The sequence below is a fragment of the Lynx canadensis genome, chromosome D3 (genome assembly GCF_007474595.2).
Source record: "Lynx canadensis isolate LIC74 chromosome D3, mLynCan4.pri.v2, whole genome shotgun sequence".
NCBI classification, from domain to species: domain Eukaryota; kingdom Metazoa; phylum Chordata; class Mammalia; order Carnivora; family Felidae; genus Lynx; species Lynx canadensis.
The window spans coordinates 31,478,082-31,622,260 of record NC_044314.2 but is presented as its reverse complement, the minus strand read 5'-3'; positions in this window follow the sequence as shown (position 1 = coordinate 31,622,260).

Sequence of the window (144,179 nt, the reverse complement as noted above, 5' to 3'; positions counted from 1 at the left end):
TTAGGACTCCATCACATTTCAGGCTGTGATATTTTTGTTTGTTGTTTATTTTAAGAAAACTTTTTAATTGCGGTGAAGTGAAAAAGTGAAGTGAAGTGAAGTTCACCATCTTAACCATTTTTAAGTGTGCAGTTCAGTGGCCTCAAGTACATTCACATTTTGTGCACCCGGTCTCCAGAACTCGGAAAAACTGAAGTTCTGTGCCTATCCCCCCCCCCCCCCCCACTTGCTGGCAACCACTCTTTTATTTTCTGTCTCTGGCTTTGTTCTTGCAGACAGAGACTTAGCATTCTGCAACTACTCTCTTTCTGTCACTCCTGTTCTCCCAGTACAGTTACGTACATGTTAGTGTCATTTACCTCTGAGCCCAGTGTTATACATAAATTATGTTTCATTTCTTACGTATGTTCTTATTTTGTTCTGGTGTAATAATTGCCTCATATAAAGATTTGGTCATTTTTCTACATGTCTATTGCTGATTTTTCCCCTAACTCCAGTGGCTTCTTATTAAAGGCTTTTATAGAGTCAAACCTATCAGACATTTCACAATCTCCATGTTTTCTTGGAGACACTGCTCCTGGAGCCCTTTGTGCTCATACTCTTCCTATCTAGATGGGTTGTTTTTTAACAGGCTACATTGGTTTTGGGCTGAATTAGCTGCTCAGCTTTGGAAACGGTGTTGGCCAGAGAACTACTCCAGCTCCTCACTGGCTCAGGTGCGGTTTATTCATTCAATGAATCCTTTTTCCAGTTGTGCTCTGGGGCCAACCGTATGCCAGGCCATGGAAATGGGTCAGAGGGATGGTGTGGAGAGAGCACAGTACAAACCTCAGTTTCCTCCTCCAAAATTGGAATAAGAAAGTTTATTTCATAGAGTCCTTCTGAGACTCAATTGCTATAAGGTTTGTGGAAGCACTTAATAAATGATAACCCATGAGAGAAATAAAGGGTGGTGTTACTTTTATGCATAAAAGAGTAAAATAGTTATTGCATGTAGCATCCTGTAACACATATAGTCAGGTACACTAATCTATAAGCTTCTACTATGTGGGTGTTGGGTGCTATTCACTGTTATTCTTGGTCCCCTGCATTGTGTCTGACACATGATATATGTTTGAAGGAATAAGGAAGTTAATGCCAGAGGAAAAGTACAGAAAGCAAGTCCTAAAGAAGTTCACTGAAGTGAGTAAATCTGGTTATATGAAAAGATGGTATGACAGCTTTCATGTAGGCTTAATGTAAGGAAGAGCCTTCTAAAAATAGAACTACTAACCATGGAATGAATGCCCAGTAGTGGAAGTATCGAATCATATGTAAATCTATTTTTAATTTTTTGAGGAATCTCCATACTGTTTTCCACAGGGGCTGCACCAGTTTGTGTTCCCACAACAGTGCATGAAGGTTCCTTTTTCTCCACATCTTCATCAACATTTATTATTTCTTGTGTTTTTATTTTATCTATTCTGATTTTACTCCCGTGGAAAAGAAACAAGACAAATGAGCAATAAAGAAAAGAAGAGACAAACAAACAAAACACAGACTCTTAATACGGAGAACAAACTGGTGGTCACCAGAGGGGAGGCTGGTCTGGGCATGGGTGAGGTAGATAAAGGGAATTTAGAGACACTTATCTTCATAAAAACTGAGAAATGTATAGAATTATTGAATCATTATATTGTACACCTGAAACTAATATAACATTGGAGGTTAATTATATTTGAATTAAAACAAAAAACAAAACAAAAAACTTAAAATCTGTGCTGCATGTAATAAAAATATGATAATCTCGTATGCCTGCACATTCTCAAAGTAATTTTACATTAATCCTTTCATTTGATTCTTACCATGATTATAGTACTGTGAAAATAATAATACATGCTAAACATTATTCTACATATATTATTAATATGTTAATTATTACGTTATATTAATTGTTTAATATAAGACATATAAATTCACTTAATCCTCACAAAACCTGTGAGGCGGGTCACTATTATTATCTCTATTAGACAGTGAAACTAAGGCAGCAAGAAGTTAAAGAACTTCACTAAGGTCACACAGCTTAAACGTGGAAGAGCCGGGATTTGAACACATGCCTTACAAAGCCAGCATCTGTGTGCTCTCAACCATTGCACCACGTGGTAGAGAAGCAAACCTGATGCTTCCTGGCCCTGGTCTGAGCCATGTCCAAGTGGCCCAGACAGTGGCTGCCTTTCTGTAGAAGGCAGCCGACTCTCCATTCTGGGTGGTTTTTGCGGTGCTGGTGTTGCCAGTTCTGAATGTTATATGGCATCCTCCAGTTTATTTATTTTTTAAAGTTTATTTATTTATTTTGAGAGAGAGACAGAGACAGGGCAAGTTGGGGGGGGGGCAGGGAGCGAGGGAGACAGAGAATCCCAAGAGTGCAGAGATGGGAGGCTAGAACCCAGGAAACCGTGAGGTTGTGACCTGAGTCAAAACCAAGAGTTGGATGCTTAACCGACTGAACCACCCAGGCGCCCCTGGCATCATCCAGTTTTTAAGTGTGTCAGTGAAGTGAATATATGCTTTAATATATATGTTTGTATATGTATGTTAAAGCAGTGTTTACACCAAACAAACCGGGAGGCTAGATTTAGCTTGCATGCTCTGCAAAGATGTGGCCTCTATCTTTGCTGAAACCTGGGGAAACACCCCTTTTCTGACATGCAGGGAGAGGTTAAATGACGTGCTTAAGGTGAGAACAGTGAGTTGACTCTGGACGTTATGAAGACCCAGCTTTTATCTTGTTATCATATCCATTCTGTGCCATGTTTAAGTAAACACAAGGTGAAGAAAGAAAGAACTGGAGAGGGAGCCACCCTCCCTTCTCATGGACCGCATCTTGACATTCCTGTGGTGGATTAAAACGGCCACGGATCCTTTGTTATTCTTGTCATTGAGAGATGGAGTCTCTCCATCTGCTCTCCTAGTGATATGCTTGACCAAAAGAATGTGGCAGAAGCCATGTTCTGAGATGCCTAAGATTAGTCGTAAGAGGCCTTATAGCATCTGCCTGTGCCTTTTGGTACCCTTGCTCCAGGGATGCTTTGTCTGGAACCTGGCCACCTGCTGTGAGAAGCCCAAACCACATGGAGAGACATCTGGGCTCCGAGCCATCAGCCAGAATCAAGTGCCAGGCACACAGCCCAGGCTTCAGTGTAGTGAGGGCAGATAACCCCGTCCTGGATGTGAGCCCTCCCTCCTCAGCTGCCCCAGCTGATGCCACATCGTTCAGATTTCAACTTCCCATTGCTGCCTCTTCTAAATTTTTGACCCACAAAGAAATGTGAGGCAAATAGTTATTTTAAACTACTATTTTGGGGTAGTTTGTTGCACAGCAATAGGTGACTACAACAATACCTCTAAATGTTTCACTCAGGGACACACTCCCAAAGCTGCAGCCTCTCCACCCTCTTTCTCTTAAGATTCTCCCGCAGAAATTTCATTTACTGCTGGAACTTCACACAAGCCTGGGAAGTCATTTTTGTAATAGAGGGCTTGGGAGGTTCCATTTTCATATTGAATGCATTTGTCATTTGGACCCAGCTGACAGGTAGAAACCCTCCGACAAAGGGGTGAGTGACGTGTGTGTATGTCCCTGGCCATGGGATTTATCATCCCCCCTCTGTGGGCCTCCGGAAGACAAGTAGAGTTGGAAGGATGAAAGAGGTCTCTGTAATGACTCCAGGCACTGTTGGGATTCCACCTGGAGTCACAGCAGTGATTGAAAGGGCCTGTTGTGGGAAGAGAGAGCAAAGTGTGGCCCAGGGTTGCTGCATTGGACAGCCTGACACTGTGGGCGTGCCAGACTGAGTGTGTCTGTATCCACCTGGCAGCCCGTCGTGTTCATCTCGCCGTAAGTGCTGTGCCAGGGGCTGGGGCTCTGCCAGGGCTGGGGCCCTAAAAGTGAACAAATGTGCCTCTTTCTACATAAAGCTACAGACTTAGAGGATGTATGTGTGCATACACACTTATGTACATGCATATATACACATGCATATATACCTACATACATACATTTATACACATACATTAATATACACACATATATATATATACCTACATAAATGCATGTGCACAATGTAAACAATAAAATGAATTTATTACCTGGGCTGATCTTTGTAGAGTATAAACAGGAAATGGCTTTATTCTCTTCTTATTTCCTGTAGCATGCTTTATCTCATTTCCCTTCTTTGCCTATTTTTTAAAAAATGTTTATTTATGTATTTTTGAGAGAGAGAGAGAGAGAGAGAGAGAGAGCGAGAGAGAGAGAGCGAGCAGGGGAGGGGCAGAGAGAGAGAGGGAGACAGAGAATTGAAACCAGGCTCCAGGCTCTAGTGCAAAGCCTGACACAGAGCTCAAACCCATAAACCATGAGATGATGACCTGAGCCGAAGTTATATGCTTAACCCACTGAGTCACTCAGGCACCTCCCTTCTTTGCCTGTTGGTGGCATCTTGGGTAGATTCCATAGCTGTGCAATTCCTTGTAACTCTTTTTTTTGACAGTGTAGAGTCCCTTTTGGGTATTCAGAAGCCTAATTCTGTCCTTTTTAAAACTTCTAGATCTTGTCTAATTTAAAGCTTCTCTTCTTTCAGAGCAGGTTTAACTGGTGGCTTGGTGACCAGGGGGGACCAGTGTGATCTATTTCTTCTTTTTGTGTTTGCATGTTTCCCCCTTCTGCTTCATGTTCCTTCGGGACTTGGGGGTGGTGTAGGAGAGGCGAGGCCAGGCACTAGATGCTGCAGGGATAGGGGACACAATGATTTACATGACCAATGGTCTGTAAGACAGGCATGCACGCCTTCGCCTGTAGCAAGTGTACAAATGCTACATGAGGCACATAGGTAGGCCCTCCTGCCCAGTACCACCCCCACACCTCCAAGGTCAGGATTTCTGCAGTGCAGTTTCCGGATGTGGGGGCCACATTCTCTGACTCCTGGCAACCCCTTTCTAGCTCCTGTCTCTGGAGGTCAATCCAGAGGCATTCAGCCCTCTTCTGTAGGATCTCATTAGGTTGCTCCCGCTCTGCCGTGTACCCTCTGTGCCGTGCACTTGGCCCACAGGAAATGTACACGTCTAGGCTAAGCCTGACATTGCTCCCCTGCTGCCCTTTCCCTGCCATCCTGGCCTCCTCTGGCCAACCCTATGCAGCCAGGCTCCTCCAGGTGGGAAGCAGGTTCCAGCTTCTCTGTCCACATGTGTCACCTAACTTAAGCTCTCCCAAGAATGCTCTGGACTGCATTTGGATTCCTGGCTGCCGTGAGGCCTATGATTCAGTGGCACAGTAGGCATCCTGCTGGGAAGCAGGACTCTAACCTCCTCCTCCAACGACTACCCCAGGATCTATAAATGATGCTCTTCAAGTCCTTTCTCCAGCCCCTTGGTTGAGAAAGGCCAAGAACTTCTATTCCTTCACTTCCCATTTCCAGTGTTCTTTCGTATAGCCTGGATGGTCAGGTGGTCTTCATCTTCTTGCTAGAATGTGTAGTTACTTATCTGGTGTCCACAGTGTTAGCCAAGATTCTAAGATATTGGTAGATGTCCCATTAAATACAAACTCTTCCCAGACACACTGATAACTGTTAACAGGAGCCAGGGATTAAACAAGTCCAAGGGGAGGAAGAGGCAGGAATGCCTTGAGTTACTGAGTATCGGGGAGAAGAGCTCTGGAAGGACCAGGGGGGTTTCATCAGGGAGGACAGCAAGGAGGGAATTCTAGGCAGACACATGAGAACAAACTTGGTGACAGAGTTTGGTGAACTCCAAGCTCAGCAAGTCTGCAAGTTGAGTCTGTGAGGGAGGAGTGGCAGTCAGGACTACAGAGGCCAGCTGGCCCAGGGGAGGGGAGGCGGGGAGGGATACTGACCAGCCATAGGTATGCAGTGCTGCCATATCATTTATGAGTCAGAAGGGGGCTAGGAAAGGAAGCAAGGGAGATCAGTTAAGAGATTTAGCCTTGCTTTTATGAAGGATGATGAAGGCCTGCTTTAGGCAGGATAGACATAGAGAGGAGAGCTGGTTGGAGAAAGGTCTTCAGATAGAACTTAGTGATTGACTAGCTATGTGGTACTCAGGGCTATGGATAGGGAGTAAAACCTTGTCTGGGTCTCCCAGGTAATAGCAGTTACCTTCAAAATTTCACTTCCTTACATCTTCCTTAGATACCCAATTGTCTTGTGTGCTTGAATCTCTCCGTTCCTCCCCAGAGGGGTGACAGACACTGGTAGGTGGGTGGCAGAGTATTTATTTGATGGTGGTGGAACAGGTCCATATGGCTGCAGCCCATTTTGGCGACATCAGTAAGACTGAGTGAGGTAGGTGTATGGATATAGTCTATAAAACTCCCACCTGAGAAAATGCAAGGAGCTCTTATTTTTAAGCAGATATTGTTTGTGCAGCTTGTTTGGCAATCAATCATGAACTACCTGTGACATTTCTTCTCTTGTTATCTGGAATTGGTATTTAAGTCTATAAATCCACTCACCCCACCCCTCGGGGCTCTGCTCCTCGGTTTCCAAGGTGACACAGCTAGCTGGCAGGTAGACTAACCCGTGCTGAGTTGTTAGTTGATACCATAGGAGGCAACTCTGAGTAATGCCAGGCATTTTAAACCTAGTAACATTCAGGCTTCTTTTTAGAAGAAAAAAATATTTCAGACCCAAAGTAATGACCTAGATAATTTTAAATTATAACATCAGTTCAGTAGGTATGCAGAACATTTGAGTGTACAGGATGCATTACATTACTTTATGTACTTTCATTCAGACCAAATAAGACTCTGAGCTCTTAATCTGCCAGGCCTGCAGGACATTGAATCTTATTACTGTTCTCTGAATCTCAGCTAACATATCTACTAAAGGTTGTGCAAAGGTCTTGGGAGAGTCTTAGGCAGGGACAAAGCACGTAAGCCTTTGGTCCTGCTATGTATCAGTGAGGTGGTCTTGTCCAAGTTCTCAAGGCAAGTTAAAGTCCACTTCTCTGCTCCCTCAAGACCATGTCTGGGGACCAGAAATCCCTAGGATCCAATTTTCCAAGGTGTGCTAGGCACCCATTTATCCCATCTCCTGTGCCTCGTCCTGATGGGGAGTGGGCATGGATTTCTACTATGTGATGGACCTTCAGAGATTTTTCTCCTTCCACAGTTGGGTAAGTCTGACATCATTTTTTCTATTTCTTCCTCTCTCCCTAGTAAGGGCCTTTGCCTCCTTCCATCCCCCTCTTGTATACTCAGCATATTTCCTTCGTCAGTGAAGTTTTTATGGAAAGCTCTGTGTGATGTGTTCATCAAGCAGATTCAGTACGGCCCCACAAATACTCCTGATGTGAGAGAACACAAAGTGCCTGGTTACTGTGTGGAATGGAAGTGGTGGGCGATACAAACCACAAAACACAACATCTCAGTAAATCCTTTTACCTCTTGTACAACCATAAAAGTAAGTAAATGTTTTTTAATGCCTCTGCCTCTTAACACAAGAATAAACATAATAAAATTATTAATCAGAAACAAATACACACTCCAATAAAATTTATATATTTTTTTCCAATAAAATTTATATTAACAATGTTACTCATGTATGATGATGGTATTTGAAAAAAAAAATTCAGTCCAGGTGCACGTGGCTCTGACTCCAAGGCATGGGCCTTTGGAGGTCAGCATGAGTGTACTTTGTGGTGACCTCCTTTCGAATAATCAGCTGTGATGTGATTTGGACTTTACATTGTAATCATTATTTACATAATAAACATGCTGTGCTCTTTCACCATTATTTTGAGACAATTAAAGTAGTACCAGTTGTAACCAGCTCCATTACCAACCTTCACACAAGCTTAGACACAGAAATCATGTGGTAATGTCTGGTTTTTAGATAGCCATTAACATAAGCCCGTATATACTCATCATTTCAAAGACCGTTGCAATACAGACAGAAAATTCAGAAGTTTTTGGATTGAATGCTTTGAATTCTGGCCACCTATGAATCCTAGGCCCATGGAAGCCAGTTTGGAAACACTGCTATGGTTGCATGAGTATGAGCTTGAGTCAGAGCTGGATTTGAATTCTGCCTCAGTTTCCACCTCTCTAACATAGTAGTGATAATACTTACCTTCTGTATTAGTTTGTTAGTGCTTCCATAATAAAATACTAACAACTGGGTGGCTTAGAACAATAGAAATATATTATCTCACAGCTCTGGAGGCTAGAAGTTTGAAATCAAGGTGTTTGTAGGGCTGTGCTCCTTCTAACGACACCAGAGAAGGATCTTCTCCATGTTTTTCTCTCAGCCTCTGGTGGCCTCACGCATTCCCTGCTTGTAGATAGATTCCCTGCTTGTAGATTGATCACTCCAATCTTCCATGTTCACATGGCATTCTTCTGTGTCTTCACATCATCTTCATCTTCCCTCTGTGGGTGTCTGTCTCTTGTCCAAACTTCCTCTTTCTATAAAGACACTGGTCATGGGATTAGCACCCCCTGTGACCTCACTTTAATTTGATTACCTCTATAAAGACTCTGTTTCCAAATGAGGTCCCATTCTGAGGCACTGGGAGTAGGCCTTCAACACCTTTCTTAGAGGCTGGGGACATAATTCCAACCATAGCGTCATCCTTTGCTATTCTCTGGATTAGAGATAATGGATCTAAAATGCCAAGCTCAATTTTTAGGGGTGCCTGGGTGGCTCAGTCAGTTAAGCTTCAGGCTCTTGGTTTTGGCTCAGGTCATGATCTTGTAGTTTGTGAGTTTGAGCCCTGCATTGGGCTCTGCACTGTCAGCGGATTCTCTCTCCCTCTCTCTCTGCCCCTCCCCCTGTTCATGCTAGCGCTCTCTCTCTCTCTCTCTCTCTCTCTCAAAATAAATAAATGCACTTTATAAACTTCCTGGCTCATTTTAAATGCTTAATAAGGAGCAGTAAGTATGTTCATAATAGGACGGCTCATTGCCCCTCCCAGAGACAGTTCATGATGACATTTACATTCAGCATAAGGGCTGTAGTTAAGGATTTCCGACACTACAATGTATCAGTGAGAGAAAGGCCCTTTATTATAGATCAAATTCCACTAAAATGTTTATGTACTCTCAAGGCTAAAGCTGTCACATTTCTTTATCTACCATGTTAGTCTTCAAAAATCTCTTTGGACCAGATTGTGAATCTTTTGATCTCATTCACTATTCTATCTCCACTATCCAACAGCTGCTGAGCAAATACCAGCCCCTCAGCCCTTTCAGTTTAGGTTGTGAGTTTCTTTTCCTTTAAAGAAGCAGCCTGCTATCTATCTATCTATCTATCTATCTATCTATCTATCATCTATCTATATATCTATATCTATATCTATCTATATCTGTATCTATATATGGGTGTGTGTGTGGGGGGGTGTATTCTTCTTTACTTTTGTTCTTTCATTGAATTTTGGCATTGAATCTGATTCTCCCACAAATTAAGAAAATTAATGCCAAGCTAGGGGCAGTGAAATGTGGAACCCAGAAAGAAAACTTTGGAGGAAAGTGAATATGTGTGATTAACTTTTGTGGGTGTGTCCAGCTGTGTCCAAAGTCTTTGAAAGTGTCTGCATTTTAGTACTGGGCTGTCATATTCCATGCAGATTAGAGTCCCAAGGGAACTCTGAACAGTGGTCCTTGCCTCACAGACATAAAAACGTTCCTTGTGGAGTCTCATGCCCATTAAAGCAAGGAATGGAGCCTAGCTCATCAGACTGGCTGAGGGTTTTTATGTGGTGGAGGGAGAGTGGGGGACCAGCTTTATAGAATGCCCTATCAGGTAGATACACATTTGACACAAGAATGCTGAGTTATCAAGTTTTCTCCAAGGGCAACCATATATCTTGGGAATCCAGAGCCAAATTATATTTGACATTTCATTTAAAGCCTGAGACATCTTGATGTTAAACCAGAGTCTAAGAGTGCTAAAGTACGGGGCCGTTCAATTTGACAGAGCGGATGTTTCTATTCCTATCTCACCTGCATGGGTAATAGACAAGTCCTGATAGTTCTTCCTTATTTCATCCAGATGAAAATCACTGAGTTAGCTCTTTGCCGAAATGACACTAGCTCAAAGTTATTTTCTCTCTGGCAGTGTGCAGAGAGCACATCTGGAGCCATTCGGAAGCTACATTGGGGCTGGTATTATTTATGCAGTGGGTAACAAAGCTATATTTACTTGGCTTACATTCTGGATTGAAGAGGTGTGGGTGTGTGTGAGCGGGAAATACATGAACCAGACCCTTCGGGTGACATTTCCTCCAGATGAAAGAGGGAGGGGAGAGGGTGGAGGCTGGGAGAATTGCCGTTAATCCAGGGTGGCAGTGATTTCCATATCCCGCTTTCCTTTTTAGGAGAATTTTGCACTACTTGTCCTTGTGGGTGTTGGAAAAGGGGCAGGGAGGACAAAAAGGGACAACAGGAAGGCTATTTTAGCCCAGTGTTTTTGAGAATATGTGGAAATACTTTGTTGTGTAAAAATAAGAAAAATTTAGACACAGTTAAGTTAGTATGGTGGTATATAACATGTACATAATTCATAGATAAAGAAATGTGTGTATGTGCTCAATTTTTATTCATATATTTTTGTACTGAGGGAGTGTAGGGTCAAAAACATTTGGAGATAACCAGCCAATGGCCCGTACTGGTTGTTATGTTTATTGCCTTAGGAAATTACGAAAACAGAGTCAGCCCATCTGCTAGTCAGGAATTATTTTAGGAGTACCTAGTATGTAAACAGTCCTGTGCTAAACTTTACAATAGAAACAGAGAAGCATGTGTGATGGGCTTCACCCTCAAAATGCTCCATAAGGGGGAAGAGGGAGAGGGATAGCCTGAGTCCCTGGAAAGTTGCCAAGGACTATGAACATGCATCCGTGTATCCATGCCCATGGTCTGCGTCAAGCCTCCCAAGTAGCAGGGGATCCAGAATAGTGGGTGAAGGAGTGAGTGACCAAGTAAATAAACAAATGAAAAAGTGCTTTGTCAGACTGAAGCTGAAGGAGAACTCAAAACACAGCGGGCTACAGTGGTCACAGAGAATTCTTGGACGCAAAGGAAAAGCTTAGGAGCTGTGAATTCTGTTTTATCTGTGAAATTCTCCAGGTGCAGCCAGTTTCGTTTCCAGAGACCCCAAACAGGACCCACTGGCAAAAAAAGGCTTCTTGAAGGATGAGAGCAGACACATCAACCCTCAAACACCATCTGTCATGGTACCTCTGTGCTCCAAAATGTCCATTTTGCCTCATTTATCACCTTTTTAAAAATATTCCTATCATGTTACAGCCCAATGTTACAGCACCAGTAGAGGTGTATTGTTGAATTTTAGAGAAAACAAAAAACAACAGCACATTCTCGTCATCCAGAAGTCAGCATGGTTAGCACCTTATTACCTATCCATCTGTGCATATTTATACCAAAATGAGATCATACTGTATATACTTATCTGCAACCTGCTCCTTTTTTCAGTAATGATGTCCACCTTTCCATTTTATTAAGTTGCAAACTCACCAAATATTCTCCCAAAGGACACTCACATGACTCTTGTAGTTGGTTTCTCCTGTTATCAGTCCAGGACCACACTGGGCAGGCTGTTATGTCCCATCAGCAGTGGTACACTACAGCTGGCTTGTACTGTGTACAAGGAATTCTGGAAGCTATTTGATATCACACAGGTAGCTTGAAATCACCATTATAGGGGTGTTTACTGCATGGAAATTGGCAAATAGTTACAAATTGGGGCTTCCCCATCATATTGAACTGGTTGTGAAACATTTACCGGCACACCTTTGATGCTGGTATCAGTTAATCTCATGTAGCACTCCCCGCCCTCTCTGTCTTATGCCACTGACTTGTTATGCAGGTCAGTTGTCCCACAGAATGTACTATAATCTGGATTTGTTTGGCTCTCGGTGCCATTTGGCACACACGTCTCTTGAATCTCATGTATTTCCCATATACTGGAAGTTATGCCAAAAAGCTTAATGCAAACGTTTCTGGCTAATTTTAGGTGATTTTAGAGGTACAATATTGTAGTATGCCAGAGGACACATATTTTTTGACCCATCATTAGTGATACTAACAGTGACCCCTGGGTTAAAATAAGGGCAATTTGAACGCTCCATTGTAAAATTACTTTTTTTCTCTTGAGACTAGAGAGTAATCTGTTTGGCATTATTTGGCAATGTATGAATGCATTACCTCAAACCATTCACCTACTGGTGTTAATACCAATTGATAATCCTTCCTTGAAGCAGTTAATCTAGTTAGAATTTCTAAAAGGTTTTAGAAATTCCACCACTGCTCCTTCATTTGCTAGCTGATATTCTGATGTAAAGAACAAATTTCCCATAGCAAGTGGGCTGTTTTTATTGCCCTGAAACCAGATGCCACCAGAAATGCAAGATAAATGATCAGCTGTTTTACTTCCCAATTTTCAAAGAGAGGAGTTGTGCAAGTACTTACCTCAAATGGTGACAAATGTGATTTCTATGACTTTCTCTTTTATAGTATCATGATGTACTCATTGATTTTTCATTGATTCAATCTGTTTCAACCCACTAAACTCATTATTCTTTTTGAGGTCCAACTTTGACAGGTTGTAGCCTCTCTGTTAGCCCCTGGATCTGTTTGGCATAGTCCCGTTAATCTTTTCAGGCTTGCTTGCTTTCTGATACAGCAAAAGGTCCCAAGCTCATCTTGCTCCTCTTTCTCTCCTCTCAGACTGAATCAGCCATTTCTTCTGGGAGCCTTGGTTTCTTCCCATGGGGAACGGTAATAGAAGCCATAATCTGGGCACCAGGGATATGCACTACTGTTGAGATTGCATTGCTTCTGGAATCTTTCAGGGGTCTTTGAATATATAATTAAAAAGTCGTGAGCTCATATTCATAATTTAAATTTGACTTTTAACATTGGAATGTTCTTACTCGTTTTACTTGCATTATTTTTATACTGAAAGTTTTGTTTCCGAAAACATAATTACTTGTTTTTATATTAAAAAGAGTTTGAAAACACCAATACCAATTTTATAACAGTATAATTACTGAGGAAGGTTTATTTTTGTGTATGTGGTTATTTTTCCTTAGAGTATCTCACACTAAGTCTTTACAATTAAAATACTATGTTTTCAGGTCCTTTGAATTAAATTCTATCACTTTTACCAGTTTGATATATAGTTTCATTTGTTTCCATTTGTTTTCAATTTGAGGCTTTTTTTCCTTATTTAATTTTTTTGAGAAGTTACTATATCAACATAATTCAAAGGTCAGAACAATACAAAATATATACACCAAAGTCTTGGCTTTCATTTCCCCATCATCAGTTTCATGTACTTATTTAATAATTAGTTTCCTATTTATCATTCCAGTATTTATTTTTTTAATGTATCTCCCCCCACCATAGACTGTGTACATCATTCTGTGTCTTGCTTTTTGTTATTGTACAATATTATTGGCGATCTTTCCGTATCAGTACATGAATATCGTCCTCATTCTTTTTTGCCTTTGCAGAGCCTCCCTTTTTAGGAGGTCTATCATAGGTGGAGGAGGTAGAATAAAAGCAGAAGAGGGGGAGTTAGGAAGACAAAAGCCAAACTCTGTTGTTTGGGAACATCAAAACAAGGTCAGAGACAAGGCGAAGTGGGAAAGTCCAGGTTTATTCCAGCTGGGAAGAAGGGCATGTTTGGTACTGAATAATGTTTTCTCAGCTTATACCAGACAGCTACCTTCCTTCTTAGGGGCTAACACTTTCTCCAACAGCTGAGCCCTGCTTACTCAGTATGACAAGGTACAAGGCTCTCTGTGCTGTGGTAAGTCTGCAAATGAGAAGGACCAGCATTTCTTAGCTAACATCATGGTGTCCAAAGGATCTGATGATTGATGAGAGGTTGATGAGGTCAGATTGGGTCTCCTGTTGGAAGGAGACTGATGGTTGGTCTCACTGAAGTTGTTCTTTATGATCAAGTCCTAAAGTTTTGTGCTTAATTGATGAAAATGGGCTGATATAGAGTCCAGGAATACCAAGTTTATAGCCATGTTCATTTGTTACTTCATTTATTCAACATATACTTATTGACTGCTATTTTCTAGTAACTTAGCTAGGCTCTGAATATGTAAAGCAAAATAAGATATAATTGTGTTTAAAGGATCTTCTAGTATAGAGGAGGCGTCCCCTAGTGTTGTAAATTTCACCACACTTCAGCACTAAATACTTTTCAACACGCATCCCAATTATCTTTATTTATTCCTAACACTTTGCCACTCTAATGTGAACATTATGAAACTTACACAAAAATACACCTTACAAAGGGTTTATAAAAATATAAATAGTGATGTTTTTTTCTCTCAGAATGGTTTTGTGAAAACTGTTGAATAAAATACCAATGTGATATGGGTTAATGCAACTTGTTAGACATCCAAGTGGAAGTTAGGTTAAAACAGAATTTGTCAAGGGTCTTCTTACCTGGGTATCTAGGTATCAGGATCTTGCCTCTAATGTTTACTTGGAGTTGCCCAGTTCAATTAAACCAAGTGGACTTTTGTATTTTTAAGCTAAGACTCAAGGAGACAATACAAATACTTCTTTTTTTGCGGGGTGTGGGGTGACCATATGTAATATCTACCACCTGTTTAAAGGCAAAAGGCCCTGAAATTGTTATCCAGTTCATCTGCCGTAAGAAACTGGTGATGATCCTAATTGGTGTGGTTAAGGGGATAGTTTGGATCCACCTTTGGATTTCTTCTGGATATACCATAGTATTCTGCGAGTTAATGTTAGTGTGTCTTACTCTTGATTCAAAAGTACTGTTACTAAGGCATAGTTTAAGGTTAAACATTCAAAATAAAGTCTTTAAATACTTAAACTCTATTAGTTAAGTTTGATGAAGGAGTTTTTGCCTCCCTGGTGGTCTCAGAATTGCTGCCATCAGCTCTGTGATGCTGCAACACTTTGCGACTTGGGTCTTCTTGGCAAGAAGATTCTCTATGAGCTGTGGTGCTTAGGAGTGAGGGTGGGATGGTTAACTCCATTGCAGAAAGACCTCCTTCCTTCTTGAAGTCTTGGTTGAAAAATGAGTTCCCTCATTGTGGAAAACATAAGCACTATGACATTTTCTGCAGACATTATTAAACATTTCCATGGCAACAGTGAATTAGGACACTGAGTTAATCACTCATGCCCAATATTTTGTCAGTTACAATAAGATAGAAATATCAGTGCTAAATCAGAAATGTAAACTTTTTTTTAAACTTCAGGCTTACTGTCTTAAGTTGGAAGAGAAATTGAAAGAAAGTAGTTTTCAAGTGTTCCACAGGAGACTTGTTTTTAGAAGAAATAAAAGAATTTTTTTAATTTCCATGGTTGTTTGTAGGTAAACAAGTGCCACTAAAATGTTTGGAAATCATTTACAGATATATTTAAATATCTCTTACTCCAGTCCTTAGAATTTACTTTGCAATATTAATTACTTAGCAAAAGTCCCTTCACAGGTAAGTTAAAATGAGACTTCAGCCTGAGTCAGAATTCTTCAGATTTGAAGTGTCACAATCCAAATTACAGAAGCCTTGGCGAACTTTGAGGCTTGGTTTAGAGTTAAGCTGACAAACAGCAATGAGCCAAGCCTGGTGATGAAAGAGAAGGCCTCCTAACATAATATCTTGGCAGACTCTCTGTTCTCTCTTTACGGGCTCTGCTTAGCTCTCTCTTGTGAGCCCCATTTGCAATATTAATATAATAACATCCGCATACATATATTTATAGGGTGCTTCTTTTCCAAGGAGGAAAGACATTAAGATTAAGCCAAGTATTTTTATTTCCCCAGCCATATTATGAAAAAACAAAACAAAACAAAAAACAAAAAATAATTGCTTTTCTTGCCTCTGGGATGGAAAGCCTCAGTTATCTACAAGTCACCAGTTTATGCTGGGGATAAAGGTAACTGAAATTAAGCATCATTTTAAACCTCCATACCACTCTTGGGATTAATGAAGACAAGATTGGAAAGTGAAATTTTCTTGGGGAGCATTTATTCAGCTGTGTGGCGTTAACCAGCAGAGAGATGGTGCCTTCACTGAGATGGCCGTCATGGCTCGCCACTTGCAGAAGCATTCAAGCATACTTACTGGCTCTTAATTGATACATATGCATGTCCTAAGCACTGTGCACCTGAACCTCCACTTGTAGCCCTTTAATAATTCAACTTACGTTTATTTGTGTGATCGTTTTATGAATGTTTGTATTCCCTTAGACCACTTGTTCCATCAATGCAGAGACCCTCTCTGACTTACACTCAGTTTCTGCACAGGTGCTAGCAAATAGTAGTGCTAAATACGTATTGGTGGAAGGAAGGAAAGAAGGGAGGAAAGAAGAGAAGACAAGGAGAGCAAGAAAGAGAAGGAAGGAAGGACTGAATTCAAAAGTACAATGTAGCTGTAGTCCTTGAGCTCTTGGTTGAGGCTCTTCAGGTGTTTTGGAGAGATGCGTCTATTTTTAGTTACTAAGAGCCTTCGGATCATGACGGGTAGGGTGACATAGTCCTGTTTGCCTGGCTCAGTCCTCGTTTACTCTTAATTGACATGATATAATTATTAATAGTGTCCCTTTTCAGTCTCAAAAGTGTCCTGACTTGGCAGACAGATTATAGTAGTCTCCCCCTTATCAACAGGAAATATTTTCCAAGATCTTCAGGATGGCTGAAACTATGGAGAGTACTGAGCCCTGTATACATTATGTTTTTTCCTACACATACATGCCTATGATAATGTTTAATATAGAAAATATGCATAGAAAGAGATTAATGATAATAACTAATAAAAGATAACAATTATAAGAATATACTGTAATAAAAGTTATGTGAATGTGGTCTGTCTCTCTGGAAATACCTTACTGTACTGTACTCACCCTTCCTGTGATGATGTGAGGTGATAAAATGTCTATGTGATGATATGAGTGAGATGAATAATTTGGGCATCACTGTGATATAGTGTTAAGATACTACCGACCTAAGGATAAATCAGAAGAAGGATCATCTGCTTCCAGAACTTCAAGGGTAACTGAAACCATGGAAAGTGAAGCCACGGGTAAGGAGATGGGGGGTACTGTATACGGTGATGCTAGGGAAGGGGATATGGAAAATGGGATCTGGTGGCATTAAACTATGCTGACTCAGTACTTTTCTGTTTTTATGAAGTATGGGCCCAGACTCCACCCCTCACAGCTTTGTATGAGAGAAAAAGAATTTTCTCTTTACCTGAGTTCTTGGCTGAAACTCCTGGAATAAAACACAGATTAATAAGAGAAAAACAAGTGGAAGTTTGTTAATACATATACTTCATGTATACATGGGAGAGACCCAAGAAAAATGAGTAATCCTAAGAGGTGGCTTTAGAATTTAGGGTTTAACAAATCTTTTTTTTTAATGTTTGTTTATTTTTGAGAGAGAGAGTGTGAGTGCTGGAGGGGCAGAGAGAGAGACACAGAATTGGAGGCAGGCTGCAGGCTCTGAGCTGTCAGCACAGAGTCTGATGCAGGGCCCAAACTCATGAACCATGAGATCATGACCTGAGCCAAAGTCGGACACTTAACCAACTGAACCACCCAGGTGCCTCTAATAAATCCTAAGGAAAAGGGGGCAGGGTATAAACCTCTCAAGGGAGAGTAAATGATTATTAGGGACAATTCTTCCTATCTAGAAGACTAGATAGGAAATATCATGTCCAGCAAAGTTTGTCTGGATGTGGTGTTGGACTTCAGTCTCCTCTCCTGTCATAAGACTCAATCCTACCTGGTTGATGAAACTCCTGAGGATAGGATTTCTGACAACTGTGTCCCTTTTGGAGAATCTGTCTTTAGGCAGATCTGGGGAGTTCAGAGAAGGCCTCTCCCTGCATTTGCTGTTAGGTGCCTACAGCTCAAAATAATAATATTTTAAAGTGGAATATTTTGGGGTGACATATTCTGCTGCCCCTTCAACTTGCACTCCTTAAACTGACCCCATGTGCGGTGCTGCACTACAAGAACTTTTGAATGAAAATATGTATATCATTTGACCACCTTTTGGTTCTTCCAACATACACGGTCTCCAGTTTCTTAGCCATCAAACAGAAGTGAAGCAGCTGGAAGAAGTGGTATGTTCCAAGTGTCTCAGTGATTCCCTTGGTCCTCACTTGTTTGTGACTTTCTGTAGCAACCAGAGTGCTTATTTTCACTGCCGGATAAGAGCAACAGAGAGAGAAATGAGAGCCAGCGTTGGTTTGTACAATATGAACACATGAGGACAAAAAAGAAACCCTTCGTTAAGTTACCTGAATGTCTTATTTATTTGGCTTCTGTCATTTAGATGGGGGATTTGGAAATAGCCAAAACATTCTGATCTTCCACTGTTTATTTAATTATTTTTCTCACCATATGTAACTAGTACTCCTCTGACTTCATGCTTCTGGAGGGGCAGCAGAGCCAGACCCGCTAAGGGTTCAGTTGCAGCTCATTGTGAAGAGAATTAACGCCTGAGTGCAAATGAAGCCATAGCTTGTCCCATCCTCATTTTGGCAATGAAGAAATCAAGGCTCAGAGAGGTTAGGTGACTTGTTGAAGGTCACACAGCTGTGCAAGACTGAGTAGACTGCAGACCAAACATGGATCACCCTCTGATTTCTGATGCTCTCAGTGTGAGGGGATGCCAGAGTTCTTGCTTCAGAAGGAATGTGCTGAAGCAGGATAATTGAGGAGCATCACACCAGGCTCTGAGAGTGATTTGCAGCCATCATGGGAAATTTGGGTGCCTGGCTGAAACTGACCTCAGTCAATCACTGTCTCTTTCTCTGGCTATTGGGAAGGAGGGGGTGGAATTTTTTGGTTATGGCTATAGTTGCAAGTTATGTGTTGGTATTTTGAACAAATGCGTTTTTTCTTCTTAAAAATTTTTGTTTCTGGTAAGGTTAGATTGGGCACTTGGTTTGTCGTATCCAGCACCAGGGAAAGAACATGGCTTCTCCCTTCAAGCCTGTATGTAGTTTCCAGCCTCTGCAATTTTATGTATCTCAGGCCAAGTAGTCCATACATCTTAATTATGCAATTATTTGAAAGATTCCAATATTGTCTGCTTCTCAGAGGTCTCTGGAATACACACCATACCCCCTCTGATTAGGGGTGATTAGGGGTGATTAGAGAAATACCTGATATCAAACTGTTTTCACATTTCCTTCTGTATCGATTGTCCAAAAGGTGATTATTGTGGCTGCTCAGCTGGCTGTTCTCATTAGGAATCCATTGATTGTAGGCTGGTTATGGTTCCACACGCCAGGCTAAATGTGCTGCTTTCGATTCATAGTGTGAGGCAGCCAGATAAGAAAAAGGAAAATGAAAGCCAGCATTTTATTGTCTAAGCTCTGGTTAAATTGCTCCACCTTCTCGCTACTTTCCCAGCTCCCTCCCCCCAAAGAAACAACGTTAATTAGTCTTTTCAGCTATGCAGTCTTTGGAAGCAATACTCTTGATCTATTGAAGGCTGCATTATTAAAATTATCTGCTGTGTCTGTCCTTAATAAGGTCAAAGAAGGAATCTATGAAAGCTGATTCATCACAAAGGCCCTGGGGATGCACATCATTGAGAAAGCCAATTTTATTTTCCTACTCCAAGAGAGGTTGCAGCCTCCCTTGCTTACAGAAGTGCAAAGCCCAGAGAATCCACCATTAATTTGGAGAAAGCCCTAATCAGTCCATCTGGCCTTTTTTTGTGGAGGGTTCCTCAAGACCAGGCCACCTGTGGAGGATGGAGTGGTGAGGGAGGATTTTAACTCTCTAAGTGAATGATAATTCCTCTCCGGAGATGCTTGTCGGAATAGATTTCCCTGTGAGCTCTCAGCTTACACTTCTTTAATAGTTATTAATGCCGCTGTATTGGTGATACTTTTCTACCATGATAAAATCTCTCCAAAAAGGATTGCTATCACATGCGTTTAACAGGATTTAGGAAGGCAAGATGCAGGGAAAGAGAATTGATTTTCCCTCTTTTAGTCGAGGACAATGATCGGTGTGTCTTATAGCACAAAGTCTGTAAATTACTTCAAAATTGCATGGGATGTTTTTCATAATGTGGAGACTCCCATCTTGGTCACTTTACCTTAATTTGTGTGTTGTTAAAGAAGAGTTTGTTTCCTATTTCTCTAAGAAATTGAAGTTCTGGAATTTGGGGAACAACCAGTGTAGGAAAAAAATGGTGTTTGGCTCCCTACTGCACCAGGCACATCGTAAGCAATCAGTGAATATTTGTGGGCTTGTAGATACACTGCCAAGATTAAACGTTAAAATTTCCCATGAGTCATTTCAATACAGCTCCCGTTCACAGTAGGTAATGGTAGCTTGATCTTTAACATAATTCATTTCTTAAATAAGTATAATTATAAAACTATGGAATCTGAGTACTGGAGGTTCTGTGAACTCTCCTTCACATCAAACTCAGGCAGCAACTGAGAAGTCCTCATCCAGCCTCTGGCTCTGGGGTCACAGTAAAATTCCCCCCCCCCCCTTTACAGACTTGCAGTGATATTCCTAGAATATGTGTACAATTTTGGTCTGACCCCTAGCCAAATAATAGGAATGTTAATAAAATGAGCAGCAAAGTTATTATTATTCAAAGCCTTGAAAGTAATAGATTCCTCTTGGGTGAGAATGCTGTGGTCATAAAGGTTTTTATTCGGCTTATATCTAGAACTTTCAGGAGGGTTCCAGGCCCTTTGCTTGGAGTGTGAGGTATGAAGGTCCCTAAATTATGGCTTCTATCCAGTCGGTCCAGTTGACGATATTAGTAAAAGGTTATGTTGCATAGAGGAGATAAAAGGATTTCCCAGTTGGATGCACCATAGAATACAAAAAGATTCTAGTCTGTTTTGGAAATTTTGGCCTGCATGAAAGCAAGTGGCTGGAGAAGAGTATGAGAAGCAAGAAGGGGCCAGGCCTTCCAGGATCTGATAGATCAAACTGTGGATATTGGGGAGATTGTGTGGCTGACAGAAGATTCAGACCTGGGATGACAAGATCATCCTTGCCATTTACAAAGTTTGTGGCTCTCCATAAACCCAAAGGGGAAAAAAAGGCAGGAATTCGGGCTATAGTAGGTCCCACATCGAAAACATCCTGAGATCCAGCCTTAGCCATTGCATTATTCTCCTGAGGGCTTTTTGTGTTTTTTCTCAACCATTTCAATAACAAACTTGGAGGACACATCCCTGTTGGGAGACCACTAATTTTTATTTCTCAGTGCCAATGTCACAGGGAAAAATATCATTTTATGTGACTCTAGGAAAATTGATCTTCAGATGGGATAAAATATCCTACACGTACTCCTCATTTGATTTCTGATTTACATAGTAGCTCTGTGTTCAGCAAGGAACACCCTGCATGGCTTCCTGATGCTGACCTGGATTTTACTTAGAGCTGCCCTAAATTGTGTTATGCTGGTATACCTCTTGTTCAGTATTCAGTCTTGCTCCTCTGTAACTTAATATTATGATTTATTTCTGACTTGGCTTTCCTTTATCAAATGCTGACTTTTCCTAAGAGGTTCATGTGGAAATATGCTGCATGGTGGAAAAAAAAAAAAAAAAAAGAGTACAGTTTGGCCTCAGGGCAAAAACATGAATAGTGACCCAGGGACATGAATACAGGGCAGAAGAGATGGTGCCGTGGGTATATCAGCAACCAACAAAATTAACTCACTGCTTTGCCTCTTGCATGCAGATGTTGTGCAGCGACTATAGACTTTAGCACAGAAAATAAAGTTAGGATGTATTTGTCTGCCAACGACCTGTTCTTTTAACCTCGAAGTTCCAAAATTTGCTTGGAAACTGACACTTTCATTTTATCATGGCCCACTGAACCAAGTTTTAAGGTATGTGGTGGCTCTCATCCTACCTAAAAAGCAAATACTACTTACAGTCTACTTCTGAATGATTTCAAAGAGCTCAAAGGTAAATGACTCAGAGATAGATTAAAATGTCCCTTGAAATACACCCAAATTTAACAATTAGGAGAAGGGTTGTTGAATAAACACATCAAGAGGGTTGTTGAGCATATATAAGCTTAGATGGTCCATATTTTGAAAAGGCAGTGAGTCTATGGCCTGTTTTCAGGGGCTGAGTAGATGGCACAGTAAGTAAAAATGGCAGCAAGGTCATTTGTTTTATCAATTCATTTATTGAATAAATTTTATCATTTATTCAGTTAAGCAGTAGGGATTCTCTCCTACCAAGAAGGACTTAGGTTAGACTAAGAACAATAAGAACAACAGAAAATAAGAAAGCATTACCATTCAAGAGTATGAAATCGCTTCTCTCAGTCTTTTGGGATTGCAGACATTTTTGTTGGTACTGTGAAACTAAAACATTCCCTAAAAGAGCAGATAAGTAGATGGCTCCTAATGTACCGCCCAGGGCTTATGGTTTCCTATTATTCGACTAACATCCCCTTGGATGTTTCTAAATCACTTCTTCCAATTTCTCCAGTGTTCAGAAACCTACTGGATAGAGTGAGGTGTTCAGGAGTGGGTTCAAATCCTGACTCTGTCATTGGCTTGCTCTCTTAATCTTGAACAAGGTGCTTAGTACCCCTGAGCCTCAGTTTCCACATCCATGAATGAGGAGTAGTGAAACACCAGCCTTGTTAGGTTGCTCTGTGTGTTGAATGAAGTAATAAGGGAAGATGCTTAGCTGGCATTGTAACAATCTCTATTCAACATTCTTGGCGTGCAGGCTCATCACTTACCTCTTCCTAACACAGCTCATGCAGTCTCTACTGGCTGTTGTATTTTCCAGTCTACGAATACCCTTGGCATTGTCCTATATCTGTACTTGTTCCACATTATTCTCCTGTCTGTGGAACCTCCAGTGACAGTGCAGTCTTTCTAGAGAGTCTCTGAAGTAGAAACATTACCAGTCCACGCTGAATATAAAAATAGACTCTTAGCAAAAAGAAAGACTGAATGTGATTGAAGATGAAATTCTGCATTCCTAGGGATGTACAGGAATAGAAAGTACTTCTTTATTATATAAAACCAGGTTAAAGTTCAAGTATGTTTCTATCACTATTCTGGCTGTCCTAACTATATAGAGAGTCTTGGTTCCCCAGTGAGGCTGAAGCTTATATGTGATGGTCAGTGCTGCTCCTTATTGTGGTTTTCCCAGGGCCTCCCCTGGGACAGGCAGAGGTCTTCCTGCCCTCCATGCTATGAGTCAGACATGACATAAACGTCTCCAAATCGTTATTCCCCAGAATCCTCCTTGCTCGCTCTCTGCGGTCCAGGCAGTCTGTGTGACCTGCAGCCTGCTCTGATGCAGCCCGGCCATAGGTCTCCATGGTGTACGTTGGCTGCTGCTTCTCAGTGTCACTGCCTTGTGGGTGGCCACCCCATTCTATTTCCAGAGTTGTCTTACATCCAGATGGTCTGCAATGTAATTTGCATTTAGAGATCCCTCAAGCTGGGGGCACCTGGGTGACTCAGTCAGTTAAGGGTTCAACTCTTGATTTCAGCTCAGGTCATGACCTTATGGTTGGTGAGTTCAAGCCCTGCATTGGGCTCTGTGCTGACAGCGTGGAGCCTGCTTGGGATTCTCTCTCTCTCCCTCTCTCTGCCCCTCTGCCACTCACTATCTGTCTTAAAATAAATAAATAAACAAACAAACAAACAAACAAACATTAAAAAATATATTTTTATCAATCCCTCAAGCTGAAATACTTTTGGAGATAACAATTGTAAATATACCACTTTCCTGGGTTATGCCACCTTGTCCCCATTCAAATGCACATGCTCCTGGGGAGGATACATGTCAAGCCATCTTTCCGTCGTCCATAGTGTTAATCTCAGACCGAGCTGAGACGAGTTTGTGATAGGTGTGAAAGGGAGGAAAAATGTACAAGGGGGTGAGATGGTTAATATGGGAGATGTCCGTGAAGGGAATGGAGAGAGGATTTGGGACAGGTGCACACACACAGAGGGCAGAAAAGAACCAAACCAAATGCCTCAGATGGCACAGTTTTGCCTTGAGCTGGCCCTGCTTGCCACAGAGCAGCCAAAGTTTTTCACAATGCTTCAGCCATGGTAGTAGCCACCTGTCCCTCTCATTAGGAGCAGAATCCCTTATTGTTAGTGGTAGATTCCACTTATGTGTAAGGTAGAAGTCCCCTGCTAGAGCAAGCCTTTGCAGAATGGTGTTCAGGTTTTCAGAAAAGCCCAGCACCAGCGTATTTCTTATCAGCTTTGAAGGTTATAATAAATCCCTCCTTCTGTTAATTCATAAATCCTGTAACCACATGCCATTTTTGGGCCATATGCTTTCCTTCCTCCCTCTAACCCTGGGAAAGATCTTTTACATCCAATCTCTGTAGATATCAGAATGTGAAATCGGGTATGGTTATCTTGCTCCTCTAATCAGAAGGTCAGCAGTTACCTGGGGCTTTTCCATCTGTCCTCCAGCTGAACGCTGGCATTTAGTAAATCAAAAATTGGTTACAAATTAGCAAAGCTGACTGGCTCAGTGAGATCCAGCCTGGAGACTTTGCGGAAAGGGTGGAGGTTTAAATATGGTTTGAAGGGAGATTCTAGGTGAACTCTATTTGTCAAAGCCGTGGAGTAGCAGCGTAGGAGATGAGAGATGTTCTCCTGGGGAAAAGTGTCAAATCACATGGGGAATGGGAATATTTCACAGGGTGATTATTGAATTTTGAGCATCGCTCTGAGTGGATTAGGTGTAATTTTTTTTTCAGATACAAGGAAGTAGCTGGCAACAATTTTCTCAGAAGTGTTTCAGTTTAGAAATCAGTAGGAAAGCCTCTCCTGCATTTCCAGCAGTTTGCCAGGTCCTAGAGTGATACAGGGTAAGTTTCAAAGTACATAGAAACACACATGTGAAATAATTTGCAAATAATAATATGAAAACCTATGTGGTGTGGATTACAGATGCATTAGGAGCCCTAGAGAGGGCGGGAAGGACAGTGTCAGCTGAAGAAATTGCAAGGAAGCTTCACAGAGAAACCAGGTCTTTGTGCTGATGCCATACAAATTTCTGTTCCAGAGGTAAGAAGAGAGGGGGCAGGGAAAGTAAGTCTGTCCAAGTGGAGCTGCAGGTAAGTGCTGGGAAATGGCCGGGGAGGGAGGATGTTGGTGGTCACTGGAACACCGGCCAAGACATTTGGAGTTGATACAAATCAAAAGGGTCCCCCGGTGTTTCTCGAAAATAATATAAAAGATAAATGGGGTGCTTTAGTACACATCTGGCCTTTGGAGTTGAGATTGGGAAGGAAGCCCAAAAAGGATTAGCATAATAATCCAGGCAGGACTTGATGGGACTGACCTGTGAGGAGGATGAGGAGGATGTGGAGAGAAAACAGTTTTGCAGAGGAAAATGTCAGTGAAAACCAGTAGTAATGCATCACAGGACAGACAACTGTAAATAACTGACAAACTTCCAACCTTCGGGGGAGGGAAATATGGTACTTCTGGCAGTGGTGAGGGGCTTCTCCACTGGAATGTCTCCATTTCAGCCAGATTTCTCTGTCTCCATGTAAAGCCAGACCCCCCTTTAATAGGAAGGGGTCCGATGTCCCTCTCTGCATCCAGCTGGGCTCAGGAGCCGGCTGGTCATGCTGGGATGTTAATGTAGCCCCAGGCTGCCACTCTGTAAGTGGAGCTGGGATGGGCCTGCCAGGTAACAGGTGGTGGCTGTGGAGAGGTCTCAGGGCTCTGAGATTTAAGAGCCCTGGCCTTCTTTGTTGCGAAGGACTCGGAGCTCCCTGGCCACTTGCACCTGTTTTGTACATGCTGGGAAGCAGGTGCAAAAAGCCTGGTGAAAGCGGGTTAAGTTCGGTGTGTACCTGGCTGGCCACCCAGTATTTTCATCTCAGAATGGCGGAGTGTTTCCTTTTTCATCATTCTCCTGTGCACATTAATTTGTGTGGAGGGTTTGAAGGAGATACGGAATTTTTCCCTTCAGAATTTACTGCATCTCTTGGCAGACATGTTATGCTAAAGTGCTGTTTGCAAACTTAGGCAGTGGTAAAAGTCACGAACACAATAAGAATATCAGAGGTGCAGATGAATCATGTTGGAGCCGGGGCCTGTTCAGCCTTGGTATTGCCAGAATTTAAGATGTGAGGGAAGAAGGTGGCAGAAAGGGGGAGGGCAGATGAGGGTCAAGGATGTAGGGTCAGGAAGTGAACTAAGCTGAGGAACAGACAGGTTGGATTGAGCAGTTTAGCTGGATGCTGGGGCAAGAAGGAAGAGACTGTTGGTCTGGAACCACCTTTTTTTTTAACAAATTTGTTTTGGGGGCGGGAGGGGCAGAGACAGAGAGAGACAGGGGATCCAAACGGGCTCTGCACTGACAGCAGAGAGTCCAATGTGGGGCTCAAACTTCACAAAACGTGAGATCATGACCTGAGCTGAGGTCGGACGCTTAACCCACTGAGCCACCCAGGCACCCCCAGAACCACTTTTTATGGCAGCACTTACTCATAGTTCTCAGAAGTGTCCAGCCTGGGGAAGCTGAGTGAGGGGCTGACGGTGACTCCTTTGGAGCCAAGCCTACCATTGATGATTTTTCTGAGCTCGTGAGAGAGGTAGTTCTCCTTCAGTGTGGCCTAGGGATTGGGAGGATGTCAGAGCAGAAATGGAATTTCTGAATCACTGTCCTATTTGGTCCCTGTAGCTGAGGCTGAGGGCTCTGCAATGGGGCATGTAACCATGGCTCTGACTCCCCTTAGCCATCATTTTCACACTTGCAAAAAATGATGTATTTTCCCAAGCGGGCAGGTGGCTGCCTATGGCAACCTTCAGCTAAATGAAAGCATTCTCTTGGTCTCTGGGGAGCTAGATGCTGACAGACGGGCTTCTAGGATTTAGAATTTCCTAGGTTTGTTATTTGAGGCTAACAAAAGAGAAAAATCCATCCTGGATGCAATTAGATCATTTTTTGTTGTCTTCTCCCCCCCCCAACCCCCACACAAACAGAGGAAAAAATGTGAAGGACAGGAGTTTTAGTGCTGTTGTTGGTAATTTTAAGCCCAGTGTGGATGAGATAATATCTTATAACAAATAAAAGGTCTAGTGTGCTCTCTGAAAAAGCTGTAATGCCATGAATACACTCTGTGCAGGAGGGAGATTCTCAATATATTCAAATAGAGTAAAGGAAAATTTTTATTATGATACCATGTAGTAAGGCTCCTGTGCAGAACTAGAAGCTCCCAGAGGAAAGCAGTTTCAGAGCAACTGCCACAGACAGGGAGGGGCATAGCAGGGGGGGGAGCACCCGTAAACAGGGTGCCATCCCATGGGTGTGTAATGATTCAATTGTGATACATGTCCTCCCAATATTGTTACTGCTAATGAACAGTAGTATATGTGATGACTCCATTTTTAAAATATTAACTTGGTTGAATTATAATTTACCTGCAGTAAAATTCACTAATTTGTTTTTTAATCTTTATTTATTTTTGAGAGAGAGACAGAGTGTGAGCAGGGGAGGAGCAGAGAGAGAGGGAGACACGGAATCCGAAGCAGGCTCCAGGCCCTGAGCTGTCAGCACAGAGCCTGACGCGGGGCTCAAACTCACGAACCATGAGATCATGACCTGAGCCGAAGTCGTACACTCAACCAACTGAGTTGAGTGAGCCACCCAGGCACCCCAAAATTCACTAATTTTGTAAGTGATGCAATTTGATGAGTTTTGGCAAATGTGTATAGCCAGCCATGTATTTACCAATATGATCAAGATGTAGAACAGTTCCATCACCCTAAAATGTTCCCTGTGCCTTTATACATTGAGTTCCCATCACCCCCCTCCCCGGTATCCACTGGTCTGCTTTCCATCATTATGGTTTCTATAGTTTCAGTTTTGTCTTTGTTTTTCCTTTCTGCTATAACTCTAAACTAACCTTCTAATTACCACATTGTTTCTATATCTATGTTAATATTACAAATCTCATTTTAGCCAAGGCTTTGGAACCTTAGAGCCATTCTGTCTCTTTAAGGTAGTTGTGTAGATTTTCACTTTGATCCATAACGTGGTTTATATGTGATCATAGTTTAGCTCATTTCTCTATGAGCCCTCCCCCCCCACCACCTTCCCCCCACTAGGGTTCTTGGTGGGGAGCATCTCATTGTTACCTTTATGCTTTAAGAATTATGGAAGGAGATTATATGTGTATATACGCAGGGAGGCAGGAAAGGGTCAAAAGGAGATGGGGGGCAAGAAGAGGCTGAGGGGAAGAGGACTGAGTATTGCTGATGGAGCAGATCCTGATCCTGGAGGTAGGAAGATGGAATATGTGGCTGGCTTTGGGAAGGGTGGTGGGTGGAGATGCTGCTGCTTCTGGGACAGCAAGTTAGAATAGATCTTGTTAGCAGGTTAATTTAACCTAGAGGTGAAGACTCTAGTCATGTGATGAGAGTGACCAGCATGGATAGACTTGGGGATTCTCAGGAGCGTGCTAAACGTTTATAATCGTTTGCTGAGATGCAACACAGCAACAACATCGTATTAAAAAAGAAATTTCAAAGGAGCATTGAAGGGTCAGTTGTTCTGTTAGGCATCTGGGCACCATTTTCTATGGGTTCTTCTTTGATCAGGCAGAACCTCGATTCTGCTCAATTAAATTTTTATTAAAAAATACTTTCATATCTGGGGCGCCTGGGTGGTTCAGTTGGTTAAGCATCTGACTCTTGATTTCGGCTCAGGTCAGGATCTTACGGTTTGTGGGTTCTAGCCCTGTGTTGGGCTCTGCACTGACAGCACGAGCCTGCTTGGGATTCTCTCTCTCCCTGTCTCTCTCTGCTCTCCCTCCCCTCCCCAAATAAGTAAATAAACTTAAAAAAACCCTTTCATATCTACATAAAAGTGTTAAGAATATTACATTGCACCCATAAGTCCTTCACCTAAATTCAACCCAAATTCACATTTGCTTTTTCTTTATCTCTCCCTTGGATGAAATATCCAAAGTATTATTCTTACAGCAATTTTAATAATTATTATCATCGTGCTGAATCATTTGAAGTATTTTGCAGAAGTCATGACTCTTCATCCCTTCAGCCCATGTTTCCCAAGAACAGGGACATTTTTTTAAAACACATAATCATAATGTAATTCTCAAAATCAATAAATTTAACATTGATGTAATAGTACCAATCTGACATGCAGTTCACATTCAGATTTCTTCCACTACAGGAGCTTACATTTCAAGTGACTCTCCCAAAACCAAAATAGTGTATGATTCAAGAGAATGATAGTGTCACAGACCTATAGGTCATAGGGCTGCTGTTTGGGAGAAGAGGGGTACCCATTGACCACATATATGCTTGGTTTACTGGTAAGTGTCCAAGAAATACTTGTTTAACTGACCCAGAGTACTTAAACATTTGTTAAAAAAATCATTTTCTTGTTTTTCATATTTTTATTCTTAGCTTTGCTTTGGAAGCCCTGTTGGTAATGAGTGAGCAAGTCTGGGCCATTAGCTATTTGGAATACTTCATCTCTGCTCCATTTCTCTAGCGCCTTGTAACAGGCAGGACTATACAAAAGAAAACCCTTTTTACTGCCCCGATTCATATCAATCAAAGACCAAGGAAAGGATCCTAATATCTTTCTAAAATGTTTTCATTTATCTTGGAGTTTAGTTGTCATAAAAACTGTGTGTTTAAAGCGTCCATTGGGTGTAAATGGTCCCATAAACTCTTGTAACTGAGTGACATGTGATAATGAAAGTACCTTCACAAAGAACAACAAAATGGATCTTTTTTTTATTGTAATCATCAAATAGTGTGCCCTAAGGTATTGATTGAATTATACATAAACCTGATGTGGAGCTATAAAAAGGATGCTAGCATGCTGGTTCAAAACAAACCACACACAGATTAGTCTGCGAGACATAACCTTAATTCTAACAGTATCCAGCTTCTGCTGGATGGATCACAAGACAAAAATATTTCTGGACAAAAATATCCCCTGTATGTTTGTTATGATTTAGGGTGTACTGTGAGAAATTTTATCAATCAAAAATAGGAAACGTGTATTCAAACAAGGAAGAGACATTTATTTAGGAGGCAAGAATAAACACACAGGAAGGTGGCTAATGGTCCAGGGTATTTCTTTGTAAGCCGCTATAATGGAGGTAGTGTTCAGAGGAGAACAGGGTTGTCAAGGTGTGGAAAAATCTAGGGAATACTTTGTGGAGTATTTGGTGGTTTGACTGAGTATCTAGTTTTGCATATTTTCTACCTTAAATGTTTAACTGTTTTAAAGAAATAAGCAATTTCTTTTCTTTGAATTTTTAATTTTCAGTTGCTCAATTGAATGTGTACGGTGGGTTGGGCAGAGTACTGGGATGTTGGGCTTTGGAATTCTGTTCTTCACTGGTTAATTTTCTCCCTGATAAGGCAACCCTTTAAGCATCCTTATCTGCACAGAACATTCTGGAATGAAAAACATGCTACCCCTCACATTTTTTCTTCACCTTAAATATCTATTTTTATAATGTATCTTATGCTTTTTCACCTTCATATATCTGCTCATGCTTTCTACTCCTTCTGGAATTCACTGTTTCTCATTTCTGTGTATCCCAGTCCTACCCATCTGTCAAGGTCTACCTCAGATCCTTCTTTGGTGGGAAGGCTGCCCTGATTGCCCCCATTGGAGATATACTCTCACCTTCTCTAATCTCTTCAAATACTTTTAGCTGTACATTTTCTATGGCCCTTCTCACTTCCTACTTGGTATGATAAGCATGAATAAGTATGTTTCCTGTTTCTTCTGATCTGTCAAGCACATGAGGACAGGACTTGAGCTTGCTTTTTGATGAACCTTTTTTGTCAAATTTGTGAAATTTGTAATGAACTTTATAGATTTAAGAGCAAAATGGTCATGATAGGATATAACATTTTAATGAATTAGTCTAAGAAAAATGCATTTTAAAAATTTGTTGCCCAAACTGATATTTCCGGTCTTTTTTAAAATTCAAGTTAGGTAGCATACAGTGTAGCCTTGGCTTCAGGAATAGAACCCAGTGATTCATCTCTTACGTATGACACCCAGTACTCATCCCTAAAAGTGCCTTCCTTAATGCCCATCACCCAGTTAACCCATACACCCCACCCCCCATTCAGTCTGGTTTTTTAACATTTAAAGAATCTCAGGGACTCTTGATACTATTGTTATAACTATTAGATGTTATTTACATAGAACTAATCGGCATGGCTTGATCCAAGGTGAAAAAAGTGTAATAGTCTACATCAGAGTTTCTCAATCTCAGCACTCTTGACATTGTGGGCCGACTTGCTTTTGTTATCATTTGTCCTGTGTATTGTAGGATGTTGAGCAGCATTCCTGTTCTCTACTCACTAGATGCCAGTAGCATTCCCTACTCTACTTGTGAAAATCATCAGTACTTATTTTATTGTTTTTACATTTTATTGTATTTTATTTTATTTTATTGTATTTTATTTATGTTACTTTATGTTATTTTATTTATATTTTAAGTAAGCTTTGCACCCACCATGGGGCTTGAAGTCATGACCCTAAGAGGAAGAGTTGTTCTACCGACTGAGCCAACCTGGTACCCCACCAGTCGTGTAAATTAAAAACATTCCCTGACATTGCCAAATTGTCCCAGGGAGCGAAGTTGTTCCCTGTTGAGAAACAACATTGTGTGATAATTTTGCAGTTGACAGAGAATCTTCCAAGCAGCCTCTCTTCATTTCTGTCTAGCTCTTCCTTTACTTCTTGGTTTATATCTAGCTGCTGTTGTTTTCTGTATTTCTTGTCATTTTATTTACTTGGATTTTTTTTTTTTATTTTGCTGTTATAGTACCTTAAGTAATATTTATTTTTTTAAGTTTTTCTTTAATGTTTATTTGAGAGAGAGAGAGAGAGGGAATGAGTGGGGGAGGGACCGAGAGAGGGAGACACAGCATCCAAAGCAGGCTCCAGGCTCTGAGCTATCAACACAGCTGACAAAGGGCTGTCCCCCAACACAGGGCTCGAACTCATGAACTGTGAGACCATGACCTGCTCCAAAGTCAGATGCTTAACCAGCTGAGCCACCCAGGTGCCCCACCTTAAGTAATTTTTTAAATGAAAGGTGTATGGATGGTAAAAATAAGTAAAAAGGAACCTTAGAGGTCCTTTTTGGAGGCAGATATACATAAGTAATTTTTTAAATAAAGGGTGTGTGGATGGTAAAAAAAAACCCAAAAGGAACCTTAGGGTTTCTTTTTGGAGGCAGATATACACATATATGCTTAATTTATTTCTGACAAAGTTGTCAAAGAAATTCCATGAGAAGGGGTAATCATTTCAACAAATAGTGCTAGAATGGTTGGATAGCTATAGTTGGATTTGCAAGTGGTTAGAACCAAAAAAAAAATCCTCAATTTTACCTAACATATAGAAAAACTATGTTGAAATGGATTATATTTCTAAATGTAATAGCTAAAGCTAAAACAGAGGAAGAATCTTAGTGACTTTGAGTTTTGCAAATAATTCTTAAATACCACACAAAAGGCACAACCAGTAAAAGAAAAAGCATTGAAATAAAAAAGTTTGACTTCATCAAAATTGAAAAAAAATTGCTTTTCTCATGTATGAAAATGAAAAGGCAAAGAAAGGCACACTCTGGGAAAAAACACAGCAAAACATATATCTATAAAGGACTTGCATCTAGAACATATAAAGTATTCTCACAATTCAATAAGAGGAAAACTCCCAGTTAAAAAAAAAAAAAAAGACCAAGAGATTCTAAAGATACTTTATTATAGAAAATGTACAAAGCTACAAATGACAGATAAGCACATGACAAGATGTTCAAATCATTAGTTATCAAGGAAATGCAAATTCAAACCTTTGTAAGATACCACTAAACTCGCATTAAAATGGCTAAATAAAAAAGACTGCCAGTACCAAGTGGTAGCAGAATGTGGAACAAAGGCAGCTCTTGTATACTTACTGCTGCTGGGGATGTAAGAAGGTGTAACTACACCGGAAAACAGTTTGATGGTTTCTGGGGGCACCTGGGTGGCTCAGTGGGTTAAGCATTCGAGCCTTGATCTCCGCTCAGGTGAGGGTCTCACGGTTCGTGAGATCCATCCCGGTGTCGGGCTCTGTTCTTACAGTGTGGAGTCTGCTTGGGATTTCTCTCTCTCTCTCTGCCTCTCCCCCACTCTCTCTTTCTCTGTCTCTCTCTCAAAATGAGTAAATAAAAAGAAAAGGAAAACAGTTTGACGTTTTCTTAAAAAGTTAAAAATACACCTCCTATATGATCCCATCATTCCACTCTTAAGTATTTCCCCAAGGAAACAAAAGAAAGCATGCATTCAGGGGCATCTGGGTGGCTCAGTCAGTTAAGCATCCGACTTCGGCCTAGGTCATGATACCGTGATTCATGAGTTTGAGCCCTGCGTCGGGCTCTGTGCTGACAGCTCAGAGCCTGGAGCCTGCCTCAGATTCTGTGTCTCCCTCTCTTTCTGCCCCTCCCCTGCTCATGCTCTGCCTTTTTCTGTCTCTCAAAAATAAATAAATGTTTTTTTTTTAAAAGAAAGCATGCATTCACACAAAGACTTAAACAGTCATTTTCTTTTGCAGTAGCCAAAAACTGAAACAAGAGATACACAAATCATAGTATATTCCTGTTAAGTATCCCTATTTAGCATCAAACTTAAACTATTGATACACACAATAACATGAATAAATCTCAAGCTAATTATGCTGCCTGCAAGAAGTGTGACAAAAGAGAGTATATGCTGTATAATTTTGTTTGTATGAAGTTCTAGAAAATGTGACCCAAAATATTTATAATGAAATAAATTAGATCAGTGATTGCTTGGGGGAGGGGAGAGGGATGGGAGAAAAGAATTCCAAATGATCATGAGGCAACTTTGGGGATGGTGATTTTGGGGTTTTTATTTCTTGATTGTGATGATGGTTTCATGGTGGTATAACATGCTAAAATTGGTCAGATTCTACCCTTTAAATTTTACCATATGTCAATATTGCCTCACATTTAATGCAACTATTAAAAAATTACTCACCAAATTATATTTTTGTAATCTGTTTTGTAGCTTCAAAGTAATCTTCTGGTTTCTGTTTGAAAGGCAGGTGTTGTGATATGAAGAAAATGGGCTCCTGAGTTATGTAGAGGTGAATTTGTACCATTGTTCTGGGGAAGTGGCAACTTCCCAGACGAGTGACTTGTGTAAATTCTTTTGAGTTTCAGAACCTTAGTTTTCTCTTTTGGAAACAGGTGTAATAACAATTACCGCAGAAGACCGATGGGGAGATTACACAGTATAGGCAATCAGCTAGCACAGTGATTCCATGAAAGGATCAGTTCCCTTCTCTTCTGCCTTCTCCACAAAGCCAGGCGTAGGTGTAACAGGTGCTCAGTACACCCTCATTGTTTCAGTCACCATTTGCTTGTTTCAATTTAGTTGGTATAAGAGTCTAAAACACTTTATCAAGGATTTTCCAATCTTGCTTTTTAAATCTTGGCATTTGAAATAAGAGCAAACTTTGTAACTAGAGCACATTGGAGTAATTCAACTGCCAACGTAATTGTATACTCACTGCTTACAGAAGTTACTTACAGAAATGTGAACTTCCCCATGTACACAAAGCAACGAGTAAGACTTAATCATAAAATGAGAACCTTGATTATGAGGTTTTGGACTGGAAAAACATAATTATTTGGGAAGTTCAGTCATATTAACTTTTTCAAATAATACAATGCATATTTCCTTAATCCAGAAAAAAAGGGTTTGACTAATTTAATAAGGCAGGCATCCAGCAATTCAAAGAACAAATATCTTCTTGAGGCTTCAAGAAACTCTCCATATAGAATGTGCTATTGATGGCATTGTTTTCAAACAGTTTCCTTTTCCTCTTTAGTCTGATATGAAAGCCCAGGGAGCTACAGGGAGAAAGAGTACTACTATTCTATTTTTAAATGTCTTCGGTAAGACCATAGAAAAGTTTCCTGTTAGCCTCAGGCATTCTGAAGCCTTGGTTGACACTTAAAGGCTGCTTGCTTCCAAGGGTGGATTGGATCAGATGGAAAGTCCTTTATATACTACTAAGAAACCAGCAAGGAGATACAGAAAGCTATAGTCTGGGCAGAGACCATTGGTTAAAAGATGCATTATCAGCTGAATAAATGGAAAGCAGCTCGGTTTCTTCAAGCCATGGTTTAACAACTGCTTGAAATGTTGCTGTCATAACGAAAAACAAACAACCAACAAATTTAAAAACCACAAATTCAGTTTTGATTTTTTGGAAATTTGTGTTTAAATCATGTTTGGACTGAAGTTTGCCATTTGTTTAGAAAATTCTCTTTCAAAACTGCTAACCAGATTGTGCTGTGATTCTAATGGAGTGCCTTAAAATATTCAAGGATATTAACCTCTTCGAGAATCCATATATACTTTAAAATTTCTCATTCATTGGAGGCTGTTAGGCTTATAATAACCATGGCATTCAATTTCATCTCTTCATTTAATGTAAATTTTTGAGATTCAAATTATTTTTAAAAAGAGGCAGGTTATCATGAATAAATCAGTAAGCAGTAGGTCCCTACAGCTGACACTGTTAATTCCCTACCCACATGTTCATGGCAATAATGCTTCCTTGCATGCCTTCCAAATTTCCACTTGCCAGCACCTGTGACTCTACCTGGGCATTCTCTCTGGCTGTTGGAGCCTGCTGTGGCTACCCATTGAGCAAGCCAGAACTGCTCATATATTCACCACTCCCCTTCAGATGAATAGTAAATATCCCAAATCCTTCCCCCAAGGGGTGGGATAACACCGAGACCCATGTTCTAAAAGATTTTACAGTTCTAAAAATGAATTAAACTCCAGCTGTCCACTGTAGTGACTTGCTTGACAAATTTCATTGGTCCTTTTCTTTCCTGTCCCATCTGTCCGCACCCACACCACATCCAAATCACCCACTCTCCATACTCCACACCCACATCACCTTCACAATAAACCATTGCACTCACGGTCTTTATTAGGCATACCTGTACTTTTTGATTTTAAGCTGTGCATTCTCTGGAGTCTTCTATTAGAATTCATGTGTTCCTGGGAGACTAACCCCCTAAAGACTTGGTGTTAGTTATCAAAGAGTAAGGTGATATGCTGTCAAACAGGGCACTTCTGAAGACAGACAAGTCAAGAAGGAGGGTTATCTTCAGCAGACTGCTTTCCTCTTTTCACAATTGCCATGAGAAGGCCAGCAGAGATGTCAATAAACCCCACCTCATTAAACTTGGGAAGGGATCTCGGAGGGGGCATCTCTACTTTCAGCCTCAGGGAGGGTTGCTTGTAATACATTTAATGATTGTAATGCATTTAATGATTCCTCAGTAGAGAATCTGGCTCTGTGTGAATCTGCAAAGCAGTCCCAAGCCTACTAAGCCGTAATACAGAATATTTTGTGCTCAATGATAAGTAAAAATTCTGCTTAAAGCTAACTTGCAATTATGGCTATATAAATAATGGCACACATATTTTTCTGTTGTGGCAGGATTTGAAGACTTGCTTAGTGCCTAAGACATGATGTATTTGAAGGGAGAACACAAACACATGACAATATGCCTGTCTCTGTCTAGTAGTCATATTTTTGGTGGGGTTATAACCAAAATAGAGTGGGGAAGGAGGCCGTGCAAAAATGCACGTTGTCTGTTGTGTGGTGAGGGCAAGGCAAAAGGTCTGTCAGTGGTAGAACACGGTGTTGATGAGGCCAGGAGGTCAGTCTCTACTTGGATGAGTGAAATTCATACTAGGGAAGGGGAAAAAAGAAAACAGTTCTGAAATATTTGATAGGGACTGTGATTCCAGATTCTTGTATGGTACCATGTAAATAATCTCTTGCTCCAGCTTCATAGGAGAATATGAAGCTCTTGGAAGGACACCTTACTTTTCAGTAATGCTGTGGAGATGCCTGCCCACCTCATCCCCAACTGTAAGGATAAACTTGAACTCTTGTAGGTGGGTGTCTTAGTTGTTGAAGTTTCCATAACAAAATACCACAGGCACGTGGCTTAAACAGCAGACATTTATTTTCTCACATTCTGGAAGCCAAAAGTCCAACATCAAGGTGCCCTCAGGGGTGGTTTTTGGTGAGCGCTCTTTTCTCAGCTTGCCGGTGACCTTCTAGCTGTGTCCTCAAAAGGCCTTCCCTCTGTGTGTGTGCAAGAGACAGATCTCTGGTGTCTCTTCTTAGAGAGGGAGGATTAGGGCTTGAATATAGGAATTTTGGGTGGATGCAGTTTAACTGAAAACAGTGGGAGTTATCGACTGGAAGCTAGCAGGTCTGAAATAAGTTCTGTTCCTCTTTCCTGCACCTTCCTTGGAGTAATGGGGCTGTGCAGACACTCTGGGCACTCTGTAGTCTAGAGGCTAGAGGAAAGGGATCTTCACCTAGTGAATATCTGCTCTGTGGAGGGCTATTCGGTATAGCATTTTAATTACCATACGGACCAAATCTTGCATTACAGATGATTTGTTATTTTCTGTACTAGGAAATTGAAGCTCAGAAAAGTTAGCTAGTACATGACCAGGATCCAAACACAAAGCTTTTGTTTTTTCTACTCTATTACTGTGATTCCTCCCACTGAGGGATTTCTTCAACAGTTGATTACAGGTTCAACCTTCTGTATTCTTCCCTGGTATTCAGCTGTTATCAGTTGTTAAAACTTAATGGTGAAGCTTCCAGGCAGAGACATATAGTTAGAGAGTTATAGGTTATTAAAGGTTATTTTTTCCGTTGGAGATTAATTATGCATAAATAAAGGAAAGCATTTTGAAATTGTCATATAAATCAATGAAAATAGCATTTAATTAATAAATACCTTTAAAAAATGTTTATTTTTGAGAGAGAGTGAGAGAGAGAGCATGCACATGTGTAAGCAGGGTAAGGGCAGAAAGTGAGGGAGAGAGAATCCTAAGCAATCTCCACTGAATTATTGTGTATCTAAGCTTTAGCCTCTGAGGTGATGTGAAACCATTTTTAGCCCTTTGCAGGCATTTTCTCTGCTCTGGTAGGTACTTCAGTGTCTACGTAAAACCTCTAATGATAGATTATTTACATTCTAATTATGCTCACCTGGGAATATGGAGGAAGCCTTAGTACAAGTACAGGTAATCTCCCAAATAGAAGTTTCCTGGATTGGTTGTAGAGTTTGTTTTCTTTCCTCTAAGGGATGTGCTATTTCATTTCATTTTTTTCTTTTATATATGTGGTCTTGTTCACATGGTCTTTAAGATGATGGTCACATGCATCTTCACAAGGTATTCATAGGCCTGCTACTCTTTCCTGTTACACTTCATAAAACACTTTCTTTGGGTGTATTTAAGTTCTAAGTTGGTGGTTGATGTCTGCTAACCATTCACACATAAGCACAAACATGTGCACACACAAGGACATACAGGAAGTATAACATTGGTCCATTTCATAGTTCACAGTGTAAGCGATGCTGTTATCATAACAATGACTTTTACTATAAGCTCACCAACTAAGAAGCTAGCCTTCATTCTTAGGAAGATGTTGATGTGAGCTGTCATGGCAGTCACTAACTTGTGGTTCTTTACACCCAAAGAACAGCAGAAGTTTACTTCAAGACGGAAACCCTATAATTACAACTTTTTTTTTCCTTCTGGTTACCAAACAATCCCCTATTTCTTCAACTGCTGCTTCTATTGCATGGTTTCCAAACTCCTTTCTATTGTGTCTGCTTTTCTGGTTTTATTGTTTATCGACCTATCTTCTCAAAAATGGCTTTCACGTGTGGCCCCCAGAATCCTTGGGTGATCACTGAGTACAGTGGTAATTTGCCACCTGTGATTAAAATATTACACTTCTGATCTAGACTAAGATTACACAAACTATAAAATATCAGTGTCACATAATTGGTTGATACTGGGCCTGCAGTCAACCAGAAATTTTCACTTGAATGCTGGCTAAACCAGGTGTTGGCTGTTATCTTGAATGGGCTTAGCATGCTTATAAAAGCAGTGAGAGAGTGCTTTCTCGCCCCTTTTCCCCTTTGTGAGGTTACAGTCAAGAGAGAGTATCTGCTGGTGCCTTAATCTTGGACTTCCCAGCCTCTGAAATGGTGAGAGATAGATGTTTTTGTCTATAAATCACCTGGTTTATGATATTTTGTTATAGCAGCCTAATGGACTAAGACAATATGAGTAACAAGTGCTTTTGTATGTATCAACTCTTTTGAGGTGTGTAAAATATATCAGATAGGAGTTATGGGCATTATCTTATCCATTTGGTAAATGAGGAAATAAAGGCCCAGAAAGGTTAGGTGACTTAGCCGTCACCATATAATTTCTAAGTATTTAAACAAAATACCTTTGGGTTTCATTGTCTTTTGAGTATAATGAAATAAGATTTATTTTATTGTTTATAGAATTTGCAGTAATGCCCAAGAGCTAATTGTCTAGTTAAATGTATTTTTATTGCACAGGCATACATAAACTGTGCATAGATGGGTTTTTAAAAGTAATAAATCTCTTATTTCACAGCTCCAAGAGAATAGTTGATTTCACTTTAGCATGTTTGTTTTGGTTGCTGGATGTCCACATTTTATGTGACTTTAATAGTAGGAATTACACATTTAATCTGAAGTTTTTAGTTAACAATATGCTATAAACATCGCTGTTGTAGTTAGAGTTCATTGCCATTATTTTTTGAAAATTATATTTTGAGTTTAATAGTTTATGTAATTAAAAATAGTTTAGGTAATTCCACAGTGACTGTTGATAAAACTATTAACTTCCAGAAACTGTTAGGTAAAAAAGGCCTGTTGCTATGTGACAAGCTGCATGTATCCATATTGCATTCCGAAGGGGTTGTCATGATGTGCCAAGCTTATGGTCCTATAGTCATGACCTAACATTCTAAGGGTTATTTTGTAATTATTTTGCTAACTTTGATGCAAAATGCTATCACATGTTGTCATTTTGCATTAATGGTAAATATTTTCCCATGTCTTTGGCATTTTTTTCATATGCTTTTTCCCCTGTTGTTTGACCTGTTACCTACCTAAAAATTTTTTTGATGAACTACTTACCAAACAGGTTTGAATCCCGATGATGGATAAAGTTTAGGTTACAGCTTGTATTCTCAATGGTGCTCATAATTAGACCGAATCTCTCTAAAAGGGGATAATTCTCCATGTGTTATATATGGTTGGTTTTTTTGGGGGGAGGTCTATTGCGGGTCTTGTGCAAAGGGCTCCAGTTAACTCCCTCAGTGCCCTTGTGTGCTGGGTTCCCCATTCTCTTGGAAGAGAGAAGTGCTTGAGTCTGGCACACCTGGACTTTCCATGGAGTTTTGCTCTAAGAGAAGGTTTCACTCTCCACTGCTTTCTCTTTTAATGAGGAGACGATCAGAATAGCCTTTGCAGCTGGAGACCAGACTAGCTCAGCCCTAAGCACTTTGACCTTAAATGTCAACTATTGGCACCTGCTTTCTTTGTGGGACATTGGGTTTGTACACAGCCTGCCTGTCCTCCTTGGTGGAAGCCTCCAGCACCAGCTTACTTCTTATCAGGCTGTCTAGATAATGCTTCCAGAGTGGGGGTGTCATTTATTGGATAACATGCTTGTGTATCCACCAGACTCAAAAGAAATCAGGCACTTGGAATCATCCTAAGTATAAAGTGATACATAAGATAAAGATATGGGTGACCCCACCATGAGCAGTTTGGTACCAGTGATCGCGTGGGAATGTTTTTTTTTGGTCTTTTTTAACTCTAACATGCAGATATAAAAGGATTTTGGTTTTGGGAGAGGGAGGAAAAGAGAGATAAGATATCTGTTAAATCCTATTACAAAAAAAAAAAAAACAAAAAAACCCAAACATTATTACCTATTCTAAGTGTATTTGTATGTTAGATAATTGCATAATTGTCTTTAAAGATTGAAAACTAGAGTTTTAATATGGCAATAAGCACTCTTCTGACAATGTAATAGCTTTCAATTTCTTAATTTTCATACTTGTTTTTCCTTTATATGAACAGAGTGAAGTTAGAAGCAACCGATCAAAACTTTAAAATTAAATTCTTTTCTTCTGAGGGGATTTACTTAAAAGAATTTCTAAGTTTTAGAAGTAAACTTTCCACTAAGGTTTAATGCAGAAAGGTACACAAAATGTATATCTGTTTCCACAAAGTGAACAGATGTGTATAACGAGCACCACATGAAAGTGAACCCCAGTTCCTGTAAGTCTCTTGCACCCCTTCTCTGTCACTGTCCACACCCCATCCCCACAAAGGTAACTATTTCTAGTGCCATGGATGAGTTTTGCCTGATTTTGAAATTTATGTAATAATTCAATATGTACTCCTGTGTTTGGTTTCAAAAAGTAAATTTGCTAAGGAAACCTGCTTAGGTGCTAAGAATGATTTTGTATGTGGCTCTTTTTCAGAGGTGTTTTGTTTTTTTTCCAATTATGTTTCATGCTTGTTCAATATAGCAAGTTTGAAAAAAATGAAAAAATAGGAAGAAGACAAGTCCTATTCCTATCACTCAAAGACAACCATTTTGGCATATTTGCTTCAAGTATTTTATCAATGCATCCATTAACTAATAAACTTGTAACTCGGTTTTGGAGCACCCGTGATGTGTAGGCAACTAAGATAGGCACAAAAAAAATGTGGGCAAATAGTTGATTTTTACATAGTTAGAAAAGTTTGTAGGTTTAGTTATATCTTGCCTTTTCACTTAACACGGTAGTGTAGGCCTTCTGCATTTCCATGCTGGCTAGTTAAAGTGAGGACAAGAGGGAGAACACACAGGCAACTGACCTCTGGTCTTGAGTTTGCTTAAGCTTGATCTGCCCATCTGTGGGAAAGAACAAAAGATTTCCCTATAGCTCTCTTGGTGGAGGGGAGGGAGAGAGAGGAATTGGGAACAAAGAATGGAGAAGGGCTAAGGGGTTCCAGTGACAGGGTGAGGAGTTCCTGCGTCTTGATGGTGGACATGAGGGGAATGTTCTGGGCTGGTGATCAGTGAATAAGGACTTGGAGGCCTCAAAACTGAGGGCAAGCTAGGAAATCAGGAAATTAGGGCAATGACAAGGGGGCAGCTAATAAGTGGAAAACCATGAATTAGGGAAACCAGCAAATTAATCCTAGGAGCTGATACAAGGAAAATGGAGTATTCATAAGCCCAGAAAAAGAAAAAGCAAAAAAAAATTTAAGAAAAGTGAGCTGGTCCTGGATCAGGGTTGGGGGAAGCTCTGGGTAAGAAGATCAGTGGAGACTGCAGGCTGGAAGATGGGTCACAGGCTTCAAAGGTTCCCAGCCCAACCACTTCAGGGGAAAAAGAGGAGGCAAAGGAGGATGATTCTCGTGACCTCCTCCTTTCAGCTCATGTTGTGGAGGGCATCAGAAGCTGAAACTCACCTGAGATTTTTAGGCCTAAGCTAGAGGGTTACAGAGCCTGCTGCTTTGGATAAGAAAATCCTCACTTTTATTTATCCCTGTTATATTGTGAAGATAAGCTAGGTTGGAATAGAACTTTTGACATTAGTTAGCACTTCAAATAATGGTTGAACTGGAATGTTAAAGGTATTAATAGCTGTCCTTATCTTAGTTAAAACATATTGAGGGCTTTGCAGTCTGAGAACTAGTGAACTGTATCTCCTTAATCTTCACAAAGATCCTATAACATAGGTAACCATACCCATCTTACAGATGAGGAAACGGAGTTTCAATATAGTTAAGTACTTCATACAATGAAAGTCAACAAATGTGTGGCAGAGGGAGACCATATGCCATGTGAACCTTCTGCTAAGTATTATCAGGAGCAGGGGGTGTGAGAAGAACCTCCCTGCAAGGAGCTCTCAATCCTGAAGACTAGGTCATCAACCACCTCTGCCTACATAGGGGAAGTGAGACTGTGCGGCAGGGGCACAGAACAAAGGGCAGCCCCAGAACTTGTGTTCATTTGCTTGGGTATGAAAGGGGTAACCAAGGTGGTGATGCTGGAGGCTCACAGATGAACTCTAGAGGGGCAGAGATGTTGGAATCAGAAGGAAAGCAAATGTCCCTTCTCCAGAGCAAGGTGCCAGGTGCTTGCATGTACATAACAAGGATCTTCAAAGAGAGGTTTTTGTCAGGCTCCCTGCAGCACTCCCTGACCTGTCAAGTTCAAAACCTGATTCCCTGTTCTCAGCTGAGTTTACTTTTTAATCTGATGAGAATTTATCACTTGGAAAAAAGTCTTCATGGGCATGATAAATATTTTACAACCTTTAGAAAGTCAGGGGAACTTTAAAACTCCTTTGTTCCTAGGATGCTTTTGCTTCAGGTTTTTATGAGCTTGCTCCTGCTGTGTCTTCATTTCCAGGTACCTTCTGGAGTGGTACTTCGCGACCTATTCATGAGAGTATTTGTATAGCATTCTGGGGTATTTTCATGACTTGAGGGAGTTCTCTGTGAAATGGTGAAAATAGTCATTACCTTTTCTGCTAATACACAACAACAAAAATATACTTCTTAAACTCACTTTTAGAGAAATCTGAGCTTCAGCTTCAAAAACTTTTGGGGGTGGAGGGCACTGGGGTGGCTCAGTCGGTTAAGTGTCTGTCTTCAGCTCAGGTTGTGATTTCATGGTTTGTGGGTCTGAGCCCTGTGTCAGGCTCATGCTGACAGCTCAGACCCTGGAGCCTGCTTCGGATTCTGTCTCTCCCTCTCTCTCTGACCCTCCCATGCTCATTCATTCTCTCTCTCTCTCTCTCTCTCTCTCTCTCTCTGTCAAAAGTAAACATTAAAAAATTGTTCTATTTTTTATTTTTGAGAGAGAAACAGTATAAGTAGGGGAGGGCGGAGAGTGAGAGAGACAGAGCAGGGTCCAGGCTTTAAGCTGTCCACACAGAGCCCGACACGGGGCTCAAACCCTTGGACTGTGAGATGATGAGCTGAGCTCAGTTAAGTCGGATGCTTAACCAGCTGAAGCCACCCAGGCACCCTGATGGCTTCAGCTTTTTAATACAGAGTTAATGTTTGCAAGGACTACATACAATTTCTGATCAAGATTTTAGTGATATATTCAAACTCTTGATTGTCTTTGTCAACCAAGAAATCTTATTCCACAAATGGTTTCAGAAGGAACTTAAAACAATTTTTGCAATTATTTTACAATTTACAACTGCTGAAATTACATTTAAGGATCTAACAGCTCTTTTCTTTCATGGACTAAATGTTGACATTTCTTGTGATAATGTGAAAAGATTAAAATCTAATTGAACTTCTTGATGGTAAGTATTTAGAAATAATAATGGAGTTCTAATTTGCAGAACGTGCATGGATTGTTAGAGCTGTCACTCTCAGATAACTTGGTTGCTAATAAAAGGGCACGTCAGCTGCAGACTGATAGAAGTTTCTGTGTATATGAAGGCAGGGATTCAGGGCGCTGCCTGAAGACTTACACGCCAGGCACTTCCACCTGAGCCCCTACCTCACCCCGAGTGGCCACACTTTGGGCCACAGGTAGAAAGTCTCCTTGTTTACCCAGAATACTACCTCTTGCAGCTTTGTTGGCTCTTCATTTCAACAGCAGTGCTGTGCTTTGCAGCTGGCCTCTGAAGTTTATTGTCAGGGAATACAGCACCTCCCCATCTGCATTCAGCCCAGCAGTGCGCACAGCAGCCCCTGACAGGCGTCACTTATCTTGCCAGTGGCCTGGGGGTGTGTGGTACTTCAGACCTGCCCCTCTCCAGTATGCTCCATGCAGCCTGGAGGAGGCAGATGATGGTTACTACTGGCCTGTTGGCTTAGGCTACACTAGACCCCATCTGGCTGCCCCAGAGCTGAAGGGATCAGTAACTCCTGGTACCTGTTGCAGCATACTTTTTTTTTTCTTCCTGAAAGTTCTGATTTGGAGGGATAAATTCTTGTTCTTCCTGATTTTGTAGGAAATTGAGCTTCCTTTAAAGTTTCTGGAATATAGTCTACTGTCATACCAGATGTTCTTGCAAACCGCCTATTTGGGAAGACAAGAGGCAGCAAAGTGTAATTTCTCAGAGGGTAGACTCGAGTGCTTGACTGGCAGACTCCAGATCTTAGCCAGTTGCTAGCTGTGTGCACTGTGTTCCTCTCTCCATCTGTACAAAGTAGGGATGATCATGATAATGCTGAGAGGATTGGCTTAGTTAATGCATGTTAACTAGTTAAAATAGTGTCTAGTGTTGTATCTGATGGTATTGGTTGATGAAAAATTGTCAAGAACAACAAGCTGATGTTACAGGCGTTTCTGAGAAGTTGGCTAGTACTCTGACTGGTAGTTTTGTTTTTGATGGAGTTGGATTCAGTGGAATAAACAAGGGTTATGAAATCTGAATAGCGTTAATGAATTACTAGATGGTGGTCTTTGTTTTGGGTTTCACTTTTCCATCTATATTCTTCTCTGCCCCCAGAATGGACATTATCTTTCCATTTTAATGATTTGCAACAAGACGACAAGCCAGAATTAAGGTTAGGGCTTACACCTGGAATAGCCACCTACCTCTAAGAGGATTGAATCTTCTGTTTAGTGGCATTGAGTTGCGAGAGTAGCTTGCAGATAATACGGAAACTCACGGACATAAATTTAAAAGTATTATGCTCCTTGGTATCCAGATCATCTTAATTTTTCACATTCTTTGAACCTTGGACTTGGGATAACCATAATAACCAAGAGACCACTTAAAATTTGAGTCTTAACTAAAGACACAAGTTGGCTTCACAATTGAAATGGGAAGTCTACAGAAGGAGCAGACTTTGTCTTTCTCCCATTACAGGTTTTGTCACAGGAAAGTGGATTAATACAGTAACACTTCATTGTAAATGGACATTAATGAATGCTAAATTACCACCAAATTCCTATGGAACTGCACATAGCTACTTTTACATTCAAAGAGTTTTTTATGATTAATGTTATTGTAATGAATACCAAAGAAATTAATAACGGTTTGTCACTTTAAAAAGTGTTACCGATTAATTTTATGCTATTTTTCTATTCTCATTTGTCATAAGAGTGAGAACGTAGAATTTTAATGTCTAATATGTGGTGTGAATTAAAGAAGTGGCCGTGCCACACTGACCTTTTCAATATTCTAATCTTTGCTTCACTGACCTCTTAGACCTCTTCCTGGCAACAGTTAGGTTTTTGAGAGGAGGGAGAGCTGAGCCTGTTGAGTGAGTGAGCAGAATGAGGAAATATTTTAAGACACACTTTCATAATTCACTGACTGTATTGGAAATTCAAATTTTCAGACTATTCATTATCTTGACAAACATTGTAATGTGTGCAGAATATGGCACCACATAAATCCATTCTGGTGACAAAGAGTGTAATGAGAATGGGAAATAGTAGAAACCCAAAGCAATCACTTTACAATCTGGAAACTGGATAAAATGAAGGTCCCACCAGGTTTCACAGGAGTTCTTTCTTGGCACTCTTAACAGTTGCTTTCTGCAGAAAACACAGCACGGCCCCATATCCAGGCACTCATAATGGGAATTTGGACACATTCATTTGGAAAGTGGCCTCTATCCAAGTAGAACATCAATTTAACAAATTCATGTCCTTTACTCTGTGGGGCGATGACTTGACATCGATTGCTATTGAATAATTCACTTCTATTTTGAAGGAACATATATACATGTATTTGTTCACTTATTCAGCTATTCAATATATATTAAGCAATGTGGGTGTACAGCATTATGCTAGCTAGTATGTGAGGCTTACAAACTAAGATTAAATATGGAAGAATGGACACTAAAAGTACAAATATCTGAGGATAGATCTCTTAAGAATGAGAAACTGGCTATATTTTTCTGGAGAATAGAAGAAGGATCACTCTGGTCATGAGGAGCCTGGGCAGTTGTGTTTTGTCCCTGGAAGTGAGTATGGCAAATCTGCATGAGAAGGGTATTTAAAGGATAGGCTAAGGGATGACCATAGGTTTGTATTTTCAATGATTTTATAAAGAATGGGACATACCAGTATAAAGTTTTATTATTCAAACAAAATTTTAGCCAGTCACAATCAGTACATGCATTGCACCAACATACGTGCTTAGCACTTGCTATAGGAAAGCCTCGTTTTTACAGAGTGTTTAAAGAGGTGGGAGCCAGTGAGCTATGGTTGACACTGTGTCCCACTTAGATGTACTAGTATTTTAGTGTCTGTGGTGACTGCACTACTGTATGTCTAGTCTGTGTGACTGAAACATGCAGTCAGAATAGTTTGATAGTGATTTTGAAAGCGGGTGGGTGGTCTGAACTGAAAGTATATCCAGTTGCTGAATTTCAAAGCAGCATCATGGATTAAGACAGGGTAGGCAAGTATTAGTGGCTCAGTCAGTTAAGCTTCCAACTTCAGCACAGGTCATGATCTTTGAGGTCCATGAGTTCAAGCCCCACATGGGACTCTGTGCTGATAGCTCAGAGCCTGGAGCCTGCTTCAGATTCTGCGTCTCCTTGTCTTTATGCCCCTCCCCTGCTCATGCTCTCTCTCTCTCTGTCTCTCTCTGTCTCTCTCTCTCTCAAAAACAAATATACACTATTAAACTTTTGAAAAATGATTTCTTGGGGCACCTGGGTGGATCAGTTGGTTAAGTATCCAACTCTCGGTTTCTGTTCAGGTCACGATCTCGTGGTTCATGGGTTCGAGCCCCTGCTAGCAGAGAGCCTGCTTAGGATTCTTTGTGTCCCTCTCTCTGCCCTTCCTCTGATCCCTTACTCTCTCTCTTGAAATAAATAAAACTTAAAAAATAGATTAAAAAAAGGAACACTATCTTTAAAAAATGATTTTTTGAAAACTATTAAAGGTTTAGCCAGTGTTAAAACTTCCCTGAATGACATTTCTTTTGCCTCTTTGGGCTAGAATCCAGTAAGTGCATATGATTAATTAACTGACGAGACTTAAGCTTTTTTTTTTAAGTACTTGTGTTGTTGTATTTTGTTAGTTTTGGAAAAAATATTAGCCATTATCTCTTTAAATATTGCTTCTTCCAGATTCTGTTCTCTTCCTTAGACTGTTTGTATCCAAGCTTGTCAACAGCTCTATGGAAATTTTTGTATCAGATAATTAATATCTGTGAGAGTCAACTTCATTATAGGATTGCTTAACAGTACTTTTGGTCTCTACCTACTAGATGCCAGTAGCAACCTCCTAGAAGTTTTGATTGGAAAAAAAAATCTTTAGATACTACCACATGTCCTCTGGGCTAAAAGGCAGAATTGTCTGACATTAACTACTGAATTAGATGTATATTAATGCTATAAAAATTTGTAGCCCATATATCTTGTGCCTATCCTATCTTCTCGTTTAAGTCTGTATGCTTCCTAGCCCTGTGTTACCATTTTTTTTTTAATTTTTTTTAAAATTTATTTTTGGGAGACAGAGAACATGTGGGGGAGGACAGAGAGAGAATGAGATACAGAATCTGCAGCAGGCTGTCAGCACAGAGCCTCATGATGGGCTTGAACCCACAAACCGTTGAGACCATGACCTGAGCCGAAGTTGGATGCCCAGCTTGAGCCACCCAGACACCCCAATGTGTTCCCATTTTTTATTCATTTCATCAATTTTTTTTCAACTTTGTTAAACTCCCATCTTAATTTCAATTGTTTTTCAATTCTAGAATTTTCACTGTAGTAAAAAAGTTACTGTCTGAAATACTATATCTTATTTAGTGTCTTGACCATAATACTTTAATTATGTCTATTAACTTGAAAATCTGGATCACTTGTGGGTCTATTTCTATTTGCTATTTAAACTCTTGGTCCTATTTTTTTTTTTTTTTTTTCCTATGCCTGGTCATTGAATGCCAGACATAGTTTATGAAAAAAGGAAGAGATTCTGGTCTCCCTACAGAGAAGATAGTGGCAGATCACATCAATATAGTTAGAAGCTAGTTAGGATTGAGCTAATTAGAAGTTGAGTGTATAGTTCTTTGGGTATCCTAAGTAAAAGCCTGAAATATTTATCAGGATCCCTTTACTTTATGGGCTTTGAATACCATTTCTTTTCCTTACTAACATTGTGAGAGTACTAAAATTTCTGCTTAATTTTTCAGTCTTTCAGAAACCATGTTATGTTTGGTTTATACCTTACATATGTTCTCTAGAAGCAGAGTCAGGGTTAGTGATTCCTGTAAAAGTAAGTTATTGAGTGCATAACTCCTCAAGAGAAGAATACTGAGGAAAGTAAGATACAGCAAGAAAAGAAAGCCTAGCAGGAGAATTAACTAAATATTAGCTATATATAGCTAAAGATGAGCTATATCTTGGTCTTAAGCTCTTTGTGTAGCACAAATCATAGTGTAGAGATAGTCTACGTAAAGCAAAGGGACAAACCTTTTGTACTTACCATATCCCTGAGCATCCTTGGTGGCAAGGCTTAACCTCTTGAATGAGACTGCTCCTGTTGGCATTTAGCCAAGGGAAATTTGGAGAAAGGGACAGTTTTGAGCATTTGTCAGCCATTACTAACAGTGGGTGGGTCTGTGTATACAAGCTCAGGGAAGGGGATTTGGCTCCAGGCACCAAGGGCTTCAAGGGAAGTACAGTCCTTGTACAATTTAAATTCCTTTCTCACATTCAGATGACTTCATTCAAACACAACTGTGCCAGTATGTTTGTGACCTTTTCTGGATAATCTTGTTTAAAAAAGCAAGGAGAATAGTTGGATTTAATTGGTCCTGAACTTCAAATTGAGTTGTAATTCTGCCCCTCCCCCATTACCCATTCTAGGTTTGGCTCCCAATTGGTTATCCCTTCTGGTCTTCATGGCTGGCTTAATAGGGTGACCCATCCAGACCCTCATTACTGAGGGGTCTTAGTCTCTGGTTACCATACCCTCATCAGACTATGGTTTCTGAATCTTCCCATTTATAGTGACAATTGGGTATGAAGTCACCAAGATGCCCCAGTGGATTAGCAGAGTATCAAATTTCTTCCTTCCCCCATCATGTAGTATCAGTTGTACATTTTCATAATGATTCAGGTTAATTAACCTCTTCCAGCAAGGTGACTCCTTTTTGTGCCTACTAGCTTTTTGACATAAGGGACCCAAAATGACAAGGCAGAAATCATTGTCCTGGATTAGGGTAGGCCCTAAATCCAATGACAAGTGCCGTGTGTAGGAAAAGAGAAGGGAAGAATACCTAAAGAAGGTAACATAAAACAGAATTTGAAGTGATGTGTCTGCAAGCTAAGGAATGCCAAGGATTGCTCCAGCCACTTAAAGCTAGGAGACAGGCCTGGAATAGATTCTCCTTCCGAACATCCAGAAATATCCAAAATTGCCAACACCTTGATTTCAGACTTCTGGCCTCCAGTACTGTGAAAGAATAGATTTTTGTTTGCAGTTTCCAGTTTGTGGCAGCCCTAGGAAACCAATGCGGATGGTCATGCTGTCTGAGGCTTTGTGAGTAGAGAAGGTAAACTATCTGGAATATGAGCCAGCCAAGATAAAACAAGACTCTGAGAAGTTAGATGTCCAATAAATCAACTTCCCATGAGACACTGGTCTTCGTCAGATTTGGTATTTTACTGGAAGCTCTCAGCATTGCCCTCTATTGCTCGGATATTGGACATTAGCCTTACTGACATTATGAACCCTATGAGCCAGGCATAGCCCTGTGTCTGTCACTTGGGCTAATTCAGTGTTGATCACATTGGACGAGCCCTTGTTAGAAGAAAGAAGCTGGTTGATTCCTGAGAAGACCTCTCCACTTGGTTGTTTGGACTTGTTCTGCAGTTGATAATTTCTGTTGGGCATTTATGTGCAGTCCAAAGATTCTCACATTTTGTGCCCACTCCCCTAAATCCAACATTCACCTCTTGGATATGCTTGCACTCAGTTTTCTAATATTGCAACTTCAAGGCCTCTGATCAGATAGGCAAGTCATTTACCACTTCATGTCAGTACAAGTATATCCTAATTTTGGGCCACTGTATTTTCTACACAAAGTGAATAGCAACTTGTTCCATTTGAATCCTTGACATTGAGAGTATTTCTTCTCACCATTGTCTTTCAAAGACCTGTATGAGTGGACCTGTAATGAGATAGCAGTCTGTTTCTGTCTTGTATCCACAAACCAAGCTGATTTACCTGTTAACCAAGCTTGGTTGTCTTACTCCTCCTCCAGCTGCCGATAGAGAATGTCTCATAAGACCATGTGTATGGACCTCTGGACTAGCCCAAACCTGATTTATGAAACAATTTCCACTTTATGATGGGTTTTTCTTGGCCCGTGCAAACTTCCAGCTTGATGCATCTAATAATATGGAGTGTATGGTGTTCATTTGTGGTCTAAGGGTCACTTGGTACTCGATAAATGTTCAGTTTCTACCAGTGCCAAGTAGCATGCAGAGCCACTTTTCAAATCCTCTGTAGTTATCTGCAAAAGTTGGTATGGTGTTGCTTCAGAAACCTTGAAGTTTTGCTTTCAATTCACTATTAGAACTCTAGTAGAGTCTCCTGTTTCTTACTCCAATATATAAACATCTTGTATTGCTCTGGGCCTCACTTAAAACTTTACAGTCTTTGTGACCTGATGAATGGGATTGAGCAGGATTCCCAAGTGTGGAATATGTGTTTTCCAAAACGTGGAGGCTTACCAATCACTGTTTCTTAGTGGTAGGAGTTGCCAGGTATAATTACTTTGAGGGAGCTATTCCAATATGCTCTGGATCACCAAACCCCTAAAATCTTGACCAATAAGGCAGGTCTCTGAACCTTAGAGATGTATCTTTGATGTTATGGAATGCATTTATCTTACCAAGGTATCTGTAATTGCCAATTATTATCAGGTTTGATAAACATCCCATCTATATAATGGACAGTGTGATGTTCTGCAGAATGTCCAGATGGTTCAGATCCTGTTGAACTATATTTTAACAGAAAGCAGGATAATTTTTTAAATTTTTTTAAATTTTTTAAATTTTTTTTCAATGTATGAACTTTATTGTCAAATTGGTTTCCATACAACACCCAGTGCTCATCCTAAAAGGTGCCCTGCTCAATACCCATCACCCACCGTCCCCTCCCTCCCACCCCCCCATCAACCCTCAGTTTGCTCTCAGTTTTTTTTTTTTTAATTTTTTTTTTCTCAACGTTTTTATTTTTATTTTTGGGACAGAGAGAGACAGAGCATGAATGGGGGAGGGGCAGAGAGAGAGGGAGACACAGAATCGGAAACAGGCTCCAGGCTCCAAGCCATCAGCCCAGAGCCTGACGTGGGGCTCGAACTCACGGACTGCGAGATCGTGACCTGGCTGAAGTCGGATGCTTAACCGACTGCGCCACCCAGGCGCCCCTGCTCTCAGTTTGTAAGAGTCTCTTATGCTTTGGCTCTCTCCCACTCTAACCTCTTTTTTTTTTTTTTCTTCCCCTCCCCCATGAGTTTCTGTTAAGTTTCTCAGGATCTACCTAAGAGTGAAACCATATGGTATCTGTCTTTCTCTGTATGGCTTATTTCACTTAGCATCACACTCTCCAGTTCCATCCATGTTGCTACAAAGGGCCATATTTCATTCTTTCTCATTGCCACGTAATACTCCATTGTGTATATAAACCACAATTTCTTTATCCACTCATCAGTTGATGGACATTTAGGCTCTTTCCATAATTTGGCTATTGTTGAGAGTGCTGCTATAAACATTGGGGTACAAGTGCCCCTATGCATCAGTACTCCTGTATCCCTTGGGTAAATTCCTAGCAGTGCTATTGCTGGCTCATAGGGTAGGTCTATTTTTAATTTTTTGAGGAACCTCCACACTGTTTTCCAGAGTGGCTGCACCAATTTGCATTCCCACCAACAGTGCAAGAGGGTTCCTGAGAAAGCAGGATAATTAAGTTGGCTTTTCAAGACCTACAAATTTATATGGCTTGCCCGAAGTGAAAACAAACTGCTTCTAATTCTCCTTTCTGGTGAATACCAAAAGACTGTATTGGTAAATATTCCAGGTATAGAACTATCATATAACCAGGGATGTGTTAATCTGCTCTACTAAAGATAACCATTCTGCTATGGCAGCTGTACTTGGGACTACTACCTGATTAGGTTTGCAGTGGTTCACTATCCATTTCTGTGATCCGCTGGGCTTCTTGCAGGAGCCACATCAAGGAATTGAATAGGGAAAGATGGCACTGCCATCACGTATTTAAGTCTTTGAAAGTGGCATTGATTTCCTCTCTTTCCGTGATACGACACTGTTGATTCCTATCTTGACTGAAAGGAGAAGTCTCAGGGAATTCCATTTGACTTTTCCTACTATATTAGGTCTTGCTTTTTAGGCTTAGGAGCCAATAGGAAGTTTCTGAACTGTTACTCATGTCCCTTCTAATTAAGCAATTTGGAATTGAGAAATTCTTGCCAGATGTGCCCCTAGGCATATTGGGCACTCTAAGCTGGACGTGGGTCAGTATTTTTTTTTTTTTTTTTTTTTTACTGCCTGGGCCCCATACACTCAAATTCTAGCAGGAGATCATGAGGACTCTTGGGGTCACTGCTTCTCAGCATCACCTCATAGCCTGTGTGGACACCTAGCTTAGAAATATCTGGTTATTCTTTCTCCAGTGTGTGGTTGTCTGAATAAGGAGCCATAGTCACATGTCAGGAAGACTGTGGACAGCATGAGTATGAATACTTTCTGTGGGGTTACTTCATCTTTAGGACCTGGATTCTCTTGGATTTGATGGGTCCTGAGTCTGAGGATTGACTTTGTTATGGAAAGAGGCCAAGTATCAGGATTTTTCATAAGGTGAATGACCTATTCCTTCTGCTTACCCACTTATTATCTGTTTTCATTGTGACTTGTTAATCAGTAGTGTTGATGTCTGTCCACCCTGTTCCTAGGTCAACACTAGGCCGTTCCATCCTTGTTGCCTATTACGGTGATTTTGACCACTTTGCTTGAGATGGTTAAGTGCTGCCACTTGGCCTCTATTCCAGGCTTCTATATTTCCATGGACAATTGTTCAGATGTTTAGTCCTTGGGGTTTCTTCTTTGACTCATGGGAGTTCAGTTCTGTAACTGTATCTGCTATTTTTTTAAATAGTTTTTTGGAGTTCTTAGTAGTTGGTAGGGATTACATTATACATCTTTATCATCTACTTCAGGTAAATAGGGACTTAATTACTGTAAAATATGGCAACTTTGATCTAAAATGGCTTAATGTCTTCCAGTCTCCTGTTTCTCTTATTATGGTACTATATAAGAGGTCTCTATAAATTTTAAATCCCCTAAATACAGTGTTTTTATTGTCTTATACAATCTTCAAAAAAGTACTATGAGAATTTGAGGAAATCTGTGGTCTTTTATTTACCTATATATTTACAATTTTTGGATGTATTAATTTCTTTCTAATGGGTATAGGTTATTTTACAGGCTTAATTTATTTCATCCTGAAGGACTTTTATAATATTTCTTGTAAGGCAGACTTGGTAGCAGCAACTTTTTTCAGACTTTACCTGGAAGGGCGTTATTTTTTCCATTTTATTTTATTTTTTTAAAGAAGAGATTTACTGGATTTAGGATTCTTGTTTGACAGCACTATGACTATGTCCACTGTATTTTGGCCCCTGTTGCTTCTGATTCAGAAGTCAACCTTAAATAGTACTATTTTCCTTTGCATGGGATTCTTTCCTCTCTTGCTGTTTTCAAGATTTTCTTTGTCTTTGGTTTTCTGGACTTGGGCAATGATGTGTCTAGGTATTTGTGTTTTTATAATACCTGGGTTTCATTGAGCTTCTTGGTTGTGTAGTTTTTAAAATCAAATTATAAAGTTTCAACCATTTAAATACTTAAATATATATATTTTTAGAACAGTTTAAAATTTATAGAGCACTATTAGTACAGAGAATTCCTATAATTCATGACTTAAAATTTTTTTGACTTTATGATGGTATGGAAGTGACACATTCATTAGAAACTGTACTTTGAATTTTGAACTTTTCCCAGGCTAGCGATATGTATTAGGGTACTCTACAATACTGGACAGTAGCAGAGAGCCACAGTTCCCAGACATGTGATCACAGTGATAAAAAACGCATTCACTTAGAACCATTCTGTACCCATATGACCATTCTGTTTTTCACTTCCAAGGAGATTTCCAGTAAATTTCATGAGATATTAACACTTGAGTATAAAGTAGGCTTTGTGTTTTATTTTACCCCACCTGTAGGGTAACATAAGTGTTCTGAGCATATTTCAGGTACACTAGGCTGAGCTATGATGTTCATAGCTTTATTAGATAAATTAGGTTTATTAGATGAATTTTTGACTTGAGATTTCTCCAACTTAAAATGGGTTTCTAAGGATTTAACCCCATCATCCTGGGAAGTCAAGATCTGTACATCTAATACCTTTTTTCCCCTATTAATATTTTATTATGGTGTCTTAAAGTTGCTGAACTGATTAGGAGACATTACTATTGACAAAAGTTCATAAGATTTTCAGAACTGCTTAGTTTTTACCCAATGTCTTATTTCTGTTCTATGTTTTCATCTAGGATATCACATTGCCTTTAGTCATCATGTTATCTTACATCCCTCAAAGCTGTGACACTTGCTCAAATGTCCCTTGGTTTTGATGACCTTCATAATTTTGAGGAGTACTGGTCAGATATTTTTTATAATATTTCTATTTTGGGATTTGCCTTTTCCCCCCCTTGTGGTTAGACTGGTGTTAAGTGTTTTGGGGAAGAATACCAAAAAAATGCCATTTCAGCATGCATCAGTGGCACATATTATCAAACTAAATGATGAGTGTTGGTGTGACCAAACTCCAGTTTCTGAGCTGTCAGTGCAGAATCTGATGTGGGGCTTGATTCCACAAACTGTGATCTCAACCTGAGCTGAAACCAAGGGTCAGACACTTAACCGACTGAGCGTACATTTTCTTAATTTATGGCACTACGATGTGCTCTAGGCTCACCTTGTATATTTCCTTCCCCTGTCTTACAATGTTAAGAATGGTGTTTAAGAATGGAGTATTTAAGAATCAGGAATTAAGATCTGAGTGCTGTTTGTACTTTTTAACTGGAGTATCATTGCTTGTATGTCCTCTCAGCTAACAGAGCAAGGAAATGTGTTTTTACTAGCTCATGTATATGCATATAACTAGAAGTAATTCCCTATATAATCATCTGTATTTTAAGCTGAACCTGAGTTCATGCTGATGTCTCGGACTCCAGTCCATTACCATATGGATCGTTCTATGCCTCTTTCACACCCTTATTTGTAAACTGTGACTGCAATAGTGGGAGACCTGGCTCCTACCATTTATTCTGAATATTGTTCAAACAGAGTTTATCTGGATATACTAGAATTAATTCCTACCCCCATGGGAAACACCTTTATCAGTTAAAGAGCAGTGCTTATGTACAGTCTTTTTTGCTATTAGTTTTACAGACTTGACTCATTGCCAAAATTACCTAGATCAGCGTGCTGTTCCCAAAACCAAGTCAGTGAGGTTTTATTGTACGTGTGTTACATAGTTAGTTGAATCACATTCTATATTCCATACTAGGATTCTCCTAACATCCTCAATGACTTTTAAAAATGTGCATACATTAAGATATACTCTTTGTGCTGTGGAGTTCTGTGGGTTTTGACAAATGCATGATGTCATGTAACTACCATTACTGTATCATACAGAATAATTTTATCCTTGTAAGATTTCTGTGGTTCACCTACTCAGCCCTCCTGCTCCTCTCCCAGAACTTTCACAGTTCTTCCATTTTAGTCTTTTCTAGAATGTCAAATAACTGGAATTAGAGTCTTTAAAGACTTTCAAATTATTTTATTCCCCAATATGCAATTAGTATTCATCCATGCCTTTTCATGGTTTGATACCTTATTTCTTATCACTGAATAATTTTCCATCGTATAGACCTACCACAGTTACGTTACTTACTTATTCTGGGAAATTTGGTTGCTTCTGATTCTTGATAATGGATAAAACTATAAATGTGCAGGCTTCTGTGTGGCCATGTTTACCCCAACACTTGAGTAAATATGTAGATACGAGATTGCTGGATTGTATGCTAAGCCTATGTTTGGTTAAGTAAGAAACTGCCCAATTGTCTTCCGATGTGGCCATACCACTTTGCCACCAGGAAATTCACCAGGAAATGAATAGGAGCTCCTTTTACTCTACACTCTGCAACTGATGCAATTGGTATTGGCAAATATTTACACTTTGTCCAATCTGTGCTTAGGAGGATTTCGTTGTTTTATTTTGTAATTCCTTAATGACTAATGTCTGTCTTTTCCACATATTTGCCATCTATGTATCCTCTTCAGTGAGTATCTGGTTTTTATTTTTTGTGGAGTTTTAAGAGTTCTTTGTTTTAGATACAAGTAATTCATCAAATGCATGTCTTTAGAATATTTTCTCCTACTGTGTCATTTGTTTTTTAAGGGTCTATGAGGTAATTAAAAAAAACTTATTTTTAAGACCTCTCTATGGCCAATGTGGGATGCCAGCTCACAATGCTGAGATCAAGAGTCACATGCTCTACCAACTGAGCCAGCCAGCAAGATACTGAGAGAATTTCTTAATTTTAATAAAGTCCAATTTCCATTTTTTTCTTTCATGGATCATGTTATTGATGGTATATGTGAAAATTCATTGCCAGATTGAGGTAATCTAGGTATTCTCTCCTACGTCTTTAAGTTTTATAGTCTGATGTTTTACATTTAGGTCTATGGTCTTTTTAAATTTTGTGTGAGATGAAAGGTCTGTATAAACTTTGTTTAACATGTGGATATCCATTAGTTGAAAAGACACTCCTTTTTGTATTGGTTTGCCTTTGTTCTTTTGTCAAGATCAATGGATTGTATTTGTGTGGTTCTCCTTTTGAGCCCTCTATTCTAATGATGAAAGCATGCTTTTGCCCTTACCATGCTGTCTTGATTATTACAGCTCTATAGTGATCCTTGATATTGAATAACGTCTCCTAATTCTGACCACTTTCCCCAAAGCTGTGTTGGTGATTGTAGACCTTTTCCTTTCAGAAAATAGACTTGAGAATCAGTTTGTCAGTACCTACTAAAGAGCTTGCTGGGATTTTATTTCCCTCTTAAGTGAATCTGGAAGGGCCAGATAGGGCTGGAGTAGTGGAAATTGCCTTCTCCCAAGTGGGATAGGGTAGGATAGTCTCTCCCACTGTGCAGCATACCTTTGTTATAGAGACTGATATGGGCACATTTCACAATGGTTACTTTTACCCTTCCTCTGACAGAGCCACACAAGATTTTTGTTAGTTCCTCACTCTAAAAGCACAGTGGGATTCCCAATCATAAAAAAAAGTGTGGAGGTTCCTCTAAGGATGCATCCCCCAGGAGTTTCACTCTCAAGCTAGTCTCTAGGTTCCAGTAATTGATCAAAATTACCAGTTAAATATTCCAACCAGTTAATTGCTCCAGTGGCTTCTGCTCAAGTAAACAGACTATTACTGTAAGTCTCTAGATTCAACTGTCTCTTCATATTCAGGGTGGTTGTTGGCCCTGTGAAAACAGTTCTGAGTCTATGAAAATTAATGAATTTTTCATTTTTTTAAAGATTCTCCCCCCCACCCTTGCTATGAGGATAGGAGTAATGACTTGGATCTTTTCAGGTTTTTTTTTTTTTTTTTTTTTTTTTTTTTTTTTGCCACTTAGGCTCGTTTTCTCCTGCAATTCACATTACATGTGTGTTGGTATTTCGTGATTTTCTGATAAGTGTCACTTTTCCTTTAATCTTTCATTTCTCACATTACTTCCTCTAGCCATCAAAATCTATTGAGGCCATCTAACAAATTTTTCATTTTCATTACTACATTTTTAAATTGGAATTTCCATTTTGGTCTTGAACTTTCTCTTTAGATCTCTTATTTGAGTCTTGTCATCAAATTTTTCTTCAATGCTTTGAATAGGTTTTCCTTTAATTCTTTGGACAGAATAAGGGCTGCATTGAAATTTGGGGCTGCTAAATTCTACATGTAGTTCTCCTCATTAATTCTATGGAGGGTTTTTTCTCAAGTATGGGTCACAATTGCTGGTTTGTTTTTTTTGCTACCCTGTAATATTTTGTTAAATTGGACAGCTGAGACAATATATTACAGAAATTTTATATTCTTTTTTGTCTTATTTTCTGTAACTTACCTGCACTTAAACTGCACAATTTATTGCCCCTTCAGTGTGTAGTTGCTTGTGTCTCTGCTTTTTTTTTTATTATCTAGCCTGGCTTCCTAGGAGTCACCCAGCATCCACATAGCTTAATGGTCAGTCAGTGGATAAGCAATAGCTTGTGCTCAAATATGTTAAGCCAGTAAATCTTCCTCCCTCTGCTGATGATGTGTGGGATGGGGAACACATTCAGAGTTGTGCTAGTTACCCAGTCGTCTTTTTTTCTTTTTGTTTATCAGTAATTACTTTATTCAAGTATAACCTAGTGTTTCAGGTGTGTATTCTAATGATTCAGCAATCCTATACATTCCTCCGTGTTCATCAAGATAAGTGTACTTTAATCCCCTTTACCCCCCTCAGTCCTCCTACCCACCTCCCCTCTGACAACCACTAGTGTGTTTTCTACATTTAAGAGTCTGTTTTTTGTGGGTGCCTGGGTTGCTCAGTGGGTTAAGTGTCTGACTTTGGTTCAGGTCATGATCTTGGGTTCATGAATTGGAACCCTGTATTGGGCTCTGTGCTGACAGCTCAGAGCCTGGAGCCTGCTTCTGATACTATTCCTCTCGGCCCTCCCTGCTCAGTCTGTCCCTGAAAAATAAATATTTAAAAAAATGTTTAAGAGTTTGTTTTTGGCTTGTCTTTATTTTCATTGTTGGTTTTTTTTTTTCTTAAATTCCACCTCAAGAAAATTAAAATCTAATAACTGTATGATCCAATAATTTACTACTGGGTATTTACTCAAAATGAACACACTAGTCTGAAAAGATTTGACTTGTACTTTCAACTCCTCTCTCTTGGGGATATCTTCCATATTTGCATGGATCGCCAGTCAGGGATGTGTGGGAAGTTTAGCTCTCTTTGGGTGTTCCTTCCAAGGACCTTCCTACTGAGTTTCTGTCTGGTTCACTTCTTGATCCAATCAGGACCACACTCTTAGGCTAGTAGAACTGTTTCCCATTTATGTCCTACTGATGATGCTGTCTCTGTGTATATATTAAAAAAAATTCCTGTGTCTGGAATTATGCCCAATCTCTCTGGCAGAGAGAGCTACTGGTATCTTGGTCATCCCCACATTGGCAGTACTTGCATTATCATTGACAAAACTGAAGGTGAGTGGTGGATTTTAGCCCCAAACAAGGAGGGTACATAATGTCTTGAGTTGAAGAGCCAGCAGTTTTCCATAAATCTTCACTTGTTTGCATTTGGTTAATTTTTTTATAGTAACAAAATAGTTGTTAGACAATTGTATCCTTTTTGGTGGGGGTAGGGAAAGGAATTGTTAACCTCTAAAGATGCACTTCTCCATACTGTAAGCCTCCTTTTCTAGAATCTTTTTAGAAGTTATAGACCATCTTGTTACTGGGAGCACTCACTGCTATCGGTGTAGTTCCTGCTTCTATATGTATATAATATTCCAAGTGCACAGTGACACTGCCAATTCAAATTTAGGATGATGGGATTTAAAAAAAATGTAATCTTTGATTTTTAACATCTATATATTCTCTCTCCTATGCCAAAAGTATGGTCCTTAATAACACCAACTTAATTGCTTTATCTCACAGTACAAATGTACCCTGTCCCTGAATTATCCCAAATAGTGTGTTTTGAACTGTGGTGTATGTTTTATAATATGTTGATGCTGACTTTTAAATTTTTTTTTTCTGCTATGTATTTGTATATTTGTTACATGAGTCATGATATATATGCTCATCTTGGGGGAAATTTGTGTATTCTACCTTGCCAAATTCTTAAATGTGCTGTTTTATATCCATGATTCATAACAGAACACATTTCAATGAGATTGAGAGAGTTATTCCACCATCCAGTTCTGCTGCACACTTTTATTACACCATAATTCTCCAAACCTGATGCAGTTTACATTCCAACTTTATGTCAGATGGACTAATGTACTTTAATAATACTGAATATTAAAGATTTTCCAAAGTAGTTTGTAAAATTGGTTATTTTGTGCCACTTTATAGTTTCTTCCTACTTATGAGAGCCACATGACATCAGGATATAGACCATTTAGAACGTTCTGGATGTGTCACATCTCTGCAATTCCTGGAAGACACGTCATGAGGGACTCTTTTGGTTTCTACATGTGACAGTGGTAAGTGGAGGAACATAGCTACAGAATTTAACTAGAGTGAATTATATCTTGTTCTCCAGATTCAAAAGAAAAAAAAAACAACTAATAACCTACAAGTGCCCCTCCCCACCATTTTTTTAATTAGGAAAAAAAATTATTCGAACTTTGCCTAACTTTTAAATCATCCAGAAGATGATTTAGAGATGATAAAAATGAACCTCGGGCACTCACCATCCACCTTCAGAAGATCTAAACTGAAATTGCTTAATGAATACCTCTATCCGCTTCCCTTTATTGAGTATTGGTTTTGAGGCAAACACCAAATATCAGATTACTCTGTAAGCGTTTTTAAGTACTGCCAAAGATAATACAGCTGTGCTTATTTTTTAAAAGTATTGTCACAGGTTAAAATAAGTATAACTGACATATTAGTTTCAGGTGTACAATATAGCGATTCAACATTTGTGTACATTGCAAAGTGGTCACCTCCAGGAAGTCTAGTTATCATGTGTCCCCTTAGAAAATTAATAGAATGTTACTGACTCTATTCCCCATTCTGTGTATTACATTCCTATGACTTACAGCTGGTAGTTGGCACTTATTAGTTCCCTTCTCCCATTTGTACCCTCGCCCGTTTCCCAGTGACTATCAATCTGTTCTCTGTATCTATGAGTCTGGGTTTTGTTTGGTTTTCAGATTCCACATATAGAAGAAAACATGTATTTCTTTCTTCATCTGACTTCACTTAGCATGATACCCTTAAGGCCCATCCATGTTCTTCAAAAGATTTCATTCTTTTTATGGCTGAGTGGCATTCCATTGTGGCTATATACACACATCTTCATTCATCCATTGATAGGCACATAGGTTTTTTCCATATTTTTGCTATTGTAAATACTGCAGTGAACATAAGGACATATATCTTTGTGATTTAGAGTTTTTTTCTTTTTGCATGGGTAACCAGTAGTAGAATTTCTGGGTCCTATGATAGTTGTATTTTTAATTTTTTGAGGAACCTTTATACTGTTCTCCACAGTAGTTGTGCCAGTTTACGGTCCCACCAACAGTGCACAAGGGCTCTCGTTTTCTCCATATCCTTGACAACACATTTCTTGTTTTATTTTTTCTGATAATAGCCATTCTGACAGTGTAAGGTAATATGTGGTCTTGATTTGCATTTCCCTGATGAATGATATTGAGCATCTTTTCATATATCTATTGGCCACTGGAGGTCTTTATTTGGGGGAAAATTTTTTTCAGATCCTTTTCCTATTTTTAAAATGGGATTACTTGTTTTTGTTTTTGTTTTTTGTTTTGCTTTTGAATTGATGTTGTTAGTGATTTGGGATATTAGCCCTTTCCTGGATATGATCTGTAAAGATCTTCTCTGATAGGTTGCCTTCTCATTTTGTTGATTTCCTTTGTTGTGCAGATCCTTTTAGTATGATGTAGTCCCAATACTATATTTTTGTCTGTTTCCCTTGCCTTTGGAGTCAAATGAAAAATTAGGTAAGACTGATGTCAAAGAGCTTACCATCAATGTTTCTCATAAAGATTTTGTAGTTTCAGGTTTGTCTTCAAGTTTTTTATGTATTCTGAGTTAATTTTGTATATGGTGTTAGGTAGTGGGCCAGTTTCATTCTTTTGCATGCAACCAGTTTTTCCAGCACCATTTATTGTAGAGACTGTACTTTCCCTATTATATATTTTTGGCTTTATTTGTTACAAGTGAATTAATTATGTGTGAGTTTATTTCTGGGCTCTCCATTCTTTTCTGTTGACATACGTGTGTGTTTTTATGCCAATACCATACTTTTGATTACTACAGCTTTGTAGTATAGTTTGAAATCAGAATGTGAAACTTTGGCTTTGTTCTTTTTTTTTTTTTTTTTTTTTTTTTTGTCCTCAGGATTATTTTAGCTATTAAGGGTCTTCTGTGGGTTTCATACAAACTTAAGTATTTGTTCTGGTTCTGTGAAAGAAAATACTGGAATTTTGATAGGGATTGCTTTGAATTGGTAGACTATTTGGAGTACTATAGACCTTTTAACAATATTAATCTTTCTGATCCATCGGCATGCAATATCTTTCCATTTGTCTTCAATTTCTTTGACCAAGATCTTAAAGCCTTCATTCTTTTACCTCTTTTTGGTTGTTTATTAATAGGTGTATTCTTCTTGTTATTATAAATGGGTTTTCTTGATACATTTGTGATAGTTTATTAGTGTCTAGAAACACAACAGATTTTTGTCTATTGATTTGGTATCCAACAACTTTTCTAAATCTATTTTGTTTTTTTTGGTTTTTTTTTGGAGTCTTTAGCATTTGCTGTATATAGTATATCCTCTATAAACTGTGACAGTTATACTTATTCCTAATTGCTATTTTATTTCTTGCCTAATGACTGTGGCTAGAACTTCTAATACTATAGAGTGAAAGTGGCAAGAGTGAGAATTCTTCCCTTGAACCTGATCTTGAGGGCAAGCTCTCAGTATGTCACCATCTCGTATGTTAGCCGTGGGTTTGTTATATATGGTGTTTATTATGTTGAGGTATATTTCCTCTATAGCCACTTATATCTATTTTATCATAAATGGCTGTTGAATTTGGTCAAATCCTTCATCTGTTAGTTAATTATATGATTTTTATTTTGTTAATGTGGTGTATCATGTTGATTCGTGCCATTCTTGCTTCCTTGATCATGGTGTAGGATTTGTTAAATGTATTGAATTTGTTGAGGAATTTTGTCTCTATGTCCATTAGGGAAATTGGCCTGTAACTTTTTTGGGTAGGGTTGTGGTGTGGTTTGTATGTGTCTGGTTTTGGTACTAGGGTAATGTGAGCCTCATGAAATGAGTTGGTAAGCTTTCCTTCCACCTAAGTATTTTGGAAGAATGAGAGAGATAGGTATTAATGCTGCTCTGAATGTTTTTTAGAATCTTCCAGTGAAGCTGTCTGGTTCTGGACTTGGGTTTCTTGGGAAGTTTTTGATGACTAGCAAGGAAGTTAAATCACTTTTCACAGTCTTAATCTCTTTATCATTCAGTCTTGGAAGACTGTAAATCCCTAGAAATTTATCAATTTTTGTGTAGGTTGCCTGATTTTTTTTGGGTATAATTGTTCATAGTAGTTTCTTCATTATCTTTTGTATTTCCATGGTATCAGTTTCAACTTCTTTCACTTCTTATCTGAGCTTTTTTTTTTTTTTTCTCGGTGAATCTAGCTAAAGTTTTGTCAATTTTGTGTATCTTCTCACTGGATTGACCCCTTTATCATTAGAAGTGTTCGTCTTTGTCTATTACTACATTCTTTGTGTTAACTATTTTTTAACTTTATTTATTTTGAGATACAGTGCATGCGTAAGCAGGGGAGGGGCAGAGAGGGGCAGGGAAGAGAGAATCCCAAGCAGGCTCTTTGCTGTCAGCACAGAGCCCGACTTGGGGCTCAATCCCACAAACTGAGATAGTGACTTGAGCTGAAACCAAGAGTCGGATACTTAACTGACTGAGCCACCCAGGCACCCCTACATTCTTGGTTTTAAAGTCCATATTGTGTGATGAGTGTAGCTACTCCAGCTTTCTTTTGGTTTCCATTTGCACAGACTTTTTTCAGTTCCTTCACTTTCAGCCTGTGTGTTCCTTAGTTCTTGATGCCATTGTAGGCAGCATGTAGATTGTGTGTGTGTGTGTGTGTGTGTGTGTGTGTGTGTGTGTGTGTGTGTGTTAATGCATTCAGTTACAGTCTTAATTGGAGAATTTAGACTTGGAGAATTTAGAATTGGAGAATCACTTTTACATTTAAAGTGATTATTGGTAAGTATGTAATTATTGGCATTTTGCTAATTGTTTGCTGGTTGTTGTTGTAGTTCAGTTTTGTTCTCTTTGCCCATGTGCTTTGATAACTTTAGTGTTATATTTAGATTCTTTTTTTTTTTTGTGCGTTTTCTGTCAGTTTTTTGCTCAGTGTTTATCACGAGGCTCACACGTATCATTCTATTTATATTAGAGTACATTTTAAGTTGATAGCAACTTAATTTTGAACACATTTGAAACAAATTTTTGTTCACCTCAGCTGCACTTTGTTGTCACTTTTTACACTTTTGTTTTCTCTATCTCTTGGAGTTGTACTTAGTTTTACAGATTTTTTTCTTTAACCTTAGTACTTTTTTTTTTTTATATACTATATGAACTACCTTTACTATATACTATGTGTATCTCACCTTTTCCAGTGAGATTTTTACTTTGCATGTTATTAGTGCTATTTCTTTCCAGCTTAAGGAAATACCTATAATATTTTTTGTAAGGCAGGTTTAGTAGTGATGAATTTTTTTGTTGTTGTTGTTGGTTTGTCTAGGAAACTCTTGTTTGGAAAAGGTTTCCTTTTAGCACTTTGAATATGTCCTGCCACTCCCTTCTGATCCGCAAAGTTTCTGCTGAGAAATCTGATAACCTTCTGGGATTTTTTTTTGATGTAACAATTTTTCTCTTAGTGCTTTTAAGATTGTCTGACTTTTGACACTTTAATTATAATGGGTTTTGATGTGGCTGTCCTTGCATTTATCTTATTGGGGACTCTCAGAGCTTCTTGGACCTGGATGTTTGTTTCCTCCTCCAAGTTAGAACTTTTCTTTTAAAAAAATTTTTTTTTATGTTTATTCATTTTTGAAAGAGAGTACAAGCAGGGGTGGAGCAGAGAGAGAGGGGGACACAGGGTCTGAAGCAGGCTTCAGGCTCTGAGCTGTCAGCACAGAGCCCAACACAGGGCTCAAACTCACGAACCACGAGATCATGACCTGAGCCGAAGTCGGATACTCAACTGACTGAGCCACCCAGGCGTCCCTAGAACTTTTCAATCATTGCTTCTTCAAGTACATTTTCCCCCCTTTATTCCTTGCTTCTCCTTCTGGGACCCCTATCACACAAATGTTATTCTACCTAATGTTGTTGAAGAGGCCCCCTAAGTTTATTTAAAAAAAAAAATTTTTTTTCTTGTTCTGCATTCCATTGCTTTCTCTTGAAGCTCACTGAGCCATTCTTCTGCTTTATCCAGTCTGTTGAACCCCTCTAATATATTTTTCCTTTTAGTTAATGTATTCTTTAACTCTGACTTAGTACTAACTTTAACTCAGTACTTAGTCATGTTTTCTGTTGCTTTAAGTTCTCACTAAATTCATCCATTCTTCTCCCTAGTTCAGTGAGCATCTCTTTGTGATCATTTCTTTGAATTCATAATCAGATCAATTACTTATGTCCCTATCATGTATGTCTTTAAGATTTTGTCTTGTTCTTTTCTTGGGGGTATATTTGTTTACTCATTTTGCTTGACTGTGTTTCTCAGTATTAGATAAAATTGCTACCTCTGTCTTGAAGGAGTGCCTTGTTAGGTGATGATCCTTCTTATTCAATTTTGCCCTGGCTTTTGCTTGTGTCTTGAACCTTTGTCCAAAGTACCTGGCTTACTCTTCCTATGGATTGTCCAAAGTGCCTGACTTAATCTTCATATGACCCCATTTTTTTTCTTTTCCATATACTTTTTTAAAAATTTACTTTGAAATTTACATCCAAGTTAGTTAGCACATAATGATACAATGATTTCAGGAGTAGATTCCAGCGATTCATCCCATATGTATAACACCCAGTGGTCATCCCAACAAGTGTCCTCCCTAATGCCCCTTACCCATTTAGCCCATATCCCCACCCACAACCCCTCCAGCAACCCTCAGTTTTTCTCCATATTTAAGAGTCTCTTAGGTTTGTCCCCCTCCCTGTTTTTATATTTTTGCTTCCCTTTGCTTATGTTCGTCTGTTTTTTATCTGAAATTACTCATGAGTGAGGTCATATGATATTTGTCTTTCTCCAACTAATTTCACTTAGCATAATACCCTCTAGTTCCATCCACTTAGTTGCAAATGGCAAGGTTTCACTGATTGCCAAGTAATACTCCATTGTGTGTGTACACACACACACACACACACACACACACACACGCACACACACACACCACCCTTCTTTATCCATTCACCCTTCGAAGAGCACCCTTCTGAGCTCTTTCCATACTTTGTTTATAGCACCACTGTCAACAATAGCCATTGGGGTGTATGTGCCCTTTTGAAACAGCATACCTGTATCACTTGGATAAATACCTAGTAGTGAAATTGCTGGGTGGTAGGGTAGTTCTATTTTTATTTTTTTGAGAAACCTCCATACTGTTTTCCAGAGTGGCTGCATGTTTGCATTCCCACCAGCAGTGCAAAAAAGATTTTTTTTGCATCCTCACCAACATCTGTTGTTGCTTGAGTTGTTGATTTTAGCCATTCTGACTGTGAGGTGGTATCTCATTGTGGTTTTGATTTGGATTTCTCTGATATTGGATTTTTTTCATGTGTCTGTTAGCCATCTGAATGTCTTCTTTGGAGAAGTGTCTATTCATGTCTTTTGCCCATTTCTTCACTGGATTATTTGTTTTTTGGGTGTTGAGTTTAATAAGTTCTTTATAAATTTTGGATACTAACCCTTTATCTGATATGCATATGACACAATTTTTGGGGATCCACCACAACCTGTCATTCCAAGGGGAGAAATTTCTTTTAACACGTAGTTTTAGCAGATTAAAACCCAGATCCTCAGGCAGCAGTTTTGCAACATGTAAATATTGTGGAACAGCAATAGTAGTCCCTGCTGGCCTCCGGACGAGATTTGGAAGTGTTCTCTGGATGACTGTTGAAGAAAAAAAATGGGTCTCCAGACATGGGTATAAACTCCTTTCTAGGAAGTCTCCTTGAGCTGTAGGGGAGGCTAAGGTATGTACAAGGATGATGTCTTCCTGGTTAAATTCCCTGGGAGTGCCTCCTTGGTCTCTAGATGTGTGGGAAACCTGAATCCTGTCTCTCAGGTATGAGCTCCAGGCCAATTAAATAGGCCTTTTCACAGGAAGACTGGGGTTAGGTTTTAGTCTGCTGTCCCTGCAGTGCCCTGGGGTGTGTGGCTTACAAAGAACTATCTTTATGATTGTTAAAGTCCTATGGAGCTCAGAAACACCAGATGTCTTGGCCACCAGGGCCAGAAGGTGAAGGGGTGTCCCTGTATGGACTGTGTGTGCCTATTTGCTTTAGCTAGGCAGCTGGAGAGTGCAGGGTGTGGGATACTCTTAATGTCCTTTTAAACGCAGGGGGGAAAATGGCTATTCTCACCCACTCTGGGCTTCAGCAGTGCAGTGGGAGAGTGCCTTATCTGTGTAGGAGCACTGGCTTGGGCTGCTGGTGAGAGAATGCCAGGATCACTCTGCCTTACCAGTCCTGGATTGGGAGTGGGGGAGTATCATGACTTGGTGCTTGCCTGCTTCAGAGTGGGTACTGCTTGCGCCAGCCTGTCACAGCAAGGCAGGGGGCAGTGCGTCTGAATTCCCCCTGCCTATGCTAGCAGACTGTGGAGACTGCAACAATGGTGTCTGGTATCACCTCCTTCTCTAGGGAGCATCTCAGCTGTCCCCTGCTCCCAGATCAGCAAATGAGACTCCCTTACATCTAGTCGAGGAGCTTTTGAAGCTGATGTTGTTATCTGTGCTGTCCCTCCCCACTTCCCTGTTCCATCGGGTGTGTGAGTCCACACATGAGCCCAACCAGAGAGGAATGTTTTCTGTTGCACTTTGGGATCCCTGGACCTCTGAGCCATATGTTCTGGGGACTCCCCTCTCTGATACAGGTCCCAGGGGTCGGAATGCTCTAGGTGGGGCATCAACCCTTTATTCCTTTGGGAGAAGTGTCCCTCTGGTGAGATCCCTCCCTATTAAGGGCCACTATTCAAGGGGTAGGATTTTTTTGGTGAGATTATGTTCCTGCCTCTCTACCTGTCTTGATGTAGTCCTTTTATCCTTTGTTGGAGAGCAGTTTATCTTATTTCAGATCTTATTCAGAGGAAAATGATCCTCACGTAGTTGTATATCTGGGAGGAGCTGAGTTTAGAATCTTTTTATGCTGCAATTTTGGACCCCCTTTAAATAACGTAACATCATCAAATACTTTAACTTCTATGTATCATAATTCCTAAACAATCTGTATGAATTGAGTCTGAAATTTTGGTATTTGCCTTGTTGATGGAACAAGGTTCTTTGTACTGCAGAGTTTCAGTCTGGATTTTGATGATGGCATCCCCCTCTGTTATATTTAGTATGTTCCTCTGGTCTGTCTTTTGTAAATGGAGGATTGAATGTAGTTTGACCAGATTTAGGTAGACTTTTTTTCTTTTTTTTTCTTATTTAAAGCAATGTTACTTGATAAATGATTTTTTCCATTTTTTGGCATTGGTTGTCTGGCTGCCTCTCCCTTAACAGCTATTGATGGTCCATGACTAGGTGCATTAATTCATTAAAACTTAGAAAATAGGGCTATTCTAACTTAATATGTTTAAAATTAGAGGTATATATAGGTGTGTGAATGGATGTATTTCTGAAATAAACCTCTAAGTGGAATTTTTAGAAACCCAATGGTGTAGTTTATATACAAAATGCAGGATGAACTCGAAATGTTACATTTAATGAAAGAGCCATAAACATAGAAGCAGGCTGTGGAATGTCATAAGAAAATAATACCCATGGCAATTATCCCCAAATGGTTAATATTCTCCTCATACTTAAAGTTCTTTGAAATCCTCTGTGCAAAAGATGTAACCACATACATTCTCAATATTAAAAAAAAATGCTATAATGGTCTTTAGTCCAAAAAGTTACACATGTTTATTAAACATAAACATAAAAAGTGGAGAAGTTAGGTGATTCCATTGCCTGGAGAAAACCACTGTCCAAGGGTGTTGATACTACTGCTTGGTGATGTAAAATCTTTGCAACTGTAAACAGTGATACTTAAGCTGCAAAATGGAAACACAAATAATGTTTAAAGTGCTTTAGTGAGCTTCTGTGCATTTTTTGTGGTAAAATACAAATAACACAAGACTTACCATTGTAACTATTTTCAAGTGTATAATTCAGGACAATTAAGTACATTCAGTGTTGTGCAACAACCTTTGCTATCTAGACACAGAATTTATCATCCCAAGTGAAGACCTTGTGACAGGTCACAACTCTGACTAGAAATTACCGTATGCTTTTGAGTTTTAGAGTATACCACTTACACCTCAGTGGTTTTCTAAAGGAGCTAGTAGGAAATAGAACCAAAATACTTCTTGGCTTCATGGAGCTTGCATTCTAGTGATAGTCATAATACAATTACCACCTTCAAAAATGAAAAATGGAAAAAAAAAAAAAAAAAGGAAATTACCCAGGGGAGGTAAAGGACATGGGTGTGTTCTAACTGTAAAGTCCCTTAGATTTCTTGACTGTAATCTAAAGTTTATGATACCCGATCCTTGATTTTTCAAAGAGCCAACAAAACTGCAGTGGTGGCAGATGATCCTGTATTTTCCTGTGGGTGAACAAACACTTCAATTACAAAACTGCAACATAAATTTTAAAAATGACATCTGCATCCCACAGAGTGATGGAGTTTTAGCTCTGAAGCAATCCTAGATAAGATAAAATTCAACCTAGTTGTTTTACAAATAGGCAACTGATACTCATGGTAGATCAAGCATTTAGTCCTAACCAACCAAGCACTATCTGAATCTATAAAGCAGTTATGCTACTAAGGCAGTGTTGTTTTATTTTTGCCTCCCTCCACCCCCTGAAACATTGTCTGACCGCTCACTGGTTCAAATCCTTTATCTATAAAAATAAGATTTACTTGGCTATCCTAGGAAGAATGGAGGTTGACTTGGCTCAACATTGCATATCAAACACGTTTTAGTTTTGGTCTTTTTGGTGTCCATGTATGATAGTCAACAGCAAAACTGCAGAAGGAGAGCCTGAATGAGAAACAGGACTTACTGAAATCTGATCTGGCTCATGAACAATAGCCCTAGGATATGGATGTTGGGTGGGGGGGGGGGGGGGGGGGGGGGGGGGGGCAATATGCCCCTGAAGGACATATCTATAGCTACATTTGTAGCTATAGAGAACTTATGTCCCTAAGTGGGAACCTCTTGATCTTACAAGTCAGTTGATGGCAGAGTAGAGAGTGGTCTTCTAGCACCCAATTGTGTGTACTTGGCTTTGAGGCTTTATGACAAAAATCCTTCCCAATCTACTAACCTTCTCTCATGCTTCAATTAGTCTAATCAAGCAAACATGACTGAAGGTTTCTTTGCCAGTTAAAAAACCCTTGCCAAATGGTACGGTCCTATTTCTGAACCGGGTGTTCTCATTTACCTTGCAAATTGTAGTTTGTGGATGGAGAGAAGGAAGGGTGAAAAGATTAGGCTGAATCTGTCAGTACTTCAACTGCAATGCATCCATTTCCAAGAAGACCAGTGGGAGGCCTTTCAGGGGTAGTCCCACAGAGGATAGGAACAGATTTGCCTTGGATCAATTTGAACAGGAAGGAGTCTGCCAAAGTTTTATGTGGGGCTGGCACTTGGGGGCAGAAGGATAAAAATATAAAGTTGTCTTTGTTCCCATCACATACAGAGCCGTTCAGCATACTACTTAATTTGCAGTCTTGTAAATTCACAAATGGAGAAGAAGGGGGAAGGGTAGAGGTGGAAAAATGAGAGGTCCATAATCAGGGCTGGGAATAGGCCTCCTTCTTTTAACAGGGTGCTCTCTGTGGGATCTGGGTGGGTGGATAATTTAAAGGGAGCAATTTGGAGTATTGATATTTTATCATCTAAGCATCATTATAGCTTTGAGAGCTAGGTTTGGCATATATTATGACCTTCATTTTAGGTGAGGTGGTTCAGAGATGAGGGTGGTAAGCTTTTGTAGGATCATTGATCTAATCATTCATGAGGGTGAGTTGGTTTAAGTGGAGTACATTGTCAGATCTGTTTGTGAGCTGGTTGGCCCACCATCTACACTGCATTGTCTCCATGCCTATTATGGGGCCACCTTTCCTGTAAGGACTCCTATCAGCAGGAAAGATCTTGTAGTCCAACAGAGTGCCATTGCCTACTCTCTGCAGCAAAGACCTCAGTCCTAGAATTTGTTTAAAGGCATCCATAACTCTGATGGTTAGAACATAAATATGACTTGGGGAAAAGGATTGGAGTTGCCTACAATAATTTGTGGTTAATGAATTGTCTTAAGGGTTTTATGTGTCACTCTCCCACTCACTGCTTTGCATGGTAGTGGCCCTTTTCCTATTAAGACTTTTCTCATTTGAACTGTTTTATGAATAGAAGGCTTTCATTTTTCACAGCTGATTTCCTTTTATTGTCTTTATTGCAGTTTAACAGAGAGACAAATGACACAGCAAACAGATGAGGGAGACAGCCCCCGCCTTTCCTTTGTGTTTTTATTAACCTTTGTTCATCTCCTAGCTCAGGTTTTGGGATGCAGGCCTTTAGTGTGGGTCATAAATGAACAGCCAGATCTGAAGCACTGTTGAAAAGCTCTGCAATGGGGCAGAGTAGTCTGTGAAATATTTGTTTTCTAACATTGTCTGAAGTTACAATGACAATGATAGGAACAATCTAACACCAGATTTTCACACTAGGAATAGAGGTCTCTGGACATAGAGACTTCAGTATCCACTACATGCCGGAGATTCTAAGTTTTCTGTTAAATGAATGTATTACTATAGTAAGCATTTTAAACGGGAGAGGTGTATATAATATGAAAATTATCTTGATTTGCCTCCCCCCTCCCAACACCACTGCCTCATAAGAGGCTTCATAAGAACGTATGTAAAAATACTACATAATAATACATATTTTATGACTTATTTTGACAAAAATTGGCTCAAAACTCTAGTCAATGTATTATTCAAAGACACTCTTCTTACTTAACATGTTTTGAAAGGTTTGCCATTGCCACTTTTTATAAAATCTTGGGTTAGGCAGCATTTCCCTCTTGGTAGGTATTTAATTGTTAATACAGGTAGAACTGCAGTACATCCTTGAACATGCATTTGCCTGTAGGATACACTTCTAGAAGTACAATTCCAGTGTGGAAGGACCTGTGCAGTGTTTCAGCAGACAGATTTCCTTCCGGCAGCTGTACTGCTTCATCTGCCCACCATCTTGAGTACAACAGTGACCCAAGGCCCCTTGTATATTACTTATTTTAGTTCTCAGAATACTCTGACAAAAACAAAATTCTTCATCTCATCAACTGAGGATTACAAGCTTCAGAAATGTGAAGTATACTTGCCTAAGGTTACACAGCTACACTAAGGAAGATGAGTTTTGTCCATCACACAGTCTCATGCTCTTTCCATAGTTAGGACTTTGTAGACACAACACCCTATCTAGTTTTGCCATTAATTGTTTTTATGTCTTGGGGAAGTGGAAGTTGACTTTTTAGCTCCTTTTTCCTTTTCTATAAGATCTAGTTGGACCACATGATTTTAAGGACCCCTTTAGCTTTAAATTGTGAGTATATTTGGGGGGTATAGCTTACTAATACCATGATTGATAGGATCATTCTAATAGTAGCAATAGTATCACTTATAAAGAGTATTGAATACATTTTGGATAGATCTTCATTTTGTTTTTTCTACTTACAAGTTATTTACTTTGGAAGAGAAAGAAGGGGGAGGGGCAGAGGGGGAGAGAAAATCCCAAGCAGGCCCTATGCTATCAGCATAGAGCCCAACACAGGGCTGGATTTCATGAACCGTGAGATCATGACCTGAGCCAAAATCAAGAGTTGGATGCTTAACCAACTGAGCCACCCAGGCGCCCCTATAACTTTACTTTCCAAAGGGAGAAAGGATTTGAACTAGGGTTAACTTGACTGATACTAATAAGGTTAATATTACCATAAATAAACTTGTTCAGGATTTCTTGTGTGCTGAGCACTACCCACCCTTTGGAGTGTTTGCCTGCATTATTGTGTACTGCCGTCCCTGTGCTGCAGTGATGATGGGTTTTTACTATCCTACAGATTAGGATAATGGCAGGGAGGGCAGGTAACCTGCCCAAAGTCTTACAGTGTGTAGTGCATGTTTGAACCAAAGCTGTCATACCTGAGACTGAGCTTGGAAACCTGTCTTTCCTTGAGATGTTTTTGGGGGTTGGGGGTGATAAAAGCAATTCCTCTTTCTAGCATTACGAACAAAGGGTTAAAAAACAATATTCTAGATAACTAATTTTTATTCTCTTTAGGCTCAAAAGTTAAAACCTTAATTTCGCATAAAAAAAACTTTTTTAGAGTGTTTACAATGTTACACGTTCTTCTATTTACATTCAGCTTAATCTTTGCTTAAGACAGCATCATTTTGGAAGTGTTGCTTTGATTCTTGCTCCTGGGGTAATTAAACTGAATTATCCATTTTTTGCCTTTTTCTAAATGACTTGGAATTGCCAGGCATTTTGAGTGTTTGAGGTTCTTTTTTTAAATTAATTGTAAATTAAAAAATTGTCCAAGTGTATAGTGCAACAGTGATTTCAGGAGTAGATTCCTTAATGCCCCTTACCCATTTAGCCCATCTCCCCCTCCCACAACCCCTCCAGCAACCCTCTGTTTGTTCTCCATATTTAAGAGTCTCTTATGTTTTGTCGCCCTCCCTGTTTTTATATTTTTGCTTCCTTTCCCTTAATGTTCATCTTTTTGATATCTGAAATTCCTCCTATGACTGAAGTCATAAGATCTTTCTTTCTCTATTTTGCTTAGCATAATACCCTCTAGTTCCATCCACATAGCTGGAAATGGCAAGATTTCATTGTTTTTGACTGCCGAGTAATACTCCATTTTGTGTGTGTGTGTGTGTGTGTGTGTGTGTGTGTGTGTGTGTGTGTGTGTCTGTACACATCACATCTTATTTATCCATTCATCCACCAATGGACATTTGGGCTCTTCCCATACTTGGGCTATTATCTATAGTGCTGCTATAAACATTGGGGTGCATGTGCCCCTTTGAAACAGCACACTTGTATCCCTTGAATGAATATCTAGTAGTGCAATTGCCTGGTCGTAGGGTAGTTCTATTTTTAGTTTTTTGAGGAACCTCCATACTGTTTTCCAGAGTGGCTGCACCTGTTTGCATTCCCACCAGCAGTGCAAAAGAGATCCTTTCTCCTCGTCCTCACCAACATCTGTTGCCTGAGCTGTTAATGTTGGCCATTCTGATAGGTATGAGGTTGTATCTCATTGTGGTTTTGATATGTATTTCCCTCATGAAGAGTGATGTTGAGCATTTTTTCATGTGTCAGTTGGCCATCTGGATGTCTTTTTGGAGAAGTGTCTATTTATGTCTTTTGCCCATTTTCTCACTGGATTATTTGTTTTTTGGGCGTTGAGTTTGCTAAATTCTTTACAGATTGTGGATACTGACCCTTTATCTGATATGTCGTTTGCAAATAGCTTCTCTGATTCTGCTGGTTGCCTTTTGGTTTTGCTAATTGTTTCTTTTGTTGTGCAGAAGCTTTTATTTTGATGAGGTCCCAATAGTTCATTTTTGCTTTTGTTTCCCTTGCCTCTGGAGATGTGTTGAGTAAGAAGTTGCTGTGGCTGAGGTCAGAGAGGTTGTTGCCTGCTTTCTTCTCTAGGATTTTGATGGCTTCCTGTTTTTATGTTTAGATCAGCCTTCCATTTTGAGTTTATTTTTGTGTATGGTGTAAGAAAGTGGTCCAGGTTCATTCTTCAGCATGTCACTGTTCACTTTTCCCAGCACCACTTGCTGAAGAGATGGTCTTTATTCCATTGGATATTCTTTTTTAATTGTTTAATGTTTATTTTTGAGAGAGACAGACAGTGTGAGTGGGAGAGGAGCAGAGAGAGAGAGAGACACACACACACACAGAATCTGAAGCAGGCTCCAGACTCTGAGCTGTTAACACAGAGCCCGACGTGGAGCTCACACCCACAAACCGAGAGATCATGACCCGAGCTGAAGTCAGATGCTCAACCGACTGAGCTATCCAGGAGCCCCTCCATTGGATATTCTTTACTATTTTGTCAAAGATTTGTTGGCCATATGTTCGTGAGTCCATTTCTGGGTTCTCTATTCTGTTCCATTGATCTGAATGTCTGTTTTTGTGCCAATTGAGGTTCTTTTTTACAGTATGTTCTTGACTTTGTGTCAAGGGGTCAGCACTGAAAGCCTCTGTGGTATGGAGAAGGTATGCTGAATGGAGGAGGATGTGCCCCTTCGGTGTAGGGAGCCATATCATTCAAACCAGGACGCTGTAGAGGGTGAAATGGGGCATGATTTCTAATTGAGCAGAACAAGGGAGGAACATGTAGCTACCTCAGACTGGGGTCTATGGTAACTTTACTTGGAGCCAACTCCAAATACTGGTCGAGTTACTTGTTAGAGTCCTGCCACAAGCAATTTAGATGATTTGAATCAGTCTTGTCATTTGCGAATACACGGACAATAATGCCAAACTGCTCTAAGGATGAGAGAACAATTGTGTAGAACTTGTGGCATATGGTATGATAGTAGCTGCCTCACAGGCTTGTTGAGAGAATGAGGGTGGATGACATAGTAAGGTGCTTAGCATATAATGACCACTCTTTGCCTGTTCACATTGTTGAGGCTCTTATTTTCCTCTGCTGTAATTGCGTCTACATCTGGCTGCTTCCTCTTGCACCTCCCTCTTAGCTATTTCTAATCTGATGTGGGCTGGGGAATGAGATAACCAATTTATTAGTTCTGGAAAGATGCCACTTCTGAAAAAGATAGACATATTTTTACTGTGGGAGAAAGGATCACTTGGTGTCTGTGTCCTGAACGGTAAATGTCACTTGGTAATTGACTAGTGTCTAAAGCTTCTTGGTTATTAGAATATTATAGGTTGGTTGATAGATGATTTTTAGGTATTAAGGTAGTTTAATTCAATAAATTTTAGTGTCCTATCATCTTGCAAGGGAGGGAGACATCCTCTCCAAAGCATCTTCTCCAAAGTGAAATGGGGTAAAATAGAACTTCTAAAGCATTTGACAGTGAGGCAAATGCTTCCGGAGTGTGAAGGTCTAAACAATGTAATTCTTGCTTCCCAGGAACATAAGATGCATTTATTATTAAGAGGGAAGTGAATTTAGTTTTACTTTTTACGTAAGGGGAAAGAATTATGGTGAAGTAGAATATAATTGGGGTACCAAAGGGACAGATAGGGTGAATGAAATAATGTTGTTGTAATTTTATTTATTTATTTATTTAGGTAATTCAGCAATTTCTCTGAGCTGGGATTTTTGCTCTCCATCTTCTTCACTAAAGTAGAAGTAAAGATCACATCCGTCTTAAAGGTGTACCTGTAGCACCCACGCAGCCTGTGGTACATAGACGTTCAATATGTAATAATTAAAAAAAAGCCTATTGATGCAATCTGGTCAACTACTTACATTTGAGTTGTAATTAAGGGTTTACTTTCTATAGTTGTATGAGAATGCACACAAAATTGTTTGCTTCATTATGCATCTTCAGATGACCATTAACCTATTAGTAGAGATTGATCATTTTGGGGAAACAGAGGCATTACTTGAGTATTAGCCCATAAAGGATAATGGCTTTTAAACAGCAAGAAAACTCTGCTCAAGTCACCTAATGGTTTTATCTGCTCTGATTTATTTTTATTTATTTATTTTTTTTTTTATGAAATTTATTGACAAATTGGTTTCCATACAACACCCAGTGCTCATCCCAAAAGGTGCCCTCCTCAATACCCATCACCCACCCTCCCCTCCCTCCCACCCCCCATCAACCCTCAGTTTGTTCTCAGTTTTTAACAGTCTCTTATGCTTTGGCTCTCTCCCACTCTAACCTCTTTTTTTTTTTTTCCTTCCCCTCCCCCATGGGTTCCTGTTAAGTTTCTCAGGATCCACATAAGAGTGAAACCATATGGTATCTGTCTTTCTCTGTATGGCTTATTTCACTTAGCATTACACTCTCCAGTTCCATCCACGTTGCTACAAAGGGCCATATTTCATTTTTTCTCATTGCCACATAGTACTCCATTGTGTATATATACCACAATTTCTTTATCCATTCATCAGTTGATGGACATTTAGGCTCTTTCCATAATTTGGCTATTGTTGAGAGTGCTGCTATGAACATTGGGGTACAAGTGCCCCTATGCATCAGTACTCCTGTATCCCTTGGATAAATTCCTAGCAGTGCTATTGCTGGGTCATAGGGTAGGTCTATTTTTAATTTTCTGAGGAACCTCCACACTGCTTTCCAGAGCGGCTGCACCAATTTGCATTCCCACCAACAGTGCAAGAGGGTTCCCATTTCTCCACATCCTCTCCAGCATCTATAGTCTCCTGATTTGTTCATTTTGGCCACTCTGACTGGCGTGAGGTGATACCTGAGTGTGGTTTTGATTTGTATTTCCCTGATAAGGAGCGACGCTGAACATCTTTTCATGTGCCTGTTGGCCATCTGGATGTCTTCTTTAGAGAAGTGTCTATTCATGTTTTCTGCCCATTTCTTCACTGGGTTATTTGTTTTTCGGGTGTGGAGTTTGGTGAGCTCTTTATAGATTTTAGATACTAGCCCTTTGTCCGATATGTCATTTGCAAATATCTTTTCCCATTCCGTTGGTTGCCTTTTAGTTTTGTTGGTTGTTTCCTTTGCTGTGCAGAAGCTTTTTATCTTCATAAGGTCCCAGTAATTCACTTTTGCTTTTAATTCCCTTGCCTTTGGGGATGTGTCGAGGAAGAGATTGCTACGGCTGAGGTCAGAGAGGTCTTTTCCTGCTTTCTCCTCTAAGGTTTTGATGGTTTCCTGTCTCACATTTAGGTCCTTTATCCATTTTGAGTTTATTTTTGTAAATGGTGTGAGAAAGTGGTCTAGTTTCAACCTTCTGCATGTTGCTGTCCAGTTCTCCCAGCACCATTTGTTAAAGAGGCTGTCTTTTTTCCATTGGATGTTCTTTCCTGCTTTGTCAAAGATGAGTTGGCCGTACGTTTGTGGGTCTAGTTCTGGGGTTTCTATTCTATTCCATTGGTCTGTGTGTCTGTTTTTGTGCCAATACCATGCTGTCTTGATGATGACAGCTTTGTAGTAGAGGCTAAAGTCTGGGATTGTGATGCCTCCTGCTTTGGTCTTCTTCTTCAAAATTCCTTTGGCTATTCGGGGCCTTTTGTGGTTCCATATGAATTTTAGGATTGCTTGTTCTAATTTCGAGAAGAATGCTGGTGCAATTTTGATTGGGATTGCATTGAATGTGTAGATAGCTTTGGGTAGTATTGACATTTTGACAATATTTATTTTTCCAATCCATGAGCAGGGAATGTCTTTCCATTTCTTCATATCTTCTTCAATTACCTTCATAAGCTTTCTATAGTTTTCAGCATACAGATCCTTTACATCTTTGGTTAGATTTATTCCTAGGTATTTTATGCTTCTTGGTGCAATTGTGAATGGGATCATTTTCTTTATTTGTCTTTCTGTTGCTTCATTCTTAGTGTATAAGAATGCAACTGATTTCTGTACATTGATTTTGTATCCTGCAACTTTGCTGAATTCATGTATCAGTTCTAGCAGACTTTTGGTGGAGTCTGTCGGATTTTCCATGTATAATATCATGTCATCTGCAAAAAGCGAAAGCTTGACTTCATCTTTGCCAATTTTGATGCCTTTGATTTCCTTTTGTTGTCTGATTGCTGATGCTAGAACTTCCAGCACTATGTTAAACAACAGCGGTGAGAGTGGGCATCCCTGTCGTGTTCCTGATCTCAGGGAAAAAGCTCTCAGTTTTTCCCCGTTGAGGATGATGTTAGCTGTGGGCTTTTCATAAATGGCTTTTATGATCTTTAAGTATGTTCCTTCTATCCCGACTTTCTCAAGGGTTTTTATTAAGAAAGGGTGCTGGATTTTGTCAAAGGCCTTTTCTGCATCGATTGACAGGATCATATGGTTCTTCTCTTTTTTTTTGTTAATGTGATGTATCACGTTGATTGATTTGCGAATGTTGAACCAGCCCTGCATCCCAGGAATGAATCCCACTTGATCATGGTGAATAATTCTTTTTATATGCTGTTGAATTCGATTTGCTAGTATCTTATTGAGAATTTTTGCATCCATATTCATCAGGGATATTGGCCTGTAGTTCTCTTTTTTTACTGGGTCTCTGTCTGGTTTAGGAATCAAAGTAATACTGGCTTCATAGAAGGAGTCTGGAAGTTTTCCTTCCCTTTCTATTTCTTGGAATAGCTTGAGAAGGATAGGTATTATCTCTGCTTTAAATGTCTGGTAGAACTCCCCTGGGAAGCCATCTGGTCCTGGACTCTTATTTGTTGGGAGATTTTTGATAACCGATTCAATTTCTTCGCTGGTTATGGGTCTGTTCAAGCTTTCTATTTCCTCCTGATTGAGTTTTGGAAGAGTGTGGGTGTTCAGGAATGTGTCCATTTCTTCCAGGTTGTCCAATTTGTTGGCATATAATTTTTCATAGTATTCCCTGATAATTGTTTGTATCTCTGAGGGATTGGTTGTAATAATTCCATTTTCATTCATGATTTTATCTATTTGGGTCATCTCCCTTTTCTTTTTGAGAAGCCTGGCTAGAGGTTTGTCAATTTTGTTTATTTTTTCAAAAAACCAACTCTTGGTTTCGTTGATCTGCTCTACAGTTTTTTTAGATTCTATATTGTTTATTTCTGCTCTGATCTTTATTATTTCTCTTCTTCTGCTGGGTTTAGGCTGCCTTTGCTGTTCTGCTTCTATTTCCTTTAGGTGTGCTGTTAGATTTTGTATTTGGGATTTTTCTTGTTTCTTGAGATAGGCCTGGATTGCAATGTATTTTCCTCTCAGGACTGCCTTCGCTGCGTCCCAAAGCGTTTGGATTGTTGTATTTTCATTTTCGTTTGTTTCCATATATTTTTTGATTTCTTCTCTAATTGCCTGGTTGACCCACTCATTCGTTAGTAGGGTGTTCTTTAACCTCCACGCTTTTGGAGGTTTTCCAGACTTTTTCCTGTGGTTGATTTCAAGCTTCATAGCATTGTGGTCTGAAAGTATGCATGGTATAATTTCAATTCTTGTAAACTTATGAAGGGCTGTTTTGTGACCCAGTATATGATCTATCTTGGAGAATGTTCCATGTGCACTCGAGAAGAAAGTATATTCTGTTGCTTTGGGATGCAGAGTTCTAAATATATCTGTCAAGTCCATCTGATCCAATGTCTCATTCAGGGCCCTTGTTTCTTTATTGACCGTGTGTCCAGATGATCTATCCATTTCTGTAAGTGGGGTGTTAAAGTCCCCTGCAATTACCACATTATTATCAATAAGGTTGCTTCTGTTTATGAGTAATTGTTTTATATACTTGGGGGCTCCGGTATTCGGCGCATAGACATTTATAATTGTTAGCTCTTCCTGATGGATAGACCCTGTAACTATTATATAATGTCCTTCTTCATCTCTTGTTACAGCCTTTAATTTAAAGTCTAGTTTGTCTGATATAAGTATGGCTACTCCAGCTTTCTTTTGGCTTCCAGTAGCATGATAAATAGTTCTCCATCCCCTCACTCTGAATCTAAAGGTGTCCTCAGGTCTAAAATGAGTCTCTTGTAGACAGCAAATAGATGGGTCTTGTTTTTTTATCCATTCTGATACCCTATGTCTTTTGGTTGGTGCATTTAATCCATTTACATTCAGTGTTATTATAGAAAGATACGGGTTTAGAGTCATTGTGATGTCTGTATGTTTTATGCTTGTAGTGATGTCTCTGGTACTTTGTCTCACAGGGTCCCCCTTAGGATCTCTTGTAGGGCTGGTTTAGTGGTGACAAATTCCTTCAGTTTTTGTTTGTTTGGGAAGACCTTTATCTCTCCTTCTATTCTAAATGACAGACTTGCTGGATAAAGGATTCTCGGCTGCATATTTTTGCTGTCTAGCACCCTGAAAATCTCGTGCCAATTCTTTCTGGCCTGCCAAGTTTCAAAAGAGAGATCAGTCACGAGTCTTATAGGTCTCCCTTTATATGTGAGGGCACGTTTACCCCTCGCTGCTTTCAGAATTTTCTCTTTATCCTTGTATTTTGCCAGTTTCACTATGATATGTCGTGCAGAAGATCGATTCAAGTTACGTCTGAAGGGAGTTCTCTGTGCCTCTTGGATTTCAATGCCTTTTTCCTTCCCCAGTTCAGGGAAGTTCTCAGCTATTATTTCTTCAAGTACCCCTTCAGCACCTTTCCCTCTCTCTTCCTCCTCTGGAATACCAATTATGCGTATATTATTTCTTTTTAGTGTATCACTTAGTTCTCTAATTTTCCCCTCATACTCCTGGATTTTTTTATCTCTCTTTTTCTCAGCTTCCTCTTTTTCCATAACTTTATCTTCTAGTTCACCTATTCTCTCTTCTGCCTCTTCCATCCGAGCTGTGGTGGTTTGCATTTTGTTTTGCATTTCCTTTAAAGCGTTTTTCAGCTCCTCGTGACTGTTCCTTAGTCCCTTGATCTCTGTAGCAAGAGATTCTCTGCTGTCCTGTATACTGTTTTCCAGCCCAGCGATTAATTTTATGACTATTATTCTAAATTCACTTTCTGTTATATTATTTAAATCCTTTTTGATCAGCTCATTAGCTGTTGTTATTTCCTGGAGATTCTTCTGAGGGGAATTCTTCCGCTTGGTCATTTTGGATAGTCCCTGGTGTGGTGAGGACCTGCAGGGCACTTCCCCTGTGCTGTGGTGTATAACTGGAGTTGGTGGGCGGGGCCGCAGTCAGTCCTGATGTCTGCCCCCAGCCCACCGCTGGGGCCACAGTCAGACTGGTGTGTGCCTTCTCTTCCCCTCTCCTAGGGGCGGGATTCACTGTGGGGTGGCGTGGCCCGTCTGGGCTACTTGCACACTGCCAGGCTTGTGATGCTGGGGATCTGGCGTATTAGCTGGGGTGGGAAGGCAAGGTGCACGGCGGGAGGGGGGGCAGGCTTAGCTCGCTTCTCCTTAGGTGATCCACTTCAGGAGGGGCCCTGTGGCAGCCAGAGGGAGTCAGATCCGCTGCCGGAGGTTTGGCTCCGCAGAAGCACAGAGTTGGGTGTTTGCGCGGAGCGAGCAATTTCCCTGGCCGGAACCGGTTCCCTTTGGGATTTTGGCTGGGGGATGGGCGGGGAAGATGGCGCTGGCGAGCGCCTTTGTTCCCCGCCAAACTGAGCTCTGTCATCCGGGGGCTCCGCAGCTCACCCTCCCTTTGTCCTCCAGCCTTCCCGCTTTCCGAGCAGAGCTGTTAACTTATGACCTCCCAGACGCTAAGTCGCGCTTGCTGTCGGAACACAGTCCGTCAGGCCCCTCCGCTTTTGCAAGCCGGACTCGGGGGCTCTGCTTGGCTGGCGAGCCGCCCCTCCGCCCCGGCTCCCTCCCGCCAGTCCGTGGAGCGCGCACCGCCTCGCCGCCCTTCCTACCCTCTTCCGTGGGCCTCTCGTCTGCACTTGGGTCCGGTGACTCCGTTCTGCTAATCCTCTGGCGGTTTTCTGGGTTATTTAGGCAGGTGTAGGTGGAATCTAAGTGATCAGCAGGACGCGCGGTGAGCCCAGTGTCCTCCTAGGCCGCCATCTTCCTGGGCCTCTGCTCTGATTTATTTTGTGCATACTTGAATTCAGTCACTTATTGAGTGCCTGCTATATGACAGGCACTGTAGTATGCATGAAGCACAGATGGAGAAGAGTGAGTGGGTGAATGAGGTAGGTCATAAGTTTTCATGAGTATATTTCAGTTTGCTTTCACAAAAGCTACTAAGTGTGTGCATACACACACACACAATGCATTTCTTACATATGTGAAAAGATGATAGACATTGTCTTTGTCCCATGTTCCCTATTTCTAGTTAAACTGTTGGGCTTCTTTATCCTACCCCAGGAAAAGAGTACTGTATCTTAGCTCTAGAAAATCCAAGGCTCTCTGGACAGTCGTGGTAAATGACTAACAGAAATGTTAGGACACCCTGTTCATTTTTGCCAGTTTTTGTTGTGTTTGGGTGGAAATGTTTGCAAATACACCACCTCTTAACTGTTCTCATTAATGGTGGTGAACAGAATGTGGGTAGGCAAACTCCGTAGCTAAACATTTACAGTGTGCTTTTGGGCTTGGAAACATGGTCAGATAGAACCAGCCAGCCTGCCTCTTCCCTTCTCATCTCTCCCCACCGCCTTCTCTCCTCCCTGCCCCTGTTTCTTTGTTGCTCACTCTCCTAACTTTTGATGGCCTTTTTGTTGGTCATTTATTCTGTGACCATTGGCTGAGCCCCAGCTCTTGTTAACAGCTATGTTGGGGGCTGTGGCTAGAACTGTGGTTACTGGGGTTAGAAACCTCATAGTGTGGCGAGAAAGATGACAAATACCTAAATATATGAGTGTGTTTTACTAAAAATCCATAAGAAAAATTATGGACTCGATGAAGGGAGGTTGACTATGTCCTCTAGGGAGGAGGAAGAGGCTTCACAGCTGACGGAAGTAAGACAAGAGTGGACATCAGGCACCATAATTTCCTGATCAATGGAAGCCACATATTAGGACATTGAGGTTTGATCCCAGGTCTTCCCAAGAACTGGGTGAGTTTAGAAAAGTTGAACTTCTTAGTGTTTCAGCTTGCTTATCTACTTGTTAGTAAAAAGTCTTCAGTGCTGTGAAGACAGAATGAATAGTATTTGAGAAAGCTCTTTGATAAGGCTTAGGTAGTTACAAATTGTTATCTGCATTGTGCAGGTACAGAAATAGTCTGTGCCTTTTGAGTTTTCTCCTGAGCCAGCCATTCTCCTTGTATCTCTCAGGGGAAATCCAGGCAAAACTAGGACTCTTTCTTGAAAGACAAAACCAAGTGACAGTCTTGAATTCTAGTCCTTGCAAAAACTAGAAATTTTAAAAAATGGTGGTAATGACATCATTACCTTATGCTTGAGAATGAATTAGAGCATTTCTAAGCAATTTCCACAGCAATGATCTCCTATGACACCTAGGTGAAAGTTGTTACCACCAACGCTTTATAGACAAGTCCACTAAGGGATAAAAAAACAAAACAGATCACTTGGTATTAAGTCCAGAACTCGAATAATTGAGTGTTGGGATTCTAAAAGGAAAGAAACCTTAAATAAGAGTGTAGTTAGATATTTAAGGAGGGTAATGAGGTTGGGAGAGATGAAGTAACTTGTGCAGGGTCACACAGTTAATTATAAAGTGAAATTGGACCTCAAACCTGTTGTTTTACTGGCTTTGGTAGCTGAGTTATGCTATGCTACATCTTAATTCTGAATTCATCTTCAGTGGTCAGGTTCTTTCATAATGACTGTTAAATTCTAGGATGAATATTCACCCTTTAAAAAAGTTGTTTAATGTTTATTAGTTTTTGACAGAGCAAGTAAGGGAGGATCAGAGAGAAAGAGAGGGAGACAGAGTCTGAAGCAGGCTCCAGGCTCTGAGCTGTCAGCCCAGAGCTTGACACAGGGCTCGAACTCCCGAACCATGAGCTCATGACCTGAGCTGAAGTCAGATGCTTAGCTGAGATATCCAGGGGCCCCTATTCCCCTTTGATATCAAAGCTTTTCTATCAGTTTATGGATGATCTAAAACTAATACTTAATTGTTAGGGAAATTCACTGGATGAAATAATCCAACATTCTGCAGATAAATAAACTCATTTGTTTTTACCATCTATAGATTTCTCCTCTCACTGATTTACTTATTTGGTAAAGTTGAACATTCTGATCTGGAATTACCTGGGTATACCAGGAGTTATTACAGCCTCTGGGTTTCCTACCTAGGCTTTGGGTCCATCTTGTGCTCTGAAGATATATGGGTGGGAAGGACATTTGCAGAGCTCCAAGTGTTAACTGTGCCTGTGTTTCCAAACCAATCTCAGCAAATTGACCCCAGGTCCTAGAACACAAGTAAACATGCCAGGTGAAATTTAGTCTCATTAGTTTCCTTCCATTCAGATGATGGAATTGATGCTTAAAATGATACCAGTATTACTTAAAATGGCTTACCACTGTCCTCATGTTATATTCTTCTTTATAATCGCCAACCTGCAATGTCATCATCAAGGCTAGGCTTGCAGCATGTCATCACTGATTGGAAGATGCTCTGTTGTTGGTTTCATTGACCAGAGTTTTGAGGAAAAGCAAGACAAGCTGCCACTTTAAGGCCAATTATAGGATCAAATCCAATCCCTTCTATAGGCCATACTGTTTGATAAACTGGATATATTCATTCTATATTTCCAATACTACATCCTTTATCAGTATTTAACAATTGATGGTGTAGTTCTAGTCCATCTTCAAAACCTGAGAACCAGGAGCACAGATGGTCCAAGTCCCAGTGTAAGGGCTCAAATTGGACACAACCACCAACACTAGGCAGAGCCATCTGCTTTATTCAGTCCATCAGTTAAAATACTCATCTCTTCCAAAAACATTCTTACTCAGAAATATTTAACCAGATTATCTGGGTATTGATTACCTACTTGAATTAACACATAAATTTCTTGGCTAACCAAATGCATTTTAATCATAATGAACATGAAGAAAACTTACAGATGAAGATAAATTAATTTTATAACTAAAAAAGCATATATAATGAGAATTTTTATCAAATTGACAAAAATGTGAGTATTAATAAAGGGTGTTGCTGATGGGGTGCCTGGGCGCCTCAATCAGTTGAGGCGCGTCCAATTCTTGATTTTAGCTCAGGTCATGATCCCAGGGTCATAGAATTGAGCCCCACATCAGGCTCTGTGCTGAGTATGGAGCCTGCTTAAGTTAGTTAGTTTCTCTCTCTCTCTCTCTCTCTCTCTCTCTCTCTCTCTCTCTCTCTCTCTCTCATTAAAAAAAAAAAAAAAATGGTCCTGCTGATGAAGGTGCAGAAACATGGAACAATCCACCTGAACCTGGTGGGAAACATTATATAAGAATTGGGAACCTGTTTGACATTACGTGTAAAAGTCTTAAACCTTTATCTCCTTCAGGATCTATTGCAGAAATGATAGTTTTATAGAAGTAGACTAAAATTGACATTCAAAGAGATTCATTGCGATATTAGTGTTTTTAAATATACTACGTACTTAGGATAGAATCTAGACGTAGAAAGATGTTAACAATGTGCAGTCATAGCTACCATTGAGGATTTATTGTATGCCAGGCACTATGCCAGGAACTTTGAATATGGATCTTATTTTTAACCATTAATACAATAGTTTGGTTCCTCATTGGATTTTATTCTTGTTTCAGAAAAAAATGTTTAATTCTTGAGTTGAACATGAAGACCTTTCCCAAGATGTCCCTGACCTATCTTCCCGACCTCCAATTTTTTCCCCCAACTTAGAAATGGGGAAAATGAGGCCAAGAAAAGTTGTGAGTTAAGGCCAAAGAACAAATCTGAGGTAATGTCATGAGTGAGATCCTCCGTTCTTGGTGCCAATTAATGAACTTTTTCATTCCACATGTTCGTCTGGAAAAAATATATCCTACTTTACAAACATTCACTGAGCATGGGATAAATTCCAGACATTGATCTAGGCAGGTGCTAGAGACACAAAACATAAGCAAAAACCTTTGCTCTCTAGGAATTCGCAACCCATGGGAAGACAGACTGACTCAGTTTTAAAAACTTAAAAGTGAAACCATTGTCCGTTGAAATTGTGTCCTTTTTGGTTTTAAATAAGATATCCATGGATGACAGACTCCATGTAGTTTGACAGATGTGAAGATGTGGCAGGGGATTATCGGCTGTTTCCTACTTAGAGGCACCCCCAAATCCTGAACCTACCACTTAAAACTCCACAAACCACCATGCACCCCTTTAAATGCTCCACGTGGGTTAATTTAATTAATCCTCAAAACAGTCCCATGAAGGAAGTAGTATTCCTTCTCACGTGGCAGAAGATGAAATGGAGGCAGTGAGAGACCAGGTGTAACTTGCCCGGCCAGGGAACCAAAATTCGAGCTCACGTGGTCTTACTCTGCCTGTGTTTCACTACATGCAGGATGCTACATCTGAATTAAAAACCGAAGGATGTGGAGCAGGAATTCACTTTGGGTAGAGGTATATGGAGTGTTGAAAGCCTTTGGAGGTTCAGGGGTGCTTAATTGTTTTGGGGGAGGTTCGGGACATTGTGGGAGGTGGAGTGGGTGTGATCTTTGCTCAGGCAAGGGGTGCTCAGCTGTGAGGCCTGAGCCCTAGCAGGGCCACTCTGAGGAGTGTGGCTTTTACCAGTTAGGCAAGTAGAAGCCACAGAGAGCTTAAGCATGTAAGAAATATGATCAAGCTTGCCTTTTAGAACGATCACGTATTAATCAGTTGACAAAGTGACCGAGATGGTTTTGGTCGGCTTCTAAACCCCTGACCCTCTGACCATGGTTCAGCCACACTCGTCTTCAGTACAAAGGGAATTGTCCTCAAATGGAAACCATTGCTCACTGCTACAGGGGGTTAATAAAATCTCATGAGGCCAAGAGAGCCAAGTCACAATTTAAAAACGTTGCTTCCCAGCTGGCAGCTGCCGTGAGTGAGTTGTGAGTGTAGGCGTCTGGCAGCTCTGCTTTCACTGGCAGTATATTGCTTTGCTTCCCCCTCATAAACCTTTCTGTTTATTTTGTGGGAGGGTAAAGCGCTTGACGGACCTTATCCAGGAGGCAAATAAAGAAGCAGGAGGCCTTAAATCTTCAAGTTCTGGAGATCTCTAAAACAACACAAACCGTGAGATTGGAAAATGGGGGAACTTTCCTGGGCATCCACCTGTGGTGACTTCCCTCTGCCTTTAGTTCCCTTTTTCCACTTCTGGGACACCTGCTCCCTCCCTCATGTCTTGTCTTTGAATCTTAACTCCCAGTAGGGAACAACGCTCTCACATTACCAAGACTTCACGTTGCATTTCCCTAGTGCAAGCCTGCCCTTTCCAGAACTGCCCACCTTTCAAAATTACTTCGTTGCATTTCTGGCTACAGCTATTAAACCCCTCCTGGGGCTCAACTCAAATATGTGTTAGGAAGAGCAATTTAATTAAATTGCCTCCCACTAAGGTATAAATAACTTCTAGCCCCCAACCCCATCCCTCCAATCATCGCAGGTATGTTAAAAATGTAATGAAAGAAATGAGTCTCTCATTGACTATAGCAATGAAGTAATAACAGTATCTTCCAAGTGGAGGGTATATCTCAAGGTGCCTTAAAACATGCTTGCATTGAAGCCACCCCACTTCTGGGTAAGGTTCTGTTCATTGTGTACTCTGGTCTCTATTCTGTTGTTGAAACATTTGTGCTTCCTATTCAGCAGAAGCAGCTGTTGTCCTTTTCCCTCTGCTTAGGGGCTCTCTAGCCTGATTGCCTGCAAGCCTGAGCCTGTTGGCTTTTGCTCTGAGGATTATAATCCCCCTGAGCTAGGAAGCAGGAAGGGGGTGGGGCAGATGATTGGAAGAGAAAAAGAGAGGGAGGTGTCAATAAGAATGAATTACGTGTATCCAAAAGAGAAATGGAAGTTAGTTTTAAACAATTACCAGCAATAATGGGAAGAATTGGTGGCGGCAAACAATGTGACAAAATATCCAGCAAGTTCATGGCTTAGGGTAAAGTCTGTACCAGGAGATGGGAATGCCTTTGAATTTAATCTTGTGTAATTAATGTCTTAGAGTCTTTCTGTTCCCACCTGTACAATGAAGGGGGATGGAGCGGATAGGCTAAGTATCCATTAGATCTAAAATGAACTGATCAGATATTGGGCTTCATGGGGAGACCGTGGACCTGTGTGTTGTAACATTGACCTGCTTTATATACTATTCTGTTGAAGACCAGTTTCTTTGCTATAGGGTAGAAGAGAGGCCATCCCAACAGTGAGTTAGGGTAGGAAAAACACCAAACTTAAAACCAAAGACTTGGGTTCTAGTCCTAGCTTCACTTCAACATTTGAAGTTGGACCTACTAATATAACCAAGTTGTATCTCAGTTTCTTTGTAAACTGGTTCACAAAGTCATGCATAACCAGAACTGGTGTTACCTGGTGGCTGCTGAACAAGGTGGGGACAGATGCATGGTGGTAACATAGTTTGTTAAACTTGTGTTTCAATTTACACTTAACTGATTTCTTTTTTTTTCTTTTGCTAAGTCAAATGGCAATGGGAAATCATAAGTTGCGTGCCCTGGACTATCAACTGTGTCAGCAGGAGGAGGATGGAGGTGAAGTTAATGGAGTTTTTCTAAATTCTGTCTATCCAGGCAAGATAATCTTTGATCTTTCTGAGTTTTATCCATCATTGAAAAGATTCTCTTGGACTACATGGGTTTTAGTCTCTCCCCCAGTAAGAACACATGATTGACAAGCATATATTTCCCATCATAGACCAAGGGACTGATTATAGGCAGAAATGGAAGGAACCTTGATCTCAGCTACTCAAGAGGGCAAAACCCCAAGAAAGATCAAGTTTGCTTTGCATGGTTGGGAATTGCTTATTCAGGCTTAAGCTTCCTTCATACTAAATATTACAAAGAGTTTGGATGTCATCTTGATATTAGAAAAGCCACTTAGGTCAGGCCTCTTACTGCCCCCATTTGTACTGTTTGCTCTCCCTGTTTACTCACTTGAGCAGAAAATCGTCTGTCACTTCCTATTGTTACCTTATTATGTGGGTGTGCCTTACACACTTGAAGAAAATCTAAGTTCTTTTGAGTCAGGAGCTCTGTTTTTATATCTCTTTAATCTTAAATGTTCAGTTCTTGAATCAGAACATAAATTTATTCCAGGTTTAAATGTCATTGGTCTTGGTATCTCCAATACAGGTTAGTATAGGATGTCCTTTATAATCTCTTATAATGGAACTTGGTAAATACTTCTTGGGTTTAACTGAAGCCTTTTATCTGTAAGATCTTGGCTTCACTGATTTAATTAGAAGTAAATGGGGAATCTGATCTGAGAAGTGTAGAGACTAGGGGATATAGCAGTCTTTGCCTCCCTAACATTAGCATCCTGTTAAGGTTATATTCCTAGAGAAAGATAGAACTGTCCCAGGAGGGATAGAAAAAGGAAATAACTGTGAGCTTTGTGGTGGTGGTGATATTGGCTGGTAGCCAACAGCTCAATCACTACAAGGTCCATTAAACTTAGAATTCCATATTCATCCAGTTGGTGCTTAGAAGATTCTTAGAAATGATCCAGTTCTGTTGCCTAGTTTTATAGATAAGGATGTTGAGGCCAGGGAGTTTAGAGAATGTCCAGTTTTGAAGAAATTGTCCTGGGAAGGATATGTATGTCTAAAAACACACAATTGCACAGCTTAACAAAAAGGGTGTTATATGATTGTTGAGTAAAGCACTTAAATAATGGCAGCAGAAGCACAGTAATGGATCTCGGTGGCAGAGACGGCCAGCCCTCTTCCAAATGTTACTTCTTCCCTTCCATGTCAGAGGGTTGTTTCTGGGAAGTGGGTGCTCATTTAAGGACATGTTCTAGCTCTTCCTATTTCATGGGACATAGGACCGGATCTGGGCCATGGAATGTGGAATGTGGGTAATGGTGATGTACGCTGCTTCCAGAACTGGATCCCTGCAGGTTTTTCACTCTATCCTCCATGATCTCTTTCCTTTATTCTCTTTGCTCCAGTCTTGCTTTATTTGGTCTTAACAGTAACTTCTCAATTGTCTTGACTTCCAGTTTATAATGATTTAACCTCAGCTGAGATTTACCTGTCAGGTCAAATGTCCTGTAGGACAGTGTGGCCTTGGCTATATTTGCATAGCTTAGAGAAATAATTTTTTTCATTTGTCAGATTGGCAAAACTCAAGTTTGATATATTTGTTGGTGAAGATGTGGAAAAACAGGTTTGCTTATACATTTGTGTCAAGAAGTACAATTTTATAGAGAGCAGGAAATAGTAAAATTAAGTCCTTAACCTCACAAAGCCACATCGAGACTAAGCACACCTGCATGTATTTGAAATCCTATGTAGACAAAATTCTCCCTTCTAGCACCATCTAGAATATTATGTAGGAGGCATTCCAAGTATCCATTAATCAAGGGATGTTATGAAACACAATCTATACAATGAGATACTGTATAGCTGAACCAAATAAGGAAGTCTATTTTTGTTCAGGAAATACTGCCAGAACATAAATTGGCAAGTATAAAAAGCAAAATTGAGAACAATCTGTATAGTATGCTATCATTCCTTTTAAAAGGAGATAAAATATTTTCATATGCTCTCATTTGCATGAAGAGACCCCGAGCTGAGTGTGAAAGGAGTTGAGAAGAGTATAGACAGGAACAGAAGTGAGAATATTTATTAACCTCTACCTTATCACATTGTTTTGAGTGAATTACCTATCAAAATACAACTAAAAATAAGAAATTATGAAGGTCATCCCTGTTTGCTTATATGCAGAAAGGCACAGGAGTGGTAATTACTGGATAATTAATATTAACTGTTATTAAGGAGAAGTCATGCTTTACTTTGAGTAATTGACCTAGAATTTTGAACTCTGCCTGTGTCAGTCCTAGCTGGGTCAGCATGCTACATTCATAGACTTGTGTTTTCAACTCTAAGAATTCACTTAATTGAATGAAACTCTTCTGCTTTCTTTAGATAGGTGTTTTTCAAGAAATGAGCAGTTTGAGTCCCATGAGCTTGTTTGTGTGAACTTCCTTAATAGCTTCTATTAAGAGTCTCCAAAGTATCATTTGCTCTGTTGAGATCTGGGAATAGACACTAAGAAAAATATTTTAGGGAACCATAATTGAGACGGAGGGAGAGAAGAATAAATACCTTGGAATGGGCTTCCCCCCACCCTCAAATTGCTATGAAGTCTTGAATCTTGGTAATCTCACAATGTGACTCTGTTTGAATAAAGGGTGAAAAGATAATTAAAATTAAGTGAGGTCCTTGGGGTGGGTCTTAATCTGATTGGTGGTCTTCTAAGAAGAAGAGATTAGGACACAGTCATATAAGGAGGAAAGACCATGTGAAGACAAAGGCCAGTTTCCTCAGAATGATATCCTCCAGAACTATGAGGAAAATTTGTTGTTGAAGCCACCTGGTCTGTGATACTTTGGGGTCCTTTGAGAAAATGAGTACATGTCAATAATTCAGTTAGAGCTGTGGTGGGGAAGTTAGCCCCTTGGGTGACAGAGGAGAAGCACAGAGAAGGAGCCCCAAACTTAAAGAGTTCAGACAAGGCAGAGAGGTGGCCTCTGAGCATAATCTAGGAGGCAACTCTACTATTATCCTTATTTCCTAGAGGAAGAAACTGAGGCATGGAAAAGTTGTATGAATTGCCCCAAGTTACAGAACCAAGAAGCGGCAGAGCCTGTGTTCAAACCTAGGCAAATTTCTCCTCGGCATGGCTTTTATGACTATATTCTGCCTCTGATAAAAATTTACTGAGAGGAAATAATGTGAGACAAGGTACGCACAGCGTTCAGGGATCTCCATGTATGTGCCTTGAACCTAAAGCAGGAGGTTGGATAGCAGCAAGTGGTTAGGGGAGGTTCTATGGGCCTCCCAGGAGGTATGGATTTTGGATCTTAGAGGGAAACAAGTGGAGCCTTATCTATGTAATTTAAATCAGGTATGTAAGGAATTTATGCCCCCACCATAAACGTTAAACTCAATGAATTTCCACAAGCTGACACACTTCTTACTGGCACCTAGATCAAGAAACAAAACATGACCAGACCCCCCAGAAGTTTCTTTCTGTTCTCCTCATTCATTATCTCCTCCATGGATAGCTACTCCTGTGACTTCTAAGAGCAGAGACTAGTTCTGCCTCATTTTGATCTTGTACCTAAATGGAATCATGCAGAGTATACGTTCCTGTATCTGCCTCCTTTTGCTCTTATAAGTCTGATCTTCACGTGTATGGTTGAAGGGAGTTCATTCTCTTTGCTGTATTGTAACAAAGAGTGTATCTGCCTCTATTCTAGTGTTGGTTGCCATGTGTGGCTTTTAGTTTGAAATGAATATAAGTGCTGCAATGATAAGCCTTAGAAATATTTGACAGTGAACATATGTCCCTAGGAGTGGAATCACTGTATCACAGGGTATGTGTATGTTGAGTTCTAGCATATACTGCCAAGCGACATGTCTACTTAATGGTAAAATACTAAAAGCTTTTAACACTGGGAATCCCTTCTGTTGAAAATTTTATTGGAGGTTTCAAGCATTGTTAAAAATACAACAGGAGACATGATGTGTGCGTGAAACCCAAAAGAATCTTAAAACTGTTAGACGCAAGTGAATTTAGCAAGGTTTCTTTGTATGAATTGATACAAAGTAAATATATCAAAATTGTATTTCTGTGAACCAACAAAAATAGATGAAGACAAAATCTCAATGATACTTTTCATAGTTTTATAAAGTATCAATTAGTGCATACTTGGCATTCAATTCCTTCCCCCATACTGAAAATTACAAAACACCATTAAGAGAAATTAATAAAGAATAGACCATACTACTGATTCTAGTATTGAAAGATGCGGTACTATAAAGAGGTTAATTCTCAAACTCCTTCATGGATTCAGCCTAGTCCCAAACCCCATCTTGGCAAGTTTTTCCATAGAGTCTGACAAATGGACTCTAAATACATTTATGGGGGAAAAATTAAAGTGGCCATTTTAAAAATTGATACTAATTGAAACATAGTGTCTAACAACCTAGAAAAATGCTGTTCCCTAGAATTAATAAACTAGTCAGATGAATATAACACACACTCTAATGTCTTCATTGTTAGGATCTTGAACATAATGGCCATGAGAGACCAGCACAGAAGAGGGGTTTAAACTAATCAGAAGAGAAAAGCCTAAAAGAGACAAAAAACTTTCTTAAAGGTATAAGTCCAAGGCAACTAGGATAATAGCTGACTGTTATTTCAATCCCTCTTTCCTAAACTCCTGTATAGAACCCAAATGAAGAAGTGCATTTCTTTTTCTTTTGTGGGACATTCATGGAGAAGGCAACCTACCCAACAAGTTGATAGGATGGAAAAGTAGACAACAAACCTAGGTCAGTCTTGTGAATTTTAGCAGTCTATTTTAGTAGTGCTATGGGAAGGTGCTGTATTGGAGGCAGGCCATTTCTTGATAAATACAACAACACTGTCGTGAGCATTGAAGCATATGGCTGTTCGAGTACTACATGAAGTGGTCAGCTTGCACTTAGGGCTATACTATAAAAGACGTTCTTTTCTCACTAGATTTTCACCCAAGTGATGAGAAGCTCAAGCTAAATGATGAGAACATAAGGGAATGAAGACCAGACTGAGGAGTATCCAATTGGCTGTCTCGTCAAGCACACTGAGGCATTTGTTCGAGAGGAACACCTGGGTGGATTGCCATTATTTAAATTTTTTCTTTTTCTTTTCTTTTTTTTTTTTTGGTTTGCCAAACATACATGGTTAAATTGTAGACATGAAATGCCCCTGTGCTGGCATTCCACTGTATCGGATGACAGTCTTTAACGCTTTCTATTCCATTGTGACGGCCACCATCTCCATATCCCCTAATAGGAGCAGGCTACGATTTCTTTTGGTTCTCTATTTACATGGGGAAGTATTCCATTTTTGGATAATGTTAGTTATTTATCCAAAATTGAAGAAAGCAAGCTGCTGGCAAGAAAAGGAAATAACTATTTCTTTCATGAAAATAACAGGTTACTTCCATGTTAGTTAAACACTTTGAGTAACTTGTCAACAAAATTAGTGTGTTTTCCTCTCTTCCCACAGATTTTTACATATTATAGTGAGAAACAAAGTCTCAGTTTCATGAGCAGAAGCTTCTGCAGTTGCTGGGATATCCTTAAGTGCATTTCCCATTTTAGGATTGAGACATTTGAAAAAGGCTGTCACATGTTCCATAAATTTTTGTCTTCACAAATTTCACTTCCACTAATTTTAACTTCTCCTAAAACAACAAGGTCTTTAGATTCCTGCTCTCCAAGCAGGAGAAAAGGATTAATAGCTACTGTGGTTGGAACAGAAGTGAAAAGAGACCTGTTGGAGGAAGAGAGAGAAGGCTGGACAGCTATTCATCCTAGTTTGAGGAACAGAGGAATGGTAGAATTTAATTACTGGATGAGGGCTTAAAGACGATTTAAAATGATAAACAGTTTGCATATTAATAAAAACAAAACTTTGTAAGGCCTGAAGTTTTTGAGGTGTCCCAAGGCAGAGTTGTGTAACACTTTCTCACCATGCTTTATTGACACTCTGTCAACGTCTTAGGTCAATAAATGGACTTGATTCATAGAACTGGAAATACTCTTATTTGCTGTTGCCCAACTTAGGGATGACCCATTACTTAGGAAAGTCTTGGTGTCTTTCTCTACTTGACACCAAAAAATCTTTCAATTATTTAATTCATAGGTGCACCAATCACCAGGTTGGTTACTTGTGTATTTTTGTAGACTGGATAAAGATTTTTATTGAACTCAACTACTTGACATTTAATGTCAGTGGATACTTCATTATGCTCCTCAGGTGAATTGACAACTTGTAAAAACAAGTTTTAGAATATAGCAAGACTATTCTGTCTTCAAAACACTTTCACTTCATGAAATGCATGTGTATATATCATGTTAGCTTGTGAAATCAGCCTTCCTAGATAGTTATGATGTGCCTATAGAACAAAAGTCTTAGTTGTCAAAGACATTGATAAATTTTTAATGTATTTTATAGAAAGGAAAAGAATAGAAAGCAGTAAAGTCATCAGGTCTGTTACTTCATTGGGCATATTCCATGATTCCCTGATGAAACGTTTAATAAACACCTAATAGATGCTAGACACCATATTAGGTTATGGTGAGTGAAAATAATACAGAGTAACTCCTCAATCCAAGGACTTGGAAGGGCAGGGACATGGTTCTTTAAGGTCAAGAACAAAAACCCTAACTTGATAGGGCTGGCAGGTGGGGAAATGTGAGATGTGGTTGGGGAAAAAACAGGCAGGTGCCAGACAGAAAACCTTGCAGGCCATGCTAAGTATTGTGGTCCTTGCCTAACAACATTGAAAAGGCCTTGTAGGATTTTAGTAGGTGGTGCCATGTCTTACATGGATTTGGGAAAGCAGATAGGAGAGGCCCAAGCAGGTTTTCCTTGGAATTTGGTAATTGATTGAGTGATCCACGTGAGAGGTAAGGGGAAGGTATCTTGAACTGGAACGGTAGCCTTGGAGATGGAGAGATCTATCAAGAAGAAAAATTAAGAGGGTTTGGTGACAGGATCTGGGGTAAGAGGAAAGTGTCAAGGATTGCTTCTCGATTTCTGCTTTTAATGACTAACTCAATCTGAAAAACATTTTGTGTGTGCTCAGCCTGACTTTATCCCTGGTTAAGTTTTGTAGCTCACTGATTTATTAGTATAAATACGTTAGAGCATGATATTACCAAAACCTGAGTCAGCAGTTTGACCCCCAAATTGTTAACTTTATTCTCTTAATGGGCCACAAATTCTGTTCGTTTCTCTTGCTTTCTCAAGAAGCCTTTTGATCCCAAATTGCCCTGGGAAGGGAGCATGGAGCTGTTCGACTATAGATGTGTCTTAACTCAAAGTGTGTGTCATACAAATACAGATCAGGAGTCTCTTGGCACAGTGGTTGGCATACTGTGGTTGCTGAAGTCTTAAGATCTGGTTGTTGGATCATTAACTCTGCCTTTATATAAGAGGAATTTTTTACTTTACAGGAGGAAATTGTATGTCCTGAATATCCCAAGGGAAGAGGGTATGAAGTGAATGCACATTACATTTTCCTTCTGTACTCTCTGTAATTTAGTAAAGTGACTCAGGTGAGAGGTAATATGGGAAATATGTCAGTAAGACAGCTGAGGGAAAGGAGGAAACCTGGTGTCATGGAATGCTCATGGAGGTTGGGAAAGGCCTGGGTTGACTGTCCTCCAGGGACCAAACCCACCAGTAAAAAGTACTCTGTTCTCTGATCCTGTGGTATACTTACTAAGAAAATGATCATTTTCCTAACTGGACTGTAAGCTCAGTAATGGAAACAGCTTAATCCTGCTCACCCTCAAATTTCCAGAGCCCGGTTAAGTGCCTGGCATATGGTTGATGAATAAATACTTCATAACTGAAATGAATAAAAGTGGTCTCAACAATGGTGCGCAGCACGAGGTGGAGTTACGCTATGTTCACATGTGGTCTGACCGGTGCAGAACAGAAACAGAATCGGTTAGCAAACCATACTGCATTTGGAGTAATTTTGAAAATTTTTCTTAAATTAGGGGGCTCCTACCAACATCAAAGTACAAAGATGAGATGCTGGGTACAGGAATGAAGGGCTAGAAGGATCTAGACTAGCCACTGTGGTTTTAGCCACTCCCTGGGGTTTCAGACAAGTGTGAAAACTTTAATGGAATTTGCTGTTAAAGAGGGCGACATGAAATCAAGAGAGTACCCAGTAAAATCATTAGGAAAAGCATAGAACTGAGCTGTGGATTACTAGGACTTAGAGACTGTGGCTCAAACACAAAAATGTGTTTGAATGTTAGGGCTACAGATAAGGTCGTTGTGTGCTCTCCCAGAAATACACTATCTAGTGGGCCACAAAAGAAAGGGGTCCACTCTACACAGGTTTTCAATAGAGACATGCCTTTCCCCCACCTAGGAAATGACCCTTTGGTTGAAATAACTTTTTACAGGAAAAAAATGATGTTTTACATCAAAACAGGTGCATCATCATTGAGAATCAAATAATTTGGGAGAAGACCTATTAGTACTCTCATATAATAATGACTTTTAATTGTTTTTCTTAACAAGTTGTGGATAATTTTTCTTAAGACCCATGTTGCCAAACTTGGCTTCGCTTTGAAAGCTGTGGATGTTGAAGATGAGGAAAATGAGGCCAGATGATCAGGGATGAGAAAGGCTGGAGGGTACCTGGAAGGGTGACATATTTCCTTGGGCAGCCTGTGGAAAGCATTGACTTTCCTTTGTTGTGAATTTGCTGATGTTTATTTCCAACTAAGTCATAAGCTTAAAGTTGGGGACTCTGTCCTATGTTTCTCTTACATTCTTCAGAGTACTTAGATGGGTCCATTAGAATTACCTAGATGGAATAGAAAATTCAAAATTATGCATTTTAATGGAGGAGAATGTGCAGTTTCTTCTGTAAACACCTGTATGAAATGTTTCAGAGGGGATTGGGTATTACAGGAATTTTGGAAAAGGAAAAAACTTTGAGAACATCTTAGTCTTGAAAAAAATTATTGTCCTAAAAGTAAGGAATTAAATGCTGGACCATGAAACCCGAGAAGTAAGTCATCACTTTGCTGCTTCCTTCACAATCAGTCATTAACCTGGACCTTTCCCCAGTTTCTCACCTGAAATATGTAGGTCACTTAACAGTTTTTTGACCTTGTGTTCCTTCAATTTTTTCTTAAGTGTAATTTCAAAAGGAGCCTCTAACAGAGTTGCTGGGTGGAAGTAATGGTTCTCTTTTGAATTGCCAAGCTCCTCGTGACTGGAGCAAGAAATATTTGTATCAGCTTCCTTCATTTGCTTGACTTGATTAATTATTGCTTGATTTGATTAATTCTGCTCACTTGTGATGACCAGTATCTCATTATACCTTTATCAATAGCAGCCCTTTATTAAACAGGATTCTTTTTTCCTTGTGCTTATTTTTCTAATTAGGTGATATTAATAAGGATGTTTTTATGAACATCAGTGTTGCTCCCTCAGGTGTTTTGCTTTTGGGTTAAGCCACTTAGAAAATGAATCAACAAGTACAACAGGGGACTGAGGTAGAAAGTCCTAGGTCATGAGTGCCTGGGTGGGTCTGTTGGTTAAACATCTGACTTCAGCTCAGGTCATGATCTCATGGTTAGTGAGTTTGAGCCCTGTGTCAGGCTCTGTGCTGACAGCTCAGTCTGGAGCCTGCTTCAAATTCTGTGTCTCCCTGTCTCTCTCTGTCCCTCCCCTGCTCGTGCTCTGTCTCTCCTCAAAAATAGATGTAAATAAAAATTAAAAGAAAAAAAAGTCCTAGGTCAGTTACCTATGTCTCCTGATGAGGGCTTCAGTAGAGGGTTTATAGGAAGTTTCAGTAGATACAGCAATGTCTTTACTTAGGAACCAGTTAGACCATCACTGGTTTTCTTTAAACATTAAACGTTTTATTGGAGAACTTCTCACAGGCCTTGGGGAAAACGTGTGACTCCTTTTAAATTAAAGTAAAATCATCTGATAAAATTGACTTGCCTCATAGAGCCTTTGACCCTGAAACCACCTTGAAGAAGAGTAAATGTTTTAAAGTTTATTTTAGGGCTTTATTAAAAAGGAAAACATGCTTTATGGTTATGCCTTAGAGGTCAGTAGAGGTTCTGGCCAATCTTCAACCCTGTTTCCACCTCTGGTCACAATAGAAAAGCCTGTTCAGGAAGAGGATTCTTTGAGATGTTCCATGATGAGTGAGGAAAACTCATTTCTACTCCCTCCCCCAGACCCCCATTTTGGGCTGTTCAATGCAGGAAACCGCTTACATACTTCAGACCTGCAAAAGAACTTATAATATTAGGCATCAACTAACTTAGAGGTTTGGTTCAAACTGTAAATTGGGAAAATAAACTCTGAGAATTCCAGTGGCCTACCATGAACAATAGGAATGAGGATTGTGTGATTTCAGGAAACAATAGAGTTGCATCTGTGATGTAAAAGTCATGGAAAACTTATAGTTCAGAGCCCCTCTCCAGGTTACTATATAATTGTGGTCATTTCTGGCTTAAATCCACTGCCCTCTCCTATCCTCTTGTAAAATTGAACACCCTGTCAAGGGTGTGGTCTGGAAGGATTGGATTCCAGTGTGAGTAGGTTATCACTTCATTTGTGCCAAGGAAAAGTAGAGTCTGTTCAACAAAAGAAAATTGTGTGCTCCACGGTAAGAGTATGGCATGAAATGATAGAACAGGGATGGAAGAGAGAAGCTGAAAACTCCTTTCCCATTTTACAGTCTGAGCCTGAGAAGGCTTTCTGTCTTAAAGTGGATGTATCATTTAAGGTCTGGTTTGGAATTACTCCATTGCCCCCTGCTTTTAGATCCTGTTTTTTCTCTCCCATGGCTTCTATTTAGATTTCTAATAGCATTGTTAAACTTGGTAAACACTTAAAATGCTGAATTGTGCTCTCAAACATATATTACAAGGTAAAGCCACAGGGATATTGCATTATAAGTGAAGATGATGGGGGACAGTTCAGACTAAATTTGTAATGTACTCTGCTTAGCATCCCGGGAGCCTCCTGTTGCATTGTGCAAAGTGGAAGAGGCTCTGTTACATTTGTCTCCATAAGGCAATATTCCCAGGTGACTTGTAGGAAGAGTCTCCATTCCTGTCAGATCACAGGGTAGAGCCAAGGCCGGCTGAAAAATATGTAGTGCTTGGGCTGCTATAACATCAGACTTCATCGCCTCAGGCACTCGAGGGGAGATAGATGTTTCAAGAGCAATTTTATTAAGGATAAACTTAGGATAAGAAAAACAAGGGAAATACTGTTTTTATTCCTGGCAAGTATTTTATTTAATTTTTTCAGTATTAGCATAACAGCTATACCTGCATTAGCAGGACAACCAGAGAATCTGTTGAATAAAATGCAGAAAAGTCAAACAACCCAGCAAGCTTGTTACTCATAAATTTTTTTTGCATACACCTGGTTTTAACATAAGTGTTGAAGCAGTAAAATAAGAAGTGGAATCTCTTATCTGAAAACTTATGTATAAATGTTAGGACATTAGAGCTGTTTTCTAACTGTGTGTGTGTGTGTGTGTGTGTGTGTGTGTGTGTGTGTGTGTTGAGGGATGCCTGGCTGGCTCAGAGGAGCATATGACTCTTGGTCTTGAGGTTGTGAGTTCGAGCCCCATGTCTGGTGTAGATTACTTAAAAACTTAAAAAAAAAAAAAAAACTTGGGGTGCCTGGGTGGCTCAGTTGGTTAAGCATCCGACTTCAGCTCAGGTCATGATCTTGCGGTTCATGAGTTCGAGCCCCATGTCGGGCTCTGTGCTGACGGCTCAGAGCCTGGAGCCTGCTTCAATTCTGTGTCTCCCTCTCTCTCTGCCTCTCTCCCACTTGTGCTCTATGTCTCTCAAAAATGAATAAATGTAAAAAAATTTTTTAAAAACCTGGTTTACCTTGCATTTGAAAAATGTTGTTTCTAAATGTTAGGTGGCTTAAGAAAGCAGTAACATGTGAATTCTGTTCTGAGACCAGTCCTTCCTGTGAAGGAAGAAACAGGGAAATAAGGGCTAGAGAAGGAGAAAGATAAGCTGTAGTTGGTTTGTTTCCCCCCCCCCCTCCCTGCATTGATAATACAGTTTTTCAAAAGACTTGCACCTCTACATTATATTAAAAGTAAGACCTGTTAATGTTAAGAATTTATTTGGGCAAAAATCGATTCCAATTCGGCAGTACCAAACCCAGAAGTGCTTAGGAGGGCTTTCCTAACAAGAGCTCAGGGAGAGACTTTTGCAGTTAAGAGGTGGAAGCAAAGTAAGAAAATTATTGATTGGCTATAACTTGAAGCCTAGTTGGCTCTGATCGGTCATCCTTAGCATTTCGACTTTGTAACCTTGAGGCTTTTACAGACTGAAATTTTGGTTGGTTTACAAAGTCTGCCAGGGCATTAGAGCCACATGAACCCAATGGCCTCCTTGTTCATCAGTTTAACACAGCCATGTTACTATATTCCATTGCCAGGGACCCACCTATACTGTGCACAGCACAGCTTTCCAGAATTGGAAGGAAGGAACTGAAGGAGCGGTCCTTCATCCCTGACCCCTGTGCAGCCTAGGCCACTGTCCTCTGAGCTTTGAAGGGTATCTGGAAATTGCCTGAATTGATTGGTTCCCTACTGGCTTTTGCAACTATTTCTCCTGTACCGCGGCCTGCTTTCTCAAAATAAGTAGACCACCTAAAACCAGAACATAAAATGTCTTCTAAAAACACCTGAGATTTTCCAGACTTAGTTACATAAGCAGAGACACAACCATGCAGGAAAGCGTGAAACCTAATCTGAGACTGCATGAGGTAGCATTTCTTTTGTGATTGATAATAATGGTAAGGAACAAAAATGCTGAGAATTAAGTACCAGGGAAGCGTGCCAAGATTTTTATACACATGACCTTTTTATATTGCCTATGATAGTATGTAGCATGAGGAAATTAGGCTCAAAATGGAGATAGGACTAGAACTCCAGTCTGTGATTCTAAAGCGGTGCCTCTTTACCTCAAAAACTCAATAAGTCCAAACAGTTTCCCCCACCATCAGCTGGTAAAACTCATCCCCTGAAACTTCAAGGTACCTTAGTCTCCTGTCTCATTCTTCCCTCTTAGAATGACTTTTACTAAATCATTGCTTGAGACCTCTCCACAAGGGAAGTAGTATCGACTGGTGGGGAGGAAAGATGTGTGTTAGGAAGTAGGACTGGCACTCTGTGTGTAAAATAGGACAATGCAAGCACAGATCTGGAGAGATGAGAATGAGTATGGGCAAAGGTGATGTTCCTGCATGTTTTCTTTTTGCATCTTGCCATGACGAAATTAAATTAGTCTTCCTGGAATGAGTGTAAGAAGTGTGCATGTCTAATTCACTTAAAGACCAAAAAGGAAAGAAAAAAAAAAGAAACCCATGAACAGAACATCAGCAGAATAATAAGGAAAAGGTACATTTTTCTGTGAAGCTTCTGATCTATTTAAATTGTACAACTTTTAATTACTATCTCCTTCAGGCATAAAAACCCAATTCAGTAAGATAATTAGCCAGCCAATGGTGGAAAATATTTCGAAGATGACTCACCAATGAGCAGCATGATTATTTCTGTTGTATTTTCCTCTTTTTTTGCAACTTAAAAAATTGTGTTGTTCAGTTGGAAATTGCAGCTTCAGGAATAATGAATTTAAAGGGAAATCGGGGACCTTCACTTAAAGTGCCTTCATCATTTTCATATTTTAATTAAGTTGTGTATATTTACAATCCCTTTGGATGATGGGTGACTAATATGTAGAAAAACAGGCAAAGTTAATTCAGAAGAGAAGTAAAAGATTAAAAAATTTGTGTGGTATAAAGGAGTGTAAGTACTATTAGTTGATGATTTAGGATTTTGTGGTAAACCTTTATTGTAGATGACATCTGAAGTTGTCTTTCTCTTTTTTTAAACTCTAGGTACTGTGTGACAGAAGGGGGTGTATTTTAGTAGCTATTTATGGAGAGGAATGTGTGTATGGGGGGGAGGGGGTAGGGAGGGAAGTGCCCTCTAAGAAGAAGATAAAATTTAGCTGTTTAGATAAAATTTAGATAAAATTTAGCTGTTTAGTCCTATATTTAGCAAACATAGGACTGGTGAGGAGAGATCTGATCACCACGATCTCTCCTTTGAAGGATCATCATGTTAGTAACAGTCATATGTGGCTTTGAAAACTAAAGGTTGGAAATTACTAAAGAATTTTCTAATTAGAACTGTCCAACAATGGGACTGCTGCTTGATGAAGTAGGAAGTTCCTCTTCAGTGAAGTGTTGAGACACAGGCTGGAAGACCATCTGGCAGGGTTGTCAAATGCTGGGTGTGACTCCACAACCAGTTGGTGTATGGATGGGAGAAGTTGTGTTAAATGACTTGATCCTCCTAAGTTCACATTCTCAGATTTTACAATAGCAATAGGATTCTTTCAAGGAGGGGTAAAATCATCAGTAAAATTTATGTAGTTTCCAAGGACGTTGGTAAAGAGTTGATAAAACCAAAGAATTCTAAAAGGAAGTGTCATTATGTTAGGAAAATTATTGAGTAGAAAGAATATAAATACGGCACCTTAACTTAAATTTTTTTTTTAATATTTACTTTTGAGAGAGAGACAGTGTGAGTGGAGGAGGGACAGAGAGAGAGGGAGACACAGAATCCGAAGCAGGCCCCAGGCTCCGAGCTGTTGGCATAGAGCCCAGCATGGGGCTCGAACTCACAAATGGTGAGAATATGACCTGAGCCAAAGTCGGATGCTTAACTGACTGAGCCACCCAGGTGCCCCTATGGCACCTTAATTTTTAGAGGTATAACATAAACAAACAAAGCATGCTTGAGTATTTGGATTATTTTGACTGGAGTTTATTACTCTTTAAAATTGACCTATTGTCCATGGCACCTGAGTGGCTCAGTTGGTTAAGTGTCTGACTCTTGGTTTCAGCTCAGGTCATAATCTCACAGTTCATGAGGTTGAGCCCCATGGGGGACTCTGTGCTGACCGTGCAGAGCCTGCTTGAAATTCTCGTTCTCCTTCTCTCTGCCCCTCCCCTGCTTATGCTCGCTTGCTCTCAAAATAAATAAAACATTCAAAAACCAAATTTTTAAAATTGACCTGTTGTCATATCCATAGATCCCTTACCTAAAGTTGTCCAACTGTATCACCAGGTCTTCCCAAGAACCAGTTGATCTCTAATCCCAGCTTCCTTAATTGTGGAAGCGAGAATTCCAAAGATACAACCTAGTGTTGACATCCCTTGTTAATTAAACCCTAAGGTAGGCACTGCTATGAAGGGACTTTGTATATAGAATTATGAATCAGCAGACTTTAAGACACAGAAACTATCCTGGGTTTTTTGGGTGAGCTCAATGAAATTGAAAGAGTCTCCCAGCAGAGACCATGTGTGTAGGAAATCCTAGAGGTTTATCAGAAAGGGAGATCAGAGAGACTCAACCCATGAGAAAGATTCAACCCAGGGTTGCTGACCTTGTGGGCGAGGAAAAGGCCCACAAGTCAAGAAATGGGGGCAGCTTCTAGAAGCTGAGTACAACTCCTAGTTGACTGCTAGGAGTCCTATAAAAATGCATGGAATTTTGCCTACAACCTGAACTCAGAAAAAGTTTCATCCATAGAGCCTCCAGTATGGACCCTTCGATTTCAGCCTTGTGAAACCCAAAGCAGTAAAGCTGCTGAATAACAAACAGGTGTTTTAAGTTGCTAAATTTGCGGTCAGTTACAGCAGTGATAGAACTCTAATACAGCAATAAAATAGTACTATGGGTGGTCCTTGCTAGTTGTTAGCAGAAAAACTTGGAAAATTTGTTACTTGAATTCACATAATGAGTGAATTGTATTTAACCTTTTAGGAATGTTTTTTCTTCAAATAAGATGACCCATTAGTCAAAATGATACTTCTAGTGATGAAGTCCACAAGACTGATACTTTGAGAAGTGGGACTTTCCTAATACTCTTTGCTTACCCAGGTTACTGTGTAACCCTTTCAGTCCATCCCTTGGTATTATTTATCCTTAAAACACTGCATGAGGGATTCCCCTTTCTCCACATCCTCATCAATACTGACTGCTTATCTTTTGGATAATAGCCATTTCAGTAACTGAGGAGATCACTCATTGGGGTTTTGATTTGCCTTTCCCTGATGATTAGTACGTGATTTTCGTGTACCTGTTGGCCATCTGTATTTATTCTTGGAAAAACATCTATTCAGATCTCCATCCATTTATTGATAGCTTTTTGCTAAGGAGCTATATGAGTTCTTGATACAGGTTCTTGATACAACCTTCAATAGGTTGCCTTTTCTTTGTTGATAGTTTCCTTTGTGCAGCTTTTTAGTCTGATGTAGTCTTAATTATTTTTGCTTATGTTGCCTTTTGGTGTTAGAGAAAAAAAAAATCATTCCCAAGACTGATACTGAGGATTTCTTTCAGGAGTGTTAAGGTTTCAGTTTAAAGTACAAGCTTTTAATCCATTTTGAGTTAATATTGTGTATGGCATAAGTTAGTGGTTTCCAGTTTCATTCTTTCATATGTGTTAGCCTGGTTTTCCAAACACTTATTGAATAGACTGTCCTTTTCCCATTGTATATTCTTGCCTCCTTTGCCCTAAATTAACCATATATATGTGTGTTTCTTTCTGGACTCTATTCTCTTCCATTGATCTTGTGTCTGTTTCTATGCATACCACATTGTTTTGATTAATACAGCTTGGTCATTGGTTTGAAATCAAGGGGATATGGTGGCTCCAGTTTTGTTCTTTCTCAAAAATTGCTTTGCCTATTAGGGTCTTTATTGGTTCCAGACAAATTTTAGGATTGTTTTAGTTGTGTGAAAAATCCCATTGGGATTTTGATAGGGATTGCATGGAATCTGTAGTTTGCTTTGGGTTGAACATTCTAATATCCCTTATGTGAAATATCTTGCCTTTTATTGGTCTTCAGTTTCTTCCATTAATTTTCAGTGTACAGGTTTTTCACATCCTTGGTTATTTTATACCTAAGCAATTAAAAAATTTTTTTAATGTTTCTTTATTTTTGAGAGAGAGACACACAAAGTTTGAGCTGGGGAGGGGCAGAGAGAGAGAGAGAGAGAGACAGACAGAGAGAGAGAGAGGGACGGACACACACACACACACACACACACACACACACACACACAGAATCTGAAGCAGGCTCTGAGCTGTCAGCACAGAGCCTGACATGGGGCTCGAACCCACAAACTGTGAGATCATGACCTGAGCCGAAGTCGGACACTTAACCGACTGAGCCACCCAGGCGGCCCCTAAGAAACTTTTAATAGAATTGTAAGTGGGTTTGTTAATTTCTGATAGTTTCTTAGGGTGTAGAAACACAAGAAATTTTCATAAGTTGATTTTTGTATCCTGCAACTTGACAAATTCATTGGTTCTAGACTCTCGGTGGAGTCTTTAACATTTTCTATATAAGATACGTCATATGCAGGGTGTCTGGGTGGCTCAGTTGGTTAAGCTTCCCACTTAAGCTCAGGTCATGATCTCCTGATTTGCAAGTTTGAGCCCTGTGTTGGGCTTCATGCTGACAGCTCAGAGCCTGGAGCCTGCTTTGGATTCTGTGTCTCTCTCTCTCTCTGCTCCTCTCTCACTTACACAGTGTCTCTCTGTCTTAAAAATAAATAAATTAAAAAAAAATAAAAATAAAAAATAAAACATCATATGCAAATTGTTACAGGATTCCTTTTGAATTTGGATGCCTGTCGTTTCTTTTTTCCTGACTGTCTGGCTAGTACTTGAATAGTAGGTTGAGTAAAAGTGGTAAGAGTAGACCTTGCCTTTTTCATGATTTTGGAGAAAAAGGCTTTCAGCTTTTCACTACGGAGTCTGATGTTGTGAGCTTGTCATATATGGCCTTTATTGTTTATATATATATAAATATAAATATATGTTTTTAATAACCACTTTGTTGAGAATTTTTATTATAAATAAATTTGAATTTTGTTAAATCCTTTTTCTGTACCTACTGAGATTATCATGATTTTTTACTCTCAATTTGTTGTGGTTGTGTATCAAGCTGATGGATTTGTGGATATTGAACCATCCTTGCACCTCTGGACTAGATCTCACTTGATCATGTTGCATGATTCTTTTAATGTTTTGTTCAGTTTAGTTTGCTAGTATTTTGAAGATTTTTGTCTATTGATCATCCCTGTGTGTACACTTCTCTGTGTACAGGGATAGTGGCATGTAATTTTTCTTTGATGTGGCATCCTTGTCAGATTTTGATATCTGGTAATTCTGGCTTTGAAATGACTTTGAAAGTGTTTGTTCATTTTCTGTGTTTTGAAAGAGTTTGAGAATGGTTGGAATTCTAATTTGGATGTTTGGTAGAATTCAATAAAACTGTCTTGTACTGGACTTTAGTTAGAAGTTTTTTGATTACTCATTAAATCTCCTTACTAGTAATCAGTCTGTTCAGTTTACCTGAATCTTTGATTCAGCTAAATCTTTGATTCAGCCTTGGTAGCTTGTATGTTTCTAGGAATTTATCTGTTTCTTCTAGAATGTCACATTTACCGCTGTAGAATTGTTTTTTATGATCTTTAGTATTCTGGTTGAAAAATACGTTGGATGTGATTTCAGTTTTTAATTTATTAAAACTTGTTTAATGGCCTAACATATGAACAGTCCTGGAAAATGGTTCATGTGTGCTTGAGAAGAATGTGTATTATGTTACTTTTAAATGGAATGTTCTATGTATATCTGTTAAGTCCATGTGGTCTAATGTGTTTAAAGCTGATGTTTTTCTATTAACATTTTTTTTTCTTGTCTGGATGATTTATCCATTAATGCAAGTGGGATATTCAAGTCTTTAACCGTGGGAATCCTGGGAAGATGGCAGCGTAGGAGGGCGCTGGGCTCACCGCGCATCCTGCTGATCACTTAGATTCCACCTACACCTGCCTAAATAACCCAGAAAACCACCAGAAGACTAGCAGAATGGAGTCTCTGGAGCCAAGTGCAGACGAGAGGCCCACGGAAGAGGGTAGCAAGGGTGGCAAGGCAGTGCGCGCTACATGGACTGGCGGGAGGGAGCGGGGGCGGAGGGGCGGCCGCTGGCCAAGCAGAGCCCCCTATTCTGGCTTGCAAAAGCAGACAGGCCGGACGGAGTGTGTTGGGACTGCAAGTGGGACTTGACATCTGGAAGGTTATAAGCTAACAGCTCTGCTCACAGAATGGGAAGGCTGGAGGACAACGGGAGGGAGAGTTGTTGAGCCCCGGACGACAGAGCTCAGCTTGGCGGGGAACAAAGCCGCTCACCAGCGCCATCTCCCTCTCCCATCCCCCAGCCAAAATCCCAAAGGGAACCGGTTCCTGCTAGGGAACTTGCTTGCACCACGCAAACACCCAACGCTGTGCTTCTGCGGATCCATCCCTCCAGTGGGTCTGACTCCCTCCCGGTGCCGCAGGGCCCCTGCCGAAGCGGATCTCTGAAGGAAAAGTGAGCTGCGCCTGCCCCTCCCGCCCCTGTGCACCTTGCCAATCCACCCCAGCTAATATGCCAGGTCCCCAGCACCACAAGCCTGGCAGTGTGCAAGTAGCCCAGATGGGCCATGCCACCCCACAGTGAATCCCGCCCCTAGGAGAGGGGAAGAGAAGGTACACACCAGTCTGACTGTGGCCCCAGCAGTGGGCTGGGGGCAGACATCAGGTCTGACTGCGGCCCCACCCACCAATGCTTGTTATTCAAGACAGCACAGGGGAAGTGCCCTGCAGTCCCACACCACTCCAGGGACTATCCAAAATGACGAAGCGGAAGAATTCCCCTCAGAAAAACGCCCAGGAAATAACAACAGCTAACAAACTGATCAAAAACGATTTAAACAATGTAACAGAAAGTGAATTTAGAATAATAGTCATGAAATTAATCGCTGGGCTTGAAAACAGTATAAAGGGCAACAGAGAATCTCTTGCTACAGAGATCAAGGGACTAAGGAACAGCCAGGAGGAGCTAAAAAATGCTATCAATGAACTGCAAAATAAAATGGAGACAACCACGGCTCGGATTTAAAGAGTCAAAGGAGAGAATAGGTGAACTAGAAGATAAAATTATGGAAAAAGAAGAAGCTTAGAAAAAGAGAAATAAATTCCAGGAGTATAAGGGGAAAATTAGAGAACTAAGTGAGGCACTAAAGAGAAATAATCTATGCATAATTGGTATTCCAGAGGAGGAAGAGAGAGGGAAAGGTGCTGAAGGTGTACTTGAAGAAATGATAGCTGAGAACTTCCCTGATCTGGGGAAGGAAAAAGGCATTGAAATCCAAGAGGCACAGAGAACTCCCTTCAGATGTAACTTGAATTGATCTTCTGCACGACATATCATAGTGAAACTGGCAAAATACAAGGATAAAGAGAAAATTCTGAAAGCAGCTAGAGATAAACGTGCTCTAACATATAAAGGGAGACCTATAAGACTCATGACCGATCTCTCTACTGAAACTTGGCAGGCCAGAAAGGAATGGCAGGAGATCTTTAATGTGATGAACAGAAAAACTATGCAGCCGAGAATCCTTTATCCAGCAAGTCTGTCATTTAGAATAGAAGGAGAGATAAAGGTCTTCCCAAACAAAAACTGAAGGAATTCATCACCACTAAACCAGCCCTACAAGAGATCCTAAGGGGGATCCTGTGAGACAAACTACCAGAGACATCGCTACAAGCATGAAACCTATGGACATCACAATGACTCTAAACCCCTATCTTTCTATAATAACACTGAATGTAAATGGACTAAATGCTCCAACCAAAAGACATAGGGTACCAGAATGGATAAAAAAAAAACAAGACCCGTCTATTTGCTGTCTACAAGAGACTCATTTTAGACCTGAGGATACCTTCAGATTGAGAGTGAGGGGATGGAGAACTATTTATCATGCCACTGGAAGTCAAAAGAAAGCTGGAGTAGCCATACTTCTATCAGGCAAACTAGACTTTAAAGGCTGTAACAAGAGATGAAGAAGGGCATTATATGATAATCACAGGGTCTATCCATCAGAAAGAGCTAACAATTATAAATGTCTATGCGCCGAATATGGGAGCCCCCAAATATATAAAACAATTACTCACAAACCTAAGCAACCTTATGGATAAGAATGTGGTAATTGCAGGGGACTTTAACACTCCACTTACAGAAATGGATAGATCATCTAGACACACGGTCAATAAAGAAACAAGGGCCCTGAATGAGACATTGGATCAGATGGACTTGACAGATATATTTAGAACTCTGCATCCCAAAGCAACAGAATATACTTTCTTCTCAAGTGCACATGGAACATTCTCCAAGATAGATCACATACTGGGTCACAAAACAGCCCTTCATAAGTATACAAGAATTGAAATCATACCATGTATACTTTCAGACCACAAGGCTATGAAGTTTGAAATCAACCACAGGAAAAAGTCTGGAAAACCTCCCAAAGCACGGAGGTTGAAGAACACCCTACTAAAGAATGAATGGGTCAACCAGGCAATTAGAGAAGAAATTAAAAAATATATGGAAACAAACGAAAATGAAAATACAACAATCCAAACGCTTTGGGACGCAGCGATGGCAGTCCCGAGAGGAAACTACATTGCAATCCAGGCCTATCTCAAGAAACAAGAAAAATCCCAAAAACAAAATCTAACAGCACACCTAAAGGAAATAGAAGCAGAACAACAAAGACAGCCTAAACCTAGCAGAAGAAGAGAAATAACAAAGATCAGAGCAGAAATAAACAATATAGAATCTAAAAAAACTGTAGAGCGGATCAACGAAACCAAGAGTTGGTTTTTTGAAAAAATAAACAAAATTGATAAACCTCTAGCCAGGCTTCTCAAAAAGAAAAGGGAGATGACCCAAATAGATAAAATCGTGAATGAAAATGGAATGATTACGACCAATCCCTCAGAGATACAAGCAATTATCTGGGAATACTATGAAAAATTATATGCCAACAAACTGGACAACCTGGAAGAGATGGACAAATTCCTGAACACCCACACACTTCCAAAACTCAATCAGGAGGAAATAGAAAGCTTGAACAGACCCATAACCAGAGAAGAAATTGAATCAGTCATCAAAAATCTCCCAACAAATAAGAGTCCAGGACCAGAGGGCTTCCCAGGGGAGTTCTACCAGACATTTAAAGCAGAGATAATACCTATCCTTCTCAAGCTATTCCAAAAAATAGAAAGGGGAGGAAAACTTGCAGATTCATTCTATGAAGCCACCATTACTTTGATTCCTAAACCAGACAGAGACCCAGTAAAAAAGAATTACAGGGCAATATCCCTGATGAATATGGATGCAAAAATTCTCAATAAGATACTAGCAAATCGAATTCAGCATATAAAAAGAATTATTCACCATGATCAAGTGGGATTCATTCCTGGGATGCAGGGCTGGTTCAACATTCGCAAATCAATCAACATGATACATCACGTTAATAAAAGAAAAGATACGAAGCATATGATCCTGTCGATCGATGCAGAAAAGGCATTTGACAAAATTCAGCAACGTTTCTTAAAACCCTCGAGAAAGTCGGGATAGAAGGAACATACTTAAAGATCATAAAAGCCATTTATGAAAAGCCTACAGCTAACATCATCCTCAACGGGGAAAACCTGAGAGCTTTTTCCCTGAGATCAGGAACACGACAGGGATGTCCACTCTCACCGCTGTTGTTGAACATAGTTTTGGAAGTTCTAGCACCAGCAATCAGACAACAAAAGGAAATCAAAGGCATCAAAATTGGCAAAGATGAAGTTAAGCTTTCGCTTTTTGCAGATGACATGATATTATACATGGAAAATCTGATAGACTCCACCAGAAGTCTGCTAGAACTGATACATGAATTCAGCAAAGTTGCAGGATACAAAATCAATGTACAGAAATCAGTTGCATTCTTATACACTAATAATGAAGCAACAGAAAGAGAAGGAAACTGATCCCATTCACAATTGCACCAAGAAGCATAAAATACCTAGGAATAAATCTAACCAAAGATGTAAAAGATCTGTATGCTGAAAACTATAGAAAGCTTATGAAGGAAATTGAAGAAGATATAAAGAAATGGAAAAACATTCCGTGCTCATGGATTGGAAGAATAAATATTATCAAAATTTCAATACTACCCAAAGCTATCTACACATTCAATGCAATCCCAATCAAAATTGCACCAACATTCTTCTCAAAACTAGAACAAGCAATCCTAAAATTCATATGGAATCACAAAAGGCCCCGAATAGCCAAAGGAATTTTGAAGAAGAAGACCAAAGCAGGAGGCATCACAATCCCAGACTTCAGCCTCTACTACAAAGCTCTAATCATCAAGACAGCATGGTATTGGCACAAAAACAGACACATAGACCAATGGAATATAATAGAAACCCCAGAACTAGACCCACAAACATATGGCCAACTAATCTTTGACAAAGGAGGAAAGAACATCCAATGGAGAAAAGTATGTTTAACAAATGGTGCTGGGAGAACTGGACAGCAACATGCAGAAGGTTGAAACTAGACTACTTTCTCACACCATTCACAAAAATAAACTCAAAATGGATAAAGGACCTGAATGTGAGACAGGAAACCATCAAAACCCTAGAGGAGAAAGCAGGAAAAGACCTCTCTGACCTCAGCCGTAGCAATTTTTTACTTGACACATCCCCAAAGGCAAGGGAATTAAAAGCAAAAATGAACTACTGGGACCTTATGAAGATAAAAAGCTTCTGCACAGCAAAGGAAACAACCAACAAAACTAAAAGGCAACCAATGGAATAGGAAAAGATATTTGCAAATGACATATCAGACAAAGGGCTAGTATCCAAAATCTATAAAGAGCTCACCAAACTCCACACCTGAAAAACAAATAATCCAGTAAAGAAATGGGCAGAAAACATGAATAGACATTTCTCTAAAGAAGACATCTGGATGACCAACAGGCACATGAAAAGATGCTCATCGTCGCTCCTCATCAGGGAAATACAAATCAAAACCACACTCAGATATCACCTCACGCCAGTCAGAGTGGCCAAAATGAACAAATCAGGAGACTATAGATGCTGGAGAGGATGTGGAGAAACGGGAACCCTCTTGCACTGTTGGTGGGAATGCAAACTGGTGCAGCCGCTCTGGAAAACAGTGTAGAGGTTCCTCAAAAAATTAAAAATAAACCTAGCATATGACCCAGCAGTAGCACTGCTAAGAATTTACCCAAGGGATACAGGAGTACTGATGCATAGGGGCATTTGTACCCCAATGTTTATAGCAGCACTCTCAACAATAGCCAAATCATGGAAAGAGCCTAAATGTCCATCAACTGATGAATGGATAAAGAAATTGTGGTTTATATACACAATGGAATACTACGTGGCAATGAGAAAAAATGAAATATGGCCTTTTGTAGCAACGTGGATGGAACTGGAGAGTGTGATGCTAAGTGAAATAAGCCATACAGAGAAAGACAGATACCATATGGTTTCACTCTTATGTGGATCCTGAGAAACTTAACAGAAACCCATGGGGGAGGGGAAGGAAAAAAAAAAAGAGGTTAGAGTGGGAGAGAGCCAAAGCATAAGAGACTCTTAAAAAGTGAGAACAAACTGAGGGTTGATGGGGGGTGGGAGGGAGGGGAGGGTGGGTGATGGGTATTGAGGAGGACATCTCCTCTTTTTGGGATGAGCACTGGGTGTTGTATGGAAACCAATTTGACAATCAACTTCATATATTAAAAAAACAAAATAAAATATATGCCTGCTCAAAAAAAAAAAGTCTTTAACTGTGTTGCTGTTTAGTTCTCTTTTTAGTTCTGTTAATACTTTATATATTTAGGTGTGCATATGTTGGCTGCATCAGTACATACAAATGTTAAATTCTCTTGTTGGATTGACTCCTTTATCAATATATAATACCATCCTTTGTCTCTTACTACAGTTTTGGTTTTAAAGTCTGTGTTGTCTGATGTAAATGTAGCTACCCTGGTCTTCTTTTGGTTTCTGTTTGCATGGAATAGTTTTTTCTACCCCTTAACTTTGTGTGTGTGTTACTTCTGAAGTCAGTCTTTCGTAGGCAACATATAGATGGATCTTGTTTTTTCTTGAGTATTTTTAATCAATTCAGCCACTGTCTTTTGATTGTAGAATTTAGTGTATTAACATTTAAAATAATAACTGATAGTTTTGAACTTACTGCTGTTTTTCATGTTCTGGCTATTTGTATGGGACTTGGACCTTTTGAAAACTTTTTTTAAACAAATACCATTAAGAAATATAATCCAAAATGAACTTGCATCCCTAATCTGTGATGATAACCCACCCTGACTTTCCACTATGTGTCTTTTTAGCCTAAAGTCATGTGACACTAATAGAATTATTAGTCATATGATATTAATAGAACTTGAGAGTTTCAACATTTTTAAAAACAGTGAATAGTAAACATATTGTCAAGCCCTGTGTATTAGACGATGGGGGAGAACATTCATAGGTAGGGGTTACAATTCCTACTCTCTGGATTTTTTGATGTACTAGGGATACTGGAGTAGATGGTTCTGTATGAAACATTTTACATTACTAAAATGTGTGTAAAATATTACTTAATTTTAAAGGAAACCGCAGCGTGAAATATTCACCTCATGGTAGTAACACTTCAGCTGGTAAATGGAAATTTTTACACCCTTAGTCGAAATACCTAACAGATTCAACACCTTTGGTATTTAACAAGGTGTTTGGGAATCAATGCTTTTCTTTTGAAAAGACAGTCACAGTGCAAGACGGTATTAGGGGCCATAAGGTACACATGGACGATTACTAGTGGAATACATTAATATGAGTAGAAATGAGGTTTTCTAAGAAACTTATGTCCAGGAAGGCATTGGACAGGTAGTGAAGAAGCCAAGTAATTCCAGTGGGATTGGGTAAGAGAAGGGATGTCAGGATGTGTAGGTTGGCTGGGGGGACATTTGGGAGGTTTAACCTGACCAGAGTGTTTACCAGTTTGCAGGGTTTCTCTGACTTGAAAAAGGAGTTTGACCTTTTCCTGTGCACAGGAGGCTATTTGTGAGATCTCACAATTCATCTATCTCTAGGCTTCCTTTCTCTTCCTGCACCTGCTTACCACCTCTTAATAACTACTAATCCTGAATATTTGTATGCATTTGAAATCTGATTAAAATTAGCTAGGGCAGGCTCAAAGGAGATAGATAGTTAGAAAAGAGCTGCTATATCAGGGATTATGTGAAGGGGAAGGAGGTATTCCTGCTGACCTCGGGTCAGCAGGAGTATTTTTGATAATGAGAAAACTGTGTTTAAACTTTGAGTCATGTACATACAGAAACACTTCACTTACACTGTAACCTCTGTGTCCTTTTTACCTGAAATGCCTGCAAACCACCCAACCATAACACTAATATCTGTGAAAAATGGTAACAATACTAGAATGATTCCTGCCTCCTACCACAGGCAACTTGACCCCAAGCAGGGGGCGAGGGTTTCTGCCCACAGAACGGGAATGGTCTGAAGGGCAGATTGAGCCATAAACATTAAACGTTTCTGTGACAGGAAACCAAGATGATCTCTTGCAGCTTCCTCTTCTACCTGAGGTGCCATGGTTGGTATTAAACAATGAGATTAAGCTCTTGTCAGGCAAACTAATGAATTTTGGATTGATTTCTGTCTTCTGCAATGCTACTGACATTTTTGACAGCTATGATTTATAGGACCTTTATTGGGTCTATTCATGAGAGGAGCTGTTTATTTTGGTTGATGGGCAAGGTTTCTAATGTTCCCAGTGGGAAATGCTGAGGGCTAGCAGCATGGCTGTCTTGAAGGTGCTCTCTGGCTGTCTGGGGCAGGTTTCTTATAAATTTGTAATCAAGATCTCAGAGAACTAATGAGGGCAGGTTAGCTTGGAAATTGTTTTGGTGACATTTGACCAGTAGAATGCTCCTGGAAAATATATGTCTGCTGTTCAGCTACAGATCCTTAAGGCAAAAATTATACTTTGACATTTTATTTGCTTTTTTCTTTTTAATTTGAAATGAGTTAACAAGTGTCTGCAGTGTGGAGTAAGAATGTTAGTTCCCCCAAATGGTGGGAAAACAGTGTAATTTAAAGATTAAAATTAGGGTCTTTTTCTTTTGAAGAATCCTATAGCTCATAGAACATTTTTCTAACAAAGACTGGAAAATTTACAAATGATAATGGTTTCTGTAGTGGGCCTCTCAGATTTAAAGACCAAGACAGTGAGTTTGCCCAGTTCTTGGGAGTGACAGCTCCTGATAGCTCCCAGATGGTCCCTTTCTGGAAATAGCCCTGCTGAAGGGCAATGCCTTGCCTAAGGTTAAGTTGCTTCCTCTGTCATTCTGCATTCAATGATTGGTCAAGACTGGGGTGAGAAGGCCTCTTTCCTCAAATGATGTCTTCTCTATTGGGCCATCCCAGCTCCACAGCTTACCCCGTGATTGGCTGAAGCCTTTGTTATGAGTACATCAGGGTTCAACTGTTACCTGCCCAATCCATTTTCCCCAAGAGATGTTCTTGAGATCACTTCGTAATCAACTTCCCAAACAGAAATCTCAACTTGGTCTGTTTCCCAGGGAGCTCTGCCTACAACAAGGAGGTGATAGTTAGAAGAGGTGGGCATAATGCAAGAAAATGATCAGGGGTTGACTACAAATGGGATTTCAGGGATGAGAAAGGGGACAGCATTGAGGATACCTTGAAGGTTCCAAACCTGGGCATCAGGGAGGATGATGTTGCTTTAGGCTAAAGGGAATCCTTAGCGCTTCTCAAGGTGTGTGTGAGAAACCAGTCCCACAACACCTTTTTTAACAGTGAAAGATCATAAGGTGCCTGGCCACTGGCATTTACAGGTAAGTTCAACCTATAATATAGAGAGGAAGATTACTATTAAATTGATAAGCAAAATAAAAAAATGAACATAATCTGTTGGTAATGTTTCTGAAGAGTGGAGCTGGATGGAAAGATAGGATATATATTCAGATGGGATTTTTTTTTTAAAAAACACGTAACTGCTATCAGAACACACATATGACAAGAAAATAGGACTTGCTCGACAGTCAATAAATGCTCAGCAATAAAATCAATAGGCTGGATGCCTGCTGCTTATATGTATTCAGATGCTGATCACTGGGCAGCACAGGCAATGGTACCTCTTGTGAACCAGGAGTCAGCTTTCTGGAGGTCCACAGGGACATTCTTCGTGTCTCTGGAAAGAGTTGACAATTGGTGTTAGGACCCTTCCCCTCAAGTAATTGCTAGGAATTTCACATTGACTTTTTTTCTGTAAATAGGATAGGTCTTGATTTTTGTCTCTCTGAGCTCAGCATAATGTAACTGTCTTTCATTTGTCTTTCTTACTATAATAAAAAGATAATTCCAAGATGTTGACTGAAAATTCAGGAGGAAGAATCTCACCAAAATGGTGATTCAAAAATAGTAGTTGGAAAGTGATTTTTATAACAAAGTGTTCGACTTTGCTGAAAATTTAGGGAGTACATATTCCCATATAAGCTAGGCTTCACACATAAGCTAACTGGGATGGCCTCTGGGGTGTGAGTTTAGGGGTTCTGAAGAGTTGTTAGAGGTTAAGCTTAAAAATGTCAGAACCTTAGTGACAGTAACTTAAATAAGTGAATGAGACCTTTCTTTCATGGGAGTTTTTTTGTTTTGTTTTGTTTTGGTCTGAAGCAGCAGGAAAGAGGGGTTGGATATATAATACCTAAAGAACAAAAAAAGAGGATTAAAGGTATGAATGAAAAACTGCCTGAGGTGGGGTGAGTGGAGTACAGTAAGTAAAAGGAAAATAGGCCTCAGAGATCAGCTTTAACTACCTTACAACCTTATTTAACGAGACAGCTATGGTCATATTCCCTGGATTTCAACCAAAAAGCCTGTTTGAAAAGCATTTTAACTGCTCCTTCCCCTGCTCTTGAGGCTCTGCATAGATTTACATGCTTGGGATATCTGATGCGCCCTGCTATTACTGCTTTCAGCTACTTGTTAAATCTTTCTCTAGGTTAGTCAAGTTGAATCCATACCAGAACACTGTGATAAAGACAGTCTTTCCTCTTTAGTTACTGGCCTAAGTTAAAAGGTTGGTTGAGTCCTGTCTGTAGTCACTTGATTGCTGCCAAGAACACTCCTGGCTCCCAGATAGCTCCTCTGTCAGCTACTGTAATAGACACTTAAAGGGATGAAGGTGGTAGTTATAGGTTTTAGGGGTGGACCCACAGTGGGTTGTGACTAGATGTGACATCTTGTAACTTATTACTAGGAATGTCAGTGCATCAGTTTACTACTGATTTTGGCATATATTAGAGAAGGCTCAAAATTAAATCTTTAGAAGAGCATTACTTTAATGAAGTGGATTAGGTCCCTGAAATATGCAAATACCTTCTTGGTTCAGTCACATGAAGGTGAATATATACTTAAATAAGTGCAGAGAGAGAAAACATTGGGAGACCATTGGATTGAAACACTGTGCTATTAAAATGCTATCGTGTCTCCTGGGAAGAGGAATGCTGAATGCAGGTGTTCGTAACCTTCATTAGTCAGAAGGACAAAGCTCAGACACCGCTCCTTCTGGTGTGTCTGACAGGACCCATGGTGGGATGAATCTCTGTTCACTAAGTGGTTCCTTGAAACACTCTGCCCAATAACGTTTTCACCGAGGCAGTTAGGAACAAGAAGGAAAGAGTTTTCAGGGGCAACTTGGTCAAGGCTTTTCAAGCTATAAGATGTATATGAATCTCCCATGGGTCTTGTTAAAATGCAGGCTTTGGTAAGGTACATCTGGGTGGGCCTGATGTGCCTTCTAAAAAGTTCCCAGGTAATACCAGTTCTGCTGGACCACAAGCAAAGTAAGTAGGAAAGTAAGAAAGAACTGCTTGTTCTCTTCAGTAGCCTTCTTGGAAATCAGTGGACTCGCTCTGTCACATTCACATAGATTGACTAATTACTCAGCTGTTGTTTCAGATGTTGTTACTCAGCTAACGTCTCAGAAAGTAGGGCCCAGACTATTGATGAGAAGCACATTTCCAAATAGATAAAATCAGTGCTCTTTTCTCATTCTGTTTAAGAGTCATAAACCTAATTCTAGACTCATTTTTGCCACTGCCTAGCTGGGTGACTCACAGCCAATACTTAAAAACAGCTTCACTGAGAGAAATAACATGTCAGCCCGTCCTGTCTTCTGTGAGCATTAATCAGGTAGTGGAGGGGACAAGTGTGAAGTGGTCTCATGAATGTTTTGAGACGGGTCTAGGTAGAACTGTTCCAGGTGGAATAAAGAAATGGGCAGTCCTAGGAAGATGGGGCTGGAATGAGTAGTTTGACATTCCTTTATGTGTTTGTGTGTTTTGTGTTTTTGTTTTTGTTTTTTGAATACACGGTATTTCTGTGAGATGGGTGCTATATGCAGGCCAATCTGCACAGTGGGAGGTATGATCAATGAAGGCATTCAGGTTTCTCTACCACCCTTCAGGGAGGGTGGCAGGAAGACAAATGGGGTTTATTTTCTCCAGCTCAGCAGCTCGTTTGCATAACATGGAAGAGAGAGAATGCAAAGGAAGGAAAATATTAAGTGGGACAGAATATGCTAAAATAGGTCAAGGGAGAAAATGAAAGAGTATTGTTCTCTCTTCCTCAGAAAATGTTGTGAAGATTAGACCTGCCACAGACCACAAGATTGGTATAGCAAACTTTTTTTTCTTTTTCCAGCTACCAATGATTTTAATGATTAGATGAGGACTAACTCAAGATGGGGGCTATGTTGTGGAAAAGACCTGTGTTGTGTGGTTTTGGTGGGAGAGAGTGCCTATATCTTTAGCCAGGCCCAGTCCTTCATAAAATGAACACATAGGCAACCTGTTCTATCAGCTCGGTTTTCTATAATTTCTTCTTTCTTCATATCTGTTTAAAGTAATTTACACTAAGATGTTAATGATGATCTGTTACCTTTCCTAGAAGTGTTTCTGTCTTTGTAATCATACAGTGTGTGTGTGTGTGTGTGTGTGTGTGTGTGTGTGTGTGTGTGTGTGTGTGTGTATTTTGGCTATGATACTCATTGTAGCCTGAGGTGATACTTACCTAATGTACTAAGGTCACACTATCAGGTACGGTGTTTGATAGATAAATTTATTCTCCTGATCTGAAAGTCCTTCATTGCCAGCACTGTAAAATCACCATTTGTGCCCTTGAACATGTAGTGGGTGTTTTTGCCTTAACACACAGAAGGAAAAACCCTATCTGCCTTCTTAATGGATCACAAAAGGGAATGTTAAATGAAACTCTGAGACTTCATAATCAAAAAGAAGTTTTGTATGTGGTCTGAATCCTGCCACTGGTTTTCCTTTTATTTTCCCCACACATGCCCTGCCCTGCCCCTGCCACCACTCCAGAAGCCTGATAGCTGGGTGGTTGGGAAAGGTCCCAACTCAGTCTACATTTTAAATGAGAAGAAAAGTTCATAAGGTAAAGTTCTATATAATGTAATATATCAACAGTATTTCTTGCAAATGAAATGTTCAGGAAGTAGTACATGAAATAGCGTAGTGTCTTGCTGAGTTTTCTTTTGGTCTTTGTTCCATTTCTCTGGAAATGAATGAAGGTGACCTCACCATGATTTCTTCCCAATGAATCTAAAGACTCAGGATTAGAGTGGAGCTGGCTGAACCATAAATCTTCCTGATGAGGCTGGGGAGAGAGGACAGACTCAAATGCTAGTTGGGGCTGAGGGATCCTACTGGAGTTAGAGATTGAGAAGGGACCTAAATGCCAGCCTCAAAGAGAACAAGCAGAAATTGAATCACCCACTTGGACAACTTAAGTTTACTATAGAATCGGATATACATGGATGGACCCTGTGTTGCTCAGATGATAGTTAAAACCCAGTAATGGGATAGCTCATCTGGAACTATCTTAAGAGACTTCCTCTAGAGAGATTTCTTCTGCCCCTGTGGTCATGAGAAGCAGAAAGATGGTTCCTGATTGAAGACGTATCTTGTGACTTCACTTCTTATAGACTTGGACATAACTCGCTGACAAAACTTAGAGCCACGTGACAGTGTCTCTGTTGTCATTTAGGGGAGTCATGTACCATGTTGCTGTCCCAGATGGAAGCCTTCAACACCTTTGATATTTGGCATTAAAGTTTCCCCCTCACCCAACTGCCCCCCACCCGCAGATACTTTGTGTAAAAAGGGCTATGAGTCATCTTTAGAACTGGAAGAGAAAATTCACTTCTATAATTAAGCAATAATTATTCTTTCCTCTGAGAGAGGACTCAGGGAGATAAACAACTCCCAGATAAATAAGGCTTAGAGACTGTGGGCCAAGGCTTCTATTGATTCACAGTATATTTCTCTTCCTCTCAAATAAAAAGATGTTAGTAATTATTTTTTAAATGATTCTTTTTTTAATCATTTAAAATGTCTATTTTCCACTGTACTCAAATACTAATGATATTTATGGCCACGTTGTAACTTGTGGGGAGAAGGGAGACTGAATAAGCAGCTCAGAGAACCCACTCCCTCCCTGGGCGGCAGCTCAAAGGCACAAAGCAGATTTGCAGTAGTTGACCTACCAAGCTGCCTTTAAACAATCTGTGTGGATTTACTGTGGTGAATTATGGTGGAAGACCAAGAATGTGGGTCTGCTAAGTGTGTTGGATAGAGAAGAGGGAGGGTATTTGGGGAATCACTATTACAGGTAGGTACCTTGGATGCCAATTTTATGACCTGATAGTGAACTTGGTGTGTAGAAGGGGCAAGAGAGCTGGATGGGGATAAGAAGGCCTGGGTTTTGTTACTACTTACCTGTGTGTAAATTCCAGTGACCTGTGGTGGCAGTTTTCTTTCCTTGTTTTTTAAAAAATTTTAACATGTATTTATTTTTGAGAGAGCACAAGTGAGTGAGGGGCAGAGAGACACACACAGAATCAGAAACTGGTTCCAGGCTCTGGGCTCTCAGCACAGAGCCTGACACGGGGCTTGAACCCACAAACTATGAAATCATGACCTGAGCTGAAGTTGGATGCATAACCAACTGAGCCACCCACATGCCCCTCTATAGTGGTATTTTTCTTGAATGCTTTATATTCTACATAAAAACCTCTATAAACATGTAGACTTGGGTCTTGGGGCCTTGGATTTGGAAGTATTTAAAGTAAATGTTCACCTTAAATGTTGTCATACTTTGAGGTTGCCTTAAGTGGGAAGTTTAGCAAATCGACTCTGAAATGCCTTCCTGAGGAAATTGGGAATTGGTATTGAATATAGAAAGTGAGAAAGCGGGTCCTCTGAAGTTGAAAATGGCTCTGGAGAATGCTAGGTATGCCTTTGGTTCCAGTTTTGGAAAACAATATATACATATATACATATACCTATGTACATACATATATGTGTATATATGCTATTTAGATATTTTAATTTACCTAACATTTGTGTTTTAGGTCTTTTATGCCCAACTGTTTAATAGGCTTTTTAAGGGAGTAGATTTTGTGTAAAATCTCTAGCATACCCTTGTTTATGTAGGGCTTAAAACTATTTGTGGAGATAATTTGAAGTCCGTGTAAAGAACACTATTATATTCTGAACGATTATTAGCTATTCAATTGATAAATCATCTTATAAATTCAAGTTCTTTAGGAATGGATGCACGAGGCATAGGTCATGGAAGAATAAGAATAGGAAATAGGCATCAATGATGGAAGACCTAGTTTGGGAGTATGGATAAGAGGAGAGCAGGAAGAGAGCCCAGGTTGGAACTTGCTAGAGAGAAGGGAGATAAAGGAAAAGAGCGGGGCCTATCAGAGTAACACAAGCTGTATTTGGTTGTCCTATTGTCCCGAGAGATTTTCTCCTTCCCCTTCCCCAGTGAGCAAATAATTTCCTCCTCCATTGCCTTTCTCATCACTGACTTTGGCTGATGAAATGTGAACAGAAATGATATTTTACTTCTAAGCAAAGCTTCAAAACCATTGTGGGATTGATCTGTTGGTCTTTTCTTTCTGATACACACCTAGCATGTTCCATGTGGGTCCTGCTCTTTCAGGCCGGTCTCAGGATGAAGATGCACGTAGAGCTGAGGTCACCCAGTGAAAGCTTAATAACCTTAAAAAAGGTTTTCTAGAGAAACTTCTGCTGTGCAGCATCCCTCTGGTCTAAGTAAATTGTTTTCCCAAACTGGAACCAAAGGTAAAGCTAGCATTCTCTAGCTTCCAGAGATAAAATGAAGTGACCTGTATTAAAAAAAAAAAATAGGGGCATCTGGGTGGCTCAGTCGTTGAGAGTCCGACTTCGGCTCAGGTCATGATCTCATAGTCCGTGAGTTCGAGTCCCACGTCGGGCTCTGTGCTGACAGCTCAGAGCCTGGAGCCTGTTTCAGATTCTGTGTCTCCATTTCTCTCTGAACCTCCCCCGTTCATGCTCTCTCTCTGTCTCAAAAATCAATGAAGGTTAAAAAAATAAAAAAAAACCCATATATATGCATACACACATGTACGCGTGCACATGCGCGCACACACAAGCATGCACATATGCACGCACGCACATATGCGCACACACATATGCACACATATACATACACATATATACACACATATACACACACGCATACGCACACGCATATGCACACATATACGCACACATACACACGCACACATATGTGCACACGCACACCCGTGCGCACACACACGTGTGTGTATATATGATAAAAGAGATTGGAAAATGTTGACTGAGTATCCATTGATAAATTCTGACAAGTTACAAAAATTTCTTTTGAAAATATTTTCATTCAGGTTAGAGAATGCATGGAAGTAGCTGAAAATTACTGTTCAGTAAATTCTGAAATGGAAAGTAATCAGAGAAGTTCGTTTGGGTGGTGATATATTACCTTTCAACTCTGAACAGTTTGGGATTTAAGGAATAATCAGGGAGAACTTCCTGTTTGGAACCTGCAGGGAGTTTCATGTTATTTTGAAAACTGTCTTTCACAAGCAAGAGTTTACCTGTCTGCACACCGAAATCATTCAGAAATCAGAGTAGCAGCTAACACTGGGAAGCTTGCCGTGACACGCAGTAGTGTAGAGAGCCACTGGAATAGTGACATGCAGACAGTTGTCTGGACTTTATGCAGGTTTCTGTTTGAAGTTCCTTGGGCTTTGGAGATAAAAGACAAGCACAAGGAACAATGGGACTCAAACCAGCCCAGATGGCCTCTGACTGTATCCATGAGTGCAAAATTACTTCTTTTGTGTTCTCAGTTCATCTTAATATAAACTAGGAAAATCTGCCTCATTCTAATAATAACTAGCACAATTTTAACGGCTAATATTTATGATGCATTTTCATGGGCCTTTGTCAACCAAGATTGTTTTGGTTACAGTGGCAGAAATCCCAACCCAGTTGCTCAGGCACAAGGGATAGTTACCATGTCATATAATTAAAGCTGGGTAAACCAGAAGAGTGGCTGGCTTCTGGGTCTAAAGACGAGAAGCCACTGTACTTCCTTCCTCTCCTATCTTTGTTCTGTCTGTATATTGGCTCCCCACCCCCCTTTTTTTTTTTTTGACTGGAGGCTGGCTTTTTCCACAGGCTGTTTGGGGTTTCTGTTTTTCCAGCTGGTGATCAATAGTTCTGAGTTTGCCTGAAAATTTCCCGGTTTTAGTGCTCAAAGTCCTGCATCCTGTCAAATCCCTCAATATCAGAAAAATCTGGATAGTTGGTCACCAGAGAGGACAGGAGCTTTTTCCTTAGGCTATAGTTCAAAAAATAATTTGATTTTGATTGGGTTATTTGTCCACCCTAGAGGAGCAGTTACCACAGTTAGGGAGTGAGTTACCATGATAGAACCAGCTTAGATCAGGTACCACTCAAGGGCAACGATGCTTGAGGCAAGGAGGGCAGATTGGATAACCTTATGGTATTTTCCATTCTGATGTTTGCCAGGGGATAACTGCTAGGCAAACCTAATATTCACTACCAACTAGAGTGAGAGACAACGCTATGTAGTGCACCTAATTTAGTCCTTATCAATCCTGTGGTGAGAACTCTCGTCTCACTTTTATAGATAAGCTGAGATTTAAGAGGCAATGAGACCTACAAGTTAAATTTAAAAATGCCTTCACAGGGCACCTGGGTGGCTCAGTCAGTTAAGCATCAGACTTCAGCTTAGGTTCTGGTCTCATGGTTTGTGAGTTCAAACCCCAGGTCAGGCTCTTCTGTGCTGGTGGTGCAGAGCCTGCTTGGGATTCATTCTCTCTCTCTCTCTCTCTCTCTCCCCCCACCCCCACTTGCATGCTATCTCTCAAACTTAAAAAAAAAAATAATGCCTTCACATTTCATTTGTTGGCCTGATTTTTTTAAGACCGAAGTTCTGTTTTTTGTTTTGAATATTGTCTGATGACTGTACCCCATGTTCATCTTTTTCACTTGAACTCCTATGACACTAATTTTTATTTTGTAATTGCTTTTATTACTTATGTGCTTTCTTGTATTGGAAACTAGTGTCTCTTCAAGAAGCTTCTATTGCAAGTTCTTGGAGGGCAGACATTACATGGTCCACCTCTAAACAATCCTGATTGCTGGTTCGTTTTCATCCAATACTTTATGTCATGATTGGATTTTTTTTCTTTCTTTTTTTTTTTTTTTTTTAGTATTTATTTCTTGGGAGACAGGGAGATAGAGGGGCAGAGAGAGAGAGGGAGACACAAAATCTGAAGCAGGCTCCAGGCTCTGAGCTGTCAGCACAGAGCCTGATGCGGGGCTTGAACCCATGAAGTGTGGGATCATGACCTGGGCTGAAGTCGGAAGCCTAACAGACTGAGCCACCCAGGTGACCCTTCGTGATTGGATTTTTTAGCTTTGTACCCAGTATTTTTTTTTTTTCATGTGTTTAGTATATTGTTAGAATTAGGTTGCTTTTAAATTTAAACTCTTTATTTTTAGCACTGTTTTACTTTGGGTGTGGTGGCCATCAAATATTTTCCTAAGTGTGTACAACAATTGCAGAAAAAGCCTGATAACGATCATTAAAATAGTACTACTCATTCTGAAATCAGGTAGGAGGCATGGTCCAAGCCAGGGATGAAGAGGACTACTTGAGATGGATATTTCAAGTCTAGTTACAAGTACTTACATACATGATAAATTTAGGAAAATTTTCATGCTAAGTGTTTGCAGAAATGATAACATTGAAGGAATATTTGTTGAAAAGCCATTTAGCAGAAAACTGATTTCCAAGCTGCTTACAATATTTTTAGTGTCCTATGAATTATTTTTAGATGACATTTTGTCTTTAAATTTAAAAAGCATCTGTTTTAAAATAGACTTCTGATATTAAAAGATGGATAAAAAATACAGTAAGGATTGGGGTGCCTGGGTGGCTCACTTGGTTAAGCATCTGACTCTTGATTTCAGCTCAGGTCATAATCCCATGGTTTGTGGGATCAAGCCTCGCATTGGGCTCTGTGCAGAGCCTGCTTGGGATTCTCTCTCCCCCTCTCTCTCGCTGCCCTCCCCCCCCCCCAATAAACATTAAAAAAATACAATAAGAATTGTCAATGAAAAGTTGTTACTTTGGGCCAGTTCCTTCACTTCTGCAGAGCTCAACTTGATTCTCTGTAAAAAGGGGGTGACGGAGTTGAGCTAAAGGATCCTAGGGTTGGATATTCCCACCCTAGTAGTCTTCAGTTTTATTTAATAAATTTCTGTGATTTCATTCTTTATCAGAAATTGATTGAAAGCTTCATGGGAACATTAAGCCCTATTTACTGTTGGCAGAATGTTAAAAAACAAAATCAGTTGACATTTTAGGCCTTGAGTAAATTTAGTTTTTATCAAATGTGAATTATGGATGGTTCTACCTATAATTCAATTAAAAAGTGGTGGTAAATTTCCTGCTCTCATCATGAAACAGGCAAAACTGATAGGATCAGATTCTATGATTCATAGTTTGTGCCCATAATAGTTCTGAAAATGTGTAAACCAGTTTCCTTTATTCTGTCAAGAGACACACACCCATATGCTAACTTATCTTCTTAGTTTTGTTTTACCCAGGATCTTTATATAACGGACACTGGTTTGGTATGACCTATAAGAATTTTATTATTCCTGGGAAAGTAGCTCATTGAAATTGAGCATCTTTCATGACCTAGAACTTGAAGCCCTGCACAGAACCTACTGTAGTGCTAGGAGTATGGTATCTACTTCATTGTAGTTGAATTCAAGTTACTCTTTGTCACACTGTGTTAGGCCTGCCCCTGAAGTTTATAGTATACAGGCAAAAATAAAAACGGAGTCTCATAGTCCATGTTTCTCTATATTTAACAGTTGCACACAAAGCTAGTGAATTAATTCTAACACCTTCTATTCTGCCTGCTTGGCTAATATATCTTCATAATTGAGAATGACTGGTTTGAGTTTAGATCCTTGAATACACCCTCTGGTCTGAGGCCACACCCTTTCACTTCCCATCCATGGCTGTGTTCTATACACATGTATGAGAGACCATACATGGTAAATGACCCAGTTCAAGCTTTACCTGCAGTGTTGCCACAGCTTCCCTGGGTCCATTTATTGGGACTGGAGTTGTCCACACATGTGACTTGGTACACCCTTGGGAGGAGAGGCCAAGGAAGAGGCCCATACGGGGGGGATGTGGAGGAATGCAGGCTCCAGGTAGAGACACATCCCCTAGGGTTTCTATGGAGGGTGTAGCTAGAAGAGTGTTATTGTGGCTAGAGAGGCCACAATAGCTTGATTGTGACTTGGATACAAGGAACTCCATTGAAGCCAAAAGGAGAATTTATTTCAGGTTTACTGGGAAGACCCAAGGGCACAAATGTGCCAAGGATAGGGTCCCATTTTTTCTCTTGTTGCTATGTCTCCTGCTTTAGTCTGTCTCTGCAGACTGGCTTTTTCAGCTTCTCTGGTTCACATGGCAGGAAATCTGGGCACAGACTGTTCCCTAGCTGTGCATGTGTTAGTCTGGGCAACCAGATGCTTTTCTTTTTCATTCTAAAATTCTTGGGCTCTTCCTGGGTCAGGTTGTTTGTCCTCAACAAAGTCCTGTGATCCATAGAGAATTTTCAGCAAGTAATGAAAAGTTTTATAAGAAAATCTCTTAAAGATTTAAAAGTATGAGAAACATGTTTTAATTGCAACTAGTAGCTAATTCTTAGAAGAGAAAAAACATTTAACAGTCTTGTAAGATAATACAACAAACATCCTTTGCTTTACATCTGGCTTTCATATCACCATGAAGAAAGTCCTTTTTGTATAAATATTTGATAAAAACCTGTGCTAGTTAACTATAATCCTTGAAAGAGGGAGTATAGGGATGGACACTGGGCATAGTAAGGGGCAGGAGAGTCAGGGAAGGCTTCCTGCTGGGGTGGCACCTTCTAAGTCTCAGCGAGTGTTTCAGACTAAAGAGGGGTGGGGGAGGTGCTGGTGGGAGGAGGGGTTCAGACCAAGCCCTATTATGGGCAGAGGCACAGGTGGTACATGGAACTCCACGTTCAGACAACTGCTAGTATGTCCATGTGGCTGGAGGCTGAGGCAAAGAGAGGATGCTGCTTTGTACTTGCATTTCTGGGGAGAAAGGAATTCCAAGTTACAAATATGCATATGTAATCAAACTTGTAACCCAACCGCCTCATGCATGACAGTCTTCTAAGTGACCATTTCTACTTTGTGGTCACCAAAAAATTACTGGACAACGTAATTTCTAACAATGCCCTCGGGTGTGATTAAATCAAAACATTCATATATGTATAGACTAAGTATCCTTATATCCTTATCTATGAGCTTTGTCAAAACCTTGTCATGCAGGTGTTATTAACCAACAGCTTCACCTTACTGATTTGAGAACCTAAACTTAGAAATGTTAAGTGACTTCCCAAGGACACATTATGTAGTAGAGCTAAGTGGGTCCAAGTCTTCTGAGTACTAGTTAAGCATTCTTGTCCCTTTATCTGTAACAAGGGTCAGCAAATTTTGTCTGTAAAAGGCCAGACAGATCCTATTTTAGGCTCTCTGGGGGATTATGATCTCTGCCATAATTGCTTGCCTCTGTTATTGTAGCGTGAAAGCAGTCATAGATAATCCAAAAGCAAATAGGTATGGCTGTGTTCCAAATAAACTTTATTTACAAAGCAGACTATGGGCTTGATTTGTCTTGTGGTTGTAGTTTTCCAACCCTTACTCGATAACATCTTATAGAATTGTTCTTTAATAAATACAGGAGAATTTCAGGTATATGAATCGAGTACTTTAAGTGTGTTGAAGCCTACTCCAGTGTCTACTATCAGGATAGCGCCTATTTCATTAACCTGAGAAGGTCACCAACCTTGACAAGGGACAGGATTTTTCTGCCATCGGTTCCTGAGTCAGTTCAAACTGAAACCATCTCCTTTATTCTCATTAGTGTCCTCATAGTCACTTACAGTTGCCTCTTCATGTTCCATTCACCTTGCTGCTGACCATTGCTTGCAATGGGGAAGTTTCCATTCTCCATATGGCTATTGCCCTGTTGGCTTCCATAGGAAAAATGGGGAACATTAGTCTTGGTCCCCAGAGCACCTTTGGCCCAAGACCATCTGGAGTGACAGATTTTGCTGAAAGTTCAGGAGGAACCAGAGGAAGTTACAACATAGAAAAATATTCCCAGACAACAAACAGAACAAAGGTCATTCCTCATAAGAGTCATTTTGGCACATCTCCGTTATTCTTCCCTGTCCTGTCTTCCTTCTTTGTGTCCAGAATAGATAGATCCCTCTTCTATCCTTTGTCATACAAACGTGTGATATAGGGAAATCCAGCGGTCCTTGGAAAACCATACATAAAGGCTGTTCTCAATATTGGGCCTGTCCATTTCCTGCCTCCAGGAGGGGATGCGGCCAGAACACTTCCCAGAGCCTGTGTTGTACACACCTAAGAACATCCATGGCCCCTGTCCCTCACTGTCAACAGCTAATCAGTCTCTAGATTGTCTTGTGCCACGCTCAGAAATGTCTCTGGGACCCGCGGACACTGCCTCCCTTGAGTTTTCATGCTCGCTCCCAGAACACGGTTTCCTCCTCACCAGTCTCCCTGCCCTTTCTCTTTGATGATGCTGGTCTTCCATCACGCCACAACCTGGGTCATAGTTCTTCAAGGCAAAGTGTAGTTCTTTAAATCACATCTCTGTGCAGAATTCTATTTATGGTCTCTTTATCTGTAGGATAAAAATAGAAATTCCTTGACTTTAGTCAAGGCTTTTTCTAAAATTGGTGCCATCCTTCCTTCCTTCTACCTCCCACCAACAATTGAAATGGCTTTTTCTTCCCTGCCACACTGAACATCTGCTATCCAGGGGAGCTCTCTTCTCAACCTTGTGCCTTTGAAAACATGGTTGCTGTGCTGAAAACAAGGATGCGCAGCCCATTATCTTCCTCACTGCAACTGAAGTGTAGCATCTGCTGGTTAGTGAGACTCGGCTTGGATAGGGTGGTGATGTTGGGGGAGGTGTTCATGCCATCCCTTCCAAACACTACGTGAAAAAGCCCAGCACACATGCATGCACACACCAGGCTGGCCTCAAGTATGTTAACCACACCACATGATAATTAGAAGGAAAAATATGTGATGTATACACATGACTTCTACAGATTGACTCTTAGGGAATCATGTAATGAAGGTGATGATAGTTAACTCTGTTTTACCTGTCTAGAAACAATTTCCTATTTGGAAAGTTACTCAGTCTGTGAAGTTGGTCACAATACAGGATCATGTTGGCTTGGTGGTTCCCCCTTATTTCCTCCTTCCCTTGTTTCCTTACTCTTCCCAACTTCTCCCCTTCCTTTAGTCCATCATTTTCCAGTTTCTTCTAGATGTTTGGCATTGTTGTATGGGTTGTAGAGGATTCTAAAAAGTCCTGAATCAAAGATTGATAAAACTGTACCTGAGGCACTCATATGCACAAAGATGATGAATGAAAAAACTGCTGTATATGTGATGGAATAAGACTTATAGAGGTTCAGAGAAGACAGAATACTGAGCTTGAAGAAATTGAGCAGAAAAATGAGCTTGAAGCAGGAGCCTAGAGAATAACTATTTCAGTGGGAAAGAGAGAAGTGTGGCCATTCCAGGCCAGGTGCACACACACAAAGTGGGTCAGTGATTCAGGGTGTATTTGGGATATCAGTTTGGTGATGTTTGGGCACAGATGTAAATTTGAATCCATTTGAAATTTATGTAATAAGAAGCAGACCTGTGGAGTTGAATTTCTCTGCACGTCAACAGATGAAAAGAAACTTTTTTTTTTAAATGGTAGCTCATTCCTTGTTTCAACAGTAATGAATGCATTTTTTCCTTTTGTGTTATTATGTATCAGGCCATCTTAGTCGAGTGCCTACATTTACCAGATGCTGTGCCAGGCTCTGTCCATTGAATATCATGAATGAGACTTAAGTATTAATAAATCATATGAGACTATAGATCAAATGTCTAGATCTATATTTGACTCTATTTTAACATATTGTTAGCCTCCTAAATGAGAACTTTCATTCTGTTACTGAGCTTACCCCACTGCATTGACTGAGGGTAGAAAGAAAAAGTCAAAACTTGATTTTACTATATTAGTCATACTTACTGAATTTATATGTGAACTTACCTAACATTTATTTTAACCATGCAGGAGAGTGGTTGTTAAAGTGTCAAAACAGAGTCCACAAGTGAACCGGCCTATTGATTCTCTCCAGAGTTTGATATGATGCATAGTCTCCTCCTAACTAAACTGTATTAGTGGATCATTCTTCATACATATCCTAGCAGTGTTGAAAATACTACCCAGTTGTCCTCATCTGTGGATTATGCAGTTTTCCCTGTGTTCAGACACAATCTCAAGGTCATTGTCCAATATCCAGTTGGCTATATACTGCTCAAAATGATTCAATCGTATTTCTCCAATTAAAAAGGCAAAATAATGATCTGGAAGTAATCATGTGTTCTAGCAAAAAGTATGTGAGGGAGCTTGCAATGGAATATTTCAATTATCTTGTGCTGAGGAGGTTTGATCCAAGGTTAATCATCTTATGTTTAGCTTCCTTCTTCCATGTGACTAAGTGCTTGCCTGGTGCCGGGAGAGACCAGGGACAAACAAGACTTGGTGATTGACTGCAGTTTTCCTCTTGCTACTTTTTTCATTTATTTGTGGAATGGCACCTGGCACTTTAAATGGCATCTTTAATCAGCGACTCAAAGTGCTTTTCAAATAGCTGCATTATCCTTATTTTATAAACAGAGTTAAGTGACTTGCCCAAGGTTATAGAAATGGCAGAAGATTTGGAAACAGTCCTGAGAAAGCCCCAGCTCCCCACACATCCTCAAATGGTTTGCATCCAATGCACTGGTGATCAGACTCACAGGACTGGTTTGCTGCTAGTTAACCCTGAACTAGAGCACTGCACTGACACTCTGTGGCTTTGTTTTTTCTTATTTTGAAAACCAGCTGGGAACCAGGTTTTCTCTTGTATTCACAGTAGCAATAAATTTCTGTTATGATTTCAGAAATGTCAAACTCCTAACTTTGGAAATAATGGTAATTTGTGAAGAACTCAACTGAAACTTACCTCTCTTCTGTTTCTGAAAGAAGAGTGTTAATGTAAATTACAATTTGAGGGGTGCCTAGGTGTTCAGTTGGTTAAGCCTCTGACTCTTGGTTTCAGTCAGGTCATGATCTGACGGTTCATGAATTCGAGCCCTGCATAGGCTCTGTGCTGACAGTACATAGCCTGCTTGGGATCCATTCTCTCTCATTCTCTCTCTCTCTCTCTCTCTCTCTCCCCCTTTCTCTGCCCCTCTCATGCACATGCACTCACTCGCTCTCTCTTTCTCTCTCTCTCTCTCTCTCAAAATAAATAAATGATAAAAAAAAAACTTAACTGTTTTTCTTTAGTTCAATGTTACTTTTGTTTTGAGCCTTTGATATCAAATACTTAGATGCAAGGGAATGTTTTGAGTAAGGTGGTCTTCCAGGAGGTTTAGTTGGTGTCCTATGGATCATATATCTGTATCCATTTGGGACATTTTTACTGAATCTTGACTACTCAAAGCTACGCTAGAAACTTCTGGAATACAGAAATGAGTGAAATGGAATCTTTGCCTTGTAGGCAGTTACAACCAGTAGCAGAGGACCGGAAACAAAGCTCAGTAGAACTCAAGGAATGATTAAATAACAGTGAAATAAGGTAAAACTAGAGGGTAGGGCAATACCCAGGTGAAGAGCCTGGGATTTTGGGGTCCAGAAACTTGGGTTTGAATTCTGACTCTGCCATTTATTTGTACAATACCTTGCAGCTCCCACAGATTGCCTAAACCCTGATTTTGTCATCTGTAAAATAACACCCACTTTGTGCAATTAAATGAGGTATAAGTGAAGAATTTATACTAAGTCAATGCATGAATGGAAAGTGTTGGCTTTTGAATGGAGACTTGAAATCTGAGATATATGTTAATATTTAGAAAAGAGGAAACAAGAAATAGCACACTAAAAAAAAAAAACAATGAGCAAAAGCCTAGGGACCTTTAAGGAATCTAGAGCACGGTTGATAAAGTTGACCCTGAGCACAAAGAAAGTCAGAAAGCTGAGCAGGGTCAGCCTGGATAGCATACGCCATTGTGATGAGGAGTCCGCTTTTTTTTTTTTTATACTTGGTGAGTCTACATGAATTTAAATTGATTCGTACTTCTTTTCAAATACTCTATAATCCCAGTCTTTGACTAGCTCAGATTGACCTCTTCTTTACAAGTAAAAACCCTGTGAAATCATATATGGCGTGACTATAATAAAATTAATTTTCCTATGTAGCTTGAGACTATACTGGCAACTTGAAAGTTATATTCAGAGAAACCGTTACACTTGGGTGGATACTTACTTTATATAAATTTTACGTTTTAATAGTTTATTTCTTCCTTGTATTTTCCTAGGCTTGTTAGGACGAATTCATTGTGGGAAATTGAGGTATATTTTTTTTGTTTCTTGTCTTTTTTGTTTTTGCCTCATCCTCATCCTATATAAAGTGGAAAATGAAGTATGTATTTTTTGGAGTGCTTTTGGTGAAAATACTTTTGAGAGGGTATTCAATTTTTTTTTTCATAAATTCCCACTAGGATAAAAATCTGTCTAGGAACTCTCATGCCTGACTGATGGAAATGGACAGTGGTGCAGCCACTTTGGAAAACAGCTGGGCAGTTTCTTAAAATGTTAAGCACATATTTGTTACCTGATTCAGAATTCCCACTCCTATGTATCTACCCAGGAGCAATGAAAACCTATGTCTACACAAAGATCTGTACATAAATGTTTATGGCAGCATTATCCACACTAGCCGAAAAAGGGAACCAATTCAAATTTCCGTTAACTGATGAACAAATAAACATGATGTATCCATACAAGGGAATGTTACTCAATTAAAGAGTGAGTACCGATACATGCCACAATGTGGATGAACCTCGAGAACATTAGGCTAAGTGAGAGAAGACACAGAAGATCACATATCATAGGATTCCATTCATAGGAAATGGATCAGAGAAGGTGAATTTCATGAGATGAAAAGTAAATATGTGGTTGCCTAGAGTCAGAGGGGTGAGTGAATGTGTGATTGCAAAAGGTTGATGAAGTTTCTTTTTTGGGGTGGTGAGAATATTCTCACACTATGTGGTATGATATTTCCCCAACTTAAAATGCATAACTTGTATATAAATATTGCTTTAATAAAATGGATAAACAGCTGCCTGGAAAATGTGTGAGGCAAAAATACAAGGGAGCATTTAAATCGACTGCCATAGGTACAGTACAGACCACAATTTAATACTTAAGAGATTAGAAAAGAAAATGTTTTCTGTTGAGTGTTGAAAGATCAATGGAATTTATTCAAGATTCTTTAATAATTTGGCCCAAAATAAACTCTCTAAACACATATTTGTTTCCTTAAGGACACTTGAGTTTTGATGAGAATTCCCCCAGTCATATTTAAATGCAATTTGGTAAGCATCACCCTATCCCAGAATATTTTCCTCTTAGAAATCCTTCCTTGTAAGAATAGTAGCTTATTTCTTTGTACTTCTTTTTTTTTATTTTTTTATTTTTATTTTAAAAAATTTTTTTTTCAACGTTTATTTATTTTTGGGACAGAGAGAGACAGAGCATGAACGGGGCAGGGGCAGAGAGAGAGGGAGACACAGAATCGGAAACAGGCTCCAGGCTCTGAGCCATCAGCCCAGAGCCCGACGCGGGGCTCGAACTCACGGACCGCGAGATCGTGACCTGGCTGAAGTCGGACGCTTAACCGACTGCGCCACCCAGGCGCCCCTCTTTGTACTTCTTAATAAAGCACCTAGCACAGGGCGTGGCATAGTTAGTACCCAATAAAAGTAGCTTTTGGCTGCTTAACTGAGCAATTGCTAGCATGCTCAGTGCGGGGGATGACAAATAAAGGGTTAATGATGGAGGTAGTGGGGTAAGTGGCCTGGTGCCTAAGAGAGGGCTGGATAATTCATTGAGGCTCCATTAGGAGGCCCTTGAGAGCCTGGTATGGGAGTTAGGCAATTGATCTGGAAGTTGGGGAGCAAAAGAGTGGCTAATGCAGGTGGTATTTTGCAACACAATTGTGAGGGTTAGTTTCCTAGGGAGAGCCTGGCATCAGTCAACATAGGATCATTTTTTTTTTTCCTTACAAGTTATAGCTCAGTTCACCTTTATTGAGTATATGGTGATTGTTTACCTTACTGTAACTTCTGCTTTCTGGAAATAATTTAATTCCTTGCAGTTCTCCTTTGGCACTAACTTGAGACGGAGTTCTGTTGTAAGGTTTCTCTAGAGCATGCTTTGAAACGGGGCAACTATTTTTTTTTTTTCCCTATGAACTTCGCTCCTATTCTTGCTATCATTGGTTTGAGAGGCAGCACTAAAAAACAAAATTCCTTTAACAATATTGACCCAGACTTAGATAGTGATTTTTATTTTTGTAGTAAGATAGGCTCAAAGTTGAAACCCCTTTTGTTGCTACAACACTTATTCACACGTGAGACCTTAGTACATGTGCAATATTTTGTTTCTTGCTGGGTAAATGGGCAGGTGTCTCAGCATAGCAGCAACCCACAGAACCCTGCTGCTGAGAGCAGTGTTGTAACGTCGTGCTTTTTCAGTCTGACCTGTAACACATCCTATGTTCCCTAGATCAATGCCCTGAGCTCCCTGGAGCCCAAGGACTGGCGTGGAGTGTGATCTTGATGTCAGTATCAATAACTAGAGCGCATAAGCTCACATCCAGGCGTACATTTCCCTCCATTCTCCATATGAAATGGTGAGTTCAATACTCTTCTATTTCAAAGGGAATTGAAGTTCGTGGAACAAAAGGGCTATTAATGCTACACAAATCACACTGATGTTGCAGTGGATGGCTCCCACAACTCCAGCTGGAGCTCATAAAAATTCGGAAGACTTGTGCTCCCTAAGACCAAAAGGTGGGAAGATGCACGTTGACCTTTCAAAGTAAGAAAAAAAAAATGCTTCAAAACAAGGATGTGAAACGGTTTCCATACATATACTCCCCATTGTTCAGTGAAAACGGAATTTGAGATGGACTCAAATAGCCTTTTGCAGCATTGCATTCGATTAAAATTCATAGCAATGACAAAGGTACGTGTCCAGACTTCTGAGGAGTGAAGGCACCTACAGTGGTTGAAATTGTTGCAGACGATTTGAACAGATAGGTTTGGACAAACAGGTTGACCACAACTTTCTTCCCCCAGGTAAGTTTGGCAAAACCACAGAAATCCAGGCCAGGTGGTCAAAATGAACTGTCCTACAGAAGGATTCGTGTAGATCAGTTTGACCCACAGTAGAATAGTTGTTGAAACACTCAAGTACCACTCACCCACCCTATTGGTTTCGTTAAAGAAAAATCAAGTAGTTTAGAATTACATTGAAAGACCAGTTGTCATTTAAAACATGTTACATGCTTATGGTGCTAAATACCAAATCAGGTATGCACCTGCGCATCAAAAGTAGTGATTAAATTTTGTGGTGAATTTTGGGGCTATAGACCTCAAGTAAAAAAGAACTGCCAGGGAAATTAAGTTTACGCTGCCATATTTCAGGTTAGATTTTATCTTAATGGGATCTTCTGCACTTAATCTCAAGGATTTCACTGGAGGACTGAACAGGGAGATACACTAAGCTGAGCTATGGAAGGAAAAACATTAGTATAGAAACGAGGCGTGTGGGGAATGTGGTGAGTTTTGGTGGTCAAATTCAGGGGGTGGTTGTTCTAGGAAGGGCAGGGCTGCATTAGTGAAACCTGGAAGATACACAGAGAGTGGCCATAGAGATGGGTCACATACTAGGGAAAAGGAGCAAACTGGGATGAACCCCAACCTTGGCAAATGGATATGTGCCACAAATAATCCATCGATATTCATCCAATTCATTCAATAATTCAAATAATTCATCCCTTCACCATCTTTGCCTTGTAATACTCCTATATGAAAACAAATACTTCCAGGAAGGGTATGACTAGAAAACCCCAAAGACTTAAGATATACCTTAGTCCATCTCTGTGCATGAGGTTTTTTATCCCGATAAAACTATCCCAATAGTTTGTTTTTGCTTTTATTTCCCTTGCCTCCGGAGACATTGCTACTAAGAGATCGCTGTGGTGAGGTCAGAGAAGTTGCTGCCTGTTTTCTCCTCTAGGATTTTGATGGTCTCCTGTCTTATATTTAGGTCTTTGATTCATTTTGAATTTATTTTTATGTATGGTGTAAGAAAGTGTTCTAATTTCATTCTTCATGTTGGTGTCCAGTTTTCCCAGTTCCATTTGCTAAAGAGACTTTTCTCCATTAGAGAATCTTTCCTGCTTTGTCAAAGATGAGGTGACGATACATTTGTGGGTCCATTTCCGGGTTCCCTATTCTGTTCCATTGATTTATGTGTCTGTTTTTGTGCCAGTACCATACTGTTTGGGTGATTACAGCTTTGTAATACAGTGTGAAGTCTGGAATCATGATGCCTCCTGCTTTGCTTTTCTTTTTCAACATTAATCTGGCTATTTGGGGTCTTTTCTGGTTCCATACAAATTTTAGAACTATTTTTTCTAGCTCTGTGAAGAAGGCTGGTGTTACTTTGATAGGGATTGCATTGAATGAGTAAATTGCTTTGGGTAGTATTGACATTTTAACAATATTTGTTCTTCCAATCTATGAACATGGAATGTTTTTCCATTTTTTTTGTCTTCTTCATTTTCTTTCATAAGGTTTACATAGTTTTTAGCTTACAGATTTTTTTTTACCTCTTTGGTTAGATTTATTCCTAGGTATCTTATGGTTTTTGGTGCAGTTGTAAATGGGATCAATTACTTGATTTCTTTTACGGCTGCTTCATTATTGGTATATAATGCAACCAGTTTCTGTACAATGATTTTATATCCTGCAACTTTGCTGAGTTCCTATATCCGAGTGTAATGTTGACATAAGAGGAAACTGAGGCCCAGAGAGGTCAAGTGGATATTTGTGATTTAGGGCAATTCCAGTACTAGAGTGCACTTTCTAGGCTCTGCAGCTATCTTGAATTCACTGCATATTCACTCACCTCAGGTAACTTGATTTCAAATGCCTTTCCTGTGTAGTGGTGCCATGGTTCTTATTCAAGGATCATGTCTTGAGACCTTTACAGGTTTTTGAATCATGTTTCTAATTATTGCTGAAAACAAACACCATGTTTTGGGGAGGGGAAATAGGAGCAAGTGTTTTGCAGAGGGGTCTGCTGTTGGGTTTAGTTGTAAAGCATACTTACTCTGAATGTTGTCTCCTTTGGAACTTCCTGGTACAATATCTAAATGGCTTTTTCTTTTTACCTTTTAATTCTTAATCCTGGAAAAGAAAGAATATTGGTACATAAATGAGAAAAATGTAGCTTTTCTCTTAGTCGCAATTGACAGTGGTCACTCAGTAAAACAAAAGCTAATATTGACTGTTTATCATGTGCCATACACTGTTCAAAACACCATATGTGTATTGTGTTATTCTTACTACAACACTAGTAGAGGTTAAATTATTTTCTCAGGTCTCAAGGGTCACATACAGAATGCCATCTCCAGCATTTTGCCTTCAGAATCCAAGGTACTTACCACTGAACAGGGCAGATTCTTGCTATAGAAGATGGCCTATTTCCCTGTACTTTCCTCTTGGGTGCTTATTATTAGAACTGCCACCCTCAATGCTGGAAAATACATATGTGACCTGAATCTCTAATGCTTCAGTATGAATTACTTTAATTGTTATCCTCTGATGTAAGGAGATACTCAGAGAAAGGAGGTCCTGGGGTTAGAGGGTCGATTAGGATAGGGTGATATAAAAGAAAACAACCTAGGGCTTCTCAAGATGATGACAGGGTCAAAATTTTCTTATGGCGAGTGGCACTGCCCTATTTTGTGGCGAAGTGGCAGATTGCAATTGAGAAGTCTTGCCTCGGTGCCTGAAGACTCAGCCTTGCCACTTAAACACTGTGTGAACTTGGGCACATTACCTTCTGAGGACCTTGGGTTTATCTGTGTGATCATCTTTGTTTTCTTCTTGCTTTAACTATCTTGAATTTTAAAGGTCATTTCTCCCACGGGACCAGTGTTCTGGGAAAGTAGAATACTTAACCATCTGCAGATGACAGCATGTGCAGTCTTGGACTCTCCCCTCCATGTTCCCAGTGAGCTCTTGTTTTTATGTTGAGTCATTTCTCAGTGACAAAGCAGGCAAGACTGTCTCTAAGCCAGCCCATCATAGGCAGGGAATCCCTATGGTGCCTGGCGTTGCTTCTACCTATTCCCTTTGATTCCCTGCTCCGAGTCATGTGAGATGAGGTTCCTCTTTGGCATATTGGGGTAGAGAAGATGTGGGGAGTAGAGAGAAGGGGCAACAGAGAACTAGAAAGAGTTGTCAGAGCTGTCCCCAGGGCACTGCACAGTCAGGATTGATTACCTTGGGTTCCCACCTGTGCACCCCTCTTTTTAAAAAAGGAGCTACTCCACAGCCAGTGAGGCTGAATGCAAAGGTGCTCCATGGGATAAAAGCATCATGAGCTGGGAAACCATCACTCACCCCCCAAGCCTCATCACAAAAACAGTTCTCACTTCTGTACCTTGCATTCTATGCAGGTACTCCCTCCCTTACTACTTCCCCTATTAATCTTGGTGTACACTTTAAATAAGTTCCCCTAGAACAAGCATTAGAGCAAGAACAACCATGCTAGACAACTTGCTTTGGGCTGTCAGATGTGAGGTCTGTGGAGTAGATGGAGAATGGGGAGTTGGGCTTGATTGGGAAGTTACCTGAAGACTGGGAGGAAGTAAGAGAAAGTGGGGAGAAGTAAAAATCAGACACACCTAAATCATGGACCCAACCACCCTTCTCTTAGGTCAAAATGTGTCCCTCTCCTATTGTCTAAGAATGATACAGTGCAGAAGAAGCCACAAGAGTGCATTATTTTGGCTATCTAAAGGATAAATCACCTGGTTGGGCTGAAAGCCTCCTTCCAATATGGTTGATGTGTGTTTCACTGTAGAGATGTAGAGATTCAAAGCACAGAACCTCAGTTTTTTAGTCACTATACAAGTGAAACCTCCATTTCCCACTCCTCAGTCTCTGTCACTTGATTCTTTTGGTATAGATACTTAGCATATGGAAGAAGCTCAGTCAATGTTTGTTAGATGGACCTGTGTAATTCCCAACATTGAGAATTTAAAGAAAAGATAGGTGCCAAAAAAAAAGAAAAAAGAAAAAAAAGTACCATGCAAAAAGCCTCCCCTTCCCAATTCATCTGTTCACACCAGAAAGTCAACCAAAATTTTATGTTGTAGTTTGCAGTTTGGTGAAAGGAATTGAGTGATGGGCAGTGTATTTGAACCATTTCAAAGAATTCCCAGACCTGGTGCTGCCTTCAGCCGACGCTGCTGTTTTGAAAGCGATGGAGAAGTGGAAATTTCCACGCATGTGGGCCCTCTGGCCAGCAGATGGCGATGTTTCTCAGTTTTACATCAAGGTGTCAGGCCAGGAGGCCATTAGAGATGCAGGGCGTGTTTATCAGATGGCTGTTAAATCAGCTCAAAATCTGTAAAGGCACGGTAGATCACCTTTTACTTATTTTTACTTAGAGTTGATGAATTCAGTAAAATTCCATAATGGGCAAATGAACACTGTGTGTTTGTGTTGGGAATGGGAGTAGAGGAGGACCTGAATCTCAGATAGTTGGGTAAGTCAGTTTTATCTCTTGCAGTTGCTTTTCAAAATGAGATTCCTCTTGTGCTGCCTTCTGGCATCCTGGATCTAGTCAACGTGGAACAAAAGGGCACTCTGACAGCAGCTTTGTTCATTTTATTTTAAATTTCTTTAGAAGTGGGCTTCTCCTCCAGCAAAGGCCACTTTGGCCGCCAGCTCCTGGGGCAGAGACAGAGCCTGTGTGGGGCTAGGTCAGGGAACCAGAGCCAGGTGGCTCAGGTTGAGGGATAGGTAGGGAGAAGGGAGGAGAGCTCCCAAGTAGTCTCTTCTGGGCTGCATCCTCAGCTACACAGAATTTGGAAATGGACACACTGCTCCCAGCAACAGCAGCTACTGCTTTGAGGGCCAGGCTCTGCCTGGAGAGTGGCAGGTGCGTTTTAAGTGGAGTAAGAGAAATGCGGGAGTAAATTGGCCTTAAAACAATACTGCTTGTTCTGTGTGCTGTCCCATTAAAGGAGGTGGTACCACCTGGGACCCAGGATATTTGGTTTTTAGGCCTAGGGGTGCCACTGTTCTATGTGATAATGAACTTGGTTATCTGTGATATGAGCCCTTGGAAGACTATCCCCTAACAATATTTAAATTACATTCTTAGGAACTAGAAACCATGATAGCGTAGGGGTATTTTTAGATGCCAGGGTATCACTCTTGCCCAAATCAGTGTCTAGGGGTAGGGCCTCAGCATGTATCTTTTTACTAGCTGCCCACGTGATTCTTATGTGCAGCCAGGCTTGAGAACCATTGATCTAATAGGAGTTTGCAAAGGGGGTTCCTAGGATTAGCAGCATCAGCCTCACTTGAGAACTTACTAGAAATTCAAATTTCCGGTCCTCTGCATCAGAATCAAAGTCCAAGGGTGGGCCCAGAGATCTGAGTTTTCAACAATCCCTCCAAGTGGTTGTGCTAAACCCACTGTTTGATTTGGGAGGATGAGGCTTTCCCACAATTTTTGCATGTAGGTAGTGTCAGTGACTACTTCTGGCAATGGGCTGAGAACACCGGTGTTCTATGCCATTTCCTGGCTTAAGCTTTTAATTGATGGCATTTGACCCTTCATTTTCTCAACCACATAGGCCTATACTTCTAATACAGGAATGCAATACATTGGCCTCTCTAGTTTATCCCCTTGAGTTGCTACCTGGAAGCCTGGTGAATGAGAAAAACAACTTTGTTAGAATTAAATAATTTTGTGGCTGTTTGTGCCTTATAGTCTTGTCTTTTTCTGATATATGGCCTTTCTGATATATTAGTGCTATAGTTCCAACTATTAGGCTGGACTGATGCTGATAAGCTAAAGAAAAAAAATCAGCCTTAAAGTCTGAGGTATCCAAATACTTGTATTTGGTCTTCCAGTGTCCAAATATTGGGG